Source organism: Micrasema longulum, unplaced genomic scaffold (genome assembly GCF_059751315.1).
Source record: "Micrasema longulum isolate JH-2025_06_02 unplaced genomic scaffold, ASM5975131v1 h1tg000617l, whole genome shotgun sequence".
NCBI classification, from domain to species: Eukaryota; Metazoa; Arthropoda; class Insecta; order Trichoptera; family Brachycentridae; genus Micrasema; species Micrasema longulum.
Window position 1 is genome coordinate 88,412 of NW_028277813.1, and position 144,179 is coordinate 232,590.

Here is a 144,179-nt window from a genome sequence, read left to right on the forward strand (position 1 = left end):
TTATGACAGAAGTATAGATAATGTTTGAATCTTCATGGATACTGTATCTAAACACGTAAGCTGGACTTGTCTTTCAACGTTTCAACCGATGAATACACGTTATAGAGTAAAATTTTGTTTAAAAAATATGTTATTTTTCTTTTAAAACAATTCACATTTTGAACATCCGTGACCTTAGGCTAATAATAATCAATTAAAATACTTCATAAAGTAAAACTGTTATATATTTCAATTTTTAAAATATTTATTTATTTAAAATTTTGTACACTAATTGGCTGGTTTGTTGCTACATGGTAATTTCTTCCGACCAGCAAAAATAACAATAATTTCAACAAAAAAATCCTTACCAGTCAACAACAATAAATAAATATAAATCATGACCAACATAATACAAATTATAATTAAATATCCTTTTGAAAATAAATTTCACAACTATAAGAAGCAGAGTGCGAGAAGAGGTCGTATGAAGAGCGGTAAATAAATGACAGGTAAGATTAAAAGGGTGAAAATATGGAGGTAGAGAACACTGATAAATGGAAAGAAAGTGACATTTCAGACGTTTCTTAAAACAACATAATTACGGTGTATCATGTGTGTTTCATGTTCCGTGGTAAAGCGTAAACAAGAGACAGATATCTCAGTGCATTGGGATAATAAAGAATGCTGTACAAAAAAGAGATTGTAGGTTTATGCCCTGTCCAGCCGGGTAATCAGGTCAGCATTGTCATCAATATAGGAAATATTTGAAAAAAACGTGAAACAATAAGAGGAGATATTTGGTCAGATTTACTTTAAACAGATAGGTAGAAAATGTTGGAAATGCCTTTTGAGAAAATTAAGGGATCAATATTTTTTTGCAAAAATCACTGAAACATATCTAGTACAAAACTAAGATTTTTAACAGTTTTAGAAATTAGAATCTTACTGAAAGGAATAAACGTCGTTTTATGATCCAGATAAAATCTTTGTTTTTCGATTAGAATGGCTCGACACTTTTGGGCTGCTTTGGGAAAGTGCGTCTCTCCCTTCTCCCCCCCTCCCCACTTATTAGTATATCCTATGTGTGGTAATTACGATAAACATCTGAAGACTATTTTCCAACGGGTGATCGTATTGAGGTCAGTGTGTTAATGAGTCAGGTTGCCATTCTGTGAGAGTCTCAGACTTTCAATCAGTAATCTGAGGTCAATCACAACTTAATTCCTATTTTATAGCACTATTATACACGGCTGGTGGTTTAGGTATGACTGAAAATGTGAAGGGTATGTAATAGCTGCCATTATTTTAAAGACTTAGAGGGCCTGTCAAGTTTACTTAGTCGCTTGCAGGAAATTTAAATGGATATTAACATCTGAATAGACGGCATATTTAGATATTTTTGTAGTCATTTTCATGATATTATGTAATCATATTGTAGTAATAAATTTAGAAAAGTTTCTTTGAAATGGTTTCAAGAAGTATTTTTACTTAGGTACTAATCAGTAACAGTTTTTAATCAAAAACAAAACTCAACAACATTATTATTTATCTAAAGCAGAAAACTAAAATAAAATGACTTGTTACTACAAACAAAGCACTGAATCGTTTTGCAATATCATTGAATCCAATAAAGGTGGAATAAATTAATTGAATATTCTCGAAATGTCTTCTTGATTCTTCGTTCATTCGTTCCTCTTCTTGGCTTTAGGTTGTGCATGAAAAGTTTTTTTTTTTTTTTTAAAAACAACCATATACCATAGATTTATTATTACAACCCTGATTTTCTAGTTTTATTTTTTTTTATCTGTAAATTTTGAACTCATTGGAAAAAACTATTGATGTGCCGGACACCAATTTTTTAATATGCAAAATTTTATTTATCTATTTTATACAATACTAGCTGAACCCGGCAATGCTTTGCTATTGCTAGATTTGAGTTCTTGCTAAATAGATTAAATAAAAACAATTGAAAGTTTGATATCAATCATTGTATTTAGTCCCAATTAGATATGAATGTATACATTGTTATTTTTGTGTTTCGGTTTACATAAATTGTGAGGACAGAGAATTTAAATAAATAGGTGTTTGAACATTGTTTTCCTGTCACGTCTTGCAGATGCCTCCCGATACTGTGTAAAAAAGACAACTGCATGTCAGACCTTTTGTTAGAATGGACAAAATTGACATTTTGCTGTACCGTTTTCCGCACCTCAAAACTGAACCGATTTTGTTATTTTTTTAGACAGAGTATCAGAATAAAACTTTCTGTATCGGTATGTTTTGCGTATTTCAAATATAGTTATATTTGTATACTTTGCGCAGTGCGCCCGAAGACAGCAGATAAAACTGTACTTTTTTACGGGTTCGGATAGTTCTAGTTCCCATAATAAACCATTTTTTTAAAAACGATACAATATAGAGACACGCCAATGGTAAATATCTCTGATGTGTAAAAAAGTGCTCTGCGCTGGTTTGGACATGTAGAGCGAATGGACAACGAAAGAACGGCTAATGTGAATGTTCATGGATGCATAAATAGAGGGAGACCGTGAAAGACATGGCATGACCAAATCCAACAAATACTTGAAAAAGGACATGGTAAAAGTCGGAATAATCGGCGCGCGTGCATGAGAAGATCTATGAATGTAGAGGAAGCGAGATCTGAACGCAAAGATAGAGTGATGTGGCGTTCTACCCTCTCTGCCTACCCTTACATATAAGCGGCGTGATAATTTGTTGTTGTTGTTGTTATTGTAAAAAAACCATTTGTCTAGTGTCATAATTCAGAGAGAAAATATGTGAATACGTTTGTATGAAGAAAAGTCAGACCGTGTTTCCTCTTTGAGATTTAACATAATTAAGTATACTTACAAAAATTTACTAAAAAATCTTAAGTAAAAACCGTTCGGATAAACATAAAAAAGATGTTGTAACTTTTCATTAGTAAGTAGGTACTTGTTTATGATTCAATTCCAAATCTAAAAGTAATATGTAGATATTCAAATATTGAATTTAAGTAGGTACCTACCTAATTCTTTTTTTTTCTCCTTTATTAGGGCCTTCTACCAAAACTTGATAACATCGGCCAAAAACAAGTTACATTAATTTACAATAAACATAAGAACAACATAAACAAAAAGGAATAACAATAGATACAAACAATAGACAACAAAAATATAAGTACAAGAAATGGTTTGGCCACTTGGTTTTGGCCAGGTTGGTAAATTGTAAATTAATAACCTCTGGGGCCATAAATGTTGTTTTGTGGAGACCCATATTTTCTATACAAATTGGTGTGTGGATAATAGCGTCATATGGGATTCTGAAGAATGGGAGGATATTGTGGTGGGGAAAGAGAATATTCATTTCGACTAGAGTAGTAATGCTTTTGCAGAGAGGGGGCTTGGAATTTTTATTCCAAAACCTTTTCTCGTCGTATAGGGTATTTAGATAGGTTATTTTAACAATAACAATATTTTCCTTTTGTGGTAGCCGTTTTATTATAAATTTATCGGAAAGCAGTTGTCGTCTAATATTTAGAGGCATTTCTAATGTTTCAACTTCAAGGGAATTCACAGGGGAAGACTTCATTGCCCCTATTATTAAGTCTTAGACATTTAGATTGGACTCGTTCTAGTTTTAGACTTAAATATTTAGGGAGAGGATCCAGTAAAAAGCTCCCATAATCTAATATGCTTCGAATAAAGTTGTTGTAAAATATTTTCATTGTTGAAGGGTGCGATCCCCACCATACTCTGGATATAGCTCGTAGAGGGTTTAGATTTTTCTCGCATTTTGTAATTACATATTCAATATGAGCTTTCCATGAGAGTTTCCTGTCGATAATCATGCCCAAAAACTTAGTGGTACTCGAGATCGGAATCAATACTTAGTCAACGGTAAACTGCGTTATCGGTACTTTATGTTTTCTAGTAAAGAAAATAACAGAACTTTTTTCAGGAGCAAGATCAAGACCGTTTCTGTTTAGCCATTGGTTAAACATCTTTAATCCTAATTGCAAAGACTCTGAGGATTTAAAACAGCATTTGTTTCTAACATAGAGGACAATATCATCAGCATATTGAAGGATACACGTATAAGGATGGACTATCTTCTTCAGGTCATAACAATATATGTTGAAAAGTATTGGACTAAGAACCGATCCCTGCGGAAGGCCTTTCCAGATTATTCTTTTATTTATACGTTCTAGTCCGGTGACATAAATTGTTCTTTCCATCAGAGAATTTAAAATAAGGCGGATTATGTTTGATGGTAATCCAATATGGTATAACTTATCTTTTGGAATAGGGAGCTTTACATTATCGTAGGCTCCGACGATATCCAGAAAAGCGGCAGTTAAATATTGCTGACTAGAAAATGCAATTTGAATATCTGAAGTTAAAGCACTCAGGTTGTCCAAGCAGGATCTTGATTTCCTAAAACCAAACTGTGAAAGAGGGAGAATTTGTTTATTTTCAACATACCATTCAATCCGGTTTTTCACTAGATGCTCGAGAATTTTTAAAAAACACGATGATAATGCAATAGGTCGATAGTTTGCACCGTTATTTGGGTCTTTATTTGGTTTGAGTATTGGGATGATTTTTTGCTCTTTCCACGCCTTGGGGATGGATCCATTAGAAAAAATACAGTTATAAAAATCTAGGATGTATTTAAGGAATATTTTAGGAAATTTTTGAAAGAAGATATATGATATCTTATCCATCCCAGGGGCGGAGTTAGATACTGACTTTAAAACAATATTAAGTTCTTCTAATTTGAATGGGGTACTTAGACAGGGGGTTGTTGCCATTGGAGAGGTTAGTGAATTGGGTTCTAAAAATTTCACTTCGTCTTCATTAGGGAATAAGATGGGGCCAATTTATTTGTGAAGACTTCTAACCACTCAGTGTTTGGCGCCCTTCGAGATGGTGGGGTGAAAGCAGATCTATATCTTTTGATTTTCTCCCACACCTCTGTTAAAGGAATGTGAGGACCCAATGAGGAACAAAAGTTATACCATCCCTGGCGCTTCTTGCTCCGTAAAAACTTTTTTGCTTTCGCCTGAATTTCTTTAACTCTCAGAAAATTCTCCATCGTTGAATTGTTCTCATAAGTTTTAATGGCGTCTTTCCGTTCCTTCACGACTTCTGTGCATTCCCCGTCCCACCATGGAGCCTGACGGGCAATTCTGCCGGGTTTGGACACTGGGACACTGTTTTCAGCTGCTGCCAAAACAGTGTCCAGTAATACTAAAAAGGTGTCACAGACATCACGGGAGTCAGAGACAGAAGGTAGTTTTGGGGTTTTCTTTTCAAGATACTCGGAGAAGGCGAGCCAGTTCCCTTTCCTAATGTTGTATTTACTCTCTAAGTTTACTGCTATTTTTTTAGTACTAGCAGATAATGAAATAATTATAGGGAAATGATCACTCGAGTGACTGTCACTCAGTGGTGCCCATGAAGAAGAGATAGCAATTTGAGGAGAGCAAAGGGACAAATCCAGCGCACTAGGATTTTGATTAGGAATGCCTAGTCTAGTAGCTGATCCATCATTTAAAATGCAGAGGTCATAGGAGTCGATTAAGGAATTTATTGAATTACCAAATCTGTCAGTATAGGAACAGCCCCACGATGTAGAGTGCGCGTTGAAGTCCCCGAGAATGTAGAAATTAGATTTAGATAATAAAGGCATTAGCGCATTCCAAAATTGCATATCCAGGTCACAGCGAGGTGGCAGATAAGTTGATACGAATGATATTCCATTAATTGATGCTGCTACCACTTGAAAATCAGAATGAGAAGGAAGTGGAATTTAAAGTTTATTTAAGGAAAGAAAAGTGCCACTCCTCCTCTTCCATCCTCTCGATCCTCTCTGATACAGAAATAGCCAGGGATCGAGAAGTTTAAACCAGGAGAGAACCATGTTTCTGATATGGCAGCTATTTTTATATTATATTCTTTGAGGATATATATTAATTCTATTTTATTGGCTACAGCACTTCTGCTGTTCCATTGGAGGATGTTCAAATTGTTTTTATTATGAGAAGAAGGGTTTTCTAGTGCATTCATTCTAGATGGATGAGAATCTATTTTCGGATATAAACGATTGAAGGTTAGAAATTAGGAGAGCAGCGTTGGACGGTAGAGAGTTTTGGGATGATAGTAATTCTATCAACATTGTAATCATTGTTTTGAGAAAATTGTTGTTATTAGAGCAGTTAGTTTTCTCCAACTTTTCTTTTTCAGAAACAGTATTGTAATGTTTGGGTGCGGAAGAGTTATTTGGTAGGGCACCTCCATTTGGAGCTGACGACCACTCCGCCCCATTGGGATATAGGAGGCACTTGTTATGTTCTAGTTGGTTATAGCCTGGGACTGTTGGTGTTCTTGGGGATTTAAATGCAAATTTAGTTCGTGGGAGAGGAGGGTTTGACCGAATAAGAGATGGAGGGGCGGTTGAAAAAACAGGTTTGGTAGTAATTTCTGCGTACGAGGTTTTAATCTCTGAGTGCATTTTAGATGCTTGAAAAAATGATATATTTTCAGAAGCCATTGAGTGTTTAATAGATTTTTGGCGTAAAAGTTCAGGGTATTCCAAACTGATTGCCTTATGGGCACCTTTGCAGTTTAGACACTTAATGTCACTTGATAAGCAATTATCAGGAGTATGTTTTCCTCCAAATTTAAAACATTGAGGAGGGGATCGACATGCTGATTTGGTGTGCCCAAACTTGCAGCAGTTAAAACATTGTATTGTTGGGTAGAAATATGTTTCTACCGGAAAAGAACTATAAAACAGATATATATTTCTGGGAAGAAATTGTCCCTCAAAAGAAATAACAATTGTTTGAGAGGGTTTCCATGTTGGTGTCTCCGTAGTTTTGTCTTTATAATTGAGACGTCTAATTTTAAGAATGTCTCCGATATTGGGGTTTGAGTGGCGTATGGAAGCAATTATTTCATCATATGTAACATTTGTGAATATTCCTCTCACGAGGCCCATCCTACAAATGTTGAATGTCGGAATGAATGCTTTGTAAGTAGCATTGGTTTCACTGCAAATATTTTTCATAAATGAATTAGCACTTGGCCCATTTACAAACTGGAGTGACAACTTATATTTTCCTTCCGACTTGAGAGAACTGTTGACTATGTTTTTAAAATTTTTTTTGAACAATAACTTTCCAAAATCCATAGGGTGGATCGGTCCACCCTCACATTGCCGGACATGGACAATAAAAGGTCCATCTGATTTATTTGAGTAAATATTAGTACGAGTAGAGTGAGTTGGAGAGGAGACATTAGGAGGAATATGGGTGAAAGAAGAGTGGGAGATATTTTCCTGAGTATGAGCAGAAGAAGAAGCAGGATCAACGCTCACCGCCTTTGCAGGAGGAAGAGTATTCTCAATTGAGTCAGTCTTAAGAAGACGTTTATTTCTGACCTTTGACGACTGTAGTATAGGTGAACTTATACTTATTGTTTCTATTGCGTCAGGCGGGTCAGGTGGCTTCTCGCAGAAGATCGCAAATACAGAATTTAAAAAATATTTTTTTTTTTAAATAAAAACGAAAATAAAATTATTGTTGCAAGTTTTGGTCAGGTAGAACTAACCCATAACTAACAAAAATAACTATTTTAAAGATAAAAACACAGATAATAACCGAACTTATAACTGGAAAACAAAAAGGAAGCAAAACTACTTAATCTGACACAACTTGATACATATAAACACAAACAATTGACACAATTACACTAAATAAACAAAGAGCACTTTGACAGGTGTATTATTCTCAAGTCTAACCACAGAGAAAAAAACGAAGATAGAACTTAATAACTAGAAAAATTACAACAAAATAATCAAAATATTAACAAACATAATCTTATATTAATGATACATTATAACTATTAAAATTAAAAAATAAACGCCAGGAAGTAATAATGACGTTAAAATATTTTCCATAAACCTCAAAATGTAAGATAAATTTATTGTAAAAAAATAAAGAATTAATTTAAACATAATTATTTCAATGGAACAAATATTAAAAATCATAATAGGGAACAGTTTGAACATAAAAAAATTATAAACAGAATTGATCAATAAACAATTTGTGCAAGAAAGAATTTGAGATAAATGAATTGGAAAGGTTATAAAAAACATAAGTAAAATATTAAATCATTTTTTCCTCCCAGTCATTAAAGGACATGTAAAAAAATATGATTAAGATCTCCAATGCCTCCAAATTCGCAGGCATTGGAGTCTAAAATTATAATTTTAAACAGATGGGACAGAGCGCAATCGTGGCCAGATCTGATATGGAAAATAATTACAATCCTAGACCTATTGAGTTTACACGCGCCGTTGTACCGAGGTTCGGAGGGAATATCAGGCTGGATATTACTATAAATAATTTCCTTTGACAATTTAGAAGAATTCCATTCCACTTTCCAAGAATCAAAATTAACTACTCTAATCAAATTAGAAATATCTGAGAATCCACCCGGTCGTATTTTAAATTACCAACTTCAGATTCCCACCTTGCAAGAGAATCTGCTTTTTCATTGCCAGATATTCCAATGTGGCTTGGAATCCAGGCGAAAACAATATTTTTGGCGCATTAATTTAATTTAAAAAGATGAGCAAAAATATTACAAATGATAATTGAAAAGTTAGAACTGAATGGGGATGACTGAAGTAATTTTAAGCAGCTGAGTGAATCAGTAAAAATAACAGACTGCGAATAGTTCATTTTTTCAATATGGATTAAAGTTTCAAGAATAGCTATGCATTCAGCATTAAAATTAGAGAGCAAAGAAGGGAGTTTAAAAATACCAAATAAATTGTCTTGTTCACAAAGAAAGGAAACGCCAACGCCATTATTTGATTTCGAACCATCGGTAAATACATACTTGTGATCGGGCCACTTACAGTTAATAATTTCTTCAAATTCAATATAAATAGAAGAAATCGATTTGTGAGTGGTTTGAAATTTTAAAAAGCCAAGATCGAGATGAATTTCCACGTTTGAGAAAAAACTGAAATATGGATAAGAATAAAGTAGTAAAGTATGATATCGTAAAATCTTAGTAGTAAAATAGGAAAAACGCTTTTCCTCGACTGAGTAACGGATTGGTGATTAAGAACAGCAATCCTAAATAAGTATTTGAGATTATAACTAGTAAAATACGTTTAATTTGTGCATTTAAAATTTAATTCATTAAAACCTATTTTGATTCATACCTACCTAATGGCCTATTATTGATCCATTTTGCCAGACACATAATAAACTGTCAATGCCATAGTAGCCCATCTGAAAAAAAAAAACATAAAATACCTAATTTTCAGTATTTAATTAGGACCAATAAAAACCTTCATATTTTTCTATGTTTTGTTATGCAAACCAAAAATGATGTATAATACAATTTTAATAAGTTATCTAAGTATAAAATCTCTCCCAAACTATTTTCGCTCTGAAGTCACAATATTGATTTTTGCACTTGAGCCACTCTAGTTCTGATGGCCTCATTTAGTCGGTGAACTTTTAAAAGTTTTCCGAATCTTTCCGGAACCTGACATTCAGAGATAATATCATCATCCGACATTTCAGTCGGAACTCCTTTAATCAAACCCAAACGAGTGATTTGGTAGGAGGGAATTAACGCCTTAAAATTTTTGTTTGAAATTGTCACAGAATTTTAAAAATCGTTGGCAGATTTTAAATCTTTAAATTCAACGGAAATACTAAATTTGCCAAGAGATTTTACCCCTCCGGGTAAAATGATTTTGAAGTTGTGACGGGACAGGAAATTATCAAAAGAGATAGTATGCATCGGTGAAGATTTTTCATCGGTAAAAGCTTTTTGTACATGCACAATAAATGGACCACAGTCAGAAGATTTGTAGCTAGCCTCTGGGACTACAATTTTAGGTTTTTTAAGTAGGACATTGCTGTCCACATCGCGCCTCTTTCTCGCGCCAGCATAATCATGATCGTCTACTGGTGCGGGAGATGGCTCCGCAGCCGTCTCCGCTGGATCCCTCATTATGGGCTATCCAAATCCCAAGCGGGATGAAAAAACAATTATCTAATAATTAAAAGAAAACACCTCGGCAAATTGATTGAAAAATGAAAAGGGCAGGAAATTAAGAAGGAAAATTAAGAAAAGGTATCAGAATAAATGATAAATTCTATAAAAATAATTAAAAAATTACAGAAAGCAGAAGAGAATCAGAAAAACAGACCTTGTTCTGACGGTTGCTTAGCAGCGAAAAAATAACTACCTACAGTCCTTAAAATATAGCTTGATTAGAATGACAGCTGTCAAATTAATTTTATTACTGATGAAATTACTGATCACTGATCAAATCGATTAGGTATATCAGTTATTTCATGCGATCATGAAACTTTGTTTCCGAAAATTGATATAAAAAACACAAAAACAACCCTATTATAGTGTGTTTAACACAATTATTCACAAAAAATAAAACAATTATACTTTTTTTATGAACAACATCAAATGATTTTTTTTTATTTGATCAATTTGTCCATCTAATGTTTTTGCAAAATGATGTAACCTTGTAAGAACGTCGTTAATAATTGGGTAATTTTTTTTATTTTTTATTTTAAACCTGTTTTTATATATAAATGTTGATTTATGTGTCAAGCATTGTACTAAAAAAATTCATTAACATACTTATTTCTTATTTGGTATGATTTTTCGTGTGTCAATATAAATCACTTCTTAGACGTTACTACAAAGTTATGTCGTCGGTTTTTCTGATAACTTTCTTCTAATCATGCTATATTTTAAGGACTATAAGTACCTACTTGTTTATGTTTGAATTCCAAAACATAAAATAATCAATTATTTTCAAATAAAGATTTCTTTTAGCAACTGTCAAACTCTGCTCAGGGATGCACTTTGGAATGCGATTTTCAAAAATGTATTAAATGTTAGTTAATATTATTTTAGTAAAACCAAAAATCCAGTAAAAAGAAATAAATGGGTAGAAATTATAAGGAATTCAATGAAATAATTTGATTGGGATCCATAAAAAACAAAGGTTGTCTGTAAACATTCAAAAACAGACTTTTTTTATATAGGTACCGCGAAACCGTCCAATTTTGCCCTGGATGGATATTTTGCCCAAACAGTCTAATCTATGATCAACCTTTAAAAAAACATATTTCCATTTGATTTCGGTAAATTTGGTTCCAAATTGGTTGATCATAATTGGACGGTTTCGCGGTACAAAAAAATAACCTCCATCCACTCGGCGAATGCAACCCTGGTGATGGTTAAAAAAACATTAACGCTCCTAACTTTTTTAACAAAAAAATAAAAACATTCTCGTGGCAAAGATGTACATTTATCTGAAAAATGCACGTAAATCGGTCCGGTAGTTATTCAGTCCTCGGTCAACCGTTCGAACATTGTCTTTTATATATATAGATTTATATACAATTTAGGTATCATTATTTGGGAATTTGAATCCAATGAGAATCTTGTTGTAATTTAAATTCATATATTTTTTGGAAAATAGTTCCTGGAATAATATTTTTTAAATATTTATAAGTTTACACAAATCCCATATTCATTTAAGAAGGTCCGACGCACTCCGATTTTAATTTTGTTTATGTTGTTAATTTAGGTTCGTTCTGGGTTGTACATGTTATTTATTTAAAATTTTTAGAAGCTACTATCAATTTTTACCTTTAAAATTTGAATTTTACCGCCGTTTCGACTCGGCGAATCACCATCAATCGGCCTATTTACATGATTTGAATTGAAAAATATTTTTTTACTTTTTCATATTTGTCGTGTAGAATCAGGTAAAGAACTCGAATCTATGATCGTTGGTGATATCCGCGACGAAATCGGACGGGGGCGTTCACCGTCGCGTCGCCTTGGAAAGTTTCATTTGAGGTGCTATTCTGAACCACTCCCGTGGTCGTAGGAAACACTTTTATCTCGTGTATTTACATGCAAAATACGCGAAATAAAAGTGTTTTCTATGGCCACGAGGGCATTTGGAATATCACCCCAGGGGGGTCGCAAAGTCTTGCTTGGGGGGTCACGGTCACAAGCAAGGTAAAATAAGAATTCAAGGGTTTAGATACTACAATAAAAATACAATAATTTAGTCGAAAGTCTGTGTTTTTTCAACAGTTTTCCGAATCTTGGTTCCATTTTACAGACGCAAACAACCAACGATAGTTCACATAGGTGTATTGTGTGGGCAAATAGCACTTCTAGTTTTAAAGCTCCTCTTGCCAGCTCTTGATATTTTCCTTTCTCTTCATCTAAAAGACGTCAATCTTATGCGAATTAAATTCAATTTTGAGTACTCCACTACCAGGAAGATCTATAATATTTTTTGATCCCGCTGGGCTCGCTCCTACTTTGCTCTTGATTTTTCAATCAATATAATAATATGGTCTAAATATAAATGAAATCAAATACATTGTCATTGAAATCGCGGATAAACGAGAAGTGTATTAAAGTCCTTGGGGGTCACCAGATTTTTAAAATTCTTAAAATGAGTCACATATGCAAAAACGACAAATGCAAACGAAAGTAAAAACTGGAAGAAATCGGACAGAAAATGAACCTTTTGGTCAATTTCACGTTTATCGTCTCAAACCACCCGGCCCGGTATTTTGGGGTTATTTTAATTTATTAGTTAAATATAATTTATTTTCTGTTTCCGTTTTGTTTCTTTAGTTTCTACTCGCAGGTGGAAAATATTGCCAAGTGAAATCAATTAGAGATTAGTCGACTTTATAGTGCGCTGTCTCGTGCGTTTACATTTTAATTAATAGATTAAATATATTTTTTGATTAATTTTTAGACCATGAAAGTCGATCCAGCGTCCAGCCTTCATTATTTTATAGCTGTGGTGTGAAAACGGCCTTTGAGTACATGTAACCATTAATTTATTGTGTTCAACAGGACATCCGTTGAATGCTAGTTAAATGGTCACTTGGATTGATCTTATATCGTATTCGTTTTTCAATGACAGAAATAAGAAAAGTTCTTACGTATCTAGAGTATGAATTGTTTGCGCTACGCATGCGTTTTCGTTACACAGAAAGTTTCAGCTGTCAACCCTTAAATTTTATCCGAATGACCTTTGCGCAAGGTGACCGCGATATTCAACATAACTATAATTCGCGTTCTAGTTTCTAGTTATTTGACCGCTGCCGGGCGGTTCAAATCTGGCTCTTCCCGTTAGACATTTATTTTGTCAAATAAGTTGATCTATCGCTCGCGCTTTCGGTCTTTCTAATCAACTTTAAAATGTCTAGTGTTCAATCGGATCACGAAAAGCGCAAACAGATCAGTGTGAGGGGGATCGTAGCCGTAGAGAATGTAACCGAGGTGAAGAAGACCTTCAACAGGCACCTCCACTACACGCTGGTGAAGGATCGCAACGTCGCCACCCCTCGGGACTACTACTTCGCGCTCGCCCACACCGTCAAGGATCACCTGGTGTCGCGCTGGATCCGCACGCAGCAGCACTACTACGAGAAGGATCCCAAGGTATGTCTCCCCGGCGCGGCGCGGCGCAGCGCTGCGCGAGGTCAAACCCCGTGACCTTCAGCACCGCACCCCTAAATTCTAATATTAGCCGTTCACCTCCTATCCACGGGATTATTAACTGTGTTCTTCTTAATGTACTCTTAATGTCATTTGCGTAGAAAGTTGTCTCTTTCGGGACCAAAATGAATTATTTCGATCGGAATCCAACGCCTGACTACACAGTTATAAGTGAGAAGGTACCTAATATTTGATAGGATACTTCCTGAAGTCCATACTATCGGCTCGGTGTTTCTGCGTAGGCTTCGGGAATGTAGAATCACGTTTTGCATATATTATTACTCTCATTATAGGAATACCATTTGTGTTCTTACTTCATTGACAGGTTTATTGCTTTAAACAAGATCTTCCAAATGACCGAACCGTAAGTGCTCGTGCAAATGTTTTACTGTTTCACCACTCGTATGACGTGGGATCGGGTAAACCGTTTGGAAGGGTAAATGGAAAGGGGATGACGTGATGGCAAGTTAAAGTTCTGAGGATAAATATTAATATTCCTGGCGTTTCTTAATAGTTTATAATATTTTTTTATTTTATTTATTGATGCTTTTTCGTTTACATTTTAAAATCCCACCCGTGCATGTAGATGATGCTGTAAAGGGAACATAAAAACTCGAATGTAATATCGTCACCCTGACGGAAAGCCGGAGTGGAAAATTGCATTTGATTTAATGATTAAGTGTAAGAAAAGAGACAAAACATCTATTCTCTGTTATTCTGAATCAAGCCTATTAGTTCTCTTCCGTACCTATTTATAAAATGAACAACAAAGGTTTAGATGTCCTCTTACGGCGCAGTGTTGTCACAAACATTTCCTCTCGAGCGAAAGCTCGCCCACCGCGCGCTCGCCCAGCGCACGCTCGCCCAATCTGAGTTAGACGCTTGGAATTGAGGAAGGTTCTGAGTTCGATTCCGGTGAGAACGCAACAAATTTCATGCGAGTTTTCTCAAGCCTGGGTGCTCTGTGCTGTAATTCACCACGCTAATTGGGCCTTCTGACCTGTTGTGGTGCAAAAAATAAAATGAAATTCCAGGTTGTTTTTATAAACCATAAACAGAGGCTCAGGAAGTGATAACCTAAAACTATCACTTTACACACTGTGTAACAATAATGACAGGTTAAACCCTAGAATATCTAGATTTCCACATTCCTCATCTCGGTTGAGATATCGGTATATTTAGAAACAAAATAATTAATAGGCGGCCTCTGCGGTGCAGTGGTTCAGACGCTCGACTCGCACACAGATGGTTCCGGGTTTGATTCCCGGTGAGAACACAAAATCAAATGTAATTTTTCTCAAGCCGGGTGTTCTGTGCTATAATTCACTACTGTAATTGTGTCTCCTGACCTATTGTGGTGCAAAAAAAAAACATATAAATATATAATAGACAAGTACCTAAGTACTGGCCTCCCGGTGTAATGGTCAGCGCGTTTGCCTACCATGCAAGCAGTGGCGTGCGTTCCATGTAAGCACATAAGCAGTGCCTACCCTACTAGAATTTTATTAAAACAATAACAAAAAATAATATAAAATAAACGATTTACTATTTGTAAAATGCGCCAAATGTATTTTGGTTAAGTCGTATTTCGTTCTGATCGGCGGGCCACTAACGGCAGAATAAATATGCCTATTTTTTTTCATGTATTAGTGTTGTATACATGATCAATGCGTTTGTGTGTGGGTTATTTTTCAGTTGTAATTACGCATGTATGGGTTAGCTTTTAGGCGGTGCTTATTTTAGAAATTGTTTTAGAACGAAAAAACGAACACCTTACTGACATCTAGCATTTTTTTCAATTATTATTTTACAAAAGACAGTCAAATATAAAATGTCAGATAAATAACCTTAAATTTATTTCTTTTTTACATTCGAGAATAGAGTCCATGTTTATTTTGTTAATGAAAAAATTGAAATGGAGTTTAGTGAAACTTGTGATAGTGACGGAAATGTGTGTTGGTTACAATGCATAGATTTTGGATGTAAAGCGTTCTGACAGTTTGATGATGTTACAAAAGCATAATATTTAACAAAAGAAAGGCTCGTAATTTTGACTTACAAGTAAGTTAAAAAACGGACTTTATTCTTTTAAAATTGTAAACAAAGTTATCGGCCACTTCAGGTATTCAATACTTGGCTTGTAATATATAATATAAATTTAGCATTTATTTGGATATTCGATGTGGCTTAGGTAATTTCAACAATAACTACATGGCAACAACGTAGTGATTCAAACTAATGTGATATATTACTTCAATAAAACGTACTTTTTTTTCTACTGCCTACCCTAGTTTAAAACTCTGCGCACGCGACTGCATGCAAGAGGTCTACGGTTCAATTCCTGACATGGTTGATATGAAATATTGATTTTAAAGGGTGTTTTCACACTAGAATATTGCATAGTCCTTGGACTGGTACCTGAAGCGTAAGACATTTCACCTTACCTTCGTGTAACAAAATTGATCAAGATACGCCGCAATTGGTATACCAATCCAGTGCCCTATACATCATTAAGTGCGAAAAAGGTATGATGGTGACCTAATTATGTAACCAAATGATTACACTAATTTTAAAAAATACACATACAAGCATTTGAAAATACAAAAAAAAAAATGACCTAATTACTTAAAAAATTGGAACTAATTATTAACTTTTTTTTTTATTAAAGGAATAACCCGCTAAGCCTCTATTTATAGGCTTGTCAGCAGGTGGGATAGAGAGAATATGGAAGGAGGTAATGAAAAATACACCACATCACCCAGACCAATTGAGAAAAAATCTTTCTTGGATTTTTTCTTGCAACTGGCGGGAATCGAACCCACGACGCCAGTTTCAGAGTTGGCCGTCTAACCAACTGCGCTACGGCGCCTGTCAACCAAAATTTCCTAATTAAATTTGTACACAATATGTGTATTCCAGTTTCCCACAATAACATAGAAACAACAAAAGGAACAATAACGATGGATAACAATATGTACAATGCACAAGAATAACCTGATGGTGCCATTTTAGCATAAAAAGGGATTCTTACAATAAATAACATATTCACTACAAAACATAACCTAATGAGGATTGTAAACAGTTCGGTGTCAGCTGCAAAGATACTCTGTTGAGATTTTATTACTGTTTTGAGATAATTTAAGAACTTAGGACACCAGGGCCGGTTTTGTGAACGCTTTTATACTCACTATAAAAGCAATAAAAATAGCAGCCCAATTCTCTCAATTGTTGAAATCAAAACTGGTTTATCCTTCCTTATTCAATTTTGAAAAAAAATATATACATCTTTACCTACATTAGTAATGCATATGAATTACTAAATGTTAGTAAATATTTGTATATAACCACATACTGACTTTTCTATGTCTACCGGTTTCGAGACCTACCCAAAGTTAATGCTTTAAATATTACCACAAAGTAAATACTTTAAATAATGTACCACAAAGACCACAAGGACTACAAAGTTAATGCTTTTAAATATTAAGCGTATGAATTAAATTGGGGAAAAAAATCCTGCACAATAATATTTTTTGTATTGCACTTTTCCAATACTTTCTACGTGCCTACCTGTTGACAAGGTCATTCAAGGCTAATTCCGTAGTGTGTTGTGACACTGCCGGTTGAGTTTGGATAAAAATTGGCAGGTCGATATTCACAAACATATTATATGCTTGAATATCGACACACTTTCATAAAAACTCAACCGGATATCATCAAAACACACCTCATTTCTTCCGTGCGACTTGAATACCCTGTCTACATGTAGTGTAGGAGTAATAGAAAGCATTTACCATTTGTTCTTTGGGCATAAAATATATTTTTATTGATAAACATAGGTAAGTGCCGAGAGTAACAAATCCATTAGTTTTCTTAGTGCATGCGAACGTTCTAATTTTCAATTTTTCAGGTACGTATTTTTTCTATGTTACTGCTATATTAAAAGAATAATCAACTAAAGAAATAAAACGAGTGATGCATAAATTGAGAAATTTAGAATAACCAGTGAGCGGCTTCATCACAATAGATCTACCTGAGTCATAGTGACATCAGGAGCTTATAATATTGTCCTGACCCTCATCTTTGGAAACACGACCGGTTCCTTCGCTTTCGCAACAACTTTATTCAGAATTTGTGAATTTGGATATTACTGTTTTTTTTTTATTTAAGAAATTAAAATGAACTTCCATCAAAATTTTCAGTAGCTAACTGTAATGTTTCTACAGCAGGGCTCGGTGTTTTCACAACACGAAGTAAGTTAGTGTGTGTTTTGCCGAATGAGGTTAATGGGATAGAGCGGGGTCAAGTCAGTGTCCATCGAGTTACTACCGCGGTTGTTATGTCTGGCTATCGAGTGGCAGGGGCCAGATAATGCGCTCGATTGAGTTCCGCTCTATCAGCTCTCTGCATAGAATACTCTAGGAATAATAAGATCCGCTGCTTTAGGTCAGTTGTGGTTTATCAACTATCACTCTAATCAGAACTTGCAACTCATAATAATCGAGAACATTGACCCTTTTGTAACATCATTCCTTAACCTCTTTACGCTGTTTTTTTACTGTTTGTACAATAACAAAACAAGTTAGTTCAAAAGGTAACAACAGCAAGAAACAAACCGAGCGAAGTCTATTCATCATTTATATAATTAGTTGCTATATAAAGTATATCTATAGCACCCTATCTAAAATAGTGGAAAAAGTTATAAAAAAACAATTACCTATCTTGAAAAAAATTTCATACTATCTCCTAAACAATTTGGCTCGAGAGAAAACACAGGAACATCAGATGCAAAAGCCAAAATAACGAGCTACATAAATGATAATCTTGACAAAGGAGAAAAATGTATGGGTATTTTCCTTGATTTACGCAGGGTCTTCGATACTATTAAACACACCATACTTTTTGAAAAACTTAGGAATCCTTAATAAGGAATTGGAACTGTTCTAAAATTACATGAAAAACAGAAAGCTAATAGTAAAGATTAATAATAAATCTAGCGACGAAACTGAAATTTCAATTGGCGTCCCTCAAGGAAGCATACTTGGACCAATTTTGTTTCTTATCTATATAAATGATCTTTGCAATTTATCTATAAAAGGCTCTATAATTAGCTTCGTTGATGATTTTGTATTTGGAAAGGCTGAAAATGCTTAGTAAAAAAATGGTTAGATTCAAATTATCTAACACTAAATCACTTGAAAACGAAATACATAACATTTAAAATTAATAATAAAACTACATAATATAATCCAAATCTTTCCGCTTTAATTACAATAACCAAATTCCAAATATTAAATGTATTTGTAAATCGTTGGACAGAGTAGATTCACTTATTTGTTTATAAGTAGATTCAATTTAATATTTAGGAATTTATACAGGGTGTTCTTTAAACCCTGTCACATCTGAAACCACGATGATCAGTATGAGCATGAAGACATATTGGCACATTAAAATACATTTTAAGACGAATAAAATTTACAAAAAGCCCCCCTCGCTTCTCACCTGCAGAAGTATGCAACCATTTGTTTTTTTCAATACATTATTTTTTTTTAATTTCTGCGTTCTAAATATTTTTTTAAATATGCCAATATGTCTTCTTGCCCATACTGATCATCGTGGTTTCGGATGTGATCATCGTGGTTTCGGATGTGATCATCGTGGTTTCGGATGTGACAGGGTTTAAAGAACAACCTGTATAGATGGGAATTTAAGATGGACTAATCAAATAGAACATATTAAAAATAAATTGAACAAAAAAAATACTTTTTCAAAACTAGAAGAAATATTATTAGCCTAAAAGAAATTGTAAAAATATACTACGCAATAACTCAATCAATTTTGAAATATGGAATAATTGGATGGGGATGTGCAAATGACACACTGATCAAGCAAATAATAATTGCACAAAAAGCTTTAATAAAAATTATCTTAAGAGTCCCAATCAGAACTAGCTCCCTCAGTATATTTGAAAATCTAAAAAACAACTCAATGTAAAAGCTCTGTTACCATACGCATGTAAACATTATTCTCTACCTTCCGTTACAAATACAAGGGTTACTAGATACTCCACCATGATGCTGCAAAAAAATAAAATAATAAATACAACCTTCGGTCAAAGAGGATTACTACTCGTACTACCTACTACTCGGTTAAAGTGTACAATCTACTTCCATTATCCATAAGGACAATTAGTAAGTTCTCACAATATAAAATTGCTATTAAGAAATGGATAGTGGAGGTGGGTTGGACACGGATCGATGAGTGGATCAAGCCAAATAGGTAAAATGTGTGTACTGTTTATGAATTTTGGTCTATTGGTCTATAAATTTTTGGTCTATTGGTCATAAATTGGTTATGTTTTTTATGATTATTTTAGTTTATATTGTTTAATATGTTAATGATAATTAGGTTAATTAGATTAACGACTTTTTTATATTATTTTTATTATGTTAACTTTGTTAAATAACTAATTTAAGGCATGTTTCACATTTTGTAAAATGTTTCCCTCAGCACGGGACACCCCAGTGAGGGAAAAAAAAGAATACAAACAATGTAAAAGTATAAATAAATATATATGATCAATTTACACAATGTGTAGTAACAAGCGAATATCACAAAACTTACACCATATTTACTGGTTAAATATACATCACTATATTGTAGCGTGCAGTGCAGTGTCTATTGCATCGTGTCCGGACTCCGGACCTAGAAGGAACCATTTTAAAACACTTGGATTCGAGCAGCGTTGATCTTCTGCTTAAAATTTTTAACAAATTATACGACGCAGGACAGATATCAATCGAATAGTTAACATCAGAATTCATCTCACTGCTAAAAAACTAAATGCTTAGTCATGCAACGATTACAGATTGATTAGTTTGATGAGCTTTGAATTTCAAATAATTATAAACTGCAGCTAGTGCCGCGGACTTACGAATCAAAGGTCTGAGGTTTAAACTCCGCTCTACCACAACTCGATGCCCATTTTCTATTAGTGAGTTATTTATAACTCTTTAAAAAAATGGGCCAAAATTTGAAATGTTTAATTTATTCCTTAAAATTGTGATCACTGAATTAGAGTGATTTTCTTTGAAATATCGTAATGGAACAGAACGGATAAGGAAAGTTGTATTGTTCCAGAGGGTGTACTACCTGTCCCTGGAGTACTACATGGGGCGGTCCCTACAGAACACCATGATCAACCTCGGCATCCAAGGGGCGTGCGACGAGGCGCTGTACCAGCTGGGGCTGGACATCGAGGAGCTCGAGTCTCTGGAGGAGGATGCGGGGTTAGGCAACGGGGGCTTGGGCCGCCTAGCCGCCTGCTTCCTCGACTCCATGGCCACTCTGGGCATGGCGGCCTACGGCTACGGTAAGTAGCGGCCCTCCCTTCCGCGAACCCCTCCGTGGGATAGTCTTCTAACGCCGTCTTTGCTTGCAGGAATCAGATACGAATACGGGATATTCGCGCAGAAGATCAAGAACGGCGAGCAGACTGAAGAACCCGATGACTGGCTGCGGTACGGGAACCCGTGGGAAAAGGCGCGGCCCGAGTTCATGTTGCCCGTGAACTTCTACGGTCGCGTGGAGGAGACCCCGCAGGGCCGCAAGTGGGTGGACACGCAGGTGGTGTTCGCCATGCCCTACGACAGTCCCATCCCCGGCTACCGGAACAACGTCGTCAACACTCTCCGCCTCTGGTCCGCTAAGAGTCCTATTGATTTCAACCTCAAGTTTTGTAAGTATTTTTCATATTTGCTTCTTAATATTAATCCAGTACCGGCACTTGGCTAAGATCTTGCCTCGCACACGGAAGATTCAGGCTCGAATTCCTGGGGAAATCACAATAGTTAAAAAGGTCGTTTGTTCTAGAATTCGCATCTTACGAGACCCGATGGTCTCTTGGCCTGTTTTAGGGCGCACCATAAAAAGCCCAATTGCTAATTAGGTACAATCCCTGTTAAATTTTCTGGGTCAGGGGTTAACTGCCAAGCGGGACAGATAAATGGGATACGGAAAATGAGAACACACAACGAATAGGTTTTTGTTTGTAATGTGACAAATTTTGAGGTTTTTTTGCAGATTCTATCTGCTGTCTGTACAATTAAATACTTGTGATTTTTTTCATCTACCACTATAGGCCAGGACGCTCAATTACGGTTGTGAATTACAGTACAGGACACCCAGGCCGAAGATTATATCGCATTTTAATTTGTTGTCATCACACCTGGGATCGAACCTAGAACGTTCAATTAATCGTTTTAATAACTACACCACGGAGGCCGCCTGATGATATGAACAAAAAAAATTCTAATCTTATTTCAGACAGCGCTAAATTTTCTCATTTGCCTCCACACTCTTAGATGGCTCGGTGAATTTCCATCCCATTGCGATTGTTACATTTGATGTATTCCTTTTCTTTGCTAATCCTGCAGCAAGTTAGTTTAGTTACAATTACATACCAAAAACAAAGCACCCGAACTGAAGGTGATGTTTTCCCGCAATAAACTTACTTCTAATTAATACTTCTATTTCTTATAGTCAATGATGGAGACTACATTCAAGCAGTACTGGATCGTAACCAAGCGGAAAATATCAGCCGAGTTCTCTACCCCAACGACAACTTCTTCGAAGGTCGCGAACTCCGTCTCAAGCAGGAGTACTTCATGGTGGCCGCTACTCTCCAAGACATAGTGAGACGCTTCAAGTCATCCAAGTTCGGATCGCGCGAACCCATCCGTACTTCCTTCTCCACCTTCCCCGACAAGGTGGCCATCCAGCTCAACGACACCCATCCCTCCCTGGCCGTGGCGGAGCTCATGCGCGTGCTGCTGGACGTCGAGGGCCTGTCCTGGGCCGAGGCCTGGGATGTCACGGTCCGCTCGTGCGCCTACACCAACCACACCGTGCTGCCCGAGGCCCTCGAGCGCTGGCCGGTGTCGCTCATGGAGAACATCCTGCCGCGCCACATGCAGATCATCTACCACATCAACCACAACCATCTCGAGCAGGTGGCCAAAACCTGGCCGGGAGACTTCGACCGAATGCGTCGCATGTCTCTCATCGAGGAAGACGGCGACAAACGTGTCAACATGGCTAACCTCGCCATCGTGGGTTCTCACGCAGTGAACGGTGTGGCGCGCATTCATTCAGAGATCATTAAGGCGGATCTCTTCCGGGACTTCTACGAAATGAATCCCGAGAAGTTTCAGAACAAGACAAACGGTATCACGCCTCGCCGGTGGCTTCTGCTCTGTAACCCCGGTCTATCGGACCTGATCTGCGAGAAGATCGGCGAGGACTGGACGGTGCATCTGGAGCAGCTGGAGCAACTCAAGCGCTGGGCCAAGGACCCCAACTTCCAGCGAGCCGTGATGACCGTCAAGCAGGAGAACAAGCTGCGGTTGGCTGCAGCGCTCGAGCGCGACTACGGCGTGCGCGTCAACCCTGCCTCCATGTTCGACATCCAGGTGAAGCGCATCCACGAGTACAAGCGCCAACTGCTCAACTGCCTGCACATCATCACGCTGTACAACCGCATCAAGCGGGACCCGCAGGGTCAGCACTGCCCGCGCACCATCATGATCGGAGGCAAGGCCGCCCCCGGCTACCACACTGCCAAGCAGATCATCCGACTCATCTGCGCCGTCGCGCGCACCGTCAACAACGACCCCGTGGTGGGCGACCGCCTCAAGGTCGTGTTCCTGGAGAACTACCGCGTGACGCTCGCGGAGCAAATCATCCCAGCCGCCGACCTATCGGAGCAGATCTCCACGGCCGGCACGGAGGCCTCCGGCACAGGCAACATGAAATTCATGCTCAACGGGGCGCTCACCATCGGCACGCTCGACGGCGCCAACGTGGAGATGGCCGAGGAGATGGGACAGGAGAACATGTTCATCTTCGGCATGACGGTGGAGGAGGTGGAAGCTCTGAAGAGACGCGGCTACGACGCGCATCACTACTATAACTCCAACCCCGACATCAAGCAGTGCGTGGACCAGATCAGCGGCGGCTACTTCAGTCCCGGGAACCCGTCGCAGTTCCAGGACCTGGTGGACATCCTGCTCAAGTATGACCGCTACTTCCTGTTCGCCGACTTCCAAGCCTACATGGACATGCAGGACCGCGTGAGCCGCGCGTATCAAGATCACAGCACGTGGGCGGAGATGTGCATCCACAACATCGCGTCCTCCGGCAAGTTCTCCAGTGACCGTACCATCTGCGACTACGCCACTGAGATCTGGGACGTGCAGCCCACGTGGGACAAGTTGCCGGCGCCTCACGAGACGCCGAACTAGGTTCTCGCCCACCCGCCGACGCCCGTGCCATATTATCATAACCTAATTCTTTAAACACCATATTAGATCAATTATTGTGTTATTGTTACCACTGTTTGTTAATTTTTTAAATATAAATACTATTTGAGATTTACTATAACGTTAATATTTTTTCCTGCCGAGCCAATTATTTGTAATTTCGGGCCCAGCATACTCTTTGATGCATTTTTTTCTTAACAAGTATTCTAAAAATAAGGCCATGGTGCCCATTCGGCCCTTTTCCTTAAAAATAAAACACTTTAGGGTAAACAAGATATATTTTTATTTTAAGATTACATGTCATAAACTCAACTGTCACGCAAACATGTGTGTGAATATGCATAAATCACATACAGAGGAATGTAATGTAACGGTAAAAATGAATTCTGTTAAAACATTTAAGTTTTTGCATTTGAATAATATTATTGTCAGATTAAATTTAATTCATACAGATATACCGCTATAGGAAGAATTACTGTAAAATAATGTATCTTTATAAGCTTCAAAATGCTGTGGAGATTTATTACATAATGTGACTGCCACGCCTATTCTAACCCTATTAACACTCGCACCTTAGGGGGGTAGAGCTGGGACATTAAGTAATTTGAGCAACTTTTTCCGCCACGCCTCGCTTTATGTGTGTATAATAATGAAAATATTCATGTTACACCCGCTGTCAAACTGGCATACTACATAATATTATGAAATAAAAGTTTATTAAACTCTTTTAAATATATATTTTTGTATTATATGAAGTGGACCTGTTAAACATAAATTATATCTTTCCGTTTATTTTTGTTACACATTTCAAAAAATGATTTTATATTATAATGTACTTTTTGTTGGATTATTTTATTATTTTTTTTGTAATTAGCTATTTTTCTTGGCATATTATTTTATCCCTTTTCAAAGTAAGCTCATCATAGTCGACAGTGCGTACTGCTACGCCTGCCTCCATACACAGATTCACCGCTGGCTCATTTGGTCCTTTTCCCAACATCATTTTATAATATTACATTTGTATTATAAATACTTAAGACAACTTTCATATAATAATTTAAAAAACAATCTGAAAATAAGGGGTACATAGCGCGAATGTAAGTTTTTCTCTCAAATCGAGCATCATAAAACTCTCAACACCGATAGACGAGTCATATAATGAATGGCCGTCACAATACAGATATCCCGACTTAAGTAAAATCCCTGAGATTCATCACCGCGTACGGTGATTGTAAGCAATAGAGGAAACTGGAAGCGAAACAGTTAGCGTAATTTATTCAGTAATTATATCAATGCAATTTATTATTGTTTAAACATCACTTAAGCGCAGTCATATTTGTGCGATGGGGTTGTCGTCGAAGGTTGGTCTAGGAGTCCAAGCAGAGGGCGACGGTGTGGTGGGGGGGAGTGGGACGTACACGCAGACTGGCGATGGTGAGGTCTCCGCAGAGTAACACGGCGCGTACACTAGCGGGAGGCAGCCGGAAGCGGAACACTGCTAGCAGCGAGTCACGCAGCCACACGGAGTAATGCTCATCCTCGCAGCTGATGTATAGCTCTAGACGGTCTCCGGGGGCCAGCAGGCCTGTCTCTGCCCTCTCCTCGTCTCCCCAGTTCCCTGCGATCATAATTCCCCGTTATTTTCAGACTGCCATATGCAAAGCGGATGTATACCCATCCTGTTTCCAATTATTTTAACGTAATATCATTAAATTGAAAATAGAAACACCGCATTTCTAACCACTTAATGTATATTTACCGACCAGTTTTGGAGCTACATGAGCTTCCTTACCAAGGTTTAATTTTGTAATGAATATTGTCCTATTTTATGATTTTAAAAGTGTAAACAATAATATACCTAATTCATGTGGAGGTAATAAGTCGAGTAAAGACACAAGTCATGTAGTGTTTTGTGTTTGTAGGATGGAGTGGGGGGTGAGGGGGGTTGAAATGGACAATAGGAAATAATGTTTATTTGATTATATATAATTTTTTTTGTTATGATTTATTACTTTTTTAATTTCCAAGTTAGCTAATTTTAATGTTGTATTTTCTACACGTATAACCTTTGACCCAGTATCATTATGAATATTTTGTACCAGATGGTTTGCAATTTTTTTAAATATTAGTAAAACATATACTTAAATAAGATGTTATACTTACTCCTAGAAGTTATAAAAAAAACTAATTTGGAAAAAATATTATTATTTAGGCCCCCTTAATTGTTCTTTTACACTAATAAATACATATTAAGTGGTTAGAATCAATCTGTTTTTATTTTTGATTTAATTATATAATGAATAACCACAAAGATAGTGCTTCAAAAATAAATTTTAGAGTATGAACATTCACCAAACCTGCATGGTATGCTTTTATCACTTCCTCCATGAATAGTCCATGACTCTATTAGTCTCAAAGTACTTCCTAGGGTGAGATATGAAGCGGACGGCGCTTACTTCTAAGAGTGACCTCGCAGATGTCGATTATTATTTATACTGCCTCGGAATAACAAAGAAAAGATGAAAAAGAAGAAAGGCAGGGATCCGTACTTGATCCGGTTCTTTGGAATGGCCGAGAAATGGCTTCTCACATTTTATTTTATTTTTTTTTTATTTTATTTATTTCGAATACAAACAGATGTACAGGTTAAATGAATATTTAAAAAAAAAATATATATACATAAAATGTAAACATAGTAGGGCCTGCCATCCAATTATATGTATTCACTAAATAATACTGTAATAAAGCGACGACGGCTTGAAGTTTAAACTATATAAATAATAAATATACTATATATTAAAATAAGATAAATATGGACAAAACAAGGAGATAGTGGAAAGGAAAAGAAGGAAGTTGATAAGGAGTGGTAAAGGATGATTGAAGGAAAGTGAGAGTGGAAAATTGCATTTGATTTATTAATTAAACGAATTATGAATGAAGAGCATGAATCAAGCCTATTAATTCTCTTCTGTACATATTGTATGGAGTGTTAAATATATCAAGACTATTAAATTTTTTGTTAAATGTTTCACATATACGAGGGATTGTAGAATGTTTCCGATGATTAGTTTTAAATTTACGAATATAGAAAATATCAGAGAGTCTAGTTGGCCTGGAGGGGACACGGTAAGCAAGTAGATTAATGAGTTCTGGGGAATCGAATTTATTATTGACAATTTTATAAAGCAGGATCTGATCAAACATATCTCTTCTGTGTGCTAATGAAACAAGGTTATAAAATTTTAATGAAGCTAAATAATTTGGAAAATGCAAATGAAATTTGTATTCTAGTTTTTTCAGGAATTTTTTTTGAACATTCTCGATTCTATTAATATTTAATTTATAAACGGGAGACCAGATAGCAGTGCAATATTCAAGATGGGGGCGTACGTATGTTATGTAAAGCAATATAAATGAACCTAAATTTTTAAAAGATTTACACAGCCGCATGATAAATCCAGTCATTTTGTATGCCTTGTTAATTATAGTTTGCATTCAATGTTAACAAATCTACAGTTCTTCAAATCAGCTTGAAAAACCCCAAACTTAAATATAGTCTAAATGGTGTAAATTTGAAAGCTGTGAAACAACAAAAAAACCTAGGAATAACAATAACAGATGATTTAAAATGAGAATGTCCTATATTAAACATAAAAACACATAAAAGTTCATGTGCGCCACTATCTTTCATTAAAATAGATTTTAGCATATTAGCTTTAAGCTGCTCGCTTAAAATTAATAATTATATTATTATTAAATAATAAAATCTTTATTTTAGTCTTACTCACATATCAATATTCCTCGAGGAACCATGAAATCCAGGAAGCAAAACTGCAGTAACTAGGTTTTCAGTTTATAATTGTGTTTAATTTAGTTTTATTTAAGTTTAGTTTTATTTTATTTTATTTAATATTAATGGTTTGAAGAAATTGCCATTTGGCAATAAGCCATTTTGTACAATTTACATTATGTATAAAAAGTTAAATAAATAAAAAAAAATAAGATAACTAAATTAATCTCTCAATGTTTTTCTTCCTTTTGATACATGGCATATAGTGATGACATGCATAGTATTGAAACAACAGCAAAAACAACTTGACTGCGTTTTTTCTCAGAAACATGTCTAACTGAGATACGGCACTCTTACAGTGTAGTGAACATCGGTCTTGATGTTATGATAGAAAAATGATTAGTTTATGATTAGTAATTAACATGTTGATTGATATTCAAAATAAACATAAATTAATTAGGTCTCAATGCTGACTTTTTAGTAGCTAGATAATAATAAATTATAACATTGCTCATCCAGAATAATGTCTTCTAATAATTTAATCCCTAGTCTGATCTGATAAGATATTCCCGCAAAGATAGATTTATAATTTTTGCAACAATAATACCCACAGATGCGGGATGGTTTTCATCCTACTCTTTAGTCGATGCATCCGAACCGAATGTCATTGTAGGTTGTTACGGTACAAATATACTGATGGATCGGTACTTGGCAGGCAACAATTCGTTGCTTCTTGTACCGATGAAGTGATAATAGATGATTTACAATCAAACTAATAATTTTGGAAGATGGCGTCGACACACTTCTATAAAACATCTCTTGAGGGTGATTAATATTATCCCATAGATGCCAGAATCTTTGAAAGTTGTCAAGATGAGTATTATATTTTAAAACTGAAATAGCACTAAAAAGTTCATCTTCATTAGTGTTCAATTATTTCAAGTTTTTTTTTCTTTAGCACCTTTTTTCTCGCATGTTACGGTACCGTTTTTTCAACAGTGAAAGAGCCTTGGCAAAAGGGATGAAATTAGAACCGCAGTTCGATGAACCGAACGGACCCTGGAATGGCCACCGAGAACCGATTACAGAAATCCGGACAGGCCACAAGCGAGGTAGTCGGTGGCGACATTTAAAGGGGGGCACAGCTATCCAAACAGAGAACTGCGAAGGAAGATGATGATGAAAGAGAAAGCTTCCTCCATCCACCAATTATATTCATAGCAAATAAGATGAACAACTTTTGACAAACCGACCTTTCTGCCAGGAGTTCATGATGATAAGGTGGCGGCGGGCGGCCATGAAACGCGGGTTGAAGTGCAACGCGATGTCGGGGTGCGGCCACAGTTGCACGGCGGACTGCAGGTTGAGGTAGAAGGAGTGCGGCAGCAGGCGCACCCTCGCGCACACCTGCAGCTGTTGGCCGCGCGCGAGCCCCGCGGGCAGCGCCGCGCAGCCCCCCGCCGGGGGTGCGCCTCCGTGCCCCTCCAGCGCGGGCGGGGGCGCGCCCCCGGCGGGGTACGACGCCGCGCGCCCGCCGCGCACCTCCCGCACCGTCACCCCCGCCCCGCGCACCTCCACGCCACATATGCGGTGGATAGCTGTTCGAAAACCGTATTGGCAAAAATGTTTCCCATTTATCTGAAATAAGTATATTTGTTTTAACACTTTTATTGAGTCATAACTATTGTAAAATTCTATGGTCATAGCTGGTACAATAATCGTACACTGAAGTGACCAGAATCGGAAAAAAGTAACCAGGGCCGCTATTACAGTGGTAAGTTAACATATTTATCTTCTATTTTATCTACAAAATAAAATTATGTGTTCTATATGAATACGCAAAAATGTATGTATATTTAACTGTATTTACAAATAATATGTAAAAAGCACTTAGTGTCGTTCATTTCAATAAAATAAATTACAGTATTTATTTAAAAGTGATATAATTCATTTTAACCATTCCAAGCCTCGAAGTGAACAAAATCCGAAATTTTCTCAGAGGGGTACCAGAAATACCCCAGCTAAAATGCTATAATACGACTTTGTCTCGGTAGTGTTTTTAAACTGGTTCATAATATTTCGAGTTTTCTGCGAAATTCATACATTTTATCATAAAATACTTTTGCTAGAGAATGCCATATGAAATTGCGCTGGTTTCACTGTAACACGTTAAACGCCACTGATCTTAATTCTCGCTACGTGTTTGCGAGGTAGAAAAGCGGAGAGTTGAGAGGGGGAATACATGTAAAATGTAAAGCATGAATTCCAGATTTTTGTGGTTATGGCTGAAAAAAAGTGACCAAACTGCAAAAAAAAGCACATGTGCAAACTGAGCAACATTATTATTATTATAATGGATAACTTATGTGGCGCCATTTTCGTAATATAATACCTCAAGGGCGCTTAACAAATCGATCAATTACATGCTACGGACTTATTCAAATGATTTAGAGAACAAGTTGGTTTTAAGTTTTATCCGAAACATCATATGCATACATTTTTTTAAAACATGTTCAATTACAAGTAATCGACGAAGATAAATATCGATTTTACCTTATACCGTCTCGGTATGTAGGTACCGATGAAGATAGCGTTTGTAATCGCGGCCCAAAAGCCCATAAATATAGATAAATACAATATTTTGCCATGTGTCGGCTTCAACTTAGACTGTACATCTCATCATCTTCATATGTACCTACTACCCACTATCCACCTACATGTTCTTGATAACTTTACTTACTGCGAATTTTTCTATTAACTTTTCTGTTCAATAATGCCACTACAAATACTTTACTCGTATTATTTACTGGGATACCCCATTTTATTTTTCATTAATGTAAATTATTGATTTATGTTTATTCTTGTACACACAGTGCTATGTTGGTATCTCTTCAATCCATGCCTCATGTCTAAGATGGTGATTACGCTTGACTCCAGGCATAGCTCGTCTGTGGACAGTCTTCCTCCATCTGGAACGGTCTTGTGCTCTTCTATAGGCATTCGTCAGTGATGATTTTGATAATTCAGTGACTATGCCGCTCCATCTTGTCGGTTGACGTCCACGCGACCTTGTCCCTTCGACACTTCCCAGGAGAATAGTTTTCTCCAAACTATCAGAGTTTTCCTGTAAATATGTCCAAAGAACTGCAGGATTCTTTTCTCGCACATGGATGTTAGTATTTCTCCTATGTCCAGTTCCTAGAGTTTAGACGCATTCGTACGTCTGGCCGTCCGCGGAATTCATTCGCCGCCAACACCACATTTTGAAAGCTTCGATTTTTTTTCTTTTCAGATTCCCTCAGTGTCCAACACTCCACACCGTACAATGAACACTGAGAAAACCAAGGCCTTCACCAGTCTATTTTTTATGTTAATGGTTATACTGCGATTCTTCCAAATCTTCACCAGCCGACTCATAGCACTTTTGGCAATACCTATACGTCGCCGTATTTCACCTTCACACCCACCACCATCACTGATGAGAGAACCTAGATAAATGAAATTGTTGACTCTTTCTAAGTTGCGCAATAAGGATAATGGTGCTACTTTATTTGCTCGATCAATGATCATAAGCTTAGTTTTACGCATATTTATTGAGAGTCCCAGGTCTGAACTAGCAGCATCTATTCGGTCAATTAGTTCTTTCATTTCAATCTCTGACGATGCAATAAGTGTGGTGTCATCAGCATATCTCAGGTTGGATAACTATCTTCCTCCAATTGTGAACTTACTTGTCCAGCCGTTAAGTGCCTTTCGAATGATATATTCACTACATATACATATTAATCAAGAATGGGGACAAAATGCAACCCTGTCTAGCGCCTTTTCGAACTGGGAAGTTATCTGATAGTTCATTGTTAAAATTCACAATTGCTGAGCTTTTATATTGTAAAGTGATTTTATCAGGCAAATAAGGTGTGCTGGTACTCCCATCTCATTGAGGACAACCCATAATTTGCTCTAATTTACACAGTTAAAAGTTTTTTATAATCAATGAAACAGAGAAACACAGGTTTGTTGAATTCTCTGCTTATCTCGATCATTTGCCTGACATTAAAAATCTGCTCATGCGTCCCCTTTCCCTTAACAAAACCTGTTTGCTCCTGTGGGATTTGCCAGTCAAGGAAGTATTTTAACCTCAAATCTAAAATATGCAGTATAATTTTACTTTCATGCGAGGTGAGTGCAAGCATCCTATAGTTGTCACATTTGGCCGTTGAACCCTTTTTGTGTAGTGGGATGAAAACGGATTCAGTCCAGTCTTTTGGCCATGTACCAGTTTTCCATTCTCTTCTTCACGCGTCATGTCGGGTACCCCCGACGTTGACGATCGCTTGGGAGAAAGCTTTCCTATCCTGAGCAGTGCGAAACAGCTCCTCCCCAGTTCTAATCCTGGTCCATGCACGGAAGTTTCGAAGCCAGGAAAGCTGTTTTCTTCCGACCCTTCTACGTCCCTCGATATTCCCCTTCATGACGAGCTGAAGTATGGCATATTTATCACCTCTCAATATGGCCAAAATATGAAATCTTACGGAGCTGAACAGTGGTGAATAGTTGTCTATTAGTATTGGCTCTACGTAATACTTCATTGTTCCACATTTCAAATGCTTCAAGGCGGTTTATAATATAACTTTTAGAGTGCACGCCTCTACACCGTCCAGTAAGACAGACCATATATAACATTTGACCATTCGTTGTCTCAGATTAAGGTTTATATTATCGTCACAAATAAGATTTTTCCTTTGTTAAATCCTGTTCGAGCTGCTTCTATTCTGCATTTTATCTCAATGTCGGGGTCTAGATTTTCAGTGATGATATTGCCTAAGTACCTGAACTGCTTTCCATATTGAAATGGCATTTTCCACTTCACTTTTCGAAATATGTTGGTATTAAACAACAATATTATTATAAAAAAACATAAACCTAACACAGCACCAATTACGTATTATTTGTTTACAATGATAGCACCCACCCCTTTCTCGAAACTGTTCATACAGAATTGTGTCTTTCTTCAGTTTCGCATATTCACTATAATTTTTTCAAAAACTAACAAACTTGTTGAGCGAAAATGTAACATTTCTTTACAATTAAACCGCGCAAATAACGAAACATATAGAAACTTTAAATGCTTTCATTGTACCCCTCACTGCAGTATTGTCAATTTGTGATCAATCATATATACATGGTCAGTACAATCACCTTTTTCTAATTTCCCAGTATGACAATGAAGGAATACAATGTTAGTTCCAAATTGAGACCGCGGCCGCACGCTCCAGATCCCGCCTCGGAAAGGAAAAAGAACGTAGTAATACAAACCAAACAAACAACGACACAAAACCCAAATATATAAATATCGGAAACATTCGAAGAATTTGCCCCACGCAACATGCACTCAAGCAACAGAAGAAAAACAATATGTACTGAAACGCATAAGTACATCAAATTATCAACACACTATTGGCAAAGTCCTAACACAGATTCAAACATGATCCCTATCGAACTTAAGCGAAATTACCTCTCGTCCATAACACAGATACCTCGCAAAGTGGAAACAATTCTGTGCAAAGACCCTAATCGTCCCAACAACCTCACAGACCTTGGAGCAGACGAAACGGGTCCTAGAGCCTATGCTGACTATTCAGCGCGCGGTTTTTTGAGTTAAGTCTACTAGATATTTAAATTTATAATTTACCACTATGGGACAAGAACAACACAGACGGGCAAATTTCATTCAAACATTTCAATTGCTCTATTTCTATTTTGTATATTTTTTTAAAATCCGAATAGGTATGTATACTCACTTGTATAAAAAAAGATTCATCGCCAACAAAGATGTCTATGGTGAAGGTCCGTTGTCGCTCGAGAGGAAAGGGGACAGGACAGGCCGTCTCTTCGCTGCCCCAGGAGCCTCGCAGGCGAGAGTTGCGTACGACGTAACGCTGCGACACGCGCGGGTTTATGTGCAGGGCGATGTCCACCTCTCCCTTATCCTTGGCACACACCAGATTTACCGAGAACCTGAGTAAGCGTTTCAATGTTTGTAAATGATTTATCTAGGAAACTATCACCACAGCACACAGCCGGTTAGTAGGTGACTAACGACTAACCTCTCGCACGATGATAGCACTTCTCCGTGAACAGAGACTACTCTGCCGGGTTCTAGTTGCCCGACATCTCCCTTGTATGAAGCTTCCGAAGAATCTAATTCGTCCTGCAAAAACATATTACAATAATATAATAATACATACCCAATCGAAAGACAAAACAAAACGAGCTTCAAACGATGATTCTCAATAATAGGGACGTTTTTACAATTAAATCAACATTTAGGTTTAAAAAATCCCCTAATTAAGAGTTTTTTTTATTACCGCGATTTACTAAAATCTAAAGATTTCTCAAAATAGAATAAGAGATATGAGCAAAATGATTTTTACACTTTTATGTTTATAAATTTGTATAAACCACTTTAATTTAGAGTTAAACTTCGACCGGATTCAAGCATGATTTTAATCAAGAAACGGGTGTAGAAATTTTGCATTTCAATAAAAATGGTTTTCGTTTAGACAATTTAGAACGATTAGAAATTAGTAATGCCATTAATCAAAAACTTCAAAAAATAAATAATCAATTAAATTTAACTTAGAGTTCTCTTCTAAAAATATTTCCGTTATGATTCATTTTATCTTCTTTCTCTCTCTTTCTTTCATTTTTCTGTCTCTTTCATACAATATTTTATAATATAAATAGCAACGTAATTATAAGTTAGTTTAATTCCTGAAGATGAGGTAGTAACTTCGAAACCGGTCGAAGTATAACTCTAAATTAAAGTGGTTTATACAAATTTAAAAACATATAAGTGTAAAATGTCATACCACAAAATGAAAAATGTTTTTGATAACAATAATATAAAGTGATTTATTTTTATTAATATTTTTTTACTTAGAGCCCCCTTTGAAAGTTGTTTGTCAATATTTAAAAATATATTTCCATAAAACAATGGGCGGTCACTTGAGCTCGGGACAATTGTACATTTTATAGAAGCATTTTTGTTACATGAAGGTAAGATGATCAGTCTTACGCTTTAGGTACCAGTCCAGAGATTATGAAATATTCTAGTGTGAAAACACCCCTTTAAATCAACCATGTCGAGAATCGAACCCAGACCTCATGCATGGTAGGCTAACGCGCTGACCATTACACCACGAGGCCGACTACACGAGTACTAATCTGTGTATATATTTTAGTTTAGTTTATATTTAAACCTGATGATGGGTAATTCTGAATAGCTGAAACGAGTTGTGTTATAATATATTAAACTCTTATGTGGTAAAAAAGTGTTTAATTTTAAATAAATTGAAATACAATTGTGTATATTATTAATGTGTTTATTATATATTTTCATATGACAACGGCCGGTCACCGGTCACTCGCCCTCGAGATACGTCGAATGAAAGGCTATAAAAACTAGGGCAGAGGGTAGAGGGTAGAAGGTAGAGGGTAGAGGGTAGAGGGTAGAGGGTAGAGGGTAGAGGGTAGAGGGTAGAGGGTAGAGGGTAGAGGGTAGAGGGTAGAGGGTAGAGGGTAGAGGGTAGAGGGTAGAGGGTAGAGGGTAGAGGGTAGAGGGTAGAGGGTAGAGGGTAGAGGGTAGAGGGTAGAGGGTAGAGGGTAGAGGGTAGAGGGTAGAGGGTAGAGGGTAGAGGGTAGAGGGTAGAGGGTAGAGGGTAGAGGGTAGAGGGTAGAGGGTAGAGGGTAGAGGGTAGAGGGTAGAGGGTAGAGGGTAGAGGGTAGAGGGTAGAGGGTAGAGGGTAGAGGGTAGAGGGTAGAGGGTAGAGGGTAGAGGGTAGAGGGTAGAGGGTAGAGGGTAGAGGGTAGAGGGTAGAGGGTAGAGGGTAGAGGGTAGAGGGTAGAGGGTAGAGGGTAGAGGGTAGAGGGTAGAGGGTAGAGGGTAGAGGGTAGAGGGTAGAGGGTAGAGGGTAGAGGGTAGAGGGTAGAGGGTAGAGGGTAGAGGGTAGAGGGTAGAGGGTAGAGGGTAGAGGGTAGAGGGTAGAGGGTAGAGGGTAGAGGGTAGAGGGTAGAGGGTAGAGGGTAGAGGGTAGAGGGTAGAGGGTAGAGGGTAGAGGGTAGAGGGTAGAGGGTAGAGGGTAGAGGGTAGAGGGTAGAGGAATGTCCCCGGGGAAAGTTTGGGAAACATCGAGGTTGTACACAAAGTAGGTAGGTGTAAAACAAAGCCTGCCTATTATAACAAAACAAAAACCATAATATTGTACTGAAAACCTAATCTAATTTCACAACAGCTACCGGTCCTTCTTCGATCTCCATTATTAGTTTATGCAAAACCAACTTATAATACACTCTATCGCGTATATAAATAAGTCAATATTATTCGACGCGCCATTTGCTGCAAAATACAAGATTATGTGCCTAACACTACTTATATCACCGAACAACAGAAATCAGGAAAAATTTCTTATATTATCTTTGTGTAGGTATAATTATTTTATTCAAAGGTAAAATATTATTTGAGTATATCTAGATTATATTATATTATTAATATATACCTAATTTATTTAGCGGAGAAACAACGCTGTACCTAAAGACAAACAACAAATGCACAAGAATGACAAGAAACAATAAATTATAATATAATAATATCTTCTTTGACCATTTACCTACATGTAGGCACAGAAAGGCCTACACAAAACCTGTCTAGGTACATTTTTCTAATGTATTTTACCAGATTTTACGAGCGTACAACGCTATAAAAAATAAATATTTTGTTCATAGTATTATTATCGAAATGCTACTATTATTATAAATAAAATAAAAATACCAATTACCGGGTTTCGTCGTGACAGACATCGTCAGACTGGTATAATTAAAATTCCGTTCCACCGAGAGAAACTCAATATAAACGTGAAATTTTCTCAATACCGATAATTCCGAACGTTGCTATCTAATCTACCTATATAGTATGTAGGTATGTAGGTATGTAGATATGTAGTTATATTATAATATGGGTTAGGCTGGTAGTTAGTACGTGCTATAAATTCTCATTGGTTCTGAAATAATTATATAGTGTTATATTTGTGTACATACATACAAATTTCCATATAAAAAAAACGATTATTTTTGTAAAAATTTTTATTGTAAAAGGTTCTTTGAACCGTTGATATATAAATAAATATCATTAAAGGTTTTCTTGTCAATAATATTACCTACCATAGTGTTTACTGTAGATACTAATTATCGCTGTACCTTGTAACTTTTACTTTAAGTATGTATCACAATTCACAAAATAATACTTTCTATTTATAAAATGTTATGGTTTTTATAGGTAGGTACACTATAAAAATAATATTTACGAAATTGCTTACAGCGAAGATAGCGCGGAATTTAAATTTAACTGGACTGAATGAAATACGTACATGTCAAAGGTTGGGTCAGGTGCGGCCTGCGGCGTGCGGTGTGCGGTGGGGATAATGTTAACATTTTAAAAACAAAAATGAGCTACCTACCTAGAGATCTACCTACCTAGAGATCTACCTACCTAGAGATCTACCTGCCTAGAGATCTACCTACCTATAGATCTACCTACCTAGAGATCTACCTACCTAGAGATCTACTTGCCTAGAGATCTACCTCATCAGGGCCCCGATTTCAGTAGAAAGTTAACAGTTATCCTCGATTGTCTATATGGAAGAAAAAAAAAATGTTAAAAAATGCGTAAATGTATTTGAAAATTTAAAGTACCCTCGAGGAAATTATATTTACTTTATATAAAATTGAATACGACTCGGTTAACTTCCCATTGTACATCATACAGATTTACAATAGGAAGTTAACAGAGTTCGACTGTCTATAACATTAAATCGAATTTTCAGTACGAGAATGAGTATATTTATAAAAAAAGTAGTATCTTCGTCAGTAACCTGTAGTAATTGAAAACGCTTAAAAAAATTATAATGTATATATTTCAATTTTTTTTTATAAATAATAAAAAGCATTAACTTTGCGGTCAAATATTTTACAAAATTTTATTAAATATTTGTATAAAACAACCCAGATAGCAGTGAAACTTGGTACAAACTAGATTGATGGAAGGTTGAAAAGGAAAATTTGACGCGACAAGTTTTCATCAAAAGTTGCTGGAATATTGTTATGTCAAATTTGGCGAGACAAGTTTTGACAAAACTTGCTAGAATCTTAGTATGTCAAGAAGGGTATTTCAGAATCCGAAAGTCATACAGTGATGATCAACACATTGCCATATACATAAAAATATGGAGAGAATTCCTTTTTTTATTTAAACTTTTATATTTAATCCCAGGACTTTTCTACAACACCGTTTTTTTTTTTGGCACCACAACAGGCTGTGAGACCTAATTACAGTGGTGAATAACAGCACGGTACACCCAGCCTTAAGAAAAATCACATTTGATTTTTGTATTCTCACCAGGAATCGAACCCAGAACCTTCCATGTGTGAGTCAAATGTCTTAACCACTACACCACGGAGGCCGCCGAATTAAATTAGTGCATGACAAATATAAAAAAAGTGGCTAATTCCAAACAACATTCAGTTTGGCAACACTATCAAAGTCATAGAAAAATTCTATATTTCACCGTTTTGGTCTGTGGGTTTCATTTAATTTTTAATGCGCAATACTGCCGATAAATTCGTGAATTCGTATTAATTACGCATTTATCGTTAAATGTTTTGCCGGTGATTTTTAAAACTTTTAATAGTGTTAATACTCCGTTTAAAGGATAAACTATTGATATGCCACCGAGGAAAAAACAATAAAAATGAGTTTTCGTAGCACTGTCATTCGACCAAACCGTCTTTTCAAGAGTTCTTTTAAAGTAAGTTTGAAAATATTTTACCATCATTAATGATATTAATATCTCATCCACTGCATAATGCTTCCTATAGTTTAAACTGATTAATTATTAAATATCACAAACATTGTACTATTATTGAATTGAATTGATTGAATTATGTTTTATTTACAGAACGAAAAGGCTGTTAATAATATATTGATATAATAAACCGATACTTAAACCCCAAAAGCTCTGCGAATTAGCAAGAAAAATCTAATACTTTTGAAAATTAAATAAATATTGGAGAAAAGAGAAAAGTCAAAAAAACTTGTCAATGAAAAATAATATACTGATTTTGGTAGAAAATGCCCTCGCAGATGCAATACTTTCTTTAATTATGAAAACCGAACAGCAATAATAAAGAATAAAAAATCTGAAAAAGTACGGTATGTAATTTATTTTTCTACTTTTTTTACAATTGTTTTTTTTTTTTTTTTTGTTTATTCAGAAAAAAAACAGAAATACAAAAAAGCCAAATCAGTTTTCCACATAAATACAATTATAAAAATCCAGTTCAGTTAGATATTAATACACGTAGAAGTGCACGTGTGCGAATTTTTGTGTGTGAGAATGCGTGGGTAAGTGAGTTGAGTATGGTTTTAGTAGGTATGTGAATATGTGTGTAAGTGTATATGGAGTGAGGGTGGGTTTATGGAAAGGGTGAGTGTGTGTTTGATCTGAGTGAATAGAAACATCTTAAATGCATAATGTAAAAATAAAAAATATATAAAGAAACCGAATTTTTTTCAAATAATAGTTTTTTAATTCTTACTTTTAAAGTGGGTTTACTGCAGTTAAATATACCTATGCTATTGAAAAATACATTTCAATTACGCGCCAAGCGAATCAGAAGAGAATTATGTGCATAGTAGGTGCGAACTGTAGGCACATGGAAAAGAGATAGATTCGTGTGACGGGTGCGGTAGCCAAGTACATTAAGAGCCAACTCAGAAGCCAGAACAAGACTATCAAGACGTCCATTAAGAATTTCATGTAAAATCCCCATATCTAATACCAAACGACGATCCTCAAGCCTAATTTTATTATGTTTACGACAAGAAGTTTTTTTGTTAAAGTCCGTAAATCTGTATAATCTATAACTGGTAAAGTTTTATAACCCTGCAAGCTCAAAACTGATATGTCATGTTATAACTATTTATGTCATGTTTTATGTTAGTTACATTTAAAAAATGTATCCAAAGTAAAACTGCTTTTTTTATTTTTAGAAACGTACGGGAAAGCACGACTTTTAAAAGAATGGGGAAGCATTTTTAAAAGGCTGAAGATATTTCCAATTTAGACTAACGATTAAGTGAGGAAAAGATAAAGTTATAAATTTATTGCAACAGAAAGAAAACATTTTTGAAAATGGAATATGGAAGTCTAGGCACTTACGGGGTTAATGACCTGTCATTGACTGGTTTTAGTGGACACTTTACACACTGTGTAACATTTGCCATTCTGCCTATGTCTAAACATCCACATTTCCTCAACTTTTCCATCGGTTAACTTTTGTGAAGTATAAGAGCTGAAACCTTTATTATGTGGGTGAGATTCATCCGGCTGAACCATCAGCTCTTATACTTCACAAAAGTTAACAGATGGAAGAGTTGAGGAAATGAAGAGGTTTAAACATAGGCAGAACGCTAAATGTTACACAGTTTGTAAAGTGGCCACTTAAACCAGCCAATGACAGTACATAAGCCCAGTAAATACCTAGACTTCCATATTCCCCTCTCAAAATGTTTTCTCTTTATTGCAACAAATTTTGATTTGAACGGATACTTTTTACCATGAGAAATCCAGCTAGTCAAAAAGCTAGTAAGTCATAAAACAGCTTTATTTATTTGTTTCGGAGCTGAGAGACAAAATAATGCAACGGACTCTGATCTCCAGTCAATTGACATCAATTATTTGACATCACAACATCATCTGACTTTCTTGGCAAACAGCCTGTAATTTTTATTTTTTATTAAAAATAAATATACTGAGTAATAATAACAAGACATTTTATTTAATTTTAAAATTTTTAAGGAGCTTAGTGTTTTTTGTGTTTTTGTTGTTTTATGTTTTTTTTGTTTTTTTTGTTTTTTTTGCTTGGAAGAAATAAATCCAAAATTGCATAAATGTTGGTGTGACAACCTTGTAGGATGTTTGTAAAAACAAACCTCATGCAAGTTTGTTGGATGGTAACTAGGAAGTTTGATTTAAACTTACCTCAAGTTTACAGAGTTGCAATCTCAAACTTGGGTCAAGCTTGAACTCTTGATATTTCAAACTTGATACAAGCTTGAGGCAAGTTTAAATTGCTATCTGGGAACTTAGGAAAGCCTTAAAAAATCATTTTCCTTTGATCAATAATCAAACAACCATTTAATATACCACATTATACGATAATTCATTGTAATGGTCACCTTATTCCTATTAAACTCACGCCCCTCTTTTTTCAACTATTTCACAACCGTACACCAAAAATTATTTTCATAACCTAATCAGTGCATGTAAGGGTTGCTTATTAAAATGCATGTCGTGTTGGTTTCATATTTTTGTGCAACAACGATTGTGACGGTGTATAGTGAGTTTATAATGTTGGTTTAATTGGTGTCCTGACGAAGAGATGGGTAGGTCTCGAAACCGGTATACATAGAAAAGTCGGTAAGTGGTTATATACAAATATTTAATAGTATTTAGTAACATGTTGACTTCCCGTAGTAATCGAGGCCCAGAGTGCTATAACAATGGGAATTAAGTTAACAGAGTTATCTTTGATTGTCTTGAAAATAACATCGAATTTTATTTTAAAAATGTAATATTTAACATCGAATTTTATTTGAAAAATGTAATACTGATATTTTTGAAAAAAAAGAAATATGTTCAATTACATATTATTGACGGAGTGCAAGGACTACTATGTAATGGACTACGCTACGGAACAGTCATTACTAATTACGGGATTTGAGAGGGGGGAGCCAAGCAGTTGGCCACTTCGACTAAAATCTTCGCCAATTTACAAAGATGCTAAACGTGGCTAGGCAAAATGTAAAATACCGAGTGTCGACAATCCGGCTAGTTGTTGATCAGCCGCTTCGTAATTTGCCTAGGCAATTAGTGATTAGTCTAAAATGACAACGCCTGTGACCTGTGACACCTATGCAGCGTGGATACAATATATGTCCATACAATACGAGTAGGTACCTATCGTGTTCTTATTGACGTCTACGCGGGTAGATTGGGAAAAAGCCTTACGTTTTCATCCTCCATCACCAGCATCTGAGTTTCCTCCGAGCCCCTGCTGGGCCGGAAGCAGCACGCGCCGTACCCCTTGCAGCAGTCCTCCGTCACGTCGGGGGACCCCGCCGGGGACGGGGGCGAGGGGATGACCATGCCCCCCTCAGCCCTCGAGGAGAAGGCCACTGCTATCCGAAAACCGGCTCCTGCTGAAATCGCGCCCGCCCATTCGATTCCGAAAGAAACTTTACAATGGGTGCGGCAGCGGCACGCCTGAGAAAACTACACCGAGACCATAATATTATATTCTATCTATTACGTATTCTGTTCTTGCGCGACACTCCCTGCATTAGAGATGACACACTAAACATTCTCGGAGTCATTATTAGTAACAAAAATAGGCACTACGAGTACCTACTACATAATATTGAGTATTGAAATAGCATGCGACGCAACGCGACGCTGACGTCGACAATGGATACCTACGCAACATTGATGTTTTTCCGTTTCGCTACAGCTCGGTTTTTATTTAGGCGGGACCGGCACAGGGGGAAAGGCGGGGAGGAAAGTGCGGGAAAACGGAAACAAAATGGCGCACAGCGCCACAATCGCAGCAATCTGTGATCGCAGCTGTGAATGTGAATCAGCACTCAGCGTTGCAACTCTACCGATTTTGGGAGAAATCTACCGAATTCGATTGAAATTCTACTGATTTAAAAATATTTTCTTATTTAAAAAAATTCAATATGGAAATGGTTGTATTTTTTTTAAATTTGTGAGTAGTCCCGGCCTTTTTTGGATGGTATATATATAGAGAGTATACCAACGTGATTATACCCCACCGTACCCAGTACGTCGTCAAAATCTGAGCCTCGATTACAATGGGAAGTAAACGTTTATCTTAAATTTTATCTGCAAAGCAAAATTAAGTTTTCTCCTTGAAAAGCAGAATATGAATTCATTTTTTTCTTCTAAAAATGTTCAATTATAGATTGTCAACGAAGATACTTTATATTTTCATGCAAATAAACTTATTTTCGTACACAAATATCGGTTTTTCTTTATAGACAGTCGAACCATTGTAATCGGGGCCCGGTCAATCGCGTATTTTGATTTGTCGACAACGACGACAAGTCTACATTGACAAATGACGACTTGGTGCTTACGATAGGTATGTATGTTTTACATTTTTGATATCTATGATATGGAAAAGGTACATACTTCTTCAGTTACTTCCCACGCTGGATCAATATCATATTCTTCCAAAGTCATTCTTCTCGCTTACAAAGCGAATATAGTTACACTCGCAACAATAATATTTTTATCTTCGCCTTTGCAACACAGCTGACAGCTGACACTGCTAGCGGCTGTTGCTTGGAAATTTAGTGGATAATGTTTGTTTGGGAAAATATCCCACATTTGCTGCCTTCGCCAATAAAACAGCTCTGATGAAAACCGTTTTCTTATGAAACATCGTTCCATAAGAAAATGATCAAGTAGGTAGATGGAATATGAGAAGTTATCTTCTATGAACCAACAAAAAGTCAATTCAGCTGTCCACTGTCGCAGGTTGTAGCAGAGATTATACAGTATTATGCACTTATGTCGAGGTCGTAGGGTACCGATGTACCCTGTACCTGTCACTTAACTGTCACCAACACTACACGTCACCAAGTTGTCACTGGCTGTTGGCTGTCCGTCATCTGTCATGTCATCGGTGCCGCTGTCACAAAAACAAGCCACCTAGCCGCCGATGTTTTGTTTTTACCAGCAATTCACATGACTTGACTACTCACAACGATTAGGGTCAAATCTACAAAGTCCCATGTTTGTAATTTACAACCAACGTCACGCGCGCGGTGTATTCTTTTTCTAGGACGTTAGGTACTTACAATATTAAATTATACAAATCAAATTATGATAAGGTTCGATATTCTATCCGAGGTGGTGTTGGTTTTACCAATACTTCACTACCTTGTTTTACGTTGTGTTTGTATTTTATGCCAGTACCTATCTGTCGAGATACCGCGAAACCGTCCAATTTTGCCCGCTTTTTTGCATTTATATTGATTTTCTCCAAAAAAAATGTATCTTGTGCTTTACATTTTAATTACGAGGAATGACCTTGGTAATCATTGAGTTGGGTTACAATTGTAAATTCAGTCATATTTAAATGCGATTTCAAGCAATTTAAAACTTTGATGGTGGGCAAAATTACCTGTATGTTCCTCCATGTTTGCCCGCAACCATTATTTGTTGAACTGTAGCTTATATGACGTTCTTGTGTAAGAACTACTTTATTGAATCATTAATTCAAGGGCAAACTTGTCGTTTGAGCATATTTTCAATGGCGAACTAATAAAATATTCGTCTAAAAACAATTGGGCGAATTTACCCACTAAACTTTATTTGTTTTCATACAAGCAATTTATAGGCCTCAGGGTCTTCAAAATCTGGTTGATAACTTAAGTAAAATTAATAAATCTTGTTTATTTAAAGAAATGGTTTATTTAAGTACACATGCCAATAATCTTAGTCCTTATTACCTAAATAACATTTTTTAATATCAGGTAGGTACACACATTTTTCGAAATAGCAAATACTTATACCTATGTTGTGAGAAATAATAGTTATTGTTTCAGGAATATAGTTAACGAACAACCAAGAAGGTTAAAATTAGATGACATTAATTTTAAAAATAAATTATTTCGGAATCTAAGTCCATAGCTACGAAAGTGAAAAAATATCGTTTGAGGGTGGATAATAATTGAGGCTGGTTAACTCCAGATATAATGAAAATGATCTAATATAGAAACAAATTTTATACCATACAAAAAATGTGAAATGCTTCAGAATCTATCAAAAAGCAATATAAAAACACATTATCAAATTAATTAAGAAAGGCAAAGAATAATGATAATATTTTTGAAAATCTAAAATACCTAATATGTGCAAAACCTTTATAATAGTTTTATTTAATTTAAACTAATTATTAAAATAAGAGTGTGACAACCCTAACACATTTTTTCGTTTGGGCAAAATTGACAACCCAGAGGCTGAACTTATGCCTTTTAATTTGTCCATCGTCATTTAAGCTACTGACAGCACATAATATAAACAGGAAATGATCTGAAAACCTTGGTCTATATAATGCAACAAGAAAAACTTACTTTTGTCTTTGCTATCGAGCACTATATTTAAAAAAACGCAGAGTCGTAATTGGCCCGCAACAAATTACACGCGCACTTTAACAGGTTTTGACAAGCTACTGAGTAAAGTTAGTGACTAAAGCTTCTGAGGGAAGTTAGTGACATAAATCTACTTTCGTCCTTAACGTACCAAATTTACCGAAATCAAACGGAAATAAATTAAAGGTTGAACATAGATTAGACTTTTTGGGCAAAATATCCATCCAGGGAAAAATTGTTTCGCTGTTTCGCGGTAGGGGTAGTGAGGTTCAACCTCTTTTTTATATGCGTTTCACAGTCAATTTTAATGTTAAGGATGCTGCAGTCACACGTTGCTCTTTTATTCTGTCATACATCGGATATAGATGGCTGCATCTACGGGTATTCAGTTTTAATATTTCCATTTATTCTCATCCCGGATTTGTGCTGTTGTAGCCCTGCAGTGGTATTCTGATCACTCTCGACACCCACGAGATGATCTCGACTTTCGGACGAGAACATAACGTGGTGTAATTTAGGGATTTTTATTTTTTGAACGCGGTTAAACTTGGTTTTCTATATGGCAATTCTGATGATAACATGTCAAATTACGTAAATGAATTCGAACACATAAAACCAAAAATAATTATTTTCAATAGAAACATTATTGTGACCTTAAGAATGACCCAAAATACTTAATTATGTTGAATTTACCAAACCTCAATCGTTATTTCTCGTTATTTAGACGGTTTTATAATTGACGTTTCATAGTTCGATATCTACCCGCAAGAGCGTGAGTGTCGAAAATGAGAAAATATACTCGTGCGCATGCGTCACTGACGAGATGAATATACCTATTACAAAATATAACGCTTTTGCTATCCTGATGAAAATTTATAACGTTTGCCATGTGGGGTATTTATTTTTTCTTCACGTCAAACTGTACTTTTTATATTGCAACAATGCAAAACATAAACAAACATACAGTGACAGTTCAACTACTTATGTAAATGATAAGTATGCCCCGGATCTACATGTCCTTAGGGATTTTGTTTATTTTTATAGAACCTCCGTGAAATACCTACTGTACTCTATAGAAACTTGCATACGAACCACAGCGTCCCTAAATGTACATCTTGCGCGACAACAGGAATCATCATTTGAAGGTATGTTCATCTAATTCGGTATTTTAATCAAACTTATATATTGTGTACGGTTTAAACCTACCTTACGAGTTTTTTCTCAAGTTGTTAATCATTATAATATTTATAAATTGTAAAAGGTTAAGAATAAGCTAGTGTTAGTAAAAAATAAACAAACCACCAAGACGTTTTCCCCGTGACAGCCAGAGGATATACAACACACATGCGTTTGCAGTCATACAAAATCTCATGCATGTGTGCTGATTTTTCCAACTTTTGAAGTAATACCATATCCGCAGTGGTACTGCAATACCGCTACTGCGAACTGTTAGTTTTAATTGTTGATATTCGTAATGTAAATAATTATTATGTATGTAAATACTTATCGTTTCAGCGGTATTTTTGTTTGGTTAAAATCGCAAGTAATATATGAACAGCTTTTATGTTCCCCTTTAATTTTTTTTTGATAATTAGGCTTCCCGCCCACTAGGCAGCCTGGCTGCCGCAGTCAAAATTTTGCACAGCCAGTTAAAGCAGCCAGCCTGACGGCCAGTCTAAATAAAATGGATGTGGAAGATGTTTTTGTTTACATTTTATCTCGTAAGAAACGCAAACCAAAAAGAAGATATTGAATTCATCCTTTACTTGAAAGGGTTCATTTCAAAATTATTTTATGGATCTTCTGTATCGAAAGTCATTGCAAATTCGTTTCATAAAATACTTCTGGCTGCTACGACAAGTGCGCGGAGACTGAGGCAGTCACATACATTTGCTTTGTCTCGTTCTGGCTGCAGGCAGCCAGTTGGCTGCCGTGCACGTCAAACGCGTTCTAATGGCTGCCGCAGCCAGGAATTCTTGGCTGCCTAGTGTGCGGTATCTAATAAGCCGTCATATGTAGTATTAGCTGCCGCAGCCAGGCTGCCTAGTGAGAGGGGAGCCTTACAAAGTATTGCCGTACCGCCCGTACCACTGATGAGATCCTTCTCAAACAATTTGTTGGGTTCGGTCATGCCATCTCTTTCTTGGTCTTCTTTGTTCATTAGTCTTCCTCATAATTAATATTTATTTTATTAGTGGTTTAGTGGTGGTATTTCAATTTTATTTATTCATATATATGTACATTACAAAATAGAACATCTTAATTCACACATATAGAAATAATGAAAATAAAAAGGTAAAATTAGGTATTTATAAAAATAACACAGGTATACATAATATCCAGAAAATAATATGTTAAAAAAGTAAGAGAATCTTGTAACGACAAACTCCCTCAGAGACGTGAAAAATTACAAATGTTTATTAAGAAACAATGAAAGACAATTGGACATGCATACACATAAGATATTTAATTTTGATAAACCCATCACCCTTTATAATAGCTCACAGCATGTGTTATAAAAAGGATAGAATATTATTAAAGTTATTGTAATATAATATAATTTATGTTATGAATAGTGGTGTTTAAATATACCTTTGTACTAAAACAAATATTATATCAATATTAATAATAATAGTAGTAAATAGTAAGCTCTATAAATGTCTAGACTTTTAATGATATTATCTTCTAAAAAAAATCTCATTCTCTTTTAGAACATCTGTAAATAATTTAACCTTTATAAGTGTATTTTTTCAGATTATATTAAACCAGTAAAGCGGATCCTTCGAAGGGATGATATCGATTGGCTCTTTAAATTTATGCTGTAATGGAATATATGGATATCAAACTATAGGATATATTCGTCATCTGCTTGGAGGTGGGACACGTTGTTTATTAAGTAATTCAAGTTTTTTTTGCACTCTTGAAAATTCTCATTTTAAATTTTAATTTACTAAAAAATGAAAGATAAGTTGGTACTTAAATTCACAAATCTGAAATAATCAGTAGCAAGATTCGTCGCTACACCTTTATGACTGATATCTTTATTATAAAGATAAATCTAAATAAAAAAGGATACAATATTTCAGTTATCATTATATAAATTGTAATATATATATTTTTATAGTTAAGATACCAGTCTGGGTATTAAAGATGTTGTAAAAACAATGAAATATCACTACCTACACAGTTATTATACATTTGTATATTTAAATATCAATCATCATTTATTTCCATATTAAACTATTTATTAGATTTGCTTTAAATAATACCCAATTTGTTATTTTTTCAAATGTTTTTTTTATTACCAAACAGATTAAGAGCCAAAGTACATATAGTATATTGTATTAGTTTAAAATTCATATTATATTAAATATTTTCTCTACAGCTCACGTTGGCATGTCCTAACAAAAGGAAATTTGTCACCATATGGAAAATACAAAGTTATACCATTACATATGACATCGCTTATATCATTTTGAATATTTAGAATTAATCAGCTTACACATATTTGAATTGCAATATCATAATCACAATACCTACAGACAACTTTAAAAATATTACCTTTACTGCATAATAATTTGCTCTGAGAAATAAAACATATAAATCACAAAATATAGCCTTCAAAGTTTACTTTTTAAAAGGTTTAACAATATGCGGAATAATTAAGGTGTTTGATTTTTGCGTGTACTGATGAACTTTAGTACAATATACAAAAATATGTATATTGGCAGGTTTATTGCAATACCTGATGAATAACTTCCAACTAACCTAAATAAGATATATTTTACTATTTTAAGTGCTTATTTTAGTATGTCATTTTGTAATAAATGTAATTAAAAATGTATTGTAAATTATATAATTTTTTATTTTTTTATTTTTAGCAAAGAGGAAATATCAAATGTTGCAATTTGGTGTCAATTTTTAACACCTTTATGATCATCTGAGAAAATGGGAGTAAATATGTGGCAGAGCAGAAAAGCGGAATACAGAAATGAGTCTACAACAACTACATCAAACACTCAAACCTTTTCTCACAAATGTAGAGCATTAGCTAAATTCTAGTTAGTTTTTTGTAGTTCTTTTTTATTATTTTATACCTAAAAACTTATAAACTACAGTGCAAGTACTGTTATTGAAAAAATATTTTGGTGTTTTAGTTTCCTTTTCACACGTAATTAAAATATAGTCATATCTCACACATAAATATTTAAACACATATTTCAAATATAAGGAACCTTAACGTGATCACTTTCACCGGGAGAAATAAGAGCTCTGGCCAAGAATTGTATTTACTTTAGTTTTACGAAAACAGTACATTTGAAATTATTTTTATTTATATTACCTTTTGTTACAAGAAAATGTATTCTCACATCCTCTCAACGCGTTTGCTTATCATGCAAGAGGTCTCAGGTTCAGTTCCTGACATGGTAGACATGAAATATTTATTTTAAAAGGTGATTTTACAGTACAATATTTCATAGTCCCTTGACTGGCAGCCCAAGCGTACGATTGATCATCTTTTCTTTAAGTAACAAAAAGATCAAGATACACTGCGATTGGTGTACCAATGCAGTGCCCTATGCAATTAGGTGCGGAATTGAAATGATGATGATGATTACCTGCATTTATTTATTCTACGGTATAAAAATTCACTATATATTTTTTTAAAAGAGATTTGTGTTCTTATGATTTACTTAAACATTTAATTTTGAGGGCCATTTTCGACGAGTTGTAAATAACTCTCTATTAGAAAATAGGAATCAAGTTGGGATGGAATGGGATTCTAACCACGGACCTTTGAGCCGTGAGTCCATGACGATAGTCATAGGACCACAACCCGATTTAACTCAATTGATTCACAGTTTACATATTAATGTACTGATTTTTTTTAGGCTGTTGCCGTGTTATGCCATAATAATAAGCATAGGGGAAAAAATCTAGTGAAATTAAAATAACAATATTAAAGTCCAAAAAAAATGTTAAATACACATAAAAATTATAAAAAGTTACAAAAATTAAATTTAGTCGATTAAAAAAAAAGGTTTTTTTTTTACTTTATTAATTATTTGTGCATGTTGTGTTCACATTTAATTCATGAAAAATTTCTAAACATAACAAATTGTGATATTATACCAATTTATTGTATTGTTCATTATTTGTAAGCCATAAAAAATAAAATAAAAACAATCTTAAATGTTAATATGCATATTCAACATAACATTTAAAAAAAAATAATACAGACTTTATGGATATGGTACCATAGTGAAAATAAATAAAACAATGTTATGAGTACGTCCAAATACTTGCGGACTGGCTGGATTTCCTCCCTAGGGAGAAATAATTTAATAAAATTCAATTTGTTGCAACAGAGAGGGAAAACATTTTTGAGAAGGGAATATGGAAGTCTAGGCATTTACAGAGCTTATGACCTGTCATTCATATCATCCGGCTGAAATCACCTACTAGGCAACACCTAAAAAAACAATTTTCCAATTCTTATACTTCTTCTTTTACCAGTTAGTTAATTCAACAATGTTTTGAGTATGTCCAAATTTTGCGGACTGGCTGGATTTCCTACCTAGGGAGTTATTCCAATCTAAATTTGTTGCTGGATGGATGAATCTCACCCACATGATAAAGGTTTCAGCTCTTTTACTTCACAAAAGTCAACAGATGGAAGAGTTGAGGAAATTTGGATGTTTAAACACAATAAGTAAAGTGGCCGCTTAAACCAGCCAATGACAGGTCATAAGCCCTGTAAATGCCTATACTTCCATATTCTCTTCTCAAAAATGTTTTCCCTCTCTGTTGCAACAAATTTAGAATAAATTGATTAAATATATAATGCTCTATTATTCCTTTATGGCAACCAACAATGAACTCAAATTCTGGGAAACATAATATTGCATACCCTTTGTCCGTGTCCAAGCTGACAAAGGAAACAGTTCTGTTTGAAAAATTAAAGCAGAACCCTGGACGAGCGTTTTCGGCTTTACGGCAACTCTTATGTAAATTCTGGAAAAGGAAATTGGGTAGAGATATGTCTGCCTCCTAGGGTAGTAGTCGGAGCGTTTGCCAACCGTGCTTGAGGTCCCAAGTTCGATTCCTGGCAGGATCAACAGAAAATATTTATTCTTAACGTTCACTGCAATGTTTCAGTCCCTGGAATAGCACCTGAAGTGTAAGATTGATCACCTTACCTTCATGTAACCGATGATGAAATATGCTGTATTTGATGCGCCAATGCAGTGCCCTATGCACCACATGGTGCGGATAGGAAAATGATGAGATACCTTACACAACCTTAATGAAAATAATTAGTGACTTTATTTTTTGGTTTGACACCTTTTAATAATTGAGAATGTCAGAAGAATAAGTATATTTCAACGATATGGGATCAAACAAACAGATCTTGCACTGGTTCATTTTGTACTTACACATTCAGAGATTAGGACAGCAAATCTGAAATAAAGATTTAAAAATTATATGCATTTTGATTTGATATTTAAACCTTACAGCTTCAATTATAATTTGAGCAAAAAATGTTCTTGCATGTAATGATTCATTATGTTATCAGTATACAGACATATAATTACAGTATTACTAACCATTAGAGCGACATCTTGTCCCAAGCATTGAAATACAGTAGACTTTCGCACATAATTGGTTCCTGAAAATGTGTGCGAATGTTGAATGTTCGAAAGTCGAGGGATGTAAAAAATATGTATTTTTTAATTAAGTTAATGAGGTGTTTAAGTGCTTTCAGGTGATTCTTTATAAATTTTTCAAGAGTTAATTAAATACTTCCATATTTTTTGTTTTCTTGATAAAGAGTTCTATATAATAACATGCTGTATATTTTTTAGTGTCAAAGACACTTTTATCAGCTTTTTCCTTACATTAACTGTGTATTTCATTTACCAGTTGTTGCAATTAAGCAGTCATTTGACAGAGGTTCTGAGTGATATTCAATTAACTCGTTAACATCTTCATTGTTGAAGTCCTATACTATATCATCTGTGATAGTTTCCAGAGTTTCTTCAAAATTCATCATTTGCGGGCATAATTGTTTACAGGAACCTTTCATTTTTTACTTTTTTATTTCAGCCCACAAGTATCCAATATTGCTTATTGCGTTCCATATATTATAATTCTACTGAAATTGTCTTAATGTAGGCACACCTTCCCTGTCAGTTTCATTAATGACCTGATTCATTATTTTCCTCATAACATAGTTATCACTAGTTAACCGAGGGAGCACCTGCATGGAAGCGAAGAATGTTTGCATTATTGATAAAAATCTGTAAAAAACATAATTTATTTAAATGTCTGAAATAGTGAATTACGCAAAAGTAGAAAGTACAAAAGGCGACGGCCCCCCGTATGTCTTTGGGAATACTAAATAATCAATCAATGCATCGCCTTGTCATTCAATTAGCTTCAATATGGCAATCTTTAGGAACCTTTATAGCATGATTAAGATGCATTAAATGTGTATCCCGAGTTCCCTTTGATAATGTATGTATATATAAATTAATAATTAATATAAATTAGAAACGAATTTAGTGTTAAAATATAATCAACACCGACTGACATACTCAAACTGTGCCAGATCTGGATCGAGGAAAAAAGACCTCAAATCGATCTGACTAATATTTTGACAGTATATTACGTGTTTAAATTGATTAAATGTATTAATTACGAGTACTTACCTGAATTAACTCCGTTATTTTTGACAAAGACTAAAAATGTCCAGACAAATTTAAAAAAACTTACGAACCTCCAATTTATGAGCACAAATGGATTTGTCGTAATTTGTATAATGGCGTCTTTTGAGTTTTTACAGATGACGCAATATATTTAATTGCCAATTTAGTAGCTCACAATAAAAAATAAACATACATTTTTAAAAACGAAACATCTCGCGGGTCGCATGTTTGACGTTTGCCAGATTTACAAGGTTAGTTTATTTGTGTGCTGTGCGCATGCGTGGTTTTAACGATACCTATTACGAGATTCGTTCAGGATACCAAAATGATTTTAACGAGGTAGAGAGGCCCACGAGAGTGGTTCAGAATACCACCCCTGAATCACAGAGGATCCACCGATAAGATATTACACCAACAGCAGTACCAGTTACCACCCCTTTCTTAAACCCGTTTCCGTTTCAGTAAAACTACTGTGAAATTTCACCTTGGGCATAATTCACAGGCATTCAGATTTTAGTTCACCAAGGCAAAATAATAATATAACCACTAGGTACCCAGAACTTTTTTCAAGAAATATTTGCACTCATGATTTGACCAAATGTCTCAATTTAGAGGGTTTTTTTTCCGGGTCCAGATGGATGAAGAATACAGCTTGCCCACCACATACCGCATCTGAAGACATAAGTCTCCTTGGCAGTGAAAAGTTGCTCATTTCTAAACGAGAAAAGCTGCCTGAAGGAACTCTGTAATTATTTTAAGTTCTGACGGATAGAAGGAAAAAAAGAAAGGTAACCCTCCCTGAAGGGGAAGACATTTTTTCACTCTAGCAAGAGCCAGAAGAGTTTGTCTTTGTCCGCTTAAAATAATTCACCTAATGTATTGCAACTCACATCGGTGTGCCCAACAGCCAGCTGCACAGCACACGATGCCTAAGAAAATGGATGTATAATAGACCGTTGAAGTTTCAAAAGACAACCCCCAGCTGACTCTGGCCAAGCGTGCAGCTTTGTGGAAAGCCATCTTTCCCAAATTCACAGCTTTCATTGCGTGGGAAGTATAAGACAAATTTCTTTCAAGAATTCCAGAGGTTTGAAACCGAATTTGAAGCTCGAATAGAAGTGCCCAGGAATTTGATAGAAGGAGGACATACAAGATTGCTTTTTAATAGTGAAAATTGGGTTTTTTGAGGAGCAAAACTTTATTTGTTTCGAATACCCCAATTTGCAACTTTATTTAATGCATTAGCTGCGTCACCCTCCAGGAATCTGCGGTTTTTGCCCTCAATCAAAATACATCCATCATCGGAAAAAGCCTGAATCATAGATGATGAAGGAAGGGGAAGTTCGAGAAAATCACCATACAATACATTCCACAGAAGTGGTCCACAACAGAGCCTTGAGGACAGCCACATTAAATCTCGCATGATAAAAGTGTACTACCACCGCCCCACCGGGATACACAATGAAAGCATCCACCCCTTTCCCGAAACTGTTCATAAAGACTTGTGTCTTTCTTCAGTTTCGCATATCACTATCAATTTTTTTTAAACTGAGCGAAAGTTTAATATTTTTTTACAATCAAACCACGGAAATAACAAAACAAAGAAACTTTAAAAGCTTTCATTGTACCCCTCACTGCAGTATCATCAATTTGTGATCAATCAAATACGCATGATCAGCACAATCACCGGGATACACAACATTTCGATTTGAAAAATATCTTTTACCATTTTAAATAACTGCAGGTAATTGTCAAAGTCGTTGCTTAGACAGAATCATCGGCCACCAAGCATGATCAAAGGCACCTGAGATATCAAGTAATATAATGACATATTTTTTGTTTGTGTTTTTAACAAAATTTCTCATCGAAATTGCTTAGCACTTATTGGTTGAGTTGCATTTAAGTGAGACTCAAGTCTGTTACATATTAGTCGTTCCAGTATTTTTCCCAGAATAGGCAGAAGAGTGTTTCCCAGCCTTCTTTATGCCATGCCCCACCATAGTCTTTTCAAAGGTCAGATGCCCCACCGGCATCTTTTTTAATTAAACAGCAGGTAAATTTTCAAATCATATTGTAATATGTTTGTAAACATATGAACCCCTAATGAAATTAAATAAAACCTATTCTAATACATATATAATAAGTGAAATTATTTCAAAACACAAATTGAAAATGTAATTAAGTAGAATAAAATAAAAACAATAATAAAACACAAGTGACAATTGAAATTGAGTACAAACACACACATATCTCGACGCCTAATTCATGATTAAATTCAGTCACGCTTGCTACAAAATTTGATGTCCGGATCTAGCTTAGTTATTTCAGTCTTAGGTCCCCTTTATACCTCTATTAGTTATATCCAATCGATTTAATTTTTTAATGAGTCAATTGCGTAGGGCGCTAAAACCACATTTCACCTAATAAGATGAGGGAAAGGGTAATAATCATTTTCTGGCATTCAAAGTAATATTAGGATATTTTGTGTTAGTTTTTTCGCAAGCAAATCCATGCCATTATTCCTTTTATATTCAATAAATTTGTAATCGATTCATCATTTAGCATTTCTGAAAGTTCCTCTTGATACAGTTATTCATTTGAAATATCTACCAGCATTGGTTGTGTCAACTGAGCTGGAAAATTTATTTCCTTTAAATCAGCAAATCGTTTTTTAAAATCAGTTAATAAAGTTTGCAGATGGTCGAAAATAACAAGTTTAGCATTATTGTCACTTCACAAGTACAATTAGGCGAATATTTCTATTTTGTACATCTCAGGCATTTTTTGTATAACCAATGAGTATTCCCCTTTATATGTGAAATGCTGACGTGTTTCATCTCTGAAGCGTGGTGCCCCACCTCTAAGACGCTATGCCCCACCCGAAATACTGGTCTATACGCTTTCGGACCAGTGCTTGGCCATCACAGCGCTTAGGAATAATTTTCATTAATCCTTTTTTACTAGCAATCCGAGAAGACACCATTGAAAGGCAAATATTTAACATGGTTAGGAGTTCAAATGTGGCTAAAAACACGCACCTTTTTACAAGCGCAGGATCAATTCCATCCAGACCAGATGCTTTATTCAGATTCAGAATGGAGACGATATTTCCAACTTCTAATGAGGAGATAGGTGGCGACAATGAAATTAATAATGCATGTTCTCTAATCTGTTCATGATGAAGAAAATCAGAAGCTATGTTGTCAGTAGGGATAATTGCGTCAAGCAGAGCTGAAGCTGTTTGCACAGCAGTGAGTGTAATGATACCATTTAAGGGATGTTTCATCCCAGTAATGGACCGATGTATCTAGCAAATTGTTGTTGGAAATAAATTTGTATAGGGCACCCCAGGGATCAGATTTGGAAAGTTGTGGCTTTATGTATTAGTTTTGTATTTATCTGCCATTTTTAAATTTGTACGAAGTAAAGACAATGCTATGATTACAACCAGTTCGTCGACCTCTTCGCGCACAATTTAAAATTGTTAATGCCGAAAGATTGGAATGCCACCATTGGATAATACAGTTCTGTTGGAGAATTAGAACCAGAACGCTGGACGAGTGTTTTAGACTCTATGGCTGTCCTCAGACAAAAATCCCAAATAAGGAAACAAAGTGGAAATGAGCCTGCCTCGTCTAGCTGTTTCCGCATTTGCCTACCGGTCTGCAGGTCCTGGATTCGATTCCTGGCAGGGCGTATGTAAAATACTAATTTTAAAAGTTGTTCAAACTGTAATATTTTATTGTTCCTCGACTCACACCTAAAGCGCAGGCCTGATCACCTTACCTTCACATAACAGATGATCAAAATACGCTACATTCAGTTTACAAATGAATCTCCTGCGCACCAATATGTGTGGAAAGGGAAATTATGATATGTAACTGTCAGTAAAACAAAAAGTTGTGGCAGAGCGGGGTGAACGAACACCAGACAACACTTTCAACCATAACCATTTCCTTCTAATAAATTTGATTTTTATTTTTAAGGGTACTACTACATCACGATGGTTGACAAAAATAATAAATCAGATTAATTCACAAGATTAAATGAAGAAATTAGAAATCAGATCCTGTGTGTGATATGCACATTCGACATCATCGGGTACAGTATTGGAATACAAAATGCAACGCGTCTCAATCAACTGTTACATAGAGGTAGATATAGAACAAATATTTGATATTGACCTTATCAGGTGTCAAATCCAGGACCTCGAGCATTAGAGGTGAACATGCCAACTATTCATCGGAGATTTTGGTTCAATTCCTCAAATACGCAATGGTTTTCTCCATTCGCTCGGACAAGGACAATTGCTCGTGGCGCTTTATTAAATAATGAGGAATGGAAAAAAATAAATTACGCTTCAATAAAGAAATTTATTAAAATAGGGATTGGTGTTAGAGCAAGGGACCACGCTTGGCACCCGACAGCACGAGGTAGGGCGCACGGACTTCCTTCTGGCGAGCCTGTAGCAGCGCCAGAGTACCCAACGGAGTGTCGGTGGAGTTCATCTTGCGCATGAGCCCCTCCTGTTGGCCTTGCTTGATGCGCTTCTCCTGCTTGTTCTTGCCGGGCCCCTTGCCGTGGAACTTGTGAGACAGGTAACGGAAGGCCTCCTTGGGCTTGAGGGCTCGACCTTCATCGTCCACGTAGTCCAGCTTTACATGAGGCCGGAAGCCTTCCTTCTCTCGGAACTCACTGGTCGGCCCGGCGTGGCCTCGCTCCCGCCGGTTAAGTTTGTCATCGTCCCTGAAAGGAAAAGGAGCACCCTCCTTGTTTTATTTGTTTACACATAAAAGCGAGTGTATTGCCTTAACCCTTCGAGTACCGGTGTTAGGAGAGGCTCGGGACTTACCCATGGGCCTTGTCGTCTATGGAGTAATGGTGGGCCTGCAGGTGGGGTAGTGCGGGGGGGGCGGGGCGAGCATCGCCCCCCCTCTCCAGGTATCCCTTGCTGAGCGCCAGCAGTAGGGCCCCTCCAACCCCCGAATCCAGGCGCGGCTCTGCCTCCAGAGCGCCTCCACCGTCTGTAACACAATCCGATACATTATTTCCAGTCTCCCCCTCTCCAAGGCACTGCAGCCCATATGCACGGCCAGCATTAACATATACATCATCATTACAACAGGTAGTTAACATTTATATTAAATTACAGTAAAAAAAAACCCTTTTTACGTTTTTCAAGGGAGCAAGAAAAAAGTGTAAAACTGAGGAAAACGCTAAAACAAGGAAATTAAAAATATATGGAAAAAATATGAACTTGCTAAAAATAAAATTGTAAAAACGGTGATAAGTGGAAATTGTAATTTTTTTTATACTTATTTTCAATGATTTCACTAAAAATATTTTTATATTTTTTCAAACAATAGTATGTAATCTGTATTTTTTTTTGATTTAAAAACAGCGTGTTAAAATTATTTTATGTGAAATAAAAAAAATGAAAATAGAATTTTGAATTTGCATAAAATAATGTGCAATAATTTTTCCAACTGTCATATAGATCGCAGCAAAATTGTTTCCACTTTTATGACAACTTTTTATACCATATTTTTTATAACTTTAAATTTATTTGTTTTTATTCAGATAACAAATACAAATACAATTTTTACATTAATTAAATACATATATTTACATTATATTACAAATATTTCTATTGTTATGTTTTAACATCGCAAATCAATGATATTAAAACTTCATTGTTTCTAATTGTTGTTTAGGTTTAAGAAGGTGTATACAAAATATATACAATAAAGGAATATTTTTGTGTTTTTTTAAAAATATTTTTTATTTCCTTTTTTAAGTACTATGAAAAAATATACCATATTATCTTTTACGGAATATTTTATTTTTTCTTTCTTATGTTACACAAAAATATTATAACTGTCCATTATTTATTATAGGAGCAAAAATTCATTATCATTTTCTTGTATACCCACGAACAGGCCATGCCTTTGTGGGATTTTTTTGTTTACTATTAACATGTATTGCAAAAAAAATTTAATACTCCGTTTTATTACTTATGATTATTGTAAAAAAACAAAAAAAAAGTATTAAAAAAAAAATGCGTTTTTAAAAGAAAAATGGGTCCAGAACATTTCAGTGTAAAAAGCGGGAAAAAGTAAAATTGAGGAACGTAAAAACGAGGTTTTACTGTATATCTACAAAGTAAAATTAAGTTTTCTGCATGAAAAATAGAATATGTTGTATACATATTTTTTTTTAGACATTTTCAATTACATACTTCAAATAACATTTTTGTAAATAAATATCGATTTTACTTTATACCGTCTCAATATGCACCGATGAAGAAAGCGTTTGTAATCGCAGTCATGAGCTGGTATTCTGAAACATACTAGTTACGAATTGGTGACATTTTTTCTACCCCCGAGAGAGTTCAGAATCGCACTGTTGATGCGCGGTATTTCAAGTAATAGAAAAAATAAACGGAAAAAATTATAAACTAATGTTGTCTAGGCGGCATCTATTACTTTCGGGGAAGGCCATTTATTCTATTACTCCAAAGTTCGGTCTGTCGGAAAAGGGTTGGATGTGAAGGTGTTCAATTTTGATGAATGACCTCTGAGCCGAGTCGACGGTTATTAATCTTAGTGAGCATTGACTTTTTATTGCTCCGTCAAGATTTTGTCTCAAACCAAGCTCTTTTTGTCATCACACGGTTGAATCCTTAGAGAAACTACCATCTTAAAATGACTCGTACAACGTACCTCGGGTGACATCTACTGCGGTGTGAGCCGTGTCAGGGTCTACGCTGCTCCAGGCTCCCCCGTCCCTCACCCTGCTCTCCTCCACTCCCCCATCCTCTTCTAATTCCTGCACACACACACACACACACACATGTACATTATCGGAAAAACTTGCCAAAGATAATTGTTTAAAAAAAAAAAACTCTAATGCGAGTAAATAGAAAAACCACTTTTTATATTTAAAAAGGTGTAAAACTGAAAAAAATGCTAAAGTGAGAAAAACGCAAATTGAGGAAATAAAAAATAAATGGAAAAAACAGAATTACAGCAAAAATTTAAAAGTGTGTTTTTTCAATGCCATCTGATAAGTAATTGTAATCCTTCTACAACTTACTGCCACATTTTTAAACTTTCTGCATTGTAATTTATTGATGTAAAGACTTTATTCTTCCTAAACATGCGTCGACTGTGTTATAATTTGGTAATACGACATTTTCAAAAATTTCAATCTCCAAAAAATGAAAAAAAAAACCTTTAAGGATATAATGAAACACTAACCCCAAAGGACATCGGAAGGGCACTAAGATTATTTTGCTTGAATAATGTATTAAACACTGTAAAAAGCGGCCTGTCTGACTCGTAGTGCAATGGTCAGGGCGTTTGCCTGCCACGCAAGAGGTCTCGAGTTCGATCCCCAACATGGTTAATGTGAAATATTTATTTAAAAACAGTGTTTTAACACTAGAATATTTCATAGTGATGAAAAGGCAGGATAACGTAAAATTGAGGTTTTACTGCAAGTATTATATGGTAACATAATGATTAAACATAGTAAATAAGAGGGTTAGTTTTATAAACAATATAAAACTTCCATAAACGCTACGAGCTGTTCACTGTTCGTAACAACAATTTACAGTTATGTACTGTAGGAACTAATTTATAACATCGTCATTTTGTTTCTGCATCTCATCAATCGTGCATAGGGCATCGCTTTTAGTACACCGACCACAGTGTTTCTTGATAATTTTTGTAACACGAAGGTAAGATAATCAGTCTGAAGCTTCAGATGACAGTCCGAGGCTGGTATTCTGAACGAAATTGCGCGCGAAGAGATCGCTCTGTTAGCGTGTACTTAGTACGTAAATACGCGTTAAAAATGTGTTTTCTACGCGCGCTTTTGCATTCAGAATACCACCCCAGGGACTATGGAATATTTTTGTGAAAAAACACCCTTTTAAATTGATAGTTTATGTCAACCATATCAGGAATTGACATTGAACAACGTTACATTAAAATACTGTACTGTACTGTAAATGTACCGTTGTAAACCTAGAACAAAATATATGACATGATCGGGTTCAAAACGACACATTATTCAATTAGAATAATACGCAGATGTCAGGGAGTTTAGTTTACCATGAGTTCCTGCGCGCCCACGTCTCTGTTGCCCGCCTGGCCGTAGGTCGGGATGTCCCCCAGGGTGCGGCAGAACTCTGCCGTGCTGTCCAGCACTATCCCCCCCCCTGCTCCCTCCTCCTCCTCCTCCTCTTCCTCCTCGCTCTTCACCGGCTCCTCCGACTGTAACACACACCGTAGTCAGCTCTAGTGCCCGTTTAATGATGAAGTGCAGTGCTACAGGAAATTGGATACAAAAAATGTTTTCTTATGGTGTAGAGTAATTAGAGCATTTAATTGTACGGTGAAGTTTCTCCGAAATTTATTTTTAAAAATCATAAAAAATAACGGTTTCACAACGTCACAGGTTTATGTGACCACATGTTAATAGCTAATAAATTATTAAGTTTCTATTTTGTGGCAACCACGAGCTATCCTGATTGCAACTGGAAACAGATTGGCTGTTTCCGGGGTAGCAATATTTTTGGACGTTTAGTAGGTACAAACTATAGTTGTACTGGGTTCAACTTTTAAATGACAAAAATACACTGTCATTCCTACAAACTAATCCAAACGATGTCGTATAATGCCCGCAAGTCAGCGGTTTGTACAATAAATGTCAGTTAAACCCGTGCTTTCTTCGCTTGTCGTCAGTTATGTTTAACTGTTGGAATTTTTGTTTTGATCTCTCACCGACCAGAATTTGTGATGTTGCGGGCGATGTAATTTCAAAGTTTCAGTGGGGATGTTATTTTTTTCTAGCTTAGATAGTCGGTTGACAATTTGTTATTTTTGTTGGCCAGTTCCATACCTTAGGTAATGCGGGACGGAAACGGTCAGAGAGGAGACGGTTGCGTGTCCTCGCCAAGGCTCGTTCTAGTTCCGTGTCCTGGTCCTCATCGTCTTCCTCGAGTCGGGAGAAGCTTTCCCCTTTTATTTCTATTTAAAATAAAATTAATAATAGTATAAATCCATAAATAAATTATCGGTTAAGGCTCTACTCGGGTATAGTTTTATTCTTTACACTGGAGAGTGCAAACATAAACTGGTACATGTCAACATTTCCAGTTTTACTAGTATGCAAGGGCTAGCTGTTTCTAAATATAAAAATGAATATGACAAAAGGACACTGCAATACAGAATACTGTAAATGTGTAACAAGTCAACTGAACAATATTAAGAATGCACATAAGTTCTTCTGGGTTATGCAGTTTGTAACACTCTGTAAATAGTACCAACGCCACATAATAACGCGGCATAATAACCTAGAAAAACTTTGTGTTTTTGAACGGATCTATATCTCACACTTTCTTATTTTTAAAATCTACAAAGTTTAATAATAAGAATAGTGTGCTGAATACAAAGGACAAGCTCAAATTGCGAGTTGAGGGAGATTGCATTGAAATTATTCATGTAGGTGAATTATCTCAGATATAAAAAAAACTTATGAGACCTACTGAAGTTAAACTCTAAGATTTTTGTGAGTATTTTAAATTAATTATAACACTCTTATAATAACTTATATTTAAATATAAGTTACAAATTAAAACCCAATCAGTCAGACTGGTAAATATTTTACAGTGTAAGGATCGTTTATATAAAACTGTTTATAATAAATTAACCTATTGTGGCAATAGCAAAAATCCAGATGTATGGAAATAATTACCTGTGTCATCGGTGATCAGAGTTCCTGCGGTCATGATGTCATCTTGTAAATCTTCCAATTTGACTTTTTTCCTTAATTTTCCCTAAATTATAAATTATGTTAAAAGTTATATCATTTTTTTATTTCATACTTAAAAGCGCTACAAAATTGTTTCTCAAACTGGGGGTCGCAAGAAATTGAACCCGCAAGCAAGAAGCGGGTAGTTTTGCTTTTATTTTAAATTTTAATTTAGTAACATTAAAATATACAGCACGGGGGACTGAGAAACAATGCACTACATCGTACAGGTGAGGACAAAAATACCTTCTTTTTTGGCTTCTTAAACTTGGCTTTAAACTCCTCCTCCGTGTAGTACTCCGAGGCCAACTGCAGAGCGGGTGTCGCCAGCGACTCGAGGCGCTTGGACGACAGGCGCTCGCGGATCTGCGGGCGGAAGCGGATACATACTGTTACACCACACTATAGGGGAGTTTGCGTCGTCTGTTTAGTCATTACTACTTTTTTCTTCCTTTCAAAACGGAATTCATTTGGAAGAAACACTGTATTCCTTCACTGCCACTCTGGAAAACTAGAATAAACTCGAGTTGTTGTACTAACCGTGTGTATTTGATTGATCACAAATTGACTATTCCGCAGTAAGGGGTAAAATGAAAGCTTTTAAAGTTTCAATTTTTGTTATTTTCAAGTATCATGAAATATTCGCTAAATTAGCTCCAAAAAATGAAAGAAAGTCACTAGTCTTAATAAACAGTTGGGGAAAAGGGGTGGACGCTCTCATTGTTACACCGCACTGGGAGTGGATTATACTACTGCCGGTGCTTGTATCCTCACTGGGTAATACTCATCCAGCACTCGGCTAGTGCGTGACCATGGTGAGGATTGTTACTTTAGGCTCGGTGATTATCTTGGGACACACATGTCCCGAGCAAATTATCACACCAGCCAATAATACCTAGTATGATATTTACCATCATTTTCTTAAAATTCTCCATCTCTCGCTGGTCATCATCTCCGATGGTGAAGCTAGCTGACTTCTTTTCGCCAAAAATCTCTTCATCATATTTGCTGAGCATTCCCTTGTGCTGCTCCTGTCCATATAGAGAAGGGTCATCGGCACCCTCGTACGGCGCGTATCCGGTCTTAGGCTGTTTCTTGTTCACGTTGCTCTGTAACAAATCGGCACAATTTGTTTATTACGTTACCCGACTACAGTGTATGAATTGATGTAATAAGTAACATCGGAGAAATTTACAGTTCGCACTAAAAACTGACAGCTCAGAGTCTAAAATTAGTCTCTAATCTCAATCATTATAAAAACTTGTTAGTAAGATGAATCAATAGACAAAACCTAGGAATCATAGAACAGTTTATTGTGTTTTACGGGCATTTCGAAACTATGTTAAGTACTCTAACTACATTGTTGACGATCTGAGATATTTAACTTGTTATGATCTTTATCGTTAAAAATAAAATATATGAAAAGACACATACAGTTACACCCCTGTTTTATGTTTTTCAAGGGAGCAACAAAAATAAGTGCAAGACTGAGGAAAACTCTAAAGTGAGGAAATTAAAAATGTATGGAAAAAATGAAATTACATAAAAATATAATTATTGTACTAGACTATGGAAATATACAGCATAAAAATTGTAAGTACTGTCATAATTAGGGATTATTCATATTTACCAATGATTAAGTTGTTAAAAATACACATTAAAAAAAAACATGTTTAAATAATTTTATGTAGGTACTCAACCTTCAAAAAACGAAAATAAAAATTTGAATTTGCATAAAATGCGTACGAAGATTTTTTCCCTAAATATTAGGAAATAATTATATAGTATCACTTTTTTTAGTATGGCACCACAAAATTTCAACTATCATTTACATCGCGGCAAAACTGTTTCACACTTTTATAATAACTGTTTAATCTATCTTCTTTTCACATTTTGTTTATAACTTCAAACAATATTTCTACTGCCAAATTTATAAACTTTCTGCATCGTAATTTATTGATGATTTTATTCTTCCCAAACATGCGTCAACTGCACGTCACTATTAAGTGAAATGTCAAAATTAGACACTTAAACAAAATGGTCAATTACACTGCACCTACTTTGAATTTTGTTTGAGACAATAACGTATACATACAATTTTCTATTTACTTCCATTTTATTCTCCATTCACGCAGCGGCGCACGGCTTGTTGTCTTTTAACAGATCGAAGGAGTTTTTTTTAAATTTTCAACGTAAATCTGGGGGGTTATGAAAAAAGATAATTGGGGGGAATATTTGAATGAGAATGTATGGAAAAAAAATGAGACCTAAATATTTTGGTGCAAAAAGCAGGAAAATGTAAAATCGAGGAAAGTAAAAACGAGGTTTTACTGTAGCTTAACGACACATAAAATTTAGATACAAAGGTTAGTTAATAAAAAAATATATATTTTTTTTGAGCACTTTTTTTGTTATTTTTTATTGTAATTTTAAAGACAGTATTTGTTTCTGCTTTACGGACATTTATGATGTAATTTTAATGATTGTTTATTGTATTATATGGGCATTCATTATTTGTGAAAATTTAATTTTTAAAAAGGTACAATAAAAAAACGTTCCAAACAGCGCTCCTAATTCTTTTTTAATAAAAAAAAATTACCAAATTTAATTATTTTCACTAAATTTTTTTATGTCGGTCCCTTGAAAAATATAATTTAGGGGTTTTACTATATAACAAACATAAACTAAACAAATTGAACAGTTAAGATACCTTGTCATAGCGCTCCTGGTCTCGCAGGTTCAGGTTGAGCAAGGTGTCGCCCTCCTCGTCTAACACCCCGCGGTCCTCCAGCGTGAGCACCAGCGTGTGGCCCTCCGGCAGGGCGTCGGGGGCGTGAGCCACCCGCAGTCCACGCAGCTCCCCAGCACCGTACGCCCCCCTCCGCCCGGCCTCCTCCTCCTCGGCAGCTAGAGCTCCCACCCCAAACTCCGCGTCCAACTCCTCTAATATTGCAGCCTACAACAGTGACACAAGTGTATTACAATAACTAACCTATCTCGATGTGTATCGAGGTAATGTCAGATTTCATATTTCACCAGGGTCGATGTCAGTGAAAAAACATGTATATTTATATATTTTATACACACATACATGTATGTATAAAATATTTATTTATTAATGTTTCTTATCAAAGATGTCAAACAGTTCATTATAACACCGCAAAATTGCCAAATAATTACTCTTCTTTAATATTACGATTTACGACATTGGCCCTCATAAATCCAAGCCACAACACGAGCGGGGTCGCACTGAGAGTGTTCAATATTTTGGAAGAGCGTATTAAGCTCTGAAGGACAAAAACTATTTTCAAGAAAGGATATTAAAGACTGGATTTTCCTTAGTGGGAGGGATTTGAGTGGGAAACTCCTTGATGATTTTCCGAATGATTAAGTTTACTGTTTACCATATTGATGGGCCATATTTATGTTTATTTTTTTTTTGTGTTTCTGATCCTACATTTGTGGTGATATACTCATGTGTCCGTGTCAACTAATTGCTCTATTAAAAAAAAATATATATTTGAAAAAAATGTGCAATAAACTAATGTATGTAAATAAAAAAACCAATTATAAAGTAACGAACAATATTATTTCGTTAAATAACATTTAAGATAGACCAACACTAAACTAACACCACCCAAATAGAAGGGGGTATTCATTACATACCCTCTTGGCCGCTTCCTCCTTCTGTCGGGTGAGTTCTCTATTCCTCTTCACCCACTCGGCGGCTCCCCCCTCCTCTTCGTCTCCTCCCTCGCCCAGGGCGGGTACGGTCAGCAGCCTGTAATCACCGACGAGGGTCAAACGTGCAAGCGACAGGAGCGGACACTTCTGATCGATTAGATGGTGACATTCCTACTTACTTGGATTCCACCAATCTCTTCTGTTTTCTCTCGGAGATTTTGTTTCGGAGTTTCTCCTGCTCCTTTTTCTTGGCCAGATTCTCAGCCGGCTTGTGGTAGAACTCCCCCAGATCATCCGTGATCTTGCCATCGCCTGTAAGGTAACCGCGGGTGATTAGTCAGTGCGAGGGAGCCGACACCCGAGAGGTACAGTGGAGAGGCACTCACCGTCCGGTGCTTCGCTGGCCTGCTGCAGCGGCTTGAGGCCGAGCTTGGCGCGCAGGCGATTGCTCTCCTCCACACTGAGGCTGTCCCCCACTCCGCTCCCTCCCGCCACCAGGTGGGAGTCCACGGGTACTTCCTCTACTGCAATACAAATCACCGCTTATACAAAACTAATTATTACTCGCGGTATAACTTTAGCCAATTATGAGATTTCTCTAATCGGTTTGGCTCTTTTTGTATTTCGCCGGCTGACAGCCCTCATATTACTTGCATTTGAAATTCTCCTACATATTTATGTTTGAAAGAGCGAAGCAATTTTGCTTCACGTTAACCAAGCCGGACCGAAGGGGGGGATTCGAATCCCCATAGACAGATTTGGTCAATGTCACTTTATGTACATAAACATTTGGCAAACGAATGAGTAAAATATGTGTACGCGAAAACATGAATAAATTATTGCACGGTCATAAACACTTCAGTTATATTCTCCTGGTGCCATATACAAGTAGACGCTGAGGTCGTTTGGTCCCCCCGTTCGGATTTTGTGTAATTTTTGGATGCTTAGTGAGGGAAAGGTTAAACAGAATGTTGAATGTTAAGCTAGGGTTTCCTAGGACAACGGTGCCCGTATCTTAACGGCCGTAGTGAACAGTGACCGGAGAGTGGTTTTATTTTTTAATGGTGTTATCAACACCGTTTTCTTAGGAAACCACTTTCTAGTCACCGTTACGACGGCTGTCCACCGCATTACCGTTCACTACGGCCGTTAAGATACGGGCACCGCTGTCCTAGGAAGCCCTAGCTTTATACACCATTGGCAATCACTTAAAAGGGAAACGCGGTGGCTGAGAATTTAGATAGATAGGTACTTAAACATGGTTTTTCCGTCACTCTCTCGCAAATGCCTCCCGATACTGTGTGAAAAACAAAACTGCACGTTGGACTGATTATGCCTATCTAAAATTCATTTTCCGCACCACAAAACTGAACCAATTTGGTTGCTTTTATTTATTATATAGTATCAAAATGAAATTTTTCATTGACATGTTTTATATTTTTCAGAAATAGTTTGTATACTGAGCATCAGAAGACGGTAGATAAAACTGGGCGCTTTTAAGGACTTATGGATGGTCCTAATTCCCATGGTAAACAATTTTTCAAAAAAAAAACTGTACAAAAGGGATACGCCAATGCTCTAGTGCCATTATTTAGGGAGAAAATATGGGAACACGTTTGTATGAGGAAAAGTCAGACCACGTATCCTTTTAAAACAGTCACAGGTCATAAGGACTGCAAATGCTTACGACTTCCAAAAGGGTTCTCTTTCTTGGTTGAAATATTAATCAAGAAAAAAATCACCAAATGGAATATTTTTATTTGGTTACATTAGTCGTTCAGTTCAACCCACAACGTTAACGGGATTTTTTTGCATAAAAAAAGGATATAAAATATCATTCTGCAGTATTTTACCAAACACTGAAGTCAATAAAATACTGGCACAAAAGAACCCCAGAATGCAATTCGTGTTGTCTTCAATTACAATTCAATTACTTCAATAAAAATTCTCTGAATTATTTTTATAAAAATGTTTACATAATTTAAAAGGATTCATTTAATTGTGATGATAAAATCATATCAACCCTGATACCAATTATTATATTTAACATGATACTTCAATTGCCTAGTATAGGATGATGACCTCCAGGACTTTACACTATAAATTTATCAAACAGTTTTACAATCTTATTATAATGTAGGGCTATTACATTACTGTGGACATGTTTACGGCGACAGATACATTTTGTTTCGTCTTTATATGCACAGCTAAGTAAAAGCTTATACACACGCTGATGTTTATCAAGTGGTCTAAATAGGGAGGGTGTAATTTATTAATAACTTCTTATTTTTTGATATTATATTATCTTTATAAAAAAAGTCACTTCAAACCTAATTTTGAACATCTTTTAATGAGGAAGTTTTAATATATTTCTATCTATATTTGTTAACTGGTTCAGTTAAATGGGTATCTTTTTCCAATCCATATGCCTGTTCGGCCTATCAGCGGAGTTATCATTTTTACGCTTTTCCACAAAAAAATATTTTGTTTCATTTTGCATTCTTATTATTTGATCTCTGAGCTCGTATGTAAAAAAACATTTGAGTTTTTTGAAATTGAATTCAAACTAAGTAAAATATATACATTTTTGAGTATCTTATTATCATTGCTATGATTTTTTAGGTTTTGTAATTACTCCACCCTTGTTATCGCAAGTTCAAGTCTGCGAGTTTTCCTGACATTTAAAAGAATACCGCTACCGTTGAAAAACAGACTACCTGGAAACCAGAAATCAATCGCAACGGTCAGATTTATCAGTTATTGTTCACCTGAACCTGTGACATTTCAAAACAGTTTATTTTTATGAATTTTTCATGCATTTTTAAGAAACTTCTACATACAATTAAATGCTCTAATTTTTACCGCATGAAGACATTTTTATATAAAATTTCCCATAGCGTTGAACTTCCTCATTGCAATTTTTAGTATCTCCGTCTTCAATCAGTCGTGTTTAATACTTAACATGCTAGTTTTAGTGGTTTTTTTCTTTATCCATACAATAGTTTTCTTTCAAAAAGAGAATAGAGTTTTTCCCAATCCTAACTAATTTTAGTCATTCATGAAGATGCACATTCAACGGTTAATAAAAGGGCGAAACTTAACTTAAAAAATCTTGGTAATTAAATTACTATGGAATCTACATAAATAATCATTGGTCGGATTGTGCCAACACTGGGTAATACCTGTCCACCATGAGAGTGGGTGTCAGGTGACCTTGTGCTGTACTTGCTATAGGCGAGTGCAGGAGTGGAAATACAACAAACGTATTTCCCCATAATAACACTAGCCACATTTCTAATTACTGATCTAATACAATGTCTATCTTTAGTGATGGCTGACCTCTTCCCGTGTTCCGTGCCATATTCCATTTCTGCAAAATGGCACATCTTTGGAGTTTTTCCAATTTGTAAAATTTTAACGGAAAAGGCGACGGAGGGATAGAGAGGAGACAGTTCTAAGTAAAGAATTAATTTAAAAATTTTGCAAAACCACTCCTACTGCATCTACTTCGTAATGGTCGAGATGATGGAGTCAATCACGGAGGGAATAAGGCATAATTATGTAAAAAAAAATTGTATCAACAAATATTGAAATAAAGTAAAAAATGTTCTAAAATGTATTCCTACCAGTGAAAAACACAAATTTTATGAACTTAATAAAAAATCTTCGATTTTTACATGTTTTGAGAAATTATGAACACATCTCTCAGTATATGCAGGTAAGTTGAAAGATAATGGCTTAATTGAAAGAAAAAATAAATAGCACCAAAGCGGGACAGTTATTAGACTAGATTTAATTTTATCCATTTATAGAAAATTGCTAAATATTTAGTTATTCAAAAAATATACAAATTTTTGCCCATCAAACTATCGCCTTCACATAACAGTTAAAAATAGTATAAAAAGAGAAGACTAATATATATTAAGTGCGTTTGAAGGTAGAAAGTCTTCGGTTATCTGACACATGGCTGATCGCATAATGCTGTAGATTGTGCCTGGTAATGAATTTATTCTGCCGATATTATTTGTGAAGGACCAGTCATTAGCAAAATAACAGCATAATGCTCTTCCGGCTTTACCAAACTTCCCAGAAAACGAGTATCGATACAAATGTGATCCAAACTAACCTCGGCCGCTTGAGTACACCCGCCCGGCAGCATCTTCTCTCATCCTGAAATAGGAGCAAACATTGATATTAAGAGAGTCGCCATTTCGTCCGACTACGAACGCTATCGACGGAAAAATTCATTCGCAGTCAGACTGGAAATATTGTAAACATGAAGAAAGGAAATTACCATCGGGGGATTTATCTCGCTTCCTTTCCTTGTGTTTCTTGTGATGACGGCGATCCTTGTCCCGCGTGTCCGACGCGGGGGAGAGAGGAGATCGCGATCTACTCCTGTGTTTACGCTTTTTAGATTCCTTTTTATGCTTCTTTGAAGAACCCATTTTACTTTTTTACGTAGTAGTACAAGTACTATATTTTTGCTCCGACTAGACACGTGGACGCGCACGCAACTGCATTACTTTCAAACATTTAGATATGATTGATAGAAAGACGCCGTATAAACATTCATGGAAGTAAATTTCTAATAGCTAAATTAATTGTTGCAAAAGTCAAGATTCTTAGGATAGAATTTGAAAACGAATCCACGTGTTGATAATCAGAAAAAATGAGCGATGGGCCCCAAGTTAATAAACCACATACGAGCGATCGACGGCGACGGGCGACGGTAAATGGAAACGGAAATCGAGAATCATAGATTTTGTGAAAAAGATCAGAGGCAGATCACAGACATGAACAGACAAATCGGATAAATAAGTAACTTGAACGCGCGGAGAAAGGCGGGCAAGGGGAAAAAGCAAAAAATAAACTTGAACATGATAAACTAATATGAATAGTTTACATGTCATGGTAGTTACAAATTGCCCACCACATACCGCACACTTAAGTCTGAAGTGAATTCTTCCCTGACTGGGATTAAACTGATTGAACATGATTAATTCACCGAAATTATTACAGAACTTTTTAAAAGCCTTGAAATTCTCTTTGGAAGCCACTAGATCTGTATGGATCCGTACTTGTTGAGCTACAATTAAAGTCCATAGTTAGCTAGATCTAAAAGGCGAGTTTTCATAATTTCACCTATCTAAATAAGGTATTTGCGTCCTTATGATTTATTTTTTTAAATTTTTTTTTATTTTTTTATTTGGGATTTTTACAGCTATTACATAAACAAAATAATTAGAAAAATCTTAACAATACTAAAGCCAATTAAAAAAATCCACTGTTAATATAATGACACATAATATATAAGAAAAGAAGTTTAGTAATTGTATTTGTGTGACGTTTGTATTCATGTGTATGTGAATGTGTGTATGCGTGAATGAATGAGAGAGGGGATACATGTGCGTGTGGGAATGAATGAGGGAGAGGGTGCGTGTGTATGGGTACGTAAGTATGAAAATAATATATTTGCTAAAAACTTGTAAATTGTATTAAAAATAGTACAATAAAGAGCTTAGTAAAAAGTTAGAAACCTTTTTGTTAAAATTCAAATGACGAAATGACATAAATTGTTTTTTTTTTTTTTTTTAAGTATGTTGAATTTCAAAACAGTATTCTGAAAAAAAAAGCATTTTATTTTTTTAATTTAACTGATACACATCGAATGAATAATGTGCGACGAGTCCTATACAATACGGTAGGTAACCACAAAATGCAGTAAATACGAAATAATGACAACAATAAAATAAGGTTTGACAATACGCGAACGTTGATTCAAAACGAACACACAAATGCATATTATATGCACCTACATAATATATAAATAAGAATAACATATAAGTTTAATAGAAATGATTCGGGTTATAAAAATCAGGTGTCACAAACAGTTGGCCCGCAGTACGATAACATTTCAATTTTGGAACCCTTTTCAACGAGTTGGTAGATAACTTACTATGTAAAAATGGGAATCAAATTGTGGTAGAGCAAGGTTCAAACCTTCGATTTTTGTTCTGTGAGTTCACCGCACTTTCCAAAATCTAGTTCTTGGAATACTTAAGGCTGAAATTGGTTTACTAATACTAATGCGGTTCATAATGTTGACTGGGTGTGACAGATGTGAAAATAATAATAAATATGTTTTTTTAAACATCATTTGCGGAAGATTTTTGAAAACCTGCCTTTGTCAGGACAATCAATCGTCTTCTGGAAAAATGGATTTCTATTTATTTTAATCAAATTACATAACACTGTAAAAAAAATAAAAAAATAAAGTGAAATTGCATTTATGAATTTTTAGTAGGTAATGTGGCATAGAAAATAACAAAAAATGCGAGCAAGTTAATTTGATTTATTTTATTTTATTTTGCACATCAGTAATATAAAGCATTCAAACTTCAATATTTGGGAACCTTAATTCATGAAAAAATATTTTTCCAAAATTTAAATAAGATTTCTCTCCTTAGTTTGTGCCTAAAATTATTTTTTAATAATTATGAATAGTGATAGAGATGTAGGGTTCATAGTTCATAATCGATGACACACATGTACTAAATTGTTTCACCTGAAATAGTGCGATGGCCGATGAAGCAAAATCATCATTTTCTTTAAAATCTAATACAACATATTATTATGCAACTCTAACAGTAATGCATTTAAATCGGGAGCATCGTACTGTAATACATTCACATCGTTCCTAACATGAAGAATTGAACTATAAAGGAACGTCGCCTATAAAAAGACTGCAGGGCGTGGCAACGCCAGTCAGTCAGCCTAACAAGTACAGTCGACCAGTCAGTCAGTCCAGCTCAGCGAAGTCACTCAGTTTCATTATGTAGTTCAAGTGCAGTCTCTTCAACCCATCATCGCTGCTACGCTCGTGCTTCACAACCAAGTGTTGTATCTTATTCATCATGTAATAAATACGCATTTAAAAAGCAACCTCGTGTCTTCTCTTTCAATCTCTAACTGGGAACTTTAACTCTCAACAACCTTAATCCTACAGAGATGCGAAAATTGAACATCTCAATTTTCCCAAAAAGTGTAAATAATCGTGATTTAGAAAAAAAAATTAAACCCTTCAAGAAAAGTCATCTCATACATATTTATAATAAACAAACAGATATAGTGTATAAACTCAGAACTAATAACAGATTTCCACAAAGTATACAAAGTTTGTTAAGAAAATATATTACAAATTAAATAAATAAATATAGTTTAAACATATAAAAATGTTATTTTCATGTACCCTTAAATATTTTTCAATAATGAAAGAATTTTTTTTTTTTTCAAGAACAGTACGTTATTGTAAATTGGACGGGATTAGGACAAGGATGCTTGAAGAGAGGATAAGGAGGGGAAGGGAGATGCACATATTTATTATTATAATGCCTACTAAGTTACATAATGCATTTTTAGTATAAATTTTAAATCTGAAAGAGTGATGTTTGTGTAATCTATATCTTTAAATTATGATCATTATTTCCCATCAAAATAATAAAAACAATAATTAGGATAAGAAAATTAGTTTTATGCTTGGTGCCAGTCTAATGACAATACAAAAATACGAATAATGTAGAGTTTAATTAAAAGATCTGGTTTAACAACATCCAATTATTTAACCCAACAATAGATGTTTCCTTGGTTTAAACCTAAAACCAGATGCTTGTGTTAGTTAATAAAATAATATGCATTATCGCAATCACAACGCAGTGTAGAATATTTAAATTTTATTCTACTTTTACTTAAACCCAATTATTTGAAAAACCAAAACATTTAAGATATTTGAAAAAACACAATTAAAAAAGTATGTACATAATAATACATAACGCTTACAACGTATAAAAAAATCTACGTGACCCGACATTTTATAGACCCATTTCAATGATTTTACTAGGATATTAGTGTCTAATTATAATAAGGATGAAAAAAATAAGAATAAGATAATATTAGACAAACCAAAATTAGTTTTATTTTTTTATATTTTTTCAATCACAAAGATTTTATATTTTTATTAGTACTTACTTTGTAAAAACAACTTTACAGCGGACTAAATTCAATTCAATCTCTTAGAAAAAAGTACGAGCGTCTTTTATTTGTCCCACTATCCCCAAAAATATTTATTTTTAGTTGCCAGTAACTAAAACTGTGAACAAAGACGCGGGGTCGAATAAAGGAAGAATAATATACATAATAATATGCAGTTTGTGCACAGCTGTTTATTTCAGATTCAGCTGATTTTTGTGTACACTTCCAGTTTAGTCTTGTCTAAAATTTGCCAGTATTGGAATACGTTCGGAAATTCCTTACAATTAATATCGATTTGTTCGACGGTTACTCGAAACCTATCCCCGATTTTATCATAAAAAGTAATCCGATCCAAACAAAGAAATGAATCGCAGACCTATTCTCGCTGGTAAGCTGGGTTTGTGACGTCACACCTGAACATCACTCGGCTGTCTCGAAGGGAGCAAATGGCCGAAAAGCGATCTCCCGCGATCGACGGAGCCTTCTCGTGACCGTGCCCGAGCCCGCGGCGCGTCGCCCAGCTCGCTACAGAGATCAGGCAGGCTCCCTTCAGAAGTAAGCCTGGCCTCCACTGACTCGTCGGGGGACGACGGTGCCGGGCCGCAGCCGCCGCGCAAGAGGGCCCGTAAGCTCCCGACCTCAGGAGACATGCACCAGCCCGGCCAGGGCGCGCCCAACGGCGTGCTGCAGGTGAACGGCGCTCCGCCCTCGGGCGTCCCCGCCGCGCGCAACGGAGACTCCGCCCCGCGCCCCCCTCCCGACCAGTCCAGTCAGGAGATCGTCCGCCTCATAGGGCAGCACCTCAAGGCCAGCGGCTATGAGTAAGCTTCCTCCGAATATACGTCAGTTTGGCCACTACTGTGTTGCGATATCTACTTTTATTCCCGTCAATCTAGTAAAGAGGTCAAATCCGTAACACTCGGCTTTCAAATGCTATGCGAGTCTACGAATTACATCGAGTTGTCGGTCAGGTTAGGTCAATGTAGGTAAAATTTATGTGAAAACTTATTCTGGGCACTGTTTATGGCCTAAAATAACTCATTTTACAAGTGAGTAGTGCCACGACTATGATTCCTATTTGTTAGTTTTGGACCATAATTTATGTATTTCCTATAGAACTACTTGTTTTCGTTAATTTGCTTTCGGGTCGGGGTGTGATTTTGTTACCGGTCGGGATGTGCATCGCGCACTGCAGGTCTGATTTTCATTGATAATTCTCGAAGCAACCGCAACGTACTGGCCCATCCCTAGGCTTCATATATTAGGAAATACATATGAAAAGGTGGCAGATATCAATTCGCAATATAAGTAATTCTTAGTTTTATCTACTTGTTTCAAATTATATTTCCTAAATAGGTACTTACTATTTTTTCGACGTATTATGTTATGTAGCTAGTATGTTGTACTTGCTACGATATTATTGCGGTGTATAAGACAATAAATATTTCATTGTAAGCCTCTGTGTGTTTTCAAAGTTGTTTAAGGAATTAAAAACAAAGAAAATAAGTGTAAATAATAAAGTTAATCAGTCATTTATTTTTTTTGCATTGAATGTCATAAATTACATTGTATTTTAATGGAGTAGCTTAGTTAAATAAAAATTTAATTAATTCAAATAAGTTAAATCTTATCACTGTTACTGATTAATTTGAAGGTTATTATGTTTACCTTTTTTTATTTTTGAACCTTAAAGTAATAGTAATATTTTATCTATATCTATCTATAACAAATATAACAATTCATATTATAGGTAATTGTTTGGACTGTCTGGTTACTGTGAATGCCTAGACTTTCTCCACTCTTTCTCTTCCACATTCTTTCCTCTAAAATGCTCTCCATCTTTGTTGTATGTAAACTGTTAATCTAATTATTATCAATTAAAATGTACTTTTAATACTCGAAACGATAAGTTCTTTACTGGTTTGGGCCGCTTTTGGGGTAGTTTTAGTTGAGTAAATGTTTGAAATTTATCGCAAAAGAGATAAGATAAAAAGAAGAAGAGAAAGAGAGAAATCATTTATGAGAAGGAAATACGGAAGTTCTTCTGGGGACTTCCGTATTCTCATCACGTTTTTTACGGGGACAATTTTTAAGGAGGACTGCAGAAATGCTCATGGAAGAGACGGGATGCCACCTGGAGCATCCGGCGGCCACCACGTTCCGGTATCACGTACTGCAGGGAGACTGGAGCAAGGCGGACCACGACCTCGGCCAGCTGCACCGCCTGTTGGACGGCGAGCGCGACGCGGATCGCCTGGTGGAGATGAAGTTCCTGCTGCTAGAGCAGAAGTACCTAGAGTACCTCGAGGCCGGGCGCGCACTGGACGCGCTGCACGTGCTGCGCAACGAGCTCACGCCGTTGCAGCACCATACGCCGCGCGTGCACCAACTGTCCTCGTACATGATGTGCGCCGACGTGCGTGAGCTGTACCGGCGCACGGCGTGGAGCGGCGCGGGGCCCGCGACGCGCGCGCGCGTGCTGGAGCGCGTGCAGGCGCAGTTGCCCGCTCGCCTCATGTTGCCGCCTGCACGCCTGCTGGCGCTGCTCGCGCAGGCGCTGGCGCGGCAGGCCGAGCGCTGCCGCTTCCACACCGCCGCGCTGCCATCGCCCTCCGCATTGCTGCCGCCCGGAGCCTCCCTTCTGCAGGACCACGCCTGCTCGCGCGACTCCTTCCCCGCTCATCCCACGCAGGTGTGTTTCTTTCCCTCTCGTCTCTTTCGATAATTTCATCGTTTGTAACATTATTTACCAGGCTTGTGTGTTTTTCGTTAAATAATTATGAAAACCAACCACACTTTGATGTACAACAAACACCATATTTCACACAAATAGAGTCATGCGTTAAACATATTCTTATCACATTTTGTTGTCCTGTCAGAAATTGTATTATATACATACACTATTTTGATACAATTACGTACATGTGTTGTGTACGTAATTGGCGCTGTGTTAGGTTTATGTTTTTTGTAATAACAATGTAATTATATCAAAATAGCACTGTGTGCATAACAATAAAATAAAATAAATAAAATTTAAAATTAACCCGGAATGAGCGAGTGAAATAAAAGATTTATTTTTTTATATTTTTCTGGCTCTTGTTATGATTTATTAAATTCCTAACACAAATTTTATATTTTAACTCTCGATATTGGAGAAATCGGATCGTGATTTTAAAAACAAATATGATTGCTCTTTTTTTTTATTTTGAAAATATTTTTGTTTAACCCTTTCTTACTAGGTAGTCTATCTCTAGATAACCGGCATTTCCGTTCCAGGTACTCAACGACCACTGCGACGAGGTGTGGTTCTGCAAATTCTCCCCTGACGGAATGAAGCTGGCCACAGGTTCCAAGGATACAACTGTCATGATATGGGATGTTGATCCTCAAACTCTGAAACTTTCTCACAGGTATTCCGTCTGTATTTATGTATCTTCAACTCGATGGCTACGGCTACTCTCTACTCATTTTGGCTCCTATTAGTATAGTATTTGATAAGATTAGTTAATTTTATTTCTCCTATAAGAAAAAATGTCTAGTGCATTTTAAACCTGATTCCATAAAGTAAGAGTGCATGTACCAGATAGTTTTATTGTTAAATAAACGTTAGGTACGTGGAATGAGGATATTTGAAAATGGCCTGAACATGTAACAATGTTCTATTATGGTTCTAAATCAAATTGTTTATCATGATTTAATATTGTGGAGTATGAGTACAGTAATGCTCCAGTTATCCGGATTAATGAGAGGTAGATTTTATTGCTTTTTAAATAATATAGCGAATTGGAATCATATTAAAGACTTACTTGAATATGTCCAGCAAAGCTAATTGAACAATTAAATTTAAATTTAAAACTTCTCCTTTATTTTTCTTTTCAACAACCTCCTGTGCTTGGTGTGGATTAACATGTTAAATTAAATCATTATTTCTATAAATTAAGGAAAAAAGATTATTAAATTACCTGTATTTCAAAATATCTCATTTTTTTGCTTAATGTAACACGACGCTCCAGCACCATCTGCAGAGGGATTTTTTAGCAGTCCTTTAAGAGTTGATAATTTTTATTTTGTGGATTATTAAAATTGTAGCAGAACATCTACCTTTTGAAATTTATTTTATGTGGTATCTGGAAATTGTAAAACCGATAAAAAATTATTAATGGTATTGCAATATTTCACACACATACCGTAACCTGATGAGATTTTGAATAGGAAAACTCTAGAAGGCCATTCTCAGGGAGTGTCTTGTTTGGCATGGAGCCCCGACTCTCGTCATCTTATCGTAGCAGGCCCGGAAGATTCTCCCGATGTGTGGATATGGAACATGGAGGTTAGTTCTCACTTAAATTTTATTTTCATTAGAAAACTCATTTGTAAATACAATCCAATTTATCGATTATGCAGGTAATTACAAACTTATATTTTTAAGTGCATTTTAAAAATATTGACGGCTGCCAGATACTATCTTATCTATGGTAATGAGTTACGCAGAAATAATTATGAACAACTCATGAAATATGTACATTTATTTCTAATATGAATGATGGTATATGTATCTTTATTTGCTACCTTTTTTTTATTCAAATATTTGAAGTCGATGTGATATTTGCTCTATCTTCGATGTAGCCAGTATTAGAACGATGTGTCTATTTATGTCTATTTTACGCTAGTGACTACACTCTTCATTTTTAAATTCTGTATTTAAAAAATCTGTTAAAAAAGTGTTTTACTTTATTAATTTTATTAAAAAATAAAAATACTAGAAGTGCTGGATTCCACCCTCAGGGACATATATTACAATTGAGATTGAGAACATGTATATTTACATGTACATATATTTATGACCTGTCAGTTTACTTAAATTAATAAATGCACTCGGAACGTTGAATTAATTTTTTTCCAGAATGCGTCTTACTGACTTTTGACTTTGCATTTGTATGTGTGGCTGGGTTATTTTGAAATTCTGGCCTGCAACTTGGAGTACAATTGGCTATCTGGCCCAGACTAGAGAAAGGTTGTCCATTACCTGCTTTAAAAATTTAAATAATCATTGTGTATTTATTTTATTTTATTAATATAAATAGCAAATCTGCCATTACCTAAATTGCAAATACACGCCATATAATAGTTTGCGAGATATTAAAGTTGTAAGGTGTGTGGACATATTTACCATTCTGCCTATTTTTGCAATGCAGTGTTGTAAACTGATAACTTAAACCAGCCAATTACAGGTCATAGGCCTTATAGTTCTCCATCTCTTTATATATGTGTTCAAAAAAGCTTTTGTTAATTCCTGTGCATGTAATTTAGACATAATTGTAATTTTTATTTGTATTGTTTATTGTTAAATCGTGTCAATAAGTTTCAAATCACCTTTAGTATACTCACGTGTGTACTCACTTGATCGATAAATTCATGGTTTTTAAAATATGAATACTGATTGGAACTTGATTATGAGATACACCAATACCTTTCGAATTTTAGGGAAGAACAATAAAATAAAATTTTGTGATAGCGGTTCAACTGTCTATGGAATGTTCGATTGTGGGAGGGGATAGCCTTCAAGGCAGAGGAATATGTTTTCAGCATATAAGCATTGTGTTTAGCGCAGGGTGTGTTGTTTACAGACAGAGGAGCTGCTGAAGAAGGTGTCGCAGTCCCAGGAAGACAGCTTGACAGCTGTGGCGTGGCATCGCGACTCCACCAAGTTCGTTGTCGGTGGAATGAGGGGACAGTTTTACCAGTGTAACCTCGAGGTGAAATCTTTCCCCTAACAACACTTTTTTACTATTTATTTTGTATAAAAAATTATGTACTGCAAATAAGATTTTTTAAAATACTTTTGTTCAATACTGTGGACATAAATTGTAAGCCTGGGTATTCTGCGATGAAATTATAATTATATTATAATATAATTCAGCGACTCTGCCATTTGTGGTGCAAAGAATAAGTAAATATAAAAATGAATGGAAGAAGTTGCTTGATTACTTTAAGAAACTTTATAATCCCTAATTGGTAATTTTTTACTATTGCTAAATATTGACTGGAAAAATAAATATAAAACAAACTGCGTGGGTCATTGTCCCGTGGTAATGGTCAGAGGTCCGAGGTTCGAATCCTACACTACCACAACTTGTTTTACATTTTCAGAGTAAGTTATTTACAACTCGAAATGAAAATATTTGGTTAAATTTTAAGAATGCAAATATTTAAAAAAAAATAGGGGACAAAGTACACCTAGTTTTTTATGATTAGTGTCGGGCTAGTCAGGTAGTGCAATAGCAGGCAATGTATTAATTTAAAAAAATTGAAATATTCTGAGAAAAATGACTTCACTAGCTACTGTAGTAGGTAGGCATGTATATACATTGTACCATTTTAAAGGTTAAGTTTAGCCTTAATGTTACATATGTAATGTTAGTGTAAAAGTACTCAATTCTGCTGTTTTATTAGTCTATTTATGAATTGAAAATATTTTGGATGGAGATTTGACACCGGTGTTACGTGGGTGTGACATTGCAGGGCTCCATACTGTACAGTTGGGAGGGCGTCCGAGTGAATGCCCTAGCTTACCGAGCCGACGGTCGTACTGTTCTGGCAGCAGACACCCATAACAGGATACGATCTTACGACTTTGAGGACCTTACGGATGCCAATGTGTAAGTCCACTGTATCTAAGTATCTCCCGCTCTAATTTAGTCCACTGTATCTATCTCCCGCCCTAATGTAGTCGACTGTATCTGTCTCCCGCCCTAATGTAGTCCACTGTATCTGTCTCCCGCCCTAATGTAGTCCACTGTATCTATCTCCCGCCATAATGTAGTCCACTGTATCCATCTCCCGCCCCTTACCTCCAGAGTAGCCCGCCACATCTATCTGTAGTGCAGTCCGCTATCTATCTCCTGCCCTTGATCACTAATGTATTACAATTTCCCTCGCTTAGTTGATTTGTTATATTGATCGACTAAATAATGTATTATTAGTGAGGGGAAATAGAAGATGATTTACAAAATAAATATTTTTCCAAACACCTTTTTCATGTTTATTATTTATATATATTTCAAATTTACATATCGTTGCTTAGCTAATAACACTGTGTAAATTATTTTTGTTATTTTTCCAGGATTTTGAAAAAATAGCTTCTTTTATTGAATTCTAGAAGAATTAGACTTCCGTATTTAATAGGCGCCATTTTATGGATAAAAATTTTCATTTTAAGGCGTACACCTAAAGTCATCATGATCATCATTCCTTTTTTGCACCTAATGGTGCATAGGGCGCTGCATTGGTGCACCAGTTGCAACATATCTTGATCATTTTTAAGTACTCCATTTGAATTTTTAAAATAAAATAAGCCAATTTTTTCACCGTCCTGTAAAAAGAACAAAAATGACTTATGCAGTGTTGTCGGCTAAGGGACTACAAATACTACTCACTAGGATATCTCGTTTGGAGGAGGACTGTTGAGTGTTGAAATTAATGCGGTGATATTGATGGTCGGAAACAGGATCCAGGAGGAGAACCCGGTGATGGCCTTCAGCCTGAACGCCAGCGGGACCTTGGCGCTGCTCAATGTGGCCACTCAGGGCGTGCACCTCTGGGACGTGGCGGCGCGCTCACTGGTGCGGCGCTACCGCGGCCTGTCGCAGGGCCACTTCACCATCCACTCCTGCTTCGGGGGCGCCAGCCAGGACTTCATCGCCAGCGGCAGCGAGGATCACAAGGTGTACATCTGGCACGTGCGGGAGGAGGAGCCCGTGCTGGTGTTGACCGGCCACAGCCGCACCGTGAACTGCGTGAGCTGGAACCCCGTGTTCCCTTCGCTGCTGGCCTCCGCCTCCGACGATTGCACCGTGCGCCTGTGGGGTCCCAAGCCCTCTTCGTCCTCTTCCTCCTCGTCCCCGTCGTCTTGTTGTCCTTAGTGAAGCCAGTGGACTCTAGCTCGTAGTTTTATGTGTAATGACAACTATTTTGATCATTGTGGTATGTAATGTAAGCCGAATAAATAACTCCGTACGCCGCCAGTCAGCGATGTTTGGTGACAAATGCAACGAGTGACTAGTGGACGGAGTCGCGTTCATCCTCAGTGCCCGTTATGTGCTCGTACGTTATGATGATTAAAACACCAATAAATGACTATCAGTGCCTGGAATGTAATGCAGAGTGTCCCGCAGTGTACTGTCTATCGCGCACTCGGACTCCCGCACCGATACCATTGTCCGTGTACTGCGTAGGAAAGCGCGAGGCAAGCGTTCGATTGTCTTTTTAACTCAATGTGTTCGGAAAATCATAAATAGCTATTTTATTTAATGACAGATGTGATAATGTTTTAAGCATATTTATATTTCATATTATTTGGAAAGGTATAATTTGATAACTTATTTGATATTTGGATAACCCCGTCCCGAGCGTGGAGAAGTTCGCTACATCCTTATCTCCCTACTCGGCTTAATTACAGTCTGTATATTATGTAGTGAGTTCATCACCTTTATGTTGGGGATTTTGCATGAACACCCCTTGAATATGTATTGTAACTATTGTATCACTTTTCTGTTTACCACTCTTGTGATTTGATAAATTGGTCATTTGTAATTTTTATTTGGAATGCAATAAAAAACTGGGAGCAAATATTTCTTTCAATTACCTAAAAAATCTATTATATCCCCAACACAACACATTCACCTACGATTTTACTTACAATCGAGACTATGTATACTAAAGCAAAGATACGAAGTTGAACCTTTCTCCCCTTTTAAATTTGCTAGATTGTAAAATTCACTTACAGAATATTCATCTTCAATAATGCTTTTTTAACTGCAATAATATATTTTTTTAAATGTATGAAAGAGTTTCAAATTTCAGTTTTTTTACTGAATGTTGTACAGCTCTATCATAACTTGAATCCCGTTTTCTAACAGCTTGTTGAAAATGCCTCCAAAATATTAAAGGTGCAAAATATTAATGCACTTAATTCTTTTAAAATAAACTTTACGGTGGTGGTGAAAAATAATTCAAGTCTAAAAGTATTTCTTTTTTCTGATAAAATCGATAGATTTTCCATGCGAAATTTCCTAGCAGTTATTAGCAGTCGTAAAAATATCTGACATTGTATGGAAGATCTCTAAGTGCAAATAGCACTGTGTTTTGTAAATGAAATTTTTACTGATTCTTAGTTGTAAATTGAAAGTTAATTCATCAAACATATTATCCGTTTTCTTTGTCTTAAAAACACAGGTTTTGAAGACATATAGATGAAGTATATTGGCAGGTGTGTTGTGCAGTAGTTGGTTAGATGGTTAACTGTGAAACTAGGGTTGCTGGTTTGATTCCCACCATTTACAACAAAAAATCCAAGTGGTCAGGGTGTTGTGTATTTTTAGTGTGTAGTGTATAACTGCAAATTTCCACTTAAAAAGAAGGTGTTCCTCTGTTATTGGTGGCGTCCGTCTACTCCCGACTGTAGGAATGTCTCAATCGAATATAAAAAAAAAAACTTAAAATTCTCTTCTTAATGCTTGGCAATCGCGATGGGAATCTTCCCCTTCAGGGAGGGTTAACTTTTTTTTTTCCTTCAATCTGTCAGCGCTTAGAATCTTCTTGGGTTATCCCCGATCACTGGACTACGCAGTTTTTATCAGGCCATGGTAAATTTAATCAAAAATGATTTGTTTTTAATATTGTTGACTCCCCTTCGTGCTGCTGCGGATATCTTAACCAATCTTCTGAACACATCCTGTGGTCTTGTCCCTTTCCCCTTCTCTATGATTACCAAATGGAGCTTCTCGCTACTATCCGTGGCCCTGTTATAGGTCCCGTCGGATATACAGATCTGGTGGCTTCCAAAAAGAATTTCAAGGCTTTTAAAAAGTTTTGCAATAATTTCGGCGAATTGATCATGTCCAGTCAATTTAATCCCGTCAGTGAAGAATTCACTTCCCTCTTTTCTCAATCCAATGAAGTACATATTATGTACTTCTGGATTACCTTCTTTCAGCACAAAGATGCTAAGGCTACCAGATTTCAGAGAGCTCCTTCGGGCAGCTTTTCTCGTTTGACAATGAGCAAATTTTCCGTGTATATGGGCACCGCCAAGGAGACTTATGTCCTCAGATGGGGTGTGCGGTATGTGGTGGGCAAGATTTAGTGTATAACTTCCTTCCATATCCTCTTCTTCCTGTTGACAACTTTTTGAAATAGAGACTTAGTGGGTTATTCCTTTAAAAAACACATATAATTTAATGACGTTAGAGCAAACCGTGAAAATATACTCTTAGCACAATGCAGAAATATTTTTCACTCTTCAAATAAGTTTTTTTCAGTTGAATCATTCAGTCACATCATTTTGTGAAAAAGACCTAAATTACATTGTTATGGTATTTGTTACAATCAATATAGTGAAAGTTTCCGCAAACCAAGTTTTGTAAAATTTACATTGAAAATAAATGTAAAAATGGCATTTTTAAATAAAAAATGATAAAAGCGCCATCTATGAATAATTAATTTCATATTTTTGTTTAGAATCATCTTAGAATAGATTAAAGCCATTGTGTTGTTCTCAGCTACATAATTTAAAACTAATAATTTGTTGAACTATGGATGCTTCAATTGTGGGGACGAAACTTATCTAAAGGCTCATTTTATTTTAGATGAGGGTAGATAATATATATAATATTGTTTTTACATTTGTCTTTGAGACTAAAGTGATCATTAATACATGTTATTTTATCAATCTAGAAAGGTCAACCAGTATAACATTGCAACTAGAAGTCATCAGATCACAGACTCGGATGAGTTGTCTAGGTTAGAGAACTCTATTTCTTTTTTCAGCCATTCGGTTAGTTGTAACGTTTTATTTCTTCAACCCAGAACAACCTGTATCATAAAGGACTTGAGAAGTTTAATGAGTTTCCAAAAGAGATTAGGGATGCTGAGTCTATCGTATCGTTTCGTAGGATGGCGATGGTTTGCAAACATGGTCGGCAAACATCCATATAAGTAAGTAGAGTGTCATCGGAAAGTGTCTGGATTTTACAACTATGTTTTGGTCTTAAAATTATTTTAGGATATGTATTGTTATAATATTTTGAGTTTGTCCAAATGTTTGTAGACAAAATACTGGATTTCACGCCCTAGGGAGTCATTAAGTTTAACAAATTACAACAAGGATGGAGAAAAATTTAGAGAAGGCAATATGGAAGTGAAGACATTTACAGGGCTTATGACCTGTCATTGTCACTGATTTAAGTGGCCACTTAACATACTGTGTAACATTCACCATTTTGCTTATGTTTGCACATCCATATTTCTTTAATTTGATCTGATGAATCTCTTCACAACAATAAAGATTTCAGCTCTTTAACTTCACTAAAATCAACTGATTGAAGAATTGGAGAAATATGACTGTTTGAACTTAAGCAAAATGGTGAATTTTACACAGTGTTTGAAGTGGCAACTTAAACCAGCTAATAACAGGTCATAAGTCCTAAATGCCTAGACTACCATATTCCCTTCTCTAAAATGTTCTCCGTTAGTAAAGGTATAATTAGGTGTTCAAATTTTATTTGTACATCTAAAAATAAATACAATTAAAAAAATATTGCAAGAAGTTTTAGGAATAAAATAACAGAACTTGACGGGTAGGTCCTAAATATATTTTTTATTTTAATCTTTAAACAAGATATTGGCAAAGTTGGTATCTACAGCCTACAGCATTGCTGCCAAAACACGGATAACGATACATTCCGCTGTCACATTGACATTTATTAGTCTAATGTGGATGTGAGGCTTTTCGTAGTGTACCTCCTAATAAAATACGGAATTGTAAAGCGGCAATCGTCGTATTATGGTTATATATGGAGTTTACATTGTTAGTAAATCTGGTGGCTTAATTTTTAATCACGATCACAATGTTCCAAAAATTGAGACTGAGAAAACTTTTGGATTTCCGTTAGATATAAAACTGCAATACGAAAATAAAAAGGTCGTTGTGGCATTTGGACAGAGGGATGGCATAAATGGTAAGTACTTTCTCACGATTTGCTTTGCTTTTTCAATATAATATGTGTGATCGATAGTGGCTATGTCTAACTACAGATTGATAAGTTGGGAAACGTTTCAGTGGGGCACGTTTTGCTGTCAGTTAACGGCTCCCCGGTGACAGGACGGCAGCTAGAGGACGGCCGTGATGTGCTGGACATCATAGAGAGGAAGGAGAGTTACCCGCTGAGCCTGAAGTTCGGGCGTCTCAAGATGACAACCAACGAAAAGATATTCCTGGCCAGTATGTTCTACCCACTGTTTGCCATCGCCAGCCAACTCAGTCCAGAACTCCGCAGCTCCGGAATAGAGACATTAGAAGCTGACACATTCAAGTTGTATTGTTTTCAAACTCTCACAGGTGATTCTATATTAGACCTATGTTAAATCAAAAGTTCTTTATTTTTTATACTTCTCATGCTGTGAACAGTAAAGGACCATTGACCCATTAATGTTGCGTTTTTTATGTTGTTATATTGCTCGTAATTTGTTCTTGTAATTGTCTCCTAATAAATACAAATTTAAAAAATGGAAATGCTGATATTTTGTGAATTTTTCCATGTGCAATAATAGCATTTTTAAGCTTAATTTTTTATGTAGATGTTGTCATTCTGTAAACAATTTTTTTATGTATGGTCTCAGACATCCGCTCTTTATTTTTATTTTTTCATATTTGTGCCAATGTGATCAAGAAGAATGAACTGTCAATGAAGTAAAGTGTTGTATTTCAGGGGTAAAGTTTATGGTAGTGACGGAGCCCACTCAGGCGGGTATGGATGTAATCCTCAGGAGAATATACGAGCTGTACTCGGACTACGCCCTGAAGAATCCCTTCTACTCCCTGGAGATGCCCATCCGCTGTGAACTGTTTGAAACTAATCTACAAAGTTTGCTCGATACTATAGACAAATCAGGAATTACAGCTCTCTAGTTAAGTATTTTGTAAACAAACCAGTATCTGTAATAATAAAATAAGATAAAAATTCACTACTTTTATTGTTTACACAACGATTCTCTTACATCTGGCTACGACCTACGGCTACACTTACGCTTGGCTACGCTTACGACTGGCTATGTGAATTTCATAAATATATGCGTTTACTTGTTTATTTGAAATATTGATTGATTTACTGTTTTGTCATTGAATAATCACAAAGTCTCTAAACTCGCACTTGCTGTAATTAGGGGGATGAGGGAATGTAAATTCTACATAATAGTATGTTTTTGTAGTATAAATGCTTTACTGGTTTTTTTATTTGCACCACCAATTACAGTGATGAATTACAGCACAGAACACCCAGGCATGAGAAAAATTACATTTTAAAGTTTTGTGTTCTCGCCGGGAATCGAACCTGAAACCTTCAGTGCATGAGTTTAGCGTCTTAACTCAATTTAAAGATGCACTATTTTACCTATCTAGGTGTCTCTGAATTCTGAGTGCATCTTATAATCGATGGCGTCTTCAATCGCAGTAAAATCGTTTAAACAGTTTTTTTCTTAATTACCGCTTAACATGTTGGCAAGAAGACTACATTACGATGTTGAAATATTGAATCGAAAAGAATTGAGTTTAATTAAATTAAAAAATAAAAAGAAAATGCCTGTCTGTTTATAATAAGGTTTTTTTTTTGGTCTCTTAAAATAAGTGTGTGTCTTATAATCGAGGAAATATGGTAATCGCCTATTCTTATTATGATTATGCCATTGTTATTTCTGAAAACATTAATAATTAGACGGCACAAGTGGGTGAACTTTTAGTTGTTACTTTGTTTTACTGATACATGATACATGCCTGTGTAACTGCTTTTCCGTAAAATGGAGGTTTTCGAGTTGTGCTCCTGTTATTCCGGGGTGTGAATTTATTCCATGCACCTATGCAAATTATATATTCAATACATAGATGTCTTCATTAATGCATTTCAACTTACCAGTCAAAATATATTATTCTGGTTTCCCTACAATAAAAATAAGCTGAAAAATATAATTAATCACACCATATATCATACGCATTGTGGTTTGACATTTATAAAGGAGTCAAACAGGGATGTGTGATGTCACCAAGGCTGTTCAACGTGTATATCGATAACTGCATGAAAGAACTAAAAGGCAATGGAATGGAGCAAAAATGGGTGATTTAACTGTCAATTGTCTTTTGTATGCTGATGATGCTGTGCTTCTTGCTAACAACAAAGAGTAACTGCAACTCTTGGTAACAAAGGTCTACGATGTGTGCAAGGGAAGCGATTTGTTGATGAATGTCGATAAATCGAATGTGTTGGTTTTTGAAAGAAATGAAAGTATGACTAAATGTGAAATCACTGTGAATGGAGTTATACTAAAATGTGTAGAGGAATTTGTGTATCTGGGAAGTATGTTTACTAGGGATGCAATGACTGAGAAAGATATTGAAAGGAGGGTGAGTGCCGGGAACAGAAAGAACGGTGCTCTTAAATCAACCTTGGAAAATAAATTTTTGTCACAAGGGGCAAAATTAGCAGTTCACAGTGGAGTCCTGGTCCCGACCTTGATGTATGGGAAGCATGGACTTGGAAAAACAGGAATGAAAGTAGGCTAAATGCTGTCGAAATGCGATCTCTCAGGCAAATGTGTGCTAAAACTATGTACAATAGATGCACAAATGTTGAGATCCGTACATTATGTAAGACTGAGATAAGCATTATCGACAAAATCAAGAAAGGAGCTCTGCGCTGGTTTGGACATTTGGAGTGAATGGAGAGCGAAAGAACGGCTAAGAATATTTACAATGCGAATGATGATGGATGCAGAAATAGAGGAAGACCGAAAAAGACATGGCATGACCAAATCCAACAATTACTTGGAGATTGACATGTCAAAAGTAGGAATAAATGGCGTGCGTGCATGAGAAGATGTATGAATGTAGAGGAAGGGAGATCTGTATGCAAAGATAGAGTAATGTGGCGTTCTATCCTCTCTGCCTACCCTTAAAGGGAAACGGCGTGATGGTTTATTGTTGTTGTTGTGTAAAACTAGGTAACTTCAAAATCATCATTTGTGAGTTACTCACTAAAAACTTTTATATTTTTTTATCCTTACCATTCAAATCATCACAATATGATTTTTGATTTTTGAATGGCGACTTACCTATATACCTATTCGTTGCATTCACGGAGGAAGATACAAATATGTGTTTTTAGTGGGTAACTCAAAAATGTTGATTTTCAAGTTACCATTGTAGTAAGTATGTAAGTAAAGGAGCGATGCAGGGAATTCCAATAACAAACAGTTGTTCAATAAGTGTTTATTTTATTATTAATCCTTGTTATTTCAAAACCATGTAGAATGAGATTATTGTATCTTTATATATAAATATACCAGTGGCGTGTCATCCATACATGCGATACATGCGGCGCATGCCTTTAATACTGGAAAACTATGTAGGTAGTAGGTACATAACTTGTAAATGCAATATAAGAATATGTTTATGTGTGCCCCATTTCAAGATTTAAAATAATAAAAATAAAAAACATCAAGTATTCTAATCATAGATTATTGACGTAATTATGAAACGCAATCGCCCCTAAAATCGACAACAGCCAACTGCGCATCACGGCGGGCCGCAGCCGACTGACCGCCTGATACGCATATAAAATATTCGATGTGCATACGCCCGAAATGCATGTATCTAGTGTTTTACACTGTTATATTAACCTACACTACCAACTGTGCATGCTGCTCGGATTTTACTTTTCTATGGAGGATAAGATTACCTACCAAGTAATAATAAATTCTTTTTGAAATATTTTTCCATTTTTGGGGGTAAGGACTTTTCTGTGGTATTCTGCATTTTTTTAATGATTATAATTAAAACTGTTAACTAAATTGAGTAAAATATTCAGAAAACAGGATTTTGTGAATATAATTTTCAAAACTTCATAATTTTGTAAGCAAATGAGAATTTAATCTGTAAAAAAACAATAATTACCTAATTAAAATGTATATATTTTCTTTAGTATAAAACGGCGTTTTTGGGATTTTTGTTGTTTTTTCACTAAAACAATTTTGACTTCCGGTTTTTATTATACCTAACCCAAAAAACGTAATTTAAAAATATTTTTGAGTTCAGTGTTTTTCTTTCACGTATAAAATAGCTTATCGCGATAACTTTTACATTTTCAACTCCAAAATTGCTGTCTGAGTTTTTATTTTTGTTTTTTATTTTTAGTTATTTGTTTATTTAACTCATAATCCCTAATATGGCCTCCCAGGGAAGCAATGAATGGGGACTTAACCGCGATGCTAATCGGGAAAATAATTAAAATTGCCTCATTGAATATTTACTGAAGAGAAGTTTTAGTGGTCTTCCATTTAATTAAAAGGAACGTTATTATTATTATTATTAACAGGATATTTAGGTTTACATACATTTTTTAATCGGCGTGCGTGGAAAGTACGCCAGAAAATAGTGGTATGGCGTTCTATCCTCTCTGCCCACCCCTCAGTATAAGACTTTGAACTTATCTAAGAAATTTGCAATTTTGTTTCACGGGTTTTATTTTTGTCAGTTAACATTTTTACAATCGAGATGGGATTCCACAAAAAAAGTGACCAGTAATAATTAAGGTTCCATAGACAAAAAATGGAAACTGCTGTTCTAAAGCATCGATATTATGCTTATCAAATAATCGAGTTGTGGTCCTGTGGCTAGTATCTCGGACTCACAGATCAAAAGTCCGTGATTCGAATCCCACTCTACCCCAACTTGATTCCCATTTTCTAATAGTGAGTTATTTACAACTCATTGAAAATGGCCCTCAAAATGAAATATTTGGGTAAATCATAAGAACGTAAATATTTCTTTATTTGAAAAAAAAAGTTAGTAATAATAATGTAAAAAAAACAGATTCAATCAATTTTTTTTTTTTACCTTTCCATGACCGCATGTCCTGTTTTAAAAGTCACCGCACGCCACTGATATTTACATATAAACATATACAGTAAAACCCCCTTTTTACATTTTTCAAGGGAGTAAGAAAAAAGTGTAAAACTTAGGAAAACACTAAAGTGAGGAAATGAATAATGTATGGAAAAAATACGAATTACATAAGAATAAAATTGATTTGCTATGCTATAGTGTAAATATACTTCCAGAAAAATTTTGAAAACGGTGATAAGTGGAAATTGTCAATATTTTTTTTGGACTTATTTTTAATGATTTCACCAAAAATATTTTTTTCGAACATTAGTATGTAATCTGTTTTTTTTTATTTGATTTAAAAACAGCGTGTTAAAATTATTTTATGTGAAATAAAAAAAAAAAAAATGAATTTGCATAAATAATGAACAATAATTTTTCCCCTAAATGTTGGGAAATTTTATTAATACAGTATTACTTTTTTTCTATGGCATCACTAATAAAAACTGTCATATAGATTGCGGCAATTTTTGTTTCAGTTTTATGACTTTTTTTTAAACCAACTTTTTTATAACTTTAAATATTTCTATTGTTATTTTTTAAACATCGAAATTAAATGATAGATTTTAAACGTTTATCAATTGCGTATCACGATTATTTGTACAAGCCTAAATGACGTTTTTGTTCAAATGAAAACTAAGACTTACTCTAAAGGAAGACCCTTAAACAAAAATGTAAATTACACTGCACCTGCTTTGAATTTAGGCTAAGACAATAATTTATCCTTTATTAGTTGTTTACCTTTTTTTATTCTTCATTCGCGTGGCACACGCGGTGGCGCGCGGACACATCATTTTTTGACAAATCAAATGAATTCCAAACAATTTTAACCGTAAAACCGGGGTGATGAATAATGTGAAAAACGTTAGTTGGGGGAATATTTGTATGAAGAAAAATGGGTCCTGAACATTTCAGTGTAAAAAACGGGAAAACGTAAAAATGAGGAACGTAAAAACGAGGTTTTACTATGTATACATTAATGTGTAAATTGCTCTTTTGCAAACACTAATAAATTATTAGTCAAGTCTTTATTTGACAAGTTACTTCACTTACTGATTTTTAAGGTACAATAATGATAACATAGTATATTTTTCAAAGTGCTATAATGTATTTATCACAGAGTAATAATGCGCGACCCTCTTATAGAGATACCATTTCGCTCTATTGCATAGAATAAAAGCGTAACAAATTTTTGCTTTTACAATAGACATGTAACTGGGACTTACGCCACTGCTTGCAATTCTCGATTTGAGTACCTATAGCCCATTGTTTTTTTTGCAAACTCACGACAGGTTGCACATGAGTTATATTGTTTATCAAAGTCCAGCACGTTTTTATTTTGTCTCAATATTATTTCGCAGTACTCTGCCATACTGGAACCAGTTACTCAGGCTCTTCAAGCTGTTCAAGTTGATCTTCCAGAAGTCCAACTGCAAGTTCAAAACCTGCTCAGTGTAGTAAAACTTCACCGAGGTGATTCCGATAACTATTACAGGGATATTTTTGAGAAAACAGTACAACTTGCACAGAAAGTGGATATTGAACTGATTATCCCAAGACAATGTGGAATACAAAAGCATCGAAGTAATCCGGGAACGATAAGTGTTGAAGAGTACTTCAGACAAACAGTTTACATTCCATACTTAGATTCTCTAATTAACTTAATGGAGAGACGACATTGTGAAGCCAACAGTGTACAATTTAACTTATCGTTGCTACATCTTTCGAAATTGTGCAAACTGAATCGTCAACAGTTTAAGGATATAATGTCTACTATTAATCAGGTATACCGAATTGATAATTTTGAAACTAAACCCTTGAGTTGGTTTGATTTTTGGAAAACCCGAGAATACAAAAGTAGCCAAGATATCGACTTGTTACCTTTTACAAAGTGTTATCTGAGTGTCAGGTATGCCTTACTAGTTTTGCTAACATTACCAGCAACAACATGTACGGTGGAGCGATCGTTCAACACATTACGTAGTGTAAAACCATGGCTTAGATCTACAATGTCAGATGAACGTCTGTCTGGATTGTGCATGTTAAGCGTACACAGAGACAAAGTGAACTGCAACAAAAAACACTTTATGGACAAAATTGTAGATATGTTTGGTAACGATAACAGATGACTCCAGTTCTTGTTTAAAGAATAAGTTTTATTTTCAATTTATGTTGTAATATTTTTTGTTATATACGAGGGCGGATTGAAAATGAAGCTACCTAAGTAGGAAAAATACTTTTTTTTTAAAAAACCATTTATTTCTCAACATAGTCTCCTTTTACTTTGACACACTTAGTAAGACGATATTCCAACTTTTTTATACCATCTGAATAATATGATTTCGGGAACCTTTCAAAATACGCGTTAGTTTCGGTTATCACTTCTTCGTTTGAGCTGAATCATTTTCCTGTGAGTGATTTCAAGTTTGGAAACAGGAAAAAGTCACTAAGAGCTAAATCTGGACTATAAGGTGGATGATCAACCAACTCAAAGTGTATTTCACGTAATTTTAGCATCGTATCTAATGCTGTGTGAACCGGTGCGTTGTCTTGAAGAAAGAGCACTTTTTTTCTTCTTTCAATGTGGTTGTTTTTCCTTGATTGCATCATTCAATTGATCCAATAATGCACGATAATACTTTCCTGTGATTGTGGATCCTTTTTCAAGATAATCGATGAGCAATATTCCGAGTGCATCCCAAAATACTGTGGCCATAACCTTGCCAGCCGATTTCACTGCCTTTGCCTTCTTCGGAGCACTTCCACCAGCTTCCACCCATTGTTTCGATTGATTTTTGGTTTCTGGTGTATAGTGGTGCACCCACGTTTCATCAAAAATTATTAATCGACGCCAAAAATCAACAGGATTACGCTTTATCATGTCCAAACACTGCTGTGAAGTGGTCTCTCGAACTCGTTTTTGTTCGACACTGAGCAAACGCGGCACCCATCTTGCCGAGAGCTTTTTCATACGCAAATGTTCATGCAAAATGTTGAACACACGTTTATATGAGATGTTTACCATTTCAACAATCTCACGCAACTTCACTCGGCGATCATTCATAACTATATTGAGGATTTTCTTGATATTTTCTCTTAACCACCTCTTTTGGCCTTTCTGTTGATGGTATTGTTGCAGTTTTTGTTCCTTTTTAAATAATAGTGTTTAATCACTGCACGAAATTTGCTTTTTTCAATTATTCAAGAAACACAAAAGTTGTTTACTTCAAACGACTACAACAAATAAACTAATCGATGAATTTGGGTGACATTTTAACAGCTGCCGTTTGACAGATTGCAATTTGGAAAAAATAAATATTTTTTGTGTTTGAGCTGCCATTTAGCGCTAGGTAGTTTCATTATCAATCCGCTCTCGTAAATATATTGTGTTAGTAAAAAAATGTTGCTACATTATACACTTCATTACTATAGTGTCCTGTCCGTTCGTTCACCATACAAATTTGCTACAATAATTCAAACTACATTAAAACATTACTAAAAATATTTTGCCCCCCCCTTGAAAATTTTCTACGGGCGTCAATGGTCAGGAGGGATATTTTCTGCGGGCCAATCGGGAACTTCTCAGCATTTGCTCTTGTGAAGAGGAAACCACTTGAAACTCTTCAGAGGAAGCCGATCTGTTGACAGTCATCGACAGGCCTTCCGCTCCACTAGAAGAGTGTTCGGCATTTTATGCCCTACTTTGGTTGATTTTACCAATATCCTGCACTACTTGACTATGTAAGATACTACCTCTCGTGTGAGTTCTTTATGAAGTATCACCGATCCGTTGTCACAAAGGTCTTCTCAGTGCCAAACCGAGGCAAGTTTTAGGATGGAGCGAAATCCAGTTATGACGCTCCCCTTGCTTGCCCCTGATATATACCAGTTGTCTGTGTAAGCATGGAACTTGGAAGATCTCGACGACACCTTGAGTTTGCCTAAAACACCACTGCAATTCCCACAAAACCTACCTATTGGAACAGTTGATGTAGAATGACAAACAAAATATGTAGTAATTAAGGTATATTTATTTATCACGAAAATTACTTAAAAAAGAGACATAAAATGACTGACGATGTAACAGAGGCGGGGAGCGGTGCCCCGTCCGCGTATCAACAGATAAGGTCATTTAAATACTAGCCACACGCTCGCAATCAAAATATGTAATCTTTACCACTGAGGCGCCCCCCGGGACTCGGAGCTCACTCCTGGAGGATTCCGCGATTCCGCAGCTTTTCCTTATCCAACCGACGCGCGACGTCGACGGCGACGTACACGTTCCGATGTCAGCATCGTAGCTACTGGATATCTATCTCAATGTGCATTTCAATTATTGGGGTAACCGAATTTCGGTCCGTTCTTGCTCGTTATTTGTTTCCACTGTTCGGTGGTTTCTTCAACACGTTGAACGCACCGTGTGACACTTCTACCTGTTCCCAAAAGTGAACAGTGCATTGAAGAGAACACATTTTCAGTCTGTTGAACACGCTGAACATTTAAAAGCAGAAACGGCAGAGTTGTTGAAGAGGCTGACAACTGATGAGCTACAGCATTGGTTTGACAATGGAAGACACTTGTGTAGCGGTGCACATTATCTACGCTGAAGGAGATTAAAGTTGAAAACATAAGCTTTTTGGCAATATATCACACTAGTCTCGTTATTTATTTGCCACACTGCGTACTTTAAAAAAAATCATATCCAATCATCAAATAGAAACGTTTCGATTGAACAATGAAATTATCGGTTGTATATGTCGGTGTACAATTACGTTATTAATTCGATAAAATTATTAGACAGACGTCGCGTCGTGGCGCACTCGGTTAGACAGTAATTATGAAACTGCCGTCGCGGGCTCGATTCCCGCCAGTTGCGAGAATAAATCCAAGAAATATATTTTTATCAATAATTGGTCAGAGTGTTGTATATTTTTCATAACTTTCTTCCATATCCCATTTTCCCACCTGCTGACAAGCCTCTTGAATAGGGGCTTAACGTATTTATTAGGTATTCCTTTAAAAATAATATCCAATACATTAAAGAAAATAAAGGACTACCTACACTTTAAGGTTAGGATACATTCGCAAAATACGTAGCTTCGATTACATCGGTGTTTGCGGTTAGATTTTCATTAAATGCGTTATTAACGGCTCGGCCTTTATACTTTCCCGATATTGTGTTTCCTTTATCCGCTGTTCTGGGAATATGGATGGAGAGGAGGCCGGAAGGAGGCAGTCGGCCTCACGTGGACCGCTTCAAGGAATCGCCAATCCAATTATAATACATATTCTGCCATTAATCTTCATAGAATTCCTCGAATCGTCCTGTCGGTAATGGATAAATTATACGTTGTATTTGGGAAAGTATTTAACCGATCCACTGACCAGTGACCAGTGACCAGTGACCAGGAATCCCGAGTCCCAACTTCCCCGTCCCACGGTAGAAGCGGATAGGCAGGTACTAGGTACCTAATACTTATAACAGATTATCGTAAGATGGTTTATAAAGTCGATAAATTGGCAATGACATAGTCAGAATTTATTGTAAGCGGAAAAATATAAAAGCGTAGGTACTGTCAGGAAATAATAATACATTTTCATGTATGAAATAGAGTTTTTCAACTCTTTATTTATTTTAGAAGTCTTTTCTCTAGAAAATGAATTATCCAAAGAAAATTCACACATTGAAAACCATATTCACACTGGCTTCTTCTTGTTCTGTGAGAAATTTTATTAAATAAGTAAAAACTAAAATTTTAAACGTGAAAATAATCATATTGACGGATCGACAGATGAACTGAATCAATTAAAATTATACGTATTATGTATTTATCTCAAGTAATAGTAACCCCCTTTTCTCTATCTGCCGATCTAACTTTCTGAGAGGGAGAGACAAGAATCGCCCCGTATTCTTTTCTAACTGCAATCACCATTGAAGCCACGTGGAAATCGTGTTATTAAACTATCATTTGAAGTTCAATAAATACTTGCTTCTACAGACCGAACAAATAAAAAAATAACTTGGAATCAGCCCTTACCTTCGACATTTAAAGTACCAGGTAGGTATAAGAGATTTACCAATGTTAATCAATATAATTTTTAATTACAAAACGCTGATGTATCAATGTGATTAATAAAATATTCTTGAATAACATATCACAACTTCGTAGAACATTCTTATAAGTCTAAAATTAACAACAAATCAGTTCTTGAGAATTCGATATTTTCACAGGATTGAAAAAAAGTCATTCTGTAGGAATATCAATATCACCTTTTCAATCACTGGAGTTCCTGGGGTGCTATTGTGGATCTTATAGCGGGGGTAGAGAATAAAGAAATTTTGGGGTTTTTATTTTTGCATGCTAATACACTTTGCTTCATATATGCCCATACTGATGATTAAATGTCAAATGATGCATAAAATAGTTTGAAAAACGGAAAAAAACGAATACGGTTCGGTCAAGTCAACCTAATTAATTGTTTTGGGTAATGCATAAGGTCGCAATAATGAATGAAAAATGAAAATTTCACGTGTTCATATTTATTTGACGTTTAATCATCAGTGTGGCCATATATGAAGCACAGAGTGTTTATGTGTTTACATGCAAAAAATAAAAATTCCTAATTTATCCTTGTCTCTAGGTGGTAGAAAAGTTTCAGAATACCACCCCTGGACTGGAACCTGAAGCGTAATACTGATCACCTTACCTTCATGCAACAGATGATCGATATACGCTGCATTTTGTGTATCGATACAGTGTCCTATGCACAATCAGGTGCGGGCAAGAGTTTGATGATGATGATATAAATATCAACCCAGGTGGTGGACGCTGAAATGCGATCTTCAAAAAAGAAAAAAAAAGGTACCGGTACCGGAACCGCCCTAGGAAATTTAACTAATTATAATACAAACAAACATGGATGCTAACATTCCAATCACAGGAGTAGTAATCTTGGATTTTATAAAAGCCTTCGATACGGTACATGATGAAAAAAATTTAATGACACTGGAGTAAAATTTTAAGAATATAAACTACTGATCGAAAAATCTAAATCTAATCTTTCTACTACCCAACAAATCGAAAGCAATATAATCACCTAAATGAAAAAAAAAGTCAAATACAAACAGTAAATTTTAGAGTTCCACAAGGATCTATTTTGGGCCCACTATTATTATATTAATGAATTATCACTGTACAATTTTAAAGATTGAACTTTTCTGACATAACAACAAACAATGCTAAAAACGAAGATCTAACTATGTTGACTTAATGGACAAACACAAACTTACTTGCACTTGATGAAAAAAAAAGTAATATTATCCATTTTCAATCTAGAAAAAAATGTTATAAAATAGATGCTTACATAAATAATGAACGACTAACTGAAATTGAAAATTGTTAAATACTTAGGACTAACAATAGACAGACAATTGACATGGACAATTCATATCAACAATTTAATTAGCAAAGTGGCGACATTACCGAGTCTTTTTTTTTGAAATCATTTTTTTTTCCGTTTTTTTATTTTTTTTTGATCCGTTTTTAAAAAAAAATAAAAAAGGAAAAATCTAATGTATGAAGCCGATGTAAAATTAATTTAACAAAAAATATCAAGATACGCTGCGGTTTGTATACCAATGCAGCGCCTTATACACCATCAAGTGCAGACAGGGAATGATGTAGAATATGAATTTAAAAAAATAAAAATGACAAATTTATGTAATCCGTATGGGTGCAAGAAAAAAGAAAAACGCAATGTTCACAATTTGAAAGAAAAGTGCGAAATTTTAGCATTATTTATTTGTTTACTAATTTTGAGATATTTATTTATTAAATTTTAATATTTGCAAATCACGCTATTTTTACGTTTTAATTTTTAAATATTTTTTTTGGCATAAAAAAACAATATGTAAAATAAAAAATGGAACACTGTGTTTGGCAAGTTCACATAATAATGTAAAAAAAACAAAAATGCGAAACAAAACAATAAAATAAATAAGAAATATATTTTTTAAATACAATATAAAATTGAGAAAATGTAACACTAATAAATAAATGAAAACACAAAATTAATAAATTAATATACACAGGCACGTACAAACATATATTTTTATTTTCAAAATACGGTTAGTGTTAATTATGTCAGGAAGCTTTTCTTTAATTTATCCTTAAATTTTCCGTAATTTATTTCTTGCTGTAGATTTTGTGGTAAATTATTGAAAACGTAAAACTTAACATTTAAAAGATACTTGATCTAAAATATATGGAACTAGAAATAGCCGTTAACAATACTATATACTGTATTTATTAAAGTTATTTATTGTTACGGCCCCTCACTGGCGCTGTGCAGAGGGGCAGAGTGGCGGAGTGGCGGAGTGGCTCGCGGGCAGTGTTCGCAAGTAGTTGGGCTATGAGGAAAATGTTTCACTAAATGCGGCTACTCCCCCCCCCCCTCCCTCCCCCCCTGCCGCTTCACATCACTTCCCGGTACAGCGGAACCAGATCTGGCCACCACAGGTAGGTACCCACTGTTACACACTGGGTAGGCACTGCTCGGGTACAGGGTACTAACTACACATATGTAGTAGGGAGTAGGGAGTGAAGATATCGAGATACTAATCACTACTTATTAATTGTTTAGAAAAAATACATATACCACAAATAAAAAAAATCATCGAGCCATATTATTATCATAAAATGTATATTCATTTTGTTACTTAGTTTTGTTTGTAAATAAAAAAGTAAAAACTGGCATACCTTGAATACCTTGTAAGAATACGAAATAAGACACATTATTAACAAAATTTATTGTTTATTTTTTTAATATAAAGAAAACAACAGCCATTATATAAAAAAATACAATATTACAAATAAATAAAAAGTTTAGTCCAATTATAGTTTTCTATATATATATATTTATTATTTTTTATTTAAGAAGGTAATAATGCACAGAAAATAATGAAACCGCTTTACCGGCTTGTCAGCAGGTTTCTTATATTTCCTATACAAAGAAAAAAGTTTCAAAAATTTTATAAATGTAAAAAGTTATATAAACATTATTAAGAACTATGTATTTTGTTTTTACTTCGCATTTTACTGAGTTTTAAAATAATTATATCTATATATATATAAATATGTATGTTAAAAAAAAAGTTTTTTACTATGTTTTCACTACATTTATTACTTTATTACTATGTTTTGATTTATTTTTTACTACTTTTTTACGATGTTTTTGCCTACATTTTTTACCATGTTTTTACTCCTTTTTTACTTTGTTTTTCACTTTGTCCACTACCCTTATATCTGTTTCTATGTATTGATTACTGTTTTTTTAAATATATTTTGACTGTCTTAGAACGGGGTAAATAACCCTAGTTAGATAGTCAAAGCAACTTTGTATAAATTATAATTTTGTGTATGTAATATAATATGATAAAAAAATAAAAAAAAACTCAAAGCAAACGTATTTTTTACACAAAAATTATTTTCAAAATTTTTGATAGTTGACTGTTAACATAAAATAATAATCAATATAAAGCCTTGTTGTATTTTTGAATGAATGATTTTTTTCTTAAAAGTTTTGACAACTTTTTCTTTTAAGATCTGCTTCGGAAGCTTATCGAAAATTTCAGTAATTGTATAATGAAGTGTTTTTTGGCCATAATTGTTTACAAACCTCGGTACTGACAAGCCTTCACGTTGTGCTAGCCTTGTACCTTTTCTGGTAGTTACTATCAAATCGATATCTAGTAACGAATTTGAGCCATAGAATAGCATTTACGGACAAGCACCCTTGCTTTTTAAAAAGTTATAATATAACTAATTACAACGCCAAAAAATAAGAAAAAAGCTTACCTCTAAAAATATTCGTATAATTCCACGTGTATTTTTTTGAAATAAAATATGATACGTGAAAAGAAACTGTCTTTTGTTTACTCGGTCTTAAAAAATCTTTTCGCCAGCGGATCCATACGGAGTCACCCTTCCCAGATCAGATCAGACTTCCCTTCTTTCTCCTTTCAAACAAGACAAAATAAATATAATATGAAAGTTTATAATAATTATTTACAATTAAGGGTTTTAGCATTTTCTTTATTATTATATAGAGTGAGGAAATATAAACCGCTTTCAGAAAAAAATAACATGACGAATCCAACCTACATCAATTAAGGTTTCAGGTCTTTAACTCTTGTGTGGCTGTGATGTCACACTAGTCGACATAGGACACAAGACTTGATATATCTCTCTTATTTTTTAAAATGATGAATTCGTATTTTTTGTAATCTTCAAATGGACATTTTCACACCGGATTTGGAAAGTAAAATTTGTACAACTATGCTGGATGTTAATACAAAAAAATATTTATCCTCGCTACGCGAAAAAAGAGTGTCCGCTAATTCAGCAACACATATGTTTAAGAAAGAGCACGAAGATAGAACTCATCACAAGGAAGACAGAAACGCTGTTCTATGGCAGGTGTTAGTGTGAAAGAGGCAAAAACAAAAGTAAGTAAAGTGTAAAATAGATTCAGATTTCAGCCGGTTGATAACAGTGATGGGAAACGCACGCGCGTAATCTGAGCGGCGTATTTATGATTATTAATTTAATTTACTATAACAGGGCTTTTTTGCACAAATAATGGAAAAGGGATTATTAAACAGTATGTCTCCATGTTTTTTTTTTTTTCAATTTTTGAACTTTAAATTATTCCGTCTTTTACTAGTGGTAACACGATGTTACATCACCGCGCGCAAAGGGATTATTTATCACAGTCTTTTAAGAGTTAACCACACAAAAGACAACAGATGATCACAGGTAGGTAAAATTGTCAATGTTACACAGTGTGCAAAGTGGCCACTTAAACCAGCCAATGACAAGTCATAACCCTAGTAAATGCCTAGACTTCCATATTTCCTTCTCAAAAATCTTTTCCTTCTGTGTTGCGATAAATTTAGATCTAATAAGTCCCTAGGAGTGAAATCTAGCTTGTCTACAAACATTTGGAAATACTCAGAGCGTTGTGGTTTTTTTTTTTACGAAAAAACAGTTTTGCACAACTGGTAAAGAAAAAGTGACAAATATTACTTATAACTTATTTTCATCATCATCATTCTCTTTCCGCACCTAATGGTCCACAGGGCACTGCATTTTACACCAACCGAAGTGTGAAGATAAAATGATCATTAAAAATGTTATTTAAAAAATACTGAGACCACTAGCACGTTAGACAAACGCGCTGTCCAATGGACCGCAAGGCGGACTTAATATTGACTAATTACTAATAATATGATACATAGTTATGAGTGACTATGATTAGGCAAAAATTCAGTAAATATGTTTTTAATATTGTTTTTTTTTTTCATTACTGATTTTTTTTTGGTTTTTTTTTGGTCAGTCTGTAAGAAATTGCCAGTGGCAACAAGTCCGACATTTAAATGTGTATACCTTTGTTTTATTCAAGAATATATATATATATATATTTTGTTTATCACATTGTATATATTATGGTTAATAAAGATTATTATTATTATTATTATTATTAAAGGTTGATTGCCGAGGGAAAAATACTGACAGTACATAACTTAATCTACATATAAATCTACAAATCTACATATAGGTAAACAATAATTAGCTTACTCAACAAAATAAAAATAACCGCGGAACATTATTATTCAGTTCGGAGATGGATTGCTTAGCGCGAAACTGCATTGCGGTCTTCTAACGCAGCACATTTCCCGGAAACGGCCGCGGGCTTTCCCGCGACGTGAGGCCAACGCGTCCCTCCCGCCGCCGCCGCCGCACTGGCCCGCGTCACCCGCGTAGACTCACACGACTCTGCGTGATCCTCGCACGCAAGTATCTACCGGCGGATCTGCCGAGCTGTCAGACATCAGCGACTCGAAACCGCCTTTCGGATAGATAATTTCCCGGCAGGATACATTGGAACAGTTCCACATGCCGGGGGTCACTGTGGCGAGAGTCAGTCGGATGGCGAACCGGCGAGACGCGCGCTCTCCGCAGACTCTGGACCGGCACGGCGCGCCGTACATCGTATGCCTCGTGTGTGACGGGCTACTCGCGTCGTGAGAACGCTCGTCGATCGAAAATGAATCTGCAGATGACTCGTCAAAACTAGAACAGTCGTATACGACGAACTCGCGGACGTGTTCCGTATCCCTCGACGATGAATCATATTTCCTCAATATAGCGGAGGAAGTAACGCGCCAGAACGTACTCCTCTCCGGACGGTGATTAACTGTCTCTCTCGGTGTATCGCCAGTCACCGGTCCCCGGTTGCCTTCGCGAGAGGGATGAATCAGCCGCCGCTGCGGCCGCAACCGACGGCGGCCGGTCGGCGGACAGTCGCGATCCGGAGTTCGAGCGGTCGTGTCATCTCTAGCGCGAGTGAAGGGTTCGGGACAGTCGGCTTCCGGTAGCACCGCGGCAGTCATGGCAGCATGGAAGGTCGCGCCAGTCCCTGGGAGGGCGAGGAGGACGAGCTGATGCTGCTGCAGGGCGTGTGGGGGGCGAGCGGCGCCCCCGCGCTGCTGCCCGCGCTCACGGGCCAGGACATCTTCGGGGACCCGGGCTGCGGGGACCTGACCGACATCGGCTACTGTAACGCGGACCTGACCGGTGACAGTGCGGGGGAGGCGTGCTCCAGTGCCGCGGGAGCGCGCCCCCCGGAGCCCCGCGAGCCGGCGAGCTCCCCGGCCGGCGCGGGCTCGGCCGGCCGCAGCGGGGAGGCGGGGCCGTCGTCCCCGGCCGATCGGAGTGGGACTAGTTCCGAAGAAGACGAGGACGAGGAACCGGAGGACGAGAAGGTGATGGTGCCTACAGGTAACCGCAATGTGCAAAATGTTTCATTTGAGGATTGTTTTCCGATTTAATGTGTGCTTTGAACTCATAAATTACTGCGAAGAAGCAGTAATTTATGAGTGAATATGAAACTATTTTAAATAACGTAGGTACTATCACAAAACCCTATCAATTATTATGATGTATTAACTTAATGTTGTTTTGAACATACTTTTTATATCTTTAATTAAAATACTGTTTATATACCAATCCATAAGGGTTTATTTAATAACCTGTCGATTGGTCAAAATTCAAAATAATTAAAAAGTAATCATTATTTAAAATCAGTAAATAAAATTGAAAATACAATTATTACTCGATTTTATTCGAGTAATACGAGTACTGATCCTAAAATTGAATATTTTTTTATAATTTTACTTTTAAAAGAAAGTTTACGTAAATAATACCTATCGGTTTTGGAACACCACGTGTTTCTTTGTGAATAATGAGCTTAATTTGAAATACAACATTTATTAAATGCTGTTTATCAAGGGTTGTGGTCCTGTGGCTAGGGTCTCGGACTCAGGGATCAAAGGTCCGTGGTTCGAATCCCACTCTATCCCAACTTGATTCCCATTTTCTAATAGTGAGTTATTTACAACTCGTTGAAAATGGCCCTCAAAATGAAATATTTGGGTAAATCATAAGAACCCAAATATTTATTTTACAAAAAAAAGAAAAATAGGTCATATTTGACGAAGATTTGTTTATGCCCGTAGGGTTTTTACGAGGATAATACACGTATAATATAATATATTTTCACATGCATAAATAAAAATATAATTTCAAAATACTAAACAAAAATTAATATTACAGTAGTGACTATTTATTTATTACATAATGTTGATAGTAAATTAAGATTTCCACACACTTAAATACTCGTTATCAATGAAAATTTTCCCGTCGGACGAGATAGGGAATTTCGAATAGGTACCTAATGATCGGCGTAGAACTGCTAAATTTTGGACCCTTTTACATATTAAACATTCTGAGACTTATTACATTTTCCAAGTTGACGCGAATGATTTTCCAATATATTTGTTATTAGTTATTGTTGTTGTTGTGAGTAAAATGAACGTTTCGTGTGATTGAATAATTTCCAAACGTTTCCAAAATCATTTTTAAAAATCGATTTTCTATTAAATTATTAAAACTGTCTTGTCTACAAAAGTCACGCAAGGGGCTTTTTATCAATTTATCCTGATTACAAGTTCAGAGCAGAAATTATACAAATTTCGAATATATTTTTTTGTATTAATAATCCACTAAGCTTCTTTTCAAGGGGCTTGTTAGCAGGTGGGAAAGAAGTTACGGAAAATACACCACAACACCCAGACTGATTGAAAAAATCTTTCTGGGATATTTGACTTGCGTCTGGCGGGAGTCAAACCCGCGACGCCAGTTTCACAGCTGGCCGTCTGACCAACTGCGCCACGGGTGTGTGCTCCCAATATTTCTGTGGTGGCATTCTGAATCTGAACTGTAAGAGTGATTCATTTGAAGATGTAATTTTTTTAATGCGAAGACACTTTGTTATTTTTTTTAATTAAAAAAAAATATATATTCAGGAAAACAACAGCAATACAAAAAAATATACACAACATTATAAAAAAAACATAAAATAAAGCCAAATCAGTTTTCCTCAATTCATAGAAGTGCATGTGTGCGAGTTTTTTGTGTGTGAGTGAGCGGAGTGTGGTTTTGCCAGGTATGTGAATATGTGTGTGAGTGTATATGGGTGTGAGGGTGGGTTTATGGATTTCTCATATTTTTGCTTCATATAATGGCCACACTGATGATTAAACGCCAAATGGTGTACAAAACTCTTCCAAAAACGAAAAAAAAAACTAATACGGTTTGGCAATTCAACCTAATTAAGTGTTTTGGGTAATAATGTTCTTAAGGTCGCAATAATGTTCTAAATGAAAATCATCATGTTTGGTTTCACGTGTTCATTAGCACGAAACCGAAAGTGCCATACACGAAAAAAAAAATATCCCCAAATTAACCACTCTCTAGGGGATTTATTTTATTTTTTATTTTATTGAAATAAACGGCATCTAGTGCCTTTTACATATTAGTTGTATATACACTAAAATACATGCATGTAAGTGGAATTATAAGCAAAGTATAATATTAAAACAAATTATTACCAAACAGTTATTTACAAATTAAGGAGTAAAAAAAAGATACACAGTTTAAAAATTATATTACCAGTTGAAAAATAATCACAAAAATAGAGAAGATTCATAATTGCACCCCTAGTCGACTAGCCTATGTACCTAGCTAGGTATTTATATAATTTCATGAAAAATCAATTATTAACTGACTAAATTTATATATTATCGTGTCCGGGCGGATAAACCATACGGATCTGCGTGTGAAATAGTGTTTTCGACTCGATGGCTACTCTGAGGTAACAACAGCGGAAAAATAAATCGAGTAGAGAAAAGTTCGCCTCGTAGTTGAGTGGTTGGCGTGTTCGCCATCCACGCTTGAAGTTCTGGATCTATTCCCGGGAGGGTCAACATGAAATTTGTTTATAAGGTGGTTTTACGCTGCAATAATTTAGTGTGCCTGGACTGGCAAGACTGATCTTTTGATTTTCCTGTAACACACGATCGAGATACATCGCGTGTATTTATTCAATGCAGTGCCCGATGCAATCAGGTGCGAATTGAGGTTCAATGCTAAAATTTATAGATAAAATATAAAAATAGTTTTTTTCCCCATTATTTCTCCTAGTAGGCAAACCCGCCAACATTGTAATCCACCCTTAAAGAAGTCGTAAGATTTTGAATAATACATCTTCAGCCCTTTTCCAATGATCATTATAAAACTAATAACTTTTCATAATATTTCATTTTCATAAAAATACTTTTTTTTTAAACTCTATTCATCATCCTGTCCGACGGTCAGCGTGTTCGCCTACCGTGCGAGAGGTCTCGGATTCGATTCCGGACACGGCTGACATGAAATTATTATTTTAAATACTCGTATGAGTTACAGTATTTCGTAGTCCCTGGACTGGCACCTGAAGCGTAAAATGGATCATCTTACCTTCACGTAACAAAATTATCAGAGCAGTACCCTATGCACCATTAGGTGCGGACAGGGAATAATAAAGAAAAAAAAGTGAATTTAATACATCCATTTTTTTCTGTTATTACTTTTCTTCTTTATATTTTTCGTTGATTGAAATACGTCGTATTTCGTATTCCAGTGCATTGCCCTATGCACCATTAGGTGCTGATAAAGAAATAATGATAAATATTTTTCATTTATTTCATTTCAATTTTTAATTCTCTTTTAACTATAGTTTTTTTTCAATTTAGACAATTAGCTGTCTAAATTAAAATTGTTCGGTTGCTTATTTTTCCATTTACTGACTTTTTTTTAACGATAATTTTTAATTAATATAAATATTCATTTTACTATTGCATATTCATAATTTTATTTATCTATTTAATACTTTGAACGAATACATTATATAATTAAATGAATGATGCACATGTTAATCACTGGGAAAACCCACGCCGAGGAAGACATTTTACAATTTTAGTTTGGTTTATTTTTTTTTAAACGTAATAAATAGTTTTAGAATAAACTGTTTACATATATAAATGTACAATATAATTGATTTTAAATAAAATATATTGCTGTCAATCTCAGCTTAGTGTGAGGAGCTTCGATTTTACGGTGATTATAGGGCTTTTAAAAAATATATATATATTTACATATATATATATTTTTTAATTTAAATTTTATTGATAAACCCTTACGGGTTACATACATTTAACAAAATGTTTTCACTTTTAAAATTCATATTCTACTGTTAATAATAATATTTTTAACACCTTTTGTAAAGGTTGTCTAAGTCTTTTGTTTAGTTTTGTCTGGTAGTTTATTGTATAATTTCAGTCCATGGTTTATAAGTCTCGATTGTCCTTTTCTCGTTCTAAAAGATTGTATATGATATTTTTCTGATATTCTCGTATTGTGTTCATGTTTACTACAATTTTTTTCAAGTTTTAATTCTTCGTCTACAATTACATCAGTGGCTAATTTATGAATAAATTTTAAAGATTCTAGTTTAAAGAGTTCAGTTACGTTTAATTGTTTAGTTTGTTCAAAAAGTTCTTTAGTTGCTGTTAGATAGGGAAGGTCATATACTAACTTTAATATTTTATTTTGCTGTCTTTGTAGTCTGTTTATGTCATTTTGATTTCCTGTTCCCCATAGGAGTTGCATATAACATATTTTAGTTTTTACATAGGCTTCATACAATATTTTTTTTTTCCGTTTTTGGAACAAGTTTTTTATTTTCTTAAAAATGAATACAATTATAAAATATATAAAGTAATGCCTAGTAGGAGTAGACCCGTGCTAAGGCAGATGATTATATATGTATCGTGCGTACATCAGTGTTCGAAGTGTATACTAACTCGTTTAGCTGTCACAAAATAATAGCAAAAACAGTGATATTTACTACGTTTTTCATTATAAACTAAACTTTAACTTAACAATAACTACCAGCGTGAACAGAAGAATAATAAATCAAATTCAGATTTCTAACGAACAATTGTTAAACATATTTTGAAAATTTTATTAATTACAATACTCAACCAATATTCTTAGATCGTTGTAAACTTCTTGTGTGTTCGTGATTGGTTGGTGATAGTCTTGTGTTCGCCAACAACCAATCCGCTTCATATTACTGAGGAATTGGACTTTGCACCCACCATATACCCGTGCAACGCTAGGTGCGTAGATACTCACTACGCACTACATACTTCATACGGCAGGAGCGACAAATTCAGGGCTGCTCAACCTATTGTGTATTCATATAGTTTTTAATATTCAGTACTCACGCCGCGCCGCTTACTAACACTACTGGTGTTATCTCTTTCACACTGACCCTTTGGTGCTAACTAAACTATCCGGGATACTATGGATACAAACTGCAGCGTATGGCCCATTTCACATGTGCAGCGCGTATCCATGCGACATCGCATAGTCAGTAGAATTGTATTTGTGTGTGTGAGAAGGGGATGGGGACTGCGGAACTATTTCATTCCTAAAGTATCGATTCGAATATTCGAATATCGATTCGAAGTTACGGGATCATGTATATATATAAATATACATACAAATTTCATTTGTATTTTCCAAATTATATACCCAACTTCTTTAAAATTTCATAACCTTGATTCATTGAAAGACAGAAAAGATATCTTCAATCAGATCCTGCTTTACAAAACTGTAAATAATAAATTTGATTCCCCAGAACTAATTAATCTACTTGCATACCATGTCCCCTCTAGACGCACTAGACTGATATTTTCTATCTTCCTAACATTAATTCTGAAGATGTTTTTTAAATTAACTTAAACTTAATGTCTTTTTTTTAAAAGTTGCTTTTCATCGGTTTTTTGAATCCCTTGAAATATGTAGGTACGTAAATATATTTTACCTTTAAAAAAAATGGTTTGTGCACTTGATCATGTTTTTTTATTCTTTTTTATTTTAACTCTTACTTTTTAATTACTTTAAGTAAGTTTTTTTATTAATGTTAATATTATTTCCATTTATGTAAATACTAACTAGAAACTTTTAACATAACTTTTTTACTTCGATTTTAATTATTTAATTACTTTCATTTATGTTTTTTTTCCCTTACAATATTGTACTTAAAAAATTCAAATAGTTAATTGATAAACTTAGCATGTAATATAATATGTAAACTTCACCGGTCCATTAGAGTTAACTCTAAATTTATGTACTATAAAACCACATTATTAACACATTATGGAATTTATACAATGGTTTCAATATGTCGGTACAAATATATACATTTATATATAATGTGTACAATTACATTATGAGGATAACTTTTACTGTACAATAATAATATTTATGCTAAGTACCTACTTGTTACAATGTATCAGTATTATTGTACATGTTAGGGAGGGGGACTAAATATATTGTGCGAGGGTGTGTATTTACTAAATATATTGTGTATTCATGTATGGGTGTGCATATATGTGACAATGTGTAGTGAATATAAGTTGACTTATTGAACAATGATTTTCAAAAAATAATTGTTTTTTTCAAACCTTTATGAGGAAAGCTATCAACCACCTTATCAATCGATTTAAAATTGTTAAGAATGCTCTGGCCTAAAATCCAAATTCAAAAATATGTAAAAATTTCAACAAAGTAATAAAAAACAAAAATATAAATATAAATGTAAGTACTCATATACACACATACGATTACATCATTAAATTATTATTGAGAATAATATTCCGGCACCCTCCAACATACCCGTCAAAACAGCTGTTCCAATACATGAAGGTGCTGGATATGAGACAACTGTACCTAAAAGAAGCACTTACACGCTTTTGGTCGAACAATGAGGAGAGGTCTCAGCAAAATGTCCGTACGAGGTTTTCCCAAAGCATGAATTATGACATACCCAAAACCCGTACGACTTTTGCTCTTTCTTTTGCTTTTGGAGGATCTTTGTGAACACCATATGCTCCAACTAGGTAGCGGACATAGAATGATGATGATGATGATGATGACTTTTGATAGGTTGACTATCAAACAATTAGTAAAAAGTTAGTACAAATACCGCTTTTTCGCTATTTCGATCAACTCTATTTGATGTTCAAACGTGTATCTTGAAAAGAATTGGTCCAAAGAAAAAAAATATATGAACATTTTTAATAAATTTTATTTTCTTAGGCTTTCATATTTTTTATATTAAATCTATAGGGACGTAATTAAGAGCAAAAAAACTTTTTTTTTTTTTTAATTGTGGCATGAGCGGTGGTCGTTCAAGGTCACACACGGTTTTACTAACCTTTGGGAGCCTGAGGGTGAAAAAATTCCGAGGGGGTACTACGAATACCCCAGCTAAAATGCTATAAATACGTCTTAAAAAAATATTTAAAAAATGTCTTTATAATTGTCATGGTATTGTTTATAAAACTGGTTCATACTATTTCCAGTTTTCTGCGAAATTCATACATTTTTTCATAAAATACTGCTGCGATAATATTTTATATGGCAGCGCGCTCCTCCCGCTGCCACGTTTTGGATACCACTGATTGAAATTACGCCACTAGCTAGCGGGGCGGTACGGCGGGCGGTCGGGAGAGGGATGAGCGAGTTCGTAAACCATATACAGCGTGTTTGTTAATTTATTTGAATTAATTTTAAAAACTAATAATATTTTACAAAATAATATAGAAAAAAAATCACACAGCTCAATCTTAATGTGTTTAAAATTGTTGGTATGTTTCCCAAATAAAATACAATAAAGTATAACACGGCACGAATTCCTTTTATCGGTTACATAGGTAGATATATTATACAATTTTACAGAATACGACGACTAAAAATAATACAAAATAGTAATTTCTATTACTCCACAGTAACTCCATGGCAAAAAAACTTTGAAAAATCACTAAATCGATTTAAAAAAAATTAAGTACAATAAAAAAAAACTCGAGACCTTAAAAAATCTAAAATACGAAATTAAAAAACTTGAAAATCAAATAATCAAGAAATAAAAACTCAAAAATCGAACAACGCCGTGTAAAAATTTATATAATATGCAAAATTAAAATAAAAAAAGTTAATTTGGACGTAGGACTAATTATGTTATGGGAACGTGTTGTTGAAGTAGAAGGTAGAATATTGCTCCATTGGTAACCCGATTTAGAAGCGAAGACGTTTTCTCCGTCATTTTGGCTGTTTTCTTCTAAATTAACACTATCCTGGTCGAAATAATCAGATTCATCGTAATCTTCGATTACAAAGTCATCTGTTTCAGAAACATCATCTGAAGATTCTAACTCTAAATCACTGTCATCACTGGAAGACACTTCAATATCCGTATCGTTTAGAAGCTGCTCAATGACATCATCCGTCAATTTTTTCTACTCATTTTGAGATTGGTGAAGTAAAAAAAGGTTTTATAAATTTTAAAAAATTCACTTATTATTCAAAAAACACCTTTGTATGCAAAATCCAATGCGCAATATCCAGATAGCTAAATATAAAAATTATGTTTATTTGAAATTATTAGTCATAATAATACTTTTTTCTAAACATCCTTAGCATGCAAAATCTTACTCGCGTAAACTGGATTGACCGAAGTATCAAAGATCACTAAACTGTGGAGCAAATAGCAAATGAATTGTGATGCATGCTGTTTGCGCGGTGGGGAAACAAAGACAAATGTGAATTATTATTAAATGAGTTCCGCGGAAAAATATTTTAATATCTTCGATACATTTGTAACATAATGGAGTAGAGTTATACATAAAATGAAATCAATATGATGATTAACAAAAAAGGTATTGAACAAATTTTTTTTTTATTTTTTTATTTTTATTTATTTGGATAACCAACAGCTATAATGATATCATATTTATATAACAAAACAAATAACAAATAAGCCAATTACAGGTTTTCACAAGTAGCATCACAGTAAGTTAAAAAAGATTCTCGAACATAAAATGAATAGTAATTAAATGTAAATTTAAAAGAAAAGAAAAAAATACTACGAGTTATTTTGAAAGCAAACGCCGCACGTTATTAAGATTATTTTCAAATAAATCTATGTTAAATGATTTATTTAGTACATTAAAATTATTAAAAGTTCGCCATAAATATGAATTTTGCCTATAATTAGATGAAACAAGAGGTATGTGAAGAAGAGGGTTATTTCTTAAAACTTTGGAAGGAACATTGATAGAAAGTTTGCAAAGTAGTTCAGGACAGTCAATTGAACCAGAGGCAATTTTAAGTAAATAAATTATATCCGCTATTTCACGACGTTTTTGCAGAGGCAGTAGGTGATGTTTTTTACATATATGAATATACTGGTCAGATTTCAACTCAAGTTTCAACCGGAAACACATGAACTTAAGGATTTTTTTTTGAATATTTTCAATGCGTGATATCTGCACATTGTACATAGGATTCCATATTTGTGATGCATATTCTAAGTTGCTTCGCACTAATGTACAGTAAAGGATTTTAAGTGTCTTTGCCATAGTGAACGACGTAGAGCTACGCATAACAAAGCCAAGCGCACGCGATGACTTTTTTATGATGCTGTCAACATGGGCGTCAAAAAGTAATTTACTATCATGGAAGACACCTAGATCCTTTACACATAATGAGCGTTGGAGGTTTTGACCCTTAAGCACATAGTTAGTACGTAAAAATTTTACTTTGCGACTAAATGTAATAACTGAGCACTTATGTACATAATGTCATTGTATTATTTTAGATGTTTGTAAATCTAATATTGTGGATCATCGTAATATATAATTTTTATTTGAGAATAAAAAATACTGTTTTGTAATCTACTGTATTTGCTTACACAACCGAATATATAATATATGTATTATGTATGTTTACTTGTTAAATAACCCTAAAGAGGGAAACATTTTGTAGCCGAAACTAGACAGTCAAATTGTTCCAAAAAAAATTCTTTTTTTTTTGTATAATTTGATTGTTTTAGTAATTTTGTTGATAGTTAATTTTCTGCTTACTAAAGTTGAAGGTGTAAACAAGGACTTATACACTCGCATACGTTAATGTTTATTGTATGCAATTATTACTTTATTATGTCTATATAATGATTTAAATCATATATACATTCAAATTAACAATGCACTGGCCTATGCACCATTAGGTTCTGATAAGGGTTTGGTGATAATGTATTTCAATATAAATTTTACCGATGTATATATAAATTTACTTTAATATAAAGAAATATTCGTTTTTATAAACGATAAATCGATATTATTATCGAAACTTATTTAAACGAATAATGGCGGTACATTACTTTTTCACTAACACATTCGTAAAAACTCTTTGCGATGTTCTTATGAATATTTTTAAACCTGTTATTATAATCGAATATTTTATATCAGTTTAAAAAAAAAAAGGTATTTATTTAAGAGCAATATTTTCCGAATAATAAATAATTTACATGAAAACGAAAAACTGCACTAATAAGTGCATATTATTTATTTATACCCTTTCTAATTTATATTATAAATAAGTGGGTTATATTGTTCATTTTGTTTATATATGTATTTTAAGTTTAAGCAAAATATTATTAAAAGTGTTTGCACGTAATTGATGAAAAATAAGTAGTGCATTTTTTTATTTTAATGTTTCTGTATATTATTTTTCATTGTTTGTAAAGCAAATAAATACATTAATGTCAGGCGGGATGGGATCTCTATGAAGACGACAGATATTATTTAATAATACGCTAATTAGCAGCGTGGTTTATTTACATTTCTGTGCGTTTGACTTAACGGTTCCTAATTTATCATTTCATTTGTGAATAAAAACTAGCAGATTTAAGATATATACGAATTAAAACATATCAACAAAATTTAAATAATAATACGTTGTGTATAAAAATACTTATTTAGTCATGTTTCTTACAATAAAAGGAACATTATGAAAATTCATCAAAAATATTTAATACGTTCGGTATTTTTTTACTTGTCTAAATCACTCTATAGCTAACAATATATTGAATACTTAAAAATAATACAGTTTTTTTTCTATTAAGCTAACGAAATAGTAAAAAAAATCAATGCCAACCTAGCCAAATAAAAAATATCTATCTTTGCTCTTTTGCCTAAATTTTGGGTGATCAATTTCAATATATGAAATTCAATTTTAAAAAACATGTTAGGTTTTAATACAGGACAGGACAGGGACAGAAAAATAATTTTAGTTTAGTTCTAATTTTAGTAACTCCATAGAACCAAATTCCTGTGTATTGAAAGCAAAATACAAAACAATTGTGTTTATAAACAAAATGAACAAAAAATCTTTTGAACATAGGGAACAAGATTTTTTCTAATCAGTGTGAACTCGGATATGAAACTAGAAATAAAAATGAAGTAAGTCTGCCATTTAGTAAGAAAACAAAGACACAGAACTCGTTGGTTCACCGAGGTGGACCATCAGAAATAAGAGTTTAAGGAAAGACCATTAGAAATAAGAGAACAAAAAAAAATCATTTCATTTGAATGTTAGTTGATAAAACATGTGTGTAGCAGATAAGTTAGCTCTTAAAAAGTGATTGCATTCGAGTTGGTCTTAAAGAATTTTTTTAATTAGTGAAATGTTAATAATTATTATATATTTTAATAACAATTCGTCGTCGTCATTCCCTTTCCGTACCTAATGGTGCTTAGATTACTGCAGAGGTACACAAATCGCAGCGTATCTTGATCATTTTTTGTTACATGAAGGTAAGATGATCAGTCTTACGCTTCAGGTACCAGTCCAGGCACTATGAAATATTCTGGTGGGAAAACACCTTTTTAAATAAATATTTCTTATCAACCATGTCGGGAATCGAACCCGAGACCTCTTGCATGGGAGACAAATGCGCTTATCATTACACCACGAGGCCGACTAATAATTGTATATAGGTTAATATATTAGCACATTCATGTATTGTGTTTGTACTATTTAAGGACAAAACAAAAATAAAAAAATATTAAAACCCATAACTTTATCAGACAAGAAAAGCACGAATATAAAAATATAAAGTTTTGAAGTGACAGAGGCAATGTAGCATAATGTATTTCTTTATATTAAATCAGAGCTACAGACAGCTATATTATATGAAATAATTACAGTTTTGAAAAAAATGCCTCAAAAGTATCGAATATTTCAATATATATATACATTTATATTTGTTTTTATTTTATTTATGAAATATATAATACATATCTAAGATATTATACTCCCAGGAATTTAAAAAAACCTCATTTGGGACCGTAAATAAAAATGAGACATTTTTGTGACAATACATAATATCATACATAGTAAATACATCCGAAATTGTAAGAAAACAAAAAGAAACATAAAGCATAGTACTTTACACCATCTATATAAATAACATTAATAACTATCACTATCAAAAAGATTTAAGTAATATTTTTTAATTACGACACTTTTGAATTGGCTATTCGATTTTTCGTGTTTTAATATTTATTTAAAATTCAGAATGGTCAATACTTTCCAGAAACCTTTTTCCAAACTTCGTTGAGCAAAACTTAGGTACATGAAAATTCCCTGATTTACGCGTTATTATTATTATATTTATTAAATTATTTTATAGAAATACACCATTCTTTCTCAATGGTCCCCTTGATAAAACCTGTGTGAAGGAATATTTCTTTTATTAAAAAAAAGGTAATAATAATAACAAAAAATAGAAAAAATACCTAATTAAAAAACACCTTTTTCTAAACAGAAATGACCGAAAAATATTTTTTTACAATAATAATAATATTACGAGTACAATACATAAGTTTTTATGTATTTTTTTAGTTAGTGTATACAATAAAGCATTATAAGAGTAGGCATATTTATTTTATATATTTTTAATTAATATTTTTTCTTTCATTCTTCATACTTCATAAGTATTTTGAAAAAACAACGCATTATCTATAAATAAAAAGTCGATTACGGGAATAATCTAATTCGGTTATTCGAACTATTAATATTGATAATAATCGTTTGCGATTAAGCACACCCCAACAGATTTATGTCTGACAGACCGGGTCGTATTCATTTTACAACGCGTGTGAAAAGGTAACAGATTTTGTATGCGTTTGCAGGATAAGCGCGGTAAAATATCGGGTAGTATGGATTTGCGTGGTAGGTGTGAAAACGGCCTATGCATTAAGCCGCTTCGAAGCAGTGAGCATCTCAAGTGCTCAAAGTGCACAAAAACATTTCATTTCTCTTGCATGAAAATTTCGGAGAATAGTTTCAAAAAAATGTCAACTGATCGAAAAGCTAACTGGAAATGCGACCAATGCAAAGACTCGGCACAAAATACAGTGAATAACGATTTTTCAAATGACCTGGAATCTTCTCAATTAACGTTGTTAAAGGAAATGAAAAAAATAACCTTCCAACTTCATACTACTAATCTGCGGTTAGATGCGTTTGAACAAACCATTGCATTTAATTGCAAAACAATAGAGGAACTTTCCTCAAAGATTATAGACTTTGAGACCAAATTGAAAAAAATTGATTCCCTGGAAACAGAAGTGGAAAATTTAAAAATAAATCTCATGCATCTAGAAAGGGACAGCTTAGAGAGGGAACAACAGCTGCAATATGAAAACATTGAGATAAGCGGGTTACCGGAATCCGGCAATGAAATACTTTCTGACCTCGTCAGTAAGATCGGAGCGGCATCCGGATGTACAATAAAAAAAGAAGATATTATTAATGCCCATCGCGTGACTCGTAGACCTGTAGAAAAACGGAATATATCGAAATCTTTCCCCAGAAACATTATCGTGAAACTCGTGTCGAGAACTAAAAAAGACGAGCTACTTGGAGCCATCAGGAAGAAGAAGGGTGTATCGCTGGAAGAAATCGGACTGTCGGGCGCAGAGAAGTTTTATGTTAACGATCACCTAACAAGGAAAAGTAAATCACTTCTGAGGTCCGCTAAAGAAATTAAAATTAAACATAAATTCAATTTTTTGTGGGTGAAAAACTCAAAAATTTACTTACGAAAAAACGAGACTTCAGAAGCGATTTACGTTTACTGCACAACAGTGTTAAAAAACCTCACCGAAAGGTTGTAATTATTTTTAACTTTCTCAAATTTACTTATAAACTTATTGGCGTTTTAGCCGGCGCTTGTGTCACCGATTGTAACTCACTGTCATTTGATACTCAAATACACATTATTATACACTACACTACCAATTTCTTTTTCTACTGTAACATAAAACACTCTTCCAACTTGAATATGTTTATGGCTGAGGTTTTTATTTTCTTTATTCTTTGTCGATTTATAAATTCGATCTCATTTTTTCTAACGGGCATAATATTACCTGTCTTAGTTATTTTTTATTTTCTTTTAATAAGTATACACCGCCTATATTATAGTACTTTATTACAGTATTACATGCTCATATGTTTTAGTCATAAGGAATTTTACTTACCAATATTTTTATCGTCAACTGATTCCACTTATATCATTGATTTTCATTATTTTACAGAATTTAGATACACATATGTTATACGTTCTAATATTATATGTGTGTTTGAATCTGAGTTAAATACTTCTCATTCGAATTTCAATATTTTAATACTGCTCATTTTCGTATTTTTACTTCAGACATTGTTTATCTTATTGTATCCAAATATTACTTATGCCTGAGTTACTTACAGTCTACTACCAAAACGCTAGGGGACTCAGATCTAAAACGCATGAGTTCCTATCCAATGTTCTAATCAACAACTTTGATTTTATTTTAATAACAGAAACTTGGTTAGTCGAAGGAATAGCCGACGAAGAGCTATTTGACTCCCGTTACCATGTATATAGAACTGATCGTGACATTAATAATAAACAAGGTAAAAAAAAAGGAGGTGGAGCATTAATTGGGATCCTTAAAAATCTCAATGTTCAATCACACTCATCCTGGAATTCGGATGCAGAGGATGTATGGATTTCTATAAACTTAAAAAAACTCAACCAATCTAACTTTCGACTAAACTTGTGTTGTGTTTACTTACCGGGTACTGGCCCCAAACTAACTGCGTCTGAAAGACTTGCAAATATTCTCAAGCCACACAAACCAAATCTGCGAACTTACCTCTAAATTCCAAAACGATTTATTCCTAATAGTCGGTGACTATAATGTACCTCATATCCAATGGAATATAATTACTGATGGCCCATGTCATACCGACGACTCTTTCAGTCAACCACTCGCGCGTAATGATCTATGCGCAAGAGCGTTGACTGATTGTCTATCCTTCTCTAACCTCAAACAGTTTCATGATATCAAGAACTCACACGGAAACATACTCGATCTCGTCATTAGTAACTTTCCTGTCTCAATTGAAACATCGGATTTTCCTCTCGTTCCCGAAGACGCTTATCATAGCGCCATCCTTATAAACATCGAGTTTCCAAACCTAATCAAACCAAAACCAATAAAAAAAATTGTAAAACTTTACCACAAAGCAGACTATCAAGCTATCAATCAGTCTCTTAAAGATTCTGATTGGTCACTAGTTATAAATGCCCCAAATGTTAACGCAGCTGTCGATAATTTTTACCAAATCATTGAGGATGTCATAGAAAATTATATCCCAACAAAAGAAATATTAACAGGAAAATTTCCTGATTGGTATTCTCCCGCCTTAAAAAACGTCACAAAAGAAAAGCTAAAGTTTCATAGAAAATGGAAGCTTTCCCGTAACCCATTAGATTATCAATCATTTTCTCTGTTACGAAATAGGCAGAAAAAAATATCAAAGTCAGATTATAAAAAATATATTGATTCAATTGAACTCGGTATCCAAATGGATATTAAAAAATTCTGGTCCTACGTGAAATCAAAAAGAAAAACCCCAACAATTCCCGATCACATGACATATAATTCTATAACAGCACAAGATAACACTGGGGTAGCGAATCTTTTCTCGGACTATTTCGGATCGGTATTTTCAAATCCAACGGCAACACATTTTCGTAACAATTTTATTGATTCTGCATCTATTGAAATCTCTACAATCAATATTAACAAAAGTAACACGCTTAAATATCTACTAAGCATAGACCCAAAAAAGGGACCTGGTATAGATTGTCTGCCGGGTATTTTCATACGTAACTGTGCTCATAATTTGACTCCACCCGTTTGTGCAATATTTAAAAAATCTATAAAACAAAGTTGTTTCCCAGATAGGTGGAAGACAGCCTTTATTTCTCCAATCTTTAAGAGTGGAGATAAACACGACGTCACTAACTATCGACCGATAGCTAAATTGCCAATATTAAGCAAAGTTCTAGAAAGGATCGTCTACGACCAATTATACTCAGTTACAAGTTCACTAATTGTCCCTTACCAGCACGGTTTTGTTCGTTGTAGATCAACAACATCAAATCTTGCAGTATTTACTGACTTCCTGCATAAAAATATGGATAAAAGACAGCAAATCGACACAATTTACACTGATTATTCAAAAGCATTTGACCGCGTTAATCATAACATCCTGATCAATAAACTTTCTTCGTTGGGAATACACGGTGACTTGAAAAGATGGATAAAATCTTACATAAGTAACCGCAACCAAATTACTATTGTAAATGGTGTTAAGTCTAACCCTGTCGAGGTAATTTCAGGAGTGCCACAAGGATCCCATCTGGGCCCTTTACTGTTTATTTATTATATCAATGATATTTCCAAATGCTTTCTTCACTGTAAATTTAGTGTATATGCCGATGATATGAAAATATACTGTTCTATTAATTCTATTTCTGATTGTGATGCCATGCAAAACGATTTAAACCGGTTTTCAACTTACTGCCAAGAGAACGACCTAGCTTTAAACGTTTCGAAATGCCATAAAATGACATTTACTAGAAACAAAAAAACAATAACTTTTCCCTATAATTTTAACAATATTAATATCCAAAAAAAAAACAGCTGCAGGGATTTGGGAGTAATTTTGGACACAAAACTTAATTTTAATACTCATATAGAGGCTATTCTATCTAAATCATATAAAATGTTAGGCTTCCTAATGAGAGTTTGTAAACCATTCAAAAATCCAAGCACGACCTTGGTACTATACACCTCATTAGTCAGAAGTCACTTAGAATACGCTTCCTGCATTTGGAATCCCCAATACAACATTTATATAAATTTAATAGACAAAGTACAAAATAAATTTCATAAGTACATCCAATGTAAATTCCCTAATGTCAGTAATTTAAAGTTACCTTGTCTTCATAAACGGCGTATGATTGCGGATCAATTATTTATTTATAATTTGCTAAATAATCGGATTGATTGTGCCGATTTGCTGTCTGAAATAAACTTTAATACTCCTATTCGTCGCACTCGACATACTGTATTACTGAGCTACAACAAATGTAACACCAGAGCAGCTCAAAATTCGCTCTTAGGAAGAGCAGTTTGTAATTTTTCTAAAATTGAGAAGATGTACAATTTAGACATCTTTAACGACTCAGCTCTCTGCTACAAACGGAAACTGAGTCTTATAGACTTTAATGTTTAGTATCACTAATATTATTATTGTTATTATTGGAGCACATAAGGGAATTTGCTTATGTGTGCCCTACTTCAAAGTTTAAAGTTACACAAATTCTTCTTACATCTTGTTGTATTGTTAGATAGTTATTTCATATATTGTGTTGTGTACGTAATTGGTGCTGTGTTAGGTTTAGTTTTTGTTTGTAATATTGTCTAGATTTATATTAACATAGCACTGTGTGCACAACATTAAATTTAAACAAATAAACAAATAAACAAATGTAGTTTTAGAATATGTATTTTTTTTACCTAGTAAAGCCGCTTGGAAAATTTCTATTCTAATATATTTTACACGGTAAATTGATTTTGCCAATTACCTGCTTTATACTACAAGCACTTTTTTTTTACTGTAAGTAAATTGTATGTACTCTTTTTTTTGCCAATAAACGTTGTACCTATTTCAGTACTGAGAATGAAAAATAAATATGTCGATAACGTGCAGAACAAAAAAAAAATTGTGCCCACTATCACTCTAGGACTAATCACTCGTCTCTCGTCTTCCAGACCCTCGCGAGTGGGACGCGGCGCACGTGCGCTCCTGGCTGCGCTGGGCGAGCCGCCAGTGGGCGCTGCGCCCCCGGCCGCGCGCGCGCCTGTTCCCCGCCGGGGGCGCGCTGCTCGGCCTGCGCGGGCCCGCGCTGCGCCGCGCCGCGCGCTCCGCCCGCGCCGCGCGCCTGCTGCGCCGGCACCTCGCGCTGCTGCGGTTGGCCGCCACGGGCGCGCCGCCCTCCGACACGGATGAGGACGAGGCCGGGGACGAGGGCGGGGACGAGGCCGGACAGCCGCCCGCGGGAGGTGACACTTGTTTTATTTTATTTATTATAGTCACGAACAATAAACAATACATAATGTATATGGCGGCCTTCATGGTGTAGTGGTTAAAACGTTTGACTCATGCACGGAAGATTTCGGGTTCTCAGCGGGAGGAGAACACAAAAATTAAATGTGATTTTTCTCAAGCTTAGGTATTCTGTGCTATAATTCACCACTGCTATTGGCCCTCGTGGCCCGTTGTGGTGCTAAAAAAGATTTAAAAAATATATGTGGTATTATTTAATATGGATATTATAGTTCATCAGTTATATATATGTAAACACAACATGCGTAAAAAAAATGAATTCAAATGATCAATCTTAATACAACTTAAACTATTCTCAAGTTATTTACTTATTACAATAATGATGCCGACAAGTTATGACAATATTTTTACCCATTGAACAAATGAGTATATTTGTTTTTATGAATTTAGTAAAAGTCCTTTGATTATTCACCATTGTTGATTATAATACCGTAATAACGTATTTTTGAAACAATAATAAATTGATTTCAACATACATGACACACACAAAACAAATACAGCACTTTTGTACTCAGTAACTTGGAGTTTGCATCCGTTGTGTGGAGCCCACAATACATAACAAACACAGAAGAATTGAAAATGTTCAACGATAATATTTAAAATACCTAGATTATAAAAACAATAAAACACTTTGCACTTACAGCCAATCTGCTAAACAAAATGGATTTTTTACCCCTGAAAATAGACGCACTATATCTGAATTATGCTATTTATATAAATTACTGAATAATAAAGTAAACTCTTTTAAACTACTCTCCGAAATTAATCTTAATGTTCCCTTTCGCGTGACAAGAAATAAGTATTTATTCCATCTGCCAGTTTGTAGCACTAACTATGCGCAACACTCTTTCCTCTATCGTTCTTGTTCTAATTATAATCCTTTTTTTTCATCTACTGATATATTTAACACGCCCCTTAATTTATTTAAAAATAAATTAAGACTTATTCTTTCTGGCTGCGATACGATCCCACTTGATATTTAATGATGCGTACACTTACACACATCTGAACACTTAATCCCACACAAATACACACAAACACACCTCTATACAAATACACATAAACACACCCTTTTGTTGTACCACAATTTAAAATGTATGATTTTCGCTGGTCTGTCTTTGAACCGTTTTTATGTTATTATATCATTGTCGACTGTTTGTTTCTGTAAAATAAAATTTATTTTATTTGTTTCGAATACAAACCGATTGTACAGGTTAAATTAATAATTAAAAAAACTGTATAAAATGTAAACATAGTGGGGCCTGCCATCCAATTATATGTATTCACTAAATAATACTGTAATAACGCGACGACGGCTTGAAGTTTAAACTGTATAAATAATAAATATACTATTTATTAAAATAAGATAAATATGGACAAAACAAGGAGATAGTGGGAAGGAAAAGAAGAAAATCGATAAGGAGTGGTAAAGGATGATTGAAGGAATGTAAGAGGGGAAAATTGCATTTGATTTAATGATTAAATGAATTATGAATAAAGAGCAAGAAAAGAGACAAAACGTCTATTCTTTGTTATTCTGAATCACGCCTATTAGTTCTCTTCTGTACATATTGTATGGAGTGTTAAATATATCGAGACTATTACATTTTTTTAATGATTCACATATACGAGGATCGTGGAATGTTTCCGATGATTAGTTTTAATTTTATGAATATAGAAACTATCAGAGAGTCTAGTTGGCCTAAAATAAATAAATAAAATATAAACGGGGCCGGGGCCAGTAATCCTATAGTTGTGCACAGCATGAGCGATAGCTAGAGAGATAGAGAAGCGAAAAATATGCAAATGTTGAGAAATAGACTTTAAAACAATACGATCAAAATAAAAGGAAAGTTCAGGTATTACTATTACTATAATTACTACAACAAGGGAACTTAAAAATCAGCATTTGTTTGTTACCCACTAAAAACACGTTTTTTTATCCTCCTCCATGCATGCTAGAAACATAGACAAGTCTTGCATTGAAATCATCATAATATGATTTCCACGAATAGCTACTTGTCTATTGGCAGTATTCATAGAGGAAGACACAATACGTGTTTTTAGTAGGTAACTCAAAAACGCTGATTTTGAAGGAACCTAGTTGTAGTAATTACCCCGCGACATATTGTGTACAAACAATGATCTAAAATCTTAGGCAACAATACCTAACCCGAAAACAGTAAATGTATGGATATATACGTTTTGGTAACATTGAAAATGATTACAGCGAATCTTTGATTTTTTTCACTTATTTATTTAAACACCCTGTAGGCTCTTACATGCTTTACATATAAATATAAAGACAGACGTGTATTTTACATAAAAGTAGCAAAGAATAAAAATGAATTAAGAAGAAATATAGAATCATGATTAGTTAATATAGAACCGTTACAAAAAAGGCGTCTTACATGTGATTGAATTTTTATTTCAATTTTTTAATTCTAAATAAAATAGTTAATTTGCCGTACCTTTTACAAAAAATATTGGATTCCGTTGTCCTCTTCGCTATACCAGATTATATATATTTTTTTATACATAGTAAAAACAATTATACCTCCAATTCATTTATTAGACTACCCGTAAAAATTATAATGGACTCAGTATTCATGTAGACATTTTAAACTGCACATTGCATTTATACAGAAAACTTCTTTACGGAGTTGATTATTTGGGATAGTCGCTGAATGCACATCTTGAGTGGTTTATAATATGTATATGTACCGCATGTATTTATGTGTTATGTTTTATATGTGCATGCTGATGAGCTTATGCATGTGTGTATATGTATATATACGTATGCATGGATGACTCAGAGTGTGCAATCGGTATTTTTATTTACTACCTCCATGGAAACCGTAAATGTTAACCATTATTCTTTTCTCATTTAAGTTTATTATTTAATAATTTTTGTCACATTGAATGCTTACATCATTGACTTAATTTGTGAAAACTTAATTCGTCATCTTATGTTAGAAAATCTTTGTTTTTAATACTTAATATGTACGACTGTGTGTTTTCTGAATAAAAAAAATGCAAAATATGTATTCTCTAACTACTCGTTTTAAAGAAATGTGATTAAATACATAACTTTAAGCTGAATAAGCTAAATTGATCGCAACAAAAAGGGAAAACAGTTTTATTTATTTATTTACGGACATTGTCCATGTACACAATTTAAAGGGTTTAAATATTACAATAAAAGAATAGTTTAAAACATAAAAAAAAGAAGCATTGACAAACATAAGGGACATCGAGACAAGATCTGGACTATTTATTTAGTGCTTATTTAAATCGTTGTAAACTTAAACCAAAAAAGTCCAGATCTTGTCTCGAGTTAACAATACGATAAAGACTGAAGAATTAAGGCCATAGTTTGTTCTATGCTGATCGATGAACAGTCCTTCATTGTTTCTCAACCTACGAGTCGGAATATTGAATTTTACTTGTCCCAGTAATAATGGAACATCGATTATACCATTTAGTATGCCGAACATGTATATGGAATCAATATTAGTTCTACGTTTTTGTAAACTAGAAATATTTAACATTGACTCTATTTCAGCATAAGAATAATTACCTCTCTCTAGTCCAAGCATCCACGCTACTTTTCGAAGCAGGCAATGTTGGACTGATTCAATGTGATTTATGCGATTGACATAGAGTGGAGACCAGACCACGGAGGCATATTCTAGAAGAGGGCGAACAGAAAGGAAAATTTGAGAAAGGTATATGGAAGGCTATGCATTTATAACGGAACGGAACATTTATTACGGAAGCAGTATACATATGTAAATGAAAAAAAAGCCTTTTGCAAACATTAAATTTTGGAGTACCACAAGGATCTATTTTGGGTCCAATATTATATATTTTATACCTTAATGATTTGTCACTGTACAATTTCAAGGGGAAAATTATTATGAAGGCCGACGACATTGGACTATTCTATAAAAATCAAACAGACGTATTAACAAACAATGACATAAACAAAGACCTAACTATGTTGACTAAATGGACAAACACAAACTTACTTATTTTTAATGAAAAAAATGCAATATCATCCATTTTGAATCTAGAAAAAAATGTCATAAAGTAGATGCTTACATAAATAATTAACGACTTACTGAAATTGAACATGTTAAATACTTAGGACTAACAATAGACAGACAATTGATACAGACAATTCATATCAATAATTTAATTAGCAAAGTAGTGACATTATCGAGTCTTTTAAAAAAAAATCAAAAACTTGTTCCAAAAACGGAAAAAATCTAATGTATGAAGCCTATGTAAAAACTAAAATATGTTATACGTAACTACTATGGGGAACAAGAAATCAAAATGACATAAACAGACTACAAAGACAACAAAATAAAATATTAAAGTTAGTATATGACCTTCCCTATCTAACTGCAACTAGAGAACTTTTTAAACAAACTAAGCAATTAAATATAACTGAACTCTTTCAACTAGAATCATTAAAGTTTATCTATAAATTGGCCACTAATGTAATTGTAGACGAAGAACTAAAACTTGTAAAAAATTGTAGTCAACATGGACATAATACGAGAATATTAGACAAATATCATATACAACTTTCTAAAACAAGACAAGGACAGTCAAGACTAATAAACCACGGACTGAAATTATACAATAAACTACCAGACAAAACTAAACAAAAGACTCAGACAAACTTTTCAAAAGATGTAAAAAATATTATTTTGAACAACAGAGTATGAATGAAAAATGTTTATATTATTTTTTGTAAAATGAATGTAATAATCCATAAATAAGTTTTCAAATTAAAAAAAAAAAAAAAAACAAGGCTTAAATGCTTGTAAATGCCTATACTTCCATACCCCCCTCTCAAAAATGTTTTCCCTCTACATAACAACAATTAATAACAACATTGTTACAAATTTAAATTTAAATCCAGCCTGTCTACCAGCATTTGGACATACTCAAGACATTGTTGAATTAGCTAATTTTGACCCGAGTACGGCCCGTTATTTTATTTTCTGCTTACATTAGTCACAAAACATAATACTCGTATCAATTTTTGAGCGCTTCGGAGTCTCGCTGAACCGTGGCGCGCGCATGATCACGTTAAGACTGCATAAGACGCTACGAATTACCAATTACTGCAATGAAGAACACCTTTTTGATAAAATAATTACTTGGTAAACAAGTGAATCAGCTCAAGGCGCCATTATACAACAAGACGGGCAAAATACTGCAAATGGGGTATTGTAGTACAACGAAAGATATTAAAATTAATATTCTTTTTATGAAACTTAAATGTTGATCACAGAAATATAATTTATTATTCGCTTTATCTCCGCCTTTTCCTATTCGATCTGTGCTCAATAAATATGGAAAAAAAATATGATTGCGTGTATCTCCTTACTGCCTATCTACGATACTTTTTATAGAAGGCGCCACGTTTTTTTTTAATCGACACGCGTCGGACGCAAAAACAACTTCCTAACTTTCAACGCGTCCTTCTGATCGACCCACTGGTATAAACTTAATAGGTTATTTCTGAATTAAAGAACTAGAACTATGTTATCATTCACTCACCATACCCTTATCCGAACCTGGGGTATTCTGAACCACTCTCGCGTCACGAGATAACAGTTTTTCTCGTGTATTTTGTATGTAAAGACACGAGATAATACGGCCGCGAGAGCGTTTGGAATACCAGCCCTGATAATGCAAAATGGACTCAGTACATTAAATGCAGCGAATTATTGTTATACAATTGCAAAATCGCATGATTTCCTTACTTAGTATCAGACTACAGTCTTAAGACAAATCGCGGTCTGACGTTTCTTCCTACAAACGTATTCTCGTATTTTCTCCTTGAATTATGCCACTAGAGCAATGATTTTTTAACACACTATGGATATTTACCATTGGCGTGTCTTATTGTTTTGTTTTCACGATAAATTATTTCTTATGGGAGCCTGGACTGAAAACCCTCGAAAGCGTCCAGTTTTATTTGCCATTTTCGGACGTACCTACGGTATATATACGTCAAAAATATTTTTGAAAAACCCAAATCATATCGAAACAGAAAATATTATTTTGATACTCTCGAGACAAATAGTAAGAACTTATTATTCTATATACTTCAGGCCCCGATTACAGTGGGAAGTTAAAAAATTTCTTCAATTTTATCTACATAGAAAAATTAAGTTTTCTGTATGAAAAGCAGAATGTGGATACATTTTTTTATTCTAAACATGTTCAATTATATATTACCGACGAAGATGCTTTAAATGTTCCCGCAAATATACTAACTTTCGTACACAAATATCGGTTGTTCTATATAGACAGTCGAAGATAACTCTGTTAACTTCACATTGTGAGCGGGGCCCTGGGTTCGATTTCTGGTAGGATGACCGTGAAATGTTGCTTAAATTGCAATATTTCATTGTTCCTGGACTGGTACTCGAAGCGTAGGATCGATTACCTTACCTTCATGTAACAGATGATGGATACTTCGTGTAACATTTGGATTACCAATGCAGAGTCCAATGCTCCACTGGATGCGGAAAGGGGACTGACGATGTTCTTATTATTTTGCTGTTAACAAAATGAATATACCCAATTGATTGGCAAGTATCCTTGTATTTCATATCCGTTCATTAGTAGTAGTGATAGATATAATAAATATGTTTGTTTGATCTCCCCGTATCACCGCACACTCATTATTGTAGGAAGAGTTTTGAGCATTTAGTGACCTTTATGGAAATGTAGTTTAGCGACTTACCTCACTGTTTCCTAGAATTGCGAATAGCCGACGATATTCCACCGGAGCCTGCCTCGTATTGCGAAACCCAAATTATTTATACATCGTAATAAGGAAGATAATTAATGATACGATTCTTTTGATTTTCTGCCATTGTAAATTTGTTTACTGGGAATACATTCTTCTTATTACCCATATTAGTGTCTACGCTAATTTAATATGTTATATGCAACTCCTATGGGGAACAGGAAATCAAAATGACATAAACAGACTACAAAGACAGCAAAATAAAATATTAAAGTTAGTATATGACCTTCCCTATCTAACAGCAACTAAAGAACTTTTTGAACAAACTAAACAATTAAACGTAACTGAACTCTTTAAACTAGAATCTTTAAAATTTATTCATAAATTAGCCACTGATGTAATTGTAGACGAAAAATTAAAACTTGAAAAAAACTATAGTAAACATGAACACAATACGAGCATATCAGAAAAATATCATATACAATCTTTTGAAACAAGAAAAGAACAATCGAGACTAATAAATTATGGACTGAAATTATACAATAAACTACCAGACAAAACTAAACAAAAGACTCAGACAACCTTTACGAAAGATGTTAAAAATATCATTATTAACAGTAGAATGTGAATTTTAAAAGTGAAAATATTTTGTTAAATGTATGTAACCCGTAAGGGTTTATCAATGAAATTTAAATAATTATAAAAATATATATATATATATATATATATTTATTTTATTATTTTTTATGTTCACAAACAACAAACAATACACACGACATTGGTATAATAATCTAAATTTTTATGTTTATATATTGGTAATCAATCATTTGTGAACGCGACATGCACAAATGAGTAAAAAAAGGTTATAATAATATTTTTTTAATGGACTAGCTTAATTCAATTCTATTAATATCATGAAACTTATTACAATCAATTATACTAACTGGTTTTTGCAATTTTACCTAAGCAACATAAGGGACTATTTGATTTTATAAATTCCGTTACAGTTCTCCTAAAATTATTGAATGAATCGTTAAAGATATCAATATCAGCATTACTTTCTGAATAATTATATAATCTTAATAAACGTGATAATGCATTAAAGTGCGTCATATTATTATTGAATGTTAGAAGATAAAATGTACTGTAAGATCTAAATAGCCGACTGAAAACATTCATTCTCTAAAAAAAACGTAGTCGCTTCTCCGCTGCAGAAGTAAGTTACACAGTGTGTAAAGTGGCCACTTAATACAGCCAATGACAGGTCATAAGCCCTGTAAATGTCTAGACTTCCATATTCCCATTTCAAAAATGTTTTCCCTCTCTGTTGAAATAAATTTTAAAAAGTGCCATATGAAATATATCTATATCATTTGCGTATTCATTTGCAAACGCATGAATTCTCCTTATAGGCGAGTATGCACTGTAGTTTGTAGTAGATACATATATATATATATAGAAAAGTTTATGAAATCGAGTTATCCGGCCGGGCACTCGCAAATTAATTGGTTTTAACAGTTCGGAACAGTCAAATATTGAATTTAATATTTGAATAAAAATGACAAATGATTTAATTTTCTTCTAGTTTCTAATGTATGTAAATTGAAATATTTATTTAAGTATTTATAATTAATATGTTCAACAGGATTACTTAATTTAAGATTAACGAAACGTAAAAATTGATGTTGAACTCTTTCGATATTATTTATATGCTCTTCATATAACCGAGTTGTATTCAAGTTGGCTACGTACTAAAGCAACATATAAAATTGTCATTACATAGACCGAGTCAAAGTCTCTGATGATTCGCAACAGAAATCCATGAGTTTTCACGCTTTTAGTAGGTATGCTCTGTATGGGTTTAATGAAGTTTAATTTTTCATCAAATATAATACACAGATCAGTCGTTTCGTTCACTCGCTCTAATATAATTTATCCAATTTATAGAGTAGTTCTTATTTCGGCAAAAAGTCAAAACTTTGCATATTATTAAATAATATAAAAATAATCCATGTTAATCTAGTTGAGGATTGAACCTGGGACTAAATTATAACAAATGCGATAAGCTGAAATTGATTCGATATTTTTTTTAACGCATGATAGAGATATCTATGTAGACCTCAATTTAATTTAGGACCTTGACTCACGTATTTATACGTAATGATTCATAATATATAATTGTAGTGCTTTAAAACTTATAGACTGCGCAGACAGGCAGACATGGTATATAGCCCAATCTTAACTCGAGTTTAAAGTCTGCTCAAACTAAAAATCAGCATCAGCGATGAATCAAGTATTCATTTTTATAACAGCTACAGAAAAGAAATGACTGATATCATAGTATCAAACGCGTCCGCATTGGTAAAGTGTTTGGCTTTCTCGCTCATGTTTTATCGTCGATTGACGGCTTGAAATATTAACTTAAAATAAAAAAAAGGATTCAAAAAGTCCAGAATGGGCATTAAATTGTAAGACTAATCATGCTGCCTTCACTGTCATACATGAAAACTAAATTAACGTGAAATTAATGACCATATGTATTTGATTGATCGCAAATTGCCTTTATTGTTGCTGGTAAATCTCTTTCCTTTGGGGACGACTTTTTAGCTCGGATTTGTATGGAGTTTTATCTCTGTCTATACAGAGTTATATTATTACATCTCAATGAAAACTACAAATGTTTTGTAAATACATAACTAATAATAACGTTTCTGTCTCTCTTAATTCTCGAAACTCGTGTTTAGAGAGGGAGTTCTTTTTACATTTATTTTTATTTATATATTATATGTAAAATGTATGTACATGTATTATATTTAATTTAATTTTCTTTTTGTTATCCTAAATCAGGGCTGGGATTATAAACGTCATCATCATCGGTACACATCGAGACGGTATAAAGTAAAATCGATATTTATGTACGAAAATATGCATATTTGTATGAAAGTATAAAACACCTTTATCGGTAACCTGTAATTAAACACGTTTGGAAAAAAAAGAATACTTATTCTATTATTCATACTCAGGAAACTTAATTTTAGTGTCTAGATAAAATTAAAGATAAATGTCAACTTTCCATTGTAATACCGGCCCAGGTTCTTTAAAATTAGATATTCTATTCTTTAGATACATAATTTACCACTGTATTGATTTTGGGATGGGGTGGGTCTGATGTGATTTTTTAATTAAGATTTAAATATTTTAATATTTGATATTGATTTGAAGATTTCTGGGAGATTATTAAAGTTTTTTTTTCCCAACATATTATGTATAATGATTTAAAGTTGCGGTTGTATTGCATCCATGTAAAATTTAATTATTTGGAAATATACGGTTTCGAGACTTTTGTATATAAGTGGGTTTTTTTTCATTAAAAGTTTGTTTAAAATATGTTTTTTTCAAATGTCATACAATTAAGCGAACATCTAGTTCCTTGAAAACTAAATTTGAAGGATAAGTTCTAGGCTTTTTAAATATAATTTTAGTGATTGTGGTAGTATATTTTATTTTACAATGATATGTTTTTATGATTCGTAAGTTTTATGCGAAGGAGCCCTCTGTAATATGGTAGTCTAAGTATCTTTGTGCAGAAAAAAGATAAAACAAAGCAACTTAAAATTTACGCATTGAGGAAAAGAGGTAAGTAAATTCTTCACTGGCAGGGATTAAATTGATCGGTACAGGTACACACAATTATAACCACCCTGTTTATTATGACGACCCTGATATCGTGTTTAAAATAATTAAAAAACGTAGAGTGGACCACGAGCCTTTCGGCCTCGTGCCCCCTGCCCCCTGCCCGGGCCGGGCCCCCTATAATCAGCCTGGAATCTGCGCACTAGAAGAATGCGGTTTTCTGTTAGCATTCCTGAATAATAACGCGGTGGTGAGAACTGATCTTGAGCAGTACCATATTGACTTATATAATTATAATTAGCAATAGTTTATATGGTTTATATCTGCATTAATACTCAGTTGCTGAGCGTTTTGATAACTTCTTAAATTTAATACTTTTTTGTTCAAAAATATATCGAGCCATAATCGGCAGAACAACGTAAGCGTCATTTTTGGTGAATTGCGTTTTGTTTAAGGAAAAGTGTTCAAACAATCATAGCTCTATAAAATGCACGTGCCACATTTAAAGATATTTATTTTTATTTCTTTTATATATTAAAAAAAAACAACAGCCGTTATAATAATAAAAAAACAATATTAACAAATAAACCAAAATTATAGGCCAATTATAGTTTTCTATGTATTACTCAGCAAAACAACGTAACCGACGGCGACGACAATGTAGGCGGTTACCCAAGCTCGCACCGCTGTCAGAGTTATTGGCAAAACAGCGTTACCGCCACTATCTTAACTCTTAAAAGACTGTGATAAATAATCCCTTTGCGCGCGGTGATGTAACATCGTGTTACCACTAGTAAAAGACGGAATAATTTAAAGTTCAAAAATTGAAAAAAAAAAAAACATGGAGACATACTGTTTAATAATCCCTTTTCCATTATTTGTGCAAATAAACATATAATTTAGCCCTGTTATAGTAAATTAAATTAATAATCATAAATACGCCGCTCAGATTACGCGCGTGCGTTTCCCATCAACCGGCTGAAATCTGAATCTATTTTACACTTTACTTACTTTTGTTTTTGTCTCTTTCACACTAACACCTGCCATAGAACAGCGTTTCTGTCTTCCTTGTGATGAGTTCTATCTTCGTGCTCTTTCTTAAACATATGTGTTGCTGAATTAGCGGACACTCTTTTTTCGCGTAGCGAGGATAAATATTTTTTTGTATTAACATCCAGCATAGTTGTACAAATTTTCTTTTCCAAATCCGGTGTGAAAATGTCCATTTGAAGATTACAAAAAATACGAATTCATCATTTTAAAAAATAAGAGAGATATATCAAGTCTTGTGTCCTATGTCGACTAGTGTGACATCACAGCCACACAAGAGTTAAAAGCAAAAGGTATTGCAACCATTTGGCTGACATTATTGGCAGTAACCAACCATTATAAATCCCATTTACCGAATTATTTAAAAAAATACACATGGAACAAAAATTCAAAAAAACCTTGCCCTGCATAATTCACTATTTGTCGCTTACGTTGTTCTGCCGATTATGGCTCGATATGTTCATTACGTTTTTCTAATATTTTTCTTTGATTAGTTTTTAAATTTAAAGTACTTGCTTTTTTTATTATTTAAAAATGTTTTTTTTAATTGTTATTCTTTCTTTATTTACTTTTAATATAAAAAACATAAATTCATATATTCGTCAACATCATGCAAATTTCAATAAAGTTCATTTATTGTTACTACTTACTATTTCATTTGTATTAATTGTTTTGTTTTTTTTAATATATTTTTTTATTCAGATAACAAATAAAAATATAATATAATATTACAACTAAATACAATTTTGGCATTAATTAAATACATGTATTTACTTTAACGTTTCCCATTACGTAAAAGAAATAAACATTTTTTGTGTACATAATGGGGAGTAACGTCTTACAATATATTGTTTATTTTATTTTTAATTATAAATATTTTTAGGATAACATATATAAATGACAAAAAATCTTATAAACGGTGTTTTTAATCAGTTCTACATAAAGAAGAATTATAAATGTAACTTTTCACTTCCTTCTTAAATTATTGTATTTCTGACTGTACTTTTGTAATTTGTTCATTTCATTAAAGAAAAATATATCTCTGTAAGCATAATGCTGTTGTGCTGTAGTTGTTTTTAATTTGGGAATTAAGATATTACCACCTGTTCTAGGTCGCGTACTTACGTTTTGTGACCTAGAAACACTACAATTTATTTTGTCTTTATGTATTTGAAGCAAACCATTATTTTTATTTAACAATTTTATATCTTAAACCTTAAATTTTTTAAATAATTAAACAGTGGGAAAAGTAGATAAGTTTTGATAGTATACATGTTTTATTCGTGGCATCTTTCAGATTTCGTCATTGTTGATTTTATTTATTGAGATAAGTTGCGGTCGGTGTACCAAAAAAGTCCTCTCTGTATCGCAAGTGCGTTAAGGGGAATGATTATGATTAGGAGTATAATAATCCTTTTTTTTTATTAAAAAAAAATAGGAACGTCAGCCCTACGGGAAATTGTACACAAAAAATGTTTTCTTGCGCGCGGTAAAAATTAGAGAATTCAATTGTAATGCAAAGTTTCTTGAAAATGTACGAATAAAATAATAAAAAATATTTTAATAAAAACGCACTACTTTGAACGACGTCACTGGTTCATATAAACCTGTCAATGATATGAGAGTTGAAAGGATACCAGGTTTGCTTACCGTAAACGAACCAATCGGGACGGACGGAGAAGAACCTCTGACGTCACACACGGAGTTATTTCTGAAATAAAAAACTTTAAAAAATCGTAGTGCTAATAATACGATTTATATGTATATGTATAACATGATGTCCATTTTTTAAAGTAAATATGTGCAAGCAAGCAAGAGATAAGTCTCCCAATTAAAAATCAGCAATTATTTTGAATTGATTAGGTTTTTTTTATGCATGTATCTTTTATTTGTGTTTTTTTATTACAAACTTTTGTACTTCTTTTGACCAGTCTGTTTTTTTTATTGCTTTTAGCAATAAGTCTGCTAAAGTACTTTTTCTTTGAACTTAAAGTTTTAAATAAAATAAAAATAAATAAATATACAAAAATTAAACTTAAAAAAATTGGCTTAGTTTAATAGTCTTTTAAGAAATAGAAAAAAAAAACACTGAACTTCCTCATTAGATTATTAAATATTATGACCTGGAATAGAATTCATAGATGTTAGTCAAACATGTTGACCATTGTGACACTAACGCCTACAAGAATGCCAAACTTCTTATTTTCTCTGAGTCAATTCACAAATTAACAATTGACATAACATTCGCTCGCTTCCAAGTGCTTTATAAGGAAGTAATCTCTCGTGAATCATGTTGGCATTTTAAGATGGCGACTTCTACATCACTATTCCCGGAACCCTTGTCGGTCCATTCATGTTTTGTCTCCTCCGGTAAAGTTTCTCAGAAGCCGCTACATCATCGCGAGTGCAATATTCGGCTTATACGCTCTTATTAGACCCAGATACTGTCACGTTACTCGTTGCAATAACTAAGCCAATGATGCTGTACATTGTTAACCCTTTCGCCCGGGTGCATGTTTAAATATACACGAAATAAAAACAATATTTATTCCCCTACATGTTTGTTTTTTTACTACTCGTATTCCTAAGTACGTATCTATTTTTCCTGCCTACGTGTAAAAAAGTTCATTTGCTGTAGAAAAGTTAATTTTTTGACAACCTTTGGTTCGTTTGTTTTGGAGCGCATTCTTGTTAAATGATATTTCAATAAAATTAAACTGATTTTATTTAATAAACATATATACTCGTATATTGTGAGAAATTAACGCATGTTTAACGGGCTTTATCATATATGTATCTTTTTACATCTACCATTTTCCATAGTGTAGCGTTTCGGCTACCATTGCAGGAGCCATCTTCAGGGTAAACTTTGTATATTGTTAAAAAAATATGTCTTTATGAACTAGTAATTTGTACGGTGTCGCAGTCGGCAGAAGGCACATTCCGTTTTAGTTTTGTAGTGTGTAGTGCCGGGAACCATGTTGAGTTTTTATTTCAGCCAGTCGTCTTTTTTATATTACTCGGGTGTTTATACGCCGAAACGAATCCAACTTACACGGGATCATAAAAAAACTATACTTATTGGTAACAGTGACCATGAAAACCTAAGCACCTATTAATTTATTATCAGTTTGAGAGCCAGTGTTCATTAAAATTAAACGCTTAATCATTTATAAAGTAAAAAGGTTAAACAAAAAAAAAACCAACAGCTTTGTAATGACATGTTCAGTATCTATATACGTAAAGAATACAAATATATTTTTTAATAATGTCAGGTCTGAAAGGGTTGAAGATCATGGAATGAGTAGGCACCCTACTAACGTTTACTCACTTTTCGTGACTGTACCTACATTTTGACATATTCAACGTGTGACGTCACAATCGATGATTTGCGAAATACGTTTACCTATACTAAAAAAAACTTTATAAAAAATCCGATTCCTGTTATAATATGCTGACCGGTTTCGAAAAACGATTGATCATGTGTAATATGCAAAAGCGCAGATTTAGTTTCATATTTATTTTTTCATTAACGTTAGTTAAAATGCATGCACCTTAGGGAAATATTTGTATTAGAAATTGAGAATTCTCTCAGAGAACTCACTGGGAATTAAACTCGGAACCCCCTGCGTGTGAGGCATGCAGCTCAGCCAGTATACCTGGAGGGCCGTCATTAACAAAATCCCCTTTAATTTACGTCGCAATTTTTTAGCACACAGAAAAATGATGAAAAAAAAATGTAATATAACCCGCAGACAAGCTTCGACTTTGCGGGAACAAAAATACAATTATGTATGTTACTTATTTGTTAAAATGAATAAAACTTTAAAAAAAAATAAAAAAAACAAATTATTATGTTGTATACAAGTAAAAGCTGGCGAAACCCAGTCACTGGTCCCTGGTCACTGGTCACTGGTGAAAACTATAAATAAAAGTTGAATAAAACTAAGTACCTAGGAGTTTTCGTATTACTAAAATGCAGTTCCACCGAGAAATGTCAGTAGAAAAACTCGATCTATTATTTGAACTAATTAAAAATATTTAATAAATGAAACGGAACATATTCTACACACATGGCGCTTCGTGACGCTATAATGGTGCAATTTCGGAGTAAAACATGAAATAATGTTCCGTGCGTAAGTTTCTAATCCGTGTGTAAAATTACATTTATGAATGGATCTCTTGCGCAACCGACGCTACACGAATCGCACACTGAAGGCCGCCAGGGAGATCGTGAATAATGTTGGAATAAAAAAAATTGCCTTTGAACAAACCATGAATGAACGAAGCGAGATGACGTATCGCGCTTTCCCGCCAAAAGACGATGACGCTCCGCCTGACGCACGCTTTTCTAAGAAAAGCGAACGCAACCATTTCAGTCAAAAACGATTACTACAAGATTACTTAAACGCGCGCAGAAAATGATTATCTGCAATTCGATAAGTTTTCGTGGTTTGCTATTAGTTGAAGCTGTTTGATAAAGTGGTCATTATTCACATGTTTACAAAGTGAATAAGTGTTTTGAAGCGAACGCCTCGCGGCCGCGGCCTAGCTTACCTGAGCTGGAAAGTGCAAGGTCATTTGAAAGCAATGAGGCTCTGCGTCGGGTTGTGGCTTTGGTTGTATCACCGGGAAGTAAGATTGCGGTGTACTTTGATTAAGTGGCGTAAATTTAGTATCTTATAATTTTAGTATGCGGTTTTTTAGCGCTAGCCGGAGCATCTAAATTTGATTTGTATCGTTAAAAAGGTTGTCGGTTATAATAATTATTAGGAACAGCACATTATTTATAACATTGATGTAGGTAGATAGATATAACGAATTTGTAAATAGTAGGTTTATTGTTTTTATTAAAAACACTATTTATTTATTAACAGTCCATTCAAAAATAGTAAACACAAATCTTTATAATACATAATACACACTGGCACAATTGAAATAAAATGCAAATAAAGAAAAATTAAGCTAGGACAAAAATTAAATAATGATATTATATTATATTGTTTAGGTAGGTACAATGTATTTATTTCATAAGCCTATATTAATGTATGTGCCTGTAGGTGAACAAAGTATACATACACTTTTTGCTTGTACCTACAAACTTGAATGATTTAAACGAAATGTTTTCGTTACGCATACGTAAGCGAAATTTTTTAAATATTTTAATGGACTGTACGTATTTTTTTTACATCGTCGGCGTCGGTAAAAAGGCTATGCAACTGATGTACAATATTATAGCCGAAATTGACTTACAAGTGTACATATATACCTCTTTCATCAAAATTTTAAGCTGCGTCGTAGGAGCCGACTCCTATGAATATCGGACGTAAATTTTGCGTTTACATTAAAAAACCTCTTCTACGACGATTATAAACACAAAATAATACACAAAATTCGACTTATTTTTACGAATTATTTTTAAGGTTTACATTTATATATTTAAGTAGATCTGTTTAGAATTTTTTAAAAACATGTACCTTTTATGATACTTATTAATAAAAAATAAAAAAAAGTTTTTGGCATTAATTTATCTTACATGGCACTAATAGTTTTGGTATTAATTTATCCTACATGGCACTAATAGTTTTGGTATTAATTTATCCTACATGGGACTAATAGTTTTGGTATTAATTTATCCTACATGGCACTAATAGTTTTACATACCCGCTCCGCCCCGTCTTACTTAGGTTGTTTTGTAATCCATTCGAAATAAAAAAGTTTTGCTTATATTTCATTAAAATTGACTCTCCAGCAAAGTTAGTTTAATCGCGCAATAATAATTTAGCCTTTTTACCGTCGACATAAAAATATATTTACTATCAATAAATAAAACACAATTTTTAATTAAAAAAAAATACTATAAAACGAAGCTATACGCAAATGGTTGGTAAAATTTCATGCTTTTAAACAAATAATTATTTATTGTAAAGGGTGTTTTTTTAAGGCCTGAGTCCCCTATCCCGCCCTATAATTTTAACGTTTTATCTTTTTATCTGAGATTATGAAATGCTTTTTTAATAAAATGTCTATAACAGGCGCACGGAGCATGACAAGAATGGCATTTTCGAGTATTTTATGCAAGTTCCTGAATTTATCACTGTTTACCATAGAATTATAAACTATTCATAAATAATTATTAGTTCAATAATCAGCAATATTGCTGGTGTTGAAATGATAAAAAGTGACGTTTTCAATATCTGACCCTTAGATAGCTATTTAAAATTACGAAAGGAAACATGTTATTATTAACAATATTTTGTGTTATTTCAACGGAATCTTTTTGAGATGTAACATTCGAACAATAATACTTCTTTTATTCGTCTATCTGTTAATTACTCTGACGTTGAAACCTTTATTTATGTAGATCACACATTTTCACATTTCTTTATTATAAAAGTTATCTATCTGTGTTAAAATATCTATCGAGGCTATATCACCGTCTACTTTTCACCTTACCACTGCAATTCAGGGTGAGACAGAATAAATCCGCATATCGCACCCCTTATAATGTTCATTAAATCACCCCCTTCCGATGGCAGTGGGTTCACAGTTCACAATACTGAGGGGCTGTCATAACACCGGCAATTGTATAATATGGCACTTAATTATGAGTTATTTTAAGCTTCCGTTTGTATCCATTTCTCCCCTTCACTTTAGACATCCCGAACTCTCCAAATTAATAGAGACTCAACATTCTCGGTAGGTCTAAATCTTTGTAGACGAGTACTGGATTTAACTACATGAATACATGTTTGCTAAAGTAATTGTATACACAGATTTAGACATATCTACTCAAAATGTAGATGAAATCAACTTTTATATTCTTTCTGACACTGTCCCAGCTCATTTCTCAGGAAGGCTACGGGGTCGGCTCTTTTCGTTCTCAGGGTGTATAGTGTATGTTCTTCGGTTCTTCTAGGCCGTTTTTCTGCAGGATTTTAAAGCATCGAGTTATCCAGGAGTTCTTTGGTCTTCCTCTGGATAACCGTCGAAGATCCACAGTCATTCCCTTATTTGCCACATGGTCTAGCGGTCTTCGTCTTATGTGCCAAAAAGAAATAAATTTCAGCATTGTTCTCGGACGAATTCCAATTGATGATCTTTTTTAGCATATTTTTTCACCTCTTTTACTTCACAAAAATAAACGGACGGAAGAGTTGAAGAAATTGATTTATTTATTTTGAATTCAAACAGATGTACAGGTTAAATTAATATCATTAAAAACTATAAAAAATGTATACATCGTAGGGCCTGCCATCCAATAATATGTATTCACTAAATTATACTGCAATAAAGCGACGAGGGTTTAAACTATATAAATAATAAATATACTGTACATTAAAATAAAATAAATATGGACAAAACAAGGAGACAGTGGGAAGAAAATTAAGGAAATTGATAAGGAGTGGTGAAGGATGACTGAAGAAAAGTAAGAGTGGAAAATTGCATTTGATTTAATAATTAAGAGCAAGAAAATAGACAAAACGTCAATTCTCTGTTACGCTGAATCAAGCCTATTGGTTATTTTCTGTACCTATTATATGGACTGTAAAATATACTAGGAGTGTAAAAAATATCATTTTTTTTGTTAAATGCTTCACATATACGAGGAATGGTAGAACGTTTTCGATGGTTAGCTTTAATATTGATACTTTAATTTAGAAATATTGGGTAAATGTTACACGGTGTATAAAGTGATCACATAAACCTGTTAATGACAGGTTTTTTGCCTTTTTAATGCTTTAATTTCCGTTAAGATTTGAAATGTTATTTAGCATATTTATACCCACAAGAATGATTATTTTTATTACTTATTTTTAAAATGTCTTATATCAAAATGAAAAAAGATTTCGTTTATATGTGTATTAAAAGAGTGCGTTCGAATGATTAATGACCAATTGTTAATGTGTTGGTGCCTGCCGGTGAACCAAGTAAATATACAAATTTCGTTTGTATTAGACACTAGAATAATTTATATGAAAACTTATTATTACGCACACATAAATCAGAGGGTATTAAAGGTTTTAATTTGACTGTATGTCTAGATATGCTATAAATCAATTGCGCGTTAAGTCATTTTGTGTTTTATTATAATATAGTAAAACTCCAATTATCCGAACTCCGACTATCCGAATCTCTTTCAGAATTTCAGAAAATAAAGACGGAAACCTACTGCGATTCGCAAAATAACGACTTGGCTGCCCGAAAACAGATGATGACAGTCAAACAGCTTACTTAGACCGAGATGTTAGCAGTACGGTACGTACATATTGTACTAATGTACAGCACTCGTAACTACGCTTAACATGTAAAAGTGTCGCCTTGTCATTTAATATTTTTATTTTTCAATTCCATTTATTTTAATTTTCAACATACATTTAATAAATAATTATTGAATTAAAAGACAGGTAAAACTTTTATCCACAAATTTGTGGATAAAAGTATCACTTGTCTTTTATTTCTATCATAAATTACAATGAACTTCCATCAAGAATGTTCACTTACAAACATAAATATTTTATTAACAATATTTTGAGTTTGTCCACATTTTTGTAGACAAGGACTGGATTCAACTCCCTGGGGAGCTGTTTATATTAACATATTACAACAGAGATGAACAACATCAACATCACAAACATCAACAGATAAAAGAATTGAAGGAATATAAATGTTCAAATATAGGCAGAATGGTGAATGTTACACAGTGTGTAAAACGGCCACTTAAACCAGCCATTGACAGGTTATACACCCTGTAGATGCCCAGACTTCTATATTACCTTATCTCGAATGTTCTTCATCTCTGTTGTAATATGTTGAAATATTTTTTTTTAATAGTAATTTATTGAAATATACCCTTTTGTCAGAAAAACACCCAATTATTCGAATTTTTACTATCTGAATGGGGTCCGGACTCCGGACTCAGGACTCAAGTGATTAGGATAATTGGAATTCTACTGTATACATAACTATATTTAATTGTTTTTCTTTTTAATTTTTCAAGAATAAACTTTTGCGTTCATACAATTTTCAAATAGTATTTTAATTTTGGGATCCATTTCCAATGGTAGGTGTGGCAGAGCAGGGTGCTAACTTTTGACCTTTGATCCATGAGTCCGTGACACTGAACCCGATGCAACTTTCTAATATATATTTAAAAAAAAAAAACATTTATTAAAAGAAAACAACAGCCATTGTAACAAAAAAATACAATATTTACAAATAAACCAAAATTATAGGCCAATTAAAGTTTTCTATATTTAAGTAAGTAAGTTTTCTATCTACAATTTACTTAAAATTAAACAGTTTTATAATTAAATTCCAGGAACTTCGATTTATAACCAATTGATTGGCGCCATGTCTCTTAAAATAATGCATTCGATTAGCATGTAAAATAAGTTCTCAGAATAATAAACGTGTAATAGAGAGACTCCCACGTACCGCAAAAATAAACAACTTAATCATTCTATCAGAACATTATATTAAGTATGTAATTTTTTATGTGTCCAAGCGGGTGAAGAATACAATTATTTTTGTGAAATATAACCTGAACCCTGGTCGAGTGTTTTCGACGCGATGGCTGCCCTTTGATAAAAATCCTCAACAATAAAAACGGGTGGAGATGTTTCCGCCTTATTGTGTAGTGGTTGACGTGACCGCCTACCATTATTAGGATCCTAGGTTTGATTCCTGTCAGGGTCGAGATAAAATATTGAGTTTTCGAGGTTTTTCAAACTGCAATATTTTATTGTTCTTTTGGCTCCGTAAGCGTAAGATCGCGATCGCCTGATATTAAATTAGATTAAATTATAATGACACGTGATGCAATAGAAAAACAAGGCATAAGTAATGAACAATTAAATTTAAAATAAAACAATGTAAAAAAGATAATCAGAAATAAATATAAATTAGACAAATTTAGATTCATACATAATCAAATATATCATTAATAGTATCATTAAATTAATAGAAAAATAATATATGTATGTATATATATATATATATATATGAACATGATTGAAATGATAATTGAGATATGGTTTCTAGAAACTCACTCTATAGAGTAAGAAATACAAGTAATAAATAATATGCCAAACAAGAGTGAGTACCAAATTAAATAATACAAAAATACATAATGAAAAAACATAAAAATATCTAGTATGTTTCTATGTTTTTTTTTAAATGTCTGTATTTCAGAATATACCGCGTGTAAAAGAATTTTGTAGCACAGCCTTTTGAAACATCCAAATATATTTTTTCAACAGGTTATATTGCAATAGGGTAATATGAGGAGAGCTCATAACAACAGGCAATTGTTGAAATGTATAAAGATCCGTAAGATCTTCTATCTGGGTCACATCCTGCACGGAGATGAGCATAAGATCCTCCAACTTATACTAATGGGCGAGATTGAGGGACAACGTGCACCTGGGCTGGTTTCCAAACGCTCTTGCGGGTTTGTTTTCTCGTGTATTTTGTATGTAAATATACGAAATGATACGGCCACGGAATACCAGCCCTGGGTGGTATTCCGAACGCAAACGCGCGCAGAGAAAACGCATTTTTAACGCGTATTAACGTACTAAATACACGCTAACAGGGCGATCTCTACGCGCTCA

At 34.5% G+C, this 144,179-nt stretch overlaps 6 protein-coding genes and 5 long non-coding RNA genes across 16 annotated transcripts in view; 7 read left to right on the top strand and 4 right to left on the bottom strand.

Moving 5' to 3' along the window:
- The first annotated feature begins 13,118 nt into the window (after nucleotides 1–13,118).
- Glyp (glycogen phosphorylase) lies at nucleotides 13,119–24,014 on the top strand. The gene is made up of 4 exons (XM_088228954.1): nucleotides 13,119–13,526; nucleotides 20,721–20,952; nucleotides 21,022–21,318; nucleotides 22,122–24,014. The coding sequence occupies exons 1-4, from the start codon at nucleotides 13,284–13,286 to the stop codon at nucleotides 23,879–23,881; spliced, it is 2,532 nt and encodes an 843-aa protein (XP_088085080.1). The 5' UTR covers nucleotides 13,119–13,283; the 3' UTR covers nucleotides 23,882–24,014.
- Nucleotides 13,166–19,889, bottom strand: LOC148280078 (uncharacterized). The gene is made up of 2 exons (XR_015822709.1): nucleotides 19,188–19,889; nucleotides 13,166–18,982 (listed from the first exon to the last, which is right to left on the bottom strand). It is a non-coding gene; the product is annotated as an uncharacterized LOC148280078 (long non-coding RNA).
- LOC148280079 (32 kDa beta-galactoside-binding lectin-like) lies at nucleotides 22,122–44,294 on the bottom strand. 2 transcript variants are annotated; one of them, XM_088228958.1, is made up of 5 exons: nucleotides 43,019–44,294; nucleotides 33,797–33,900; nucleotides 33,491–33,707; nucleotides 28,943–29,327; nucleotides 22,122–25,517 (listed from the first exon to the last, which is right to left on the bottom strand). In XM_088228958.1, exons 1-5 carry the CDS (start codon nucleotides 43,067–43,069, stop codon nucleotides 25,267–25,269), a joined length of 1,008 nt encoding a protein of 335 aa, XP_088085084.1. In that variant the 5' UTR covers nucleotides 43,070–44,294; the 3' UTR covers nucleotides 22,122–25,266. The 2 variants fall into 2 exon arrangements, with proteins under 2 accessions (XP_088085084.1, XP_088085083.1); XM_088228957.1 differs by lacking the exon at nucleotides 43,019–44,294 and adding an exon at nucleotides 41,816–42,291.
- Nucleotides 38,214–40,304, top strand: LOC148280080 (uncharacterized). Its single transcript, XR_015822701.1, has 3 exons — nucleotides 38,214–38,551; nucleotides 38,702–38,955; nucleotides 39,796–40,304. It is a non-coding gene; the product is annotated as an uncharacterized LOC148280080 (long non-coding RNA).
- LOC148280081 (uncharacterized) lies at nucleotides 40,620–70,330 on the top strand. Of its 3 annotated transcripts, XR_015822706.1 has the most exons (4): nucleotides 42,634–42,968; nucleotides 56,681–56,848; nucleotides 67,643–67,725; nucleotides 68,820–70,330. It is a non-coding gene; the product is annotated as an uncharacterized LOC148280081 (long non-coding RNA). The 3 variants fall into 3 exon arrangements; XR_015822705.1 differs by having other exon boundaries at nucleotides 67,643–70,330; XR_015822707.1 differs by lacking the exons at nucleotides 42,634–42,968; nucleotides 56,681–56,848 and adding an exon at nucleotides 40,620–41,756 and having other exon boundaries at nucleotides 67,643–70,330.
- Nucleotides 45,805–49,475, top strand: LOC148280082 (uncharacterized). 2 transcript variants are annotated; one of them, XR_015822704.1, is made up of 3 exons: nucleotides 45,805–46,130; nucleotides 47,740–47,881; nucleotides 48,867–49,475. It is a non-coding gene; the product is annotated as an uncharacterized LOC148280082 (long non-coding RNA). The 2 variants fall into 2 exon arrangements; XR_015822703.1 differs by having other exon boundaries at nucleotides 47,740–47,860.
- LOC148280083 (uncharacterized) lies at nucleotides 50,645–53,008 on the bottom strand. The gene is made up of 3 exons (XR_015822708.1): nucleotides 52,698–53,008; nucleotides 51,594–52,286; nucleotides 50,645–51,447 (listed from the first exon to the last, which is right to left on the bottom strand). It is a non-coding gene; the product is annotated as an uncharacterized LOC148280083 (long non-coding RNA).
- Nucleotides 57,057–70,808, bottom strand: LOC148280084 (U4/U6.U5 tri-snRNP-associated protein 1). Of its 2 annotated transcripts, XM_088228956.1 has the most exons (14): nucleotides 70,492–70,631; nucleotides 70,324–70,367; nucleotides 66,584–66,721; nucleotides 66,377–66,509; nucleotides 66,180–66,294; nucleotides 65,224–65,469; nucleotides 63,425–63,622; nucleotides 62,760–62,879; nucleotides 62,457–62,538; nucleotides 61,602–61,729; nucleotides 60,812–60,973; nucleotides 59,417–59,522; nucleotides 57,547–57,718; nucleotides 57,057–57,440 (listed from the first exon to the last, which is right to left on the bottom strand). In XM_088228956.1, exons 2-14 carry the CDS (start codon nucleotides 70,364–70,366, stop codon nucleotides 57,089–57,091), a joined length of 1,995 nt encoding a protein of 664 aa, XP_088085082.1. In that variant the 5' UTR covers nucleotide 70,367; nucleotides 70,492–70,631; the 3' UTR covers nucleotides 57,057–57,088. The 2 variants fall into 2 exon arrangements, with proteins under 2 accessions (XP_088085082.1, XP_088085081.1); XM_088228955.1 differs by lacking the exon at nucleotides 70,324–70,367 and having other exon boundaries at nucleotides 70,492–70,808.
- Nucleotides 70,809–74,390: 3,582 nt separating this feature from the next.
- LOC148280085 (WD repeat-containing protein 26) lies at nucleotides 74,391–82,856 on the top strand. Its single transcript, XM_088228960.1, has 7 exons — nucleotides 74,391–75,049; nucleotides 76,323–76,920; nucleotides 77,505–77,638; nucleotides 78,441–78,558; nucleotides 79,856–79,984; nucleotides 80,751–80,887; nucleotides 81,736–82,856. Exons 1-7 carry the CDS (start codon nucleotides 74,877–74,879, stop codon nucleotides 82,148–82,150), a joined length of 1,704 nt encoding a protein of 567 aa, XP_088085086.1. The 5' UTR covers nucleotides 74,391–74,876; the 3' UTR covers nucleotides 82,151–82,856.
- A 3,101-nt stretch (nucleotides 82,857–85,957) lies between these two features.
- Nucleotides 85,958–87,251, top strand: Trs23 (trafficking protein particle complex subunit 4-like protein Trs23). Its single transcript, XM_088228945.1, has 3 exons — nucleotides 85,958–86,245; nucleotides 86,347–86,625; nucleotides 86,996–87,251. The coding sequence occupies exons 1-3, from the start codon at nucleotides 86,071–86,073 to the stop codon at nucleotides 87,193–87,195; spliced, it is 654 nt and encodes a 217-aa protein (XP_088085071.1). The 5' UTR covers nucleotides 85,958–86,070; the 3' UTR covers nucleotides 87,196–87,251.
- A 16,298-nt stretch (nucleotides 87,252–103,549) lies between these two features.
- LOC148280087 (DNA-binding protein D-ETS-6-like) overlaps nucleotides 103,550–144,179 on the top strand; it is a 73,005-nt gene continuing 32,375 nt past the window's right edge. Inside the window, exons 1-2 of the mRNA XM_088228961.1 lie at nucleotides 103,550–104,060; nucleotides 121,745–122,035. Coding sequence (XP_088085087.1) covers nucleotides 103,679–104,060; nucleotides 121,745–122,035 — 673 coding nt within the window. The 5' untranslated portion in view covers nucleotides 103,550–103,678. The remainder of the gene's footprint in view (nucleotides 104,061–121,744; nucleotides 122,036–144,179) is intronic.

Excerpts from the sequence above, each read along its gene's own strand:
- Glyp (XM_088228954.1), top strand. The coding sequence starts at position 13,284 with ATGTCTAGTGTTCAATCGGATCACGAAAAGCGCAAACAGATCAGTGTG. Across the intron at positions 20,953-21,021 it reads CATGGCGGCCTACGGCTACG|GAATCAGATACGAATACGGG; the intron begins GTAAGTAGCGGC and ends CTTTGCTTGCAG. Across the intron at positions 21,319-22,121 it reads TGATTTCAACCTCAAGTTTT|TCAATGATGGAGACTACATT; the intron begins GTAAGTATTTTT and ends TATTTCTTATAG.
- LOC148280079 (XM_088228957.1), bottom strand. The coding sequence starts at position 41,953 with ATGGTCATCCCCTCGCCCCCGTCCCCGGCGGGGTCCCCCGACGTGACG. Across the intron at positions 33,901-41,815 it reads TGGTGATGGAGGATGAAAAC|GACGAATTAGATTCTTCGGA; the intron begins GTAAGGCTTTTT and ends ATGTTTTTGCAG. Across the intron at positions 33,708-33,796 it reads GTGCTATCATCGTGCGAGAG|GTTCTCGGTAAATCTGGTGT; the intron begins GTTAGTCGTTAG and ends ACGCTTACTCAG.
- LOC148280084 (XM_088228955.1), bottom strand. The coding sequence starts at position 70,645 with ATGGGTTCTTCAAAGAAGCATAAAAAGGAATCTAAAAAGCGTAAACAC. Across the intron at positions 65,470-66,179 it reads AGGAGGAAGCGGCCAAGAGG|GCTGCAATATTAGAGGAGTT; the intron begins GTATGTAATGAA and ends TCACTGTTGTAG. Across the intron at positions 62,539-62,759 it reads TTAAGAAGCCAAAAAAGAAG|GGAAAATTAAGGAAAAAAGT; the intron begins GTATTTTTGTCC and ends TTTATAATTTAG.
- LOC148280085 (XM_088228960.1), top strand. The coding sequence starts at position 74,877 with ATGCACCAGCCCGGCCAGGGCGCGCCCAACGGCGTGCTGCAGGTGAAC. Across the intron at positions 75,050-76,322 it reads CTCAAGGCCAGCGGCTATGA|GAGGACTGCAGAAATGCTCA; the intron begins GTAAGCTTCCTC and ends ACAATTTTTAAG. Across the intron at positions 79,985-80,750 it reads TTTACCAGTGTAACCTCGAG|GGCTCCATACTGTACAGTTG; the intron begins GTGAAATCTTTC and ends GTGACATTGCAG.
- Trs23 (XM_088228945.1), top strand. The coding sequence starts at position 86,071 with ATGGTTATATATGGAGTTTACATTGTTAGTAAATCTGGTGGCTTAATT. Across the intron at positions 86,246-86,346 it reads ACAGAGGGATGGCATAAATG|TGGGGCACGTTTTGCTGTCA; the intron begins GTAAGTACTTTC and ends GAAACGTTTCAG. Across the intron at positions 86,626-86,995 it reads TTGTTTTCAAACTCTCACAG|GGGTAAAGTTTATGGTAGTG; the intron begins GTGATTCTATAT and ends GTTGTATTTCAG.